This window comes from Sminthopsis crassicaudata, chromosome 1 (assembly GCF_048593235.1).
Source record: "Sminthopsis crassicaudata isolate SCR6 chromosome 1, ASM4859323v1, whole genome shotgun sequence".
Taxonomy (NCBI): domain Eukaryota; kingdom Metazoa; phylum Chordata; class Mammalia; order Dasyuromorphia; family Dasyuridae; genus Sminthopsis; species Sminthopsis crassicaudata.
In genome coordinates, this window is record NC_133617.1 from 75359798 (window position 1) to 75503114 (window position 143317).

Sequence of the window (143317 nt, forward strand, 5' to 3'; positions counted from 1 at the left end):
TAGGGGCATTACACCATCTTATCTGTATTCCTAAGAAAAAGTACTTTATAACCCTAGAATATTAGAGAAAGGTGAGTTATTACTCCAGTCCTTTATCCCATCTTATGTATTTGTAAGAAAAAATACTTTATAACTAGAATATTAGAGAAAGGTGAGTTATTATTTCTCCAGTCCTTTACTCAGGCTATCTAAGTCTAACATAGCCTCTCTTTTATTGTTACCACTTTCCACCTAAAGGCCGACACGGTCCAGTTTTCCTGCAAACGTCCCGCTCCGCTTCCTCCCTCCCGCCAGCTGTTAGGCTCCCTGCCCTGACACGTCCGAACTTTCATCAGGCCCCTAGAGCCCGGCCTTCCCCTGCCTCACTCTCTCGTCTCCCCAGTTCCCTGGGGCTCCCCGGGTGTCGCTGGGTCCTCCATTTCCTTCTTTTCTCTCCCCCTTCCCCCTCCTGGCCTAGTGTTCTCAGCACCCACCACCTCCTCCCCAACTACCCCAGCTTGTGTGAGCCTGATGAGAAGCAGTGGAGGGCAGCTTCATGGAGACCAATGACAGGGGGTTTCCATGAGTCCAATGGAGACCAATGCAAAGAGTGGAGTATCAATGGAGGGGTTGGAGATGACAGAGTGGAAGCCACTGGGATGGAAGGGGGTAAACCTGAAGGAAGGACTGGTGGGAAGTGCTGGGGCTGGCCCAAGGGGAGCAGGAGGCGCTAACGGAGGGCGGTTCCAACGTGAGTTACCGCCTTTGGCCGCTGGGTGGTCTTTGAGCAGGTGTGTCTGACTCCTTCCCTGCTCCTGGTGGTCATGGCGGGATCAGCCAGCTGGCCCCGTCTGGAGGCCTCAGATGTGAGTGCGAGCTGGACTCTCCTCCCGGGTGCTGCGTCCCTCACCCATGGCCCAGGGCCCCCGAAATTCCCTCGGGAAGCCTGTTCCTAGTCTCCGCTCTTGCTTCTTGGAGGCCGGGACACTTGCAGCTTTCTCTCCTTGCCCTGTTTCCCAGCCCCCAGCTCTGTCCCTTCCCGTGGCGTTGAGAGCCCCGAGGAGGGGACTCCTGGCTCTGGCCAGCTTCCAGGTTCCACTTTTGGATCTGGGCTCTGGCCCCCAGCTCCACGCTCTCCCTCTTGCTCAAGGCTACGCTCCCTTCCAGTTCTGTCTAGCCACTAGACCCACTGACTTCTCTTGGCTTTGAATCAACACCGAGATTTATCTTCAACTAATCTGTAGCAACTGAGGCAAAGGCAGCGGGGAACCTTCTTGCCTGGGCCTGAAGTAGGAGTACTTGCAGAATGAGGATGACTGAGTGAATGAATGGCTTTCTTCTGCCTCCTCCTGCAGGCCCCACCACCCCCGGCCACCCCGGGTGAATGAAGAATAAGGCATCAGGCTAGCAAGGAATCTCCTTTACTGGGGGCAGGTGGGGCCGCGGGGACCGCCACCTTCTGTACAGTCCGTTTAGTGTTCTGCCCACAGCACTGCGGACTCCTCCTGACGGGAGGCCAAGGCAGGAGCCCCATGGTTAGTAAAGCATGCAGTCCCAGCCGGTGGCTTGGGAGGGGACAGGAGGAGAAACGATAAAAAGCCCAAGACCCAGGCAGGCTGGGCGGAGCTGCTCTCAGGAAGGAGTGTGGGCCAGGGGGGGTGGTCTCGGCTCTGAGGGGACAGGAAGTCAATGGAATATGAGATGGTTGCGGGGGGAGCTCAGCAGCCTGGAGCCGTATTTTGGGGGCCAGGAGAGAGACCCTAGCAGAGCACTCCCAAGCCCTCAGGTCAGTGGCAGCACCGGCTCCGGGCCAAAGGGGGCTGCTCCAAGGGGCCGGCGTTGCTTGGGGGGGGAAGGCCACGGGCAACAGCTGGAAGGTTTGGGCCAAGGGATAAGGCCGGATCTGAGTCCTCAGGGTGTCCCCCAGGGTCACAGGGCTGCAGGCTCCACGGGAGGGAAGAGGGGCCACTGGATCACACTACAACAGAGGCAGACACAGAATGGTGTGAAATGAGAGGTGGGTGGTGGGGACAGCATGACAGCACAGATGACGTGGCACGGCGGCTCTGGGGTCTCCTTGTCCCTTCCTAGCCCCAAATGCTAAGCCAGGCAGGGTCCCTCCTGCTCTGTTCTACGCTGAGCCCACTCAGGGCAGCAATGGGCAGGAAAGCTTCTTTCCTTACATTCCTCCTCCTGACATTTCCTGAAGTGACACAGCTTTTCCCCAAACGGTGCAAGTCCCTCCATCCCCCTGTTCAAGAACCTTAGCATAAAGGACGGGGGAATACGAGCTGAGGAAGGAGGCCAAGGGGAGCAGACAGGGCCCAGGAAAAGAGGGTGGCAGAAGGAAGGGGAGGTCAGAGCGTAGGGAAAGCAAGAGGGGACATCAAGGTCTGGGGAAGATGGAGGGGGGAAGCAAAGGCTAAGACCAGGGAAGCTGTGTGTGTAAGGAGTGGGGAGCAGGGGAAGGTTTGGGGGAGGAGTGTAAAGCCCAGGGAAAGGAGAAGAAGAAGTTAGGCTGTGGAGGTGGAGAAAAAAACCGAGAAAGGGGGATAAAGAGAACAGGCCCGCAGGAGGTTAGGGAGAGAGAAAGAACGGGCCTGGGGAAGTGAGAGGGTGGAGTGTGGGGGCAGCGGGGCAGCAGTCCCAGGCCTGGCAGTCAGGACAGCCTCAGAGGAGCTAGCATGGAAGGGCCGGGTGCATTTAGGGAGGCTAGAATGACAAATTCCCCTTCCTTCTCTCTGCCCTCGGCCCGGGGTTCCTCATTCCCACCCACCCCCGGTCCGGCAGCAGAGCTATCAGTCCCAGGGCACAAAGGGGATGGGGCAGGGGGAGGAGGGTGTTACCTGGGTGGGATGGCCCAGTAGAGGAGCCTCCCGTGAGCCTGGGCCTGGCCCTGGTGGGTTGATGTTGGAGCCCCAGTTCTCGTCTTCCCATGGGGAAGGGACTTCTCTGGGAAGGCTGGAGAGAGACAGCTGACACAGAAGGAGAATAGGTTATCTCCAAGCCTCCAGGTAGGAGGAGGAGGAGGAGAAGAGCAAGTGAAGGGGTGGAAAAGGTTTATCAATCCTTCCTTGAGTGGGGGCCAAAGAGGCCCTCTCCCCCATCCCATCCACAACCGCAGGTCAGCAGCCTTCGTCCCCCTGGCCCAGCATCCAGCTCCTGACTGGCCGGACACTGACCCGAGAGCGCTCTCCCCACCCCACCTGAGGCAGGGCACTTCCCAGACACACCGAGAGGGCCGCCGTGGCCATGACCATTCCCTTTCCCTCCCTCCCACTCACAAGTCCAGCCCCCCAAAGGTGGGCCCCCCGCAGGGTCAGGGGTAGGGCTGAAAGGCAGGCAGGAGAGTAGGCGGAGGAGTCAGTCCAACATGCACAGGGCTCCTGCCCCATCCTGGCGGTGAGGCCTTGGGCATCCGGAGAAGGCTGAAGGCCCCACGTGGAGCTGACCGGGGACAGCAGCTGCAGAGGGGGGGCCCCCCACGGCCTGAGGCTGGGTGGAGGACATGTTGCCGAGAGAAGTGAAACAAGGCCAGGCAGTGGCTCGGCCCGGTTCTCCTCCTGCAGAACGGAGGAGCCCACGAGGGGAGGATGGGGCAGGGCCGGGGGCAGCAGGCAGGAGGTGCTGGAAGAGCCAAGGGGCCCCAAGTCCGGGGAAGGTGAGAGCTGGCTCGGACCAAGTCCAAGGCGTCAGGCTGTGGTGAAGTGGCTGCCAGCACGGATGGTCGGGAGAGTCTTAGACGTGGGTGGCGAGGCGGGCGGAGAGATGGCGCCCGCCTGGCTCCCCTCAATATACAAACTCTCAGAACAGCAAATATATATTAATATATTAGTCTAGTCTTTTTGGTTAAACTTTAGGCACCGCTTTGGAAGAAGAGTCTTTTTAAAAATTAAAAAAAAAAAAACAAAAAACAACAACAAAAAATAAACCCAGGGCACTTAGCTGGCAGACGGATCACATGCAGAGTAAGGAGGGGCAGGGGAAGGGAGCGGAGGGGGAAGGGCGGGGCCAGGGCGGTTACGCCACAGCAGGCTGTGGCCCCCCCAGCGCTGCCCACTCCTCTCCTGCTTCCCCCCCACAGCTCCCACTCAGGCTGCCCCAATCCAAGGAGAGCTGGGCGGCCTCAGAGGCCCCCTGAGGCCCCGAAGCGTATCGGCGGCCGTAGCCCGACGAAGAGTAGGAGGAGGAAGAGAAGGTCATGGAGAAGCCGGAGCCCGTGGCGTCAAAGCTCCCCCGCCGAGAGCCCGCGCGGGAGCCGGTGCGCGAGCCCGCGCGCGAGCCCGAGGTGGAGCCGGAGCCGCTGACGCTGTAGGGGCTGTAGTACCCTTTGCTGGACTGGGAGGAGGCTTCCAGCAGTCGCAGGCCCGTGCCCTCCTCCGTCATGCTGCGGTCCATGGCGTCCTTGTAGGAGATCTTGAGCTTGGTCTTGGGGCAGGTGAGGTACTTGGAGTAGGTGTTGACATCGCGCAGCTTCTGGGCGGTTCGGGCATCGATGGTTCCCTTCTGCAGCGCCTCCTCCAGGGGCACCCGGGTCGGCGTGTCGGGCTCGATCAGCCCCCCGGTCAGGTACTGCACCTCCAGGAAGCGCTGCCCGGCCTCGTAGTAGAGCCAGCCCTTCTTGAGGGCTTGCGCCGCGGACATCTTGGTCTTGGTCCGCGGGTCCTCGAAACCGTAGAAAGCCTTCTGGGCCAGGTTGATCCTGTCCACCATGATCTTGTCCACCAGCCCCTTGTTGACGGCGTCAGTGACTGGGAACTTCTCCCCGGTGTTGGGGTCGATGATGCCCCCGGTGCAGGCCTGGGCCTCCAGCAGGCGCTGGCCGGTGATGTTGTCCACCAGGTTCCGGTGCATGGCCTCGGTGATGGACACTTTCTCCAGGGTGTCTGTGTCCAGGATCCCGGCCACCGGCCCCGTCTCCTCGGTGGGGTCAGTCCAGGAAGTGAGCTGAGTCCTGGAGACGGCCGGGCTGATGGGGTAGGAGGAAGAGGAGCCCACCGAGGACGACCTCGAGCGGAAGCCGCTCATGTTGCCCGAGAGCATGTCGGCAAATTCGGTGATGGAGAGCGTGCCGGCGCGGTACTGGTCGAGGGCCGACTGGTCGATGAGGCTCTTGGAGATGGCGTCGTCGATGTCGTACTGCCGGCCGGAGCGGCGGTCGATGATCATGGACTTGACCACGCCGTCGGAGGAGGAGATGGTGATTTCCTCCCACTCGCACTCCTGCTCCGAGAGCTCCAGGTAGGTCTGGTGGTCGATGAGCCCCTTGCGGTAGGCCTCGTACACGGACATCTCCTTGCCCGTCTCGGGGTCCACGATCACCACCCGCCGCTTGCGGACGGACGACTTGGAGGAGGTCTTCCTCTCCCGCTTCTTCTCCTTCAGGGGCAGCAGGCAGAGGCCGGTCTCCGGGTCCGTGATGCACCTCTCCATCAGCTGCAGGTAAGTGAGATTCTCCTCCGTGTTGGGATCGAAGAAGCCCTTGGTATCATCCGAGGGGTCGGTGAGGATCTCGTTCATCTCCTCGTCAAACAGCCCCCGCTTGTACGCTATTTCCACGGGCAGTCGGTGGCTCTCCTCCGGGTCGATGATGCCCCCCGTTGCGATCTGGGCCTCCAGCAGGCGGATGCCGTGGTCCTTCAGGATCAGACCCTTCTTCATGGCCTGAAAGAGGGAGATGAGCTTCCCGGAATAGGGGTCTTTGTACCCGATCACGGCCCGCTCGGCAGAGATCAGCTTGTCCTTGAACTCGGGGCCCACGATGCCCATGCGGACGGCCTCTTCCACCGTGAGCTTGAGCCCTTTGATGGGGTCAATGACATAGCCGGTGGCGGCCTGGGCTTCGAGCAGCTCGAAGGCAGTGCCGGGGCGGATGATGCCCTTTTTCATGGCCTGGTACACCGAGAGCCGCTCCTTGGTGGAGTCCACGAAGACCCCGGCGATGCAGCTGGTGCCCTCTAAGTACTTCTTCAGGTTCTTGGAGACCTCTTCGATGGAGGTCAGCCCCTCCTGCAGCTGGAGGGCGGTCGCCTCGTCCATGACCTGGGAACGGACCAGCTCCTCCACCGTGATCTGCTTGCGCAGGCCCCGGAAGGTCAGCTTTCGCGTGTCCGAGAGGGGCAGGAGCAGCTGACCGCTGTTCTCATCGCGGCGACACCGCTTCAGCAGCTGCGTGTAGCTGAGCTTCTCCTCGGTCGACGGGTCCACGTAGCTCCTGACTTCACTGGGCTCCGACAGCTGGTCGTACGTGTCCTTGTTCAGGTAACCTCGCTGGTAAGCGATTTCCAGGGGGAGGTGGAAGCCCAGGCGGGGGTCGATGATGCCCCCCGTGGCTAGCTGTGCATCCAGGAGCCTCAGGGCTTCCTCGGAGGAGATCAGGTCCTTCTTCATGGCCTGGAAGAGGGAGATGGTCTGCTCAGTGTACGGGTCCCGGTAGCCGGTCACCGCCCTTTCTGCCGAAAGCAGCCGGTCGTGGATCTCCGGGCCCACCAGCCCTTTCCGCACAGCCTCGTCCACGGTGAGCCGCTCGTTCTTGACGGGGTCAATCATGAAGCCTGTGGCCGCCTGCGCCTCCAGCAGGCAGCGGGCAATCTCGGAGCTGATCAGCCCTTTCTTCAAAGCCTGATAGATGGTCAGCTTCTGCTTGGAGGCGGGCAGGTAGATGCCGGCCACGCAGCCGCTCCCGTACAGGTAGCGCCACGTGGTCTCCACCTCCAGGATCTCTCGGATGGTCTTGGTCCCCTCTCGCAGAAGGTTGTAAGTCTCCAGGGTGATGATGCGCGCCTCGTAGAGATCCTCGGCGGTGATCCGGCGCCGGACGTAATCGTAGGAGTTGAGGTTCTGCTGCCGGATGATCTCGGTCTTCTCGATGATCTCGATGATGATGATGATCATGCGCTCCTTTGTGACCTTCCCGGCGCGGAAGTCCTCCATCAGCCGCGCGCGCTGCTCTTCGGGGATCATGTCTGACTGCATCACCTCCCACAGGGACATGGAGGTGCTTCCCTGGCTGCCCCCGGGGATGTCGATCTGGGTCTCTTCGAAGGCCTTGCGGGTCTCCTCCTCCGTGTACACCTGCGTAGTCTCCACCACCTCTGGCTTCTCGGGCTTCTTCAGAGACAGCAGGTAGAGGCCGGTCTCAGGGTCCTCCACACACCGCTGCTTCAGCTGCAGATAGGTCAGGTTCTCCTGCGTGTTGGGGTCGAAGAAGCCCTTGGTGTCGTCCGAGGGGTCGGAGAGGGTCCTGTTCATCTCCTCGTCGAAGTAGCCGCGCTTGTAGGCCACCTCCACGGGCACGCGGTGGCTGTGCACGGGGTCGATGATGCCGCCCGTGGCGATCTGCGCCTCCAGCAGCCGGATGCCGTGCTCCCGGAGAATCAGGCCCTTTTTCATGGCCTCAAAGAGGGAGATGGTGTTGCCCGAGTAGGGGTCTTTGTAGCCGGTGACCGCCTTCTCGGCCGAGAGCAGCTTCTCGTGCAGCTCCGGCCCCACCACGCCGGCTTTCACCGCTTCATTGACATACAGGCGCTGGTTCTTTATGGGGTCGATCATGAAGCCCGTGGCGGCCTGGGCCTCCAGGAGAACGATGGCCGTGCCGGGCCGGAGCAAGTTCCTTCGCATGGCCTGGTAGATGGTCAGCTTCTCCTTGGTGTCCTCCACATAGATGCCGGCAATGCAGTCGGTGCCCTGGAGAAACCTCTTCACCGAGTCCATCTCAGAGATGTCTTTCACCGACTTCTTGCCGTCCTTCAGCTGTTCAAACTGGGCTCTGCTGATGACCCTGGCCTCGAGGAGCTCGCTGGCCGCCACGGGCGTGCGCAGGCCGCTGAAGGTGAGCTTCTCCTGCCTCTTGGTCTCCGTCTCTTCGATGATGGTGATCATGATCTTGATGATTTTCTCAATGGTGACTTTGCCCGTCTTGTACTGACGGATGAGCTCCCTCCTCTGCTCCTCGGTGAAGTACTCGGAGTTGATCAGCTCCCAGATGGTGATGGTCCTTCCCTTGAAGCTGCCGACGGGGACCTCGACCGTGGCTTTTTCGAATGACTCCTTGGCTTGGAGGTCAGTGTAGATCTCCTCCTGCTGAGCGCGGATGGCCTTCTCCGAGAGCGGCAGTAAGTACAGGCCGGTCTTTTTGTCCGTTCGGCACTTCTTCTGCAACTGGCTGTAAGTGAGGTTTTCTTGGGTGTTGGGGTCATAGAAGGCCTTGGCGCTGTCCTTGGGAGTCGACAGGGCCTTGTTCATCTCTTCATCCAAATAACCCCGCTCGTAGGCGACCTCGAGGGGCACTCGGTGACTCTTCCCAGGATCGATGATGCCCCCGGTGGAGAGCTGGGCGTCCAGCAGACGTAGGCCGTGGTCGCTGGGAATGAGGCCCTTCTTCAGGGCCTGGAACAGGGAGACAATCTGCCCGGTGTAGGGGTCCTTATACCCAGTCACGGCTTTCTCTGCAGAGAGCAGCTTCTCGTGCAGCTCTGGGCCCACCAGGCCGGATTTCACGGCCTCATCCACAGACAGCCTAGTGTTCTTAAGCGGGTCGATGATGTGCCCGGTGCCGGCCTGGGCCTCCAAGAGAGAGAGGGCCACCTCGGGCTTCAGCAGGTTCTTTTTCAGGGCCTCGTAGGCGCTCAGTTTCTGCCCGGTCTCCTCCACCCACACCCCGGCAATGGCGTTAGCCCCGCGCAGGTACTTCCTCACGGACTCCACCTCAGCCACCTCCTGCACCGTCTTCTTGCCCTGGCTCAGCTGGTGGAAGAGCTCTTTGTCGATGACCTTGCTCTCCATCAGCTCCACGGCCGGCACAGGCGCGCGGAGGCCCTCGAAGCACAGCTGGCTCTTCTTCTCGTGCTCCTCCACGACGGTGATGACGATCTTGATGATCTTCTCCACGGTGATCTTGCCCGTCCGGTATTGGCGGAGGAGGTCCCGCCGCTGGTCCTCCGTGAAGTACTCCGAGTTGATGATCTCCCAGATGGTGACTGTTTTCCCGTGGAACCTGCCGAAGGGCGCAGACACGGTGGCCTTCTTGAACACGTCCCTGGCTTCGTTATCGGTGTAGACCAGTTCTCCCCCTTTGGCGGCTTTGTCCGTGAGGGGCAGGAGGCAGAGGCCAGTCTCCGGGTCGGTGACGCAGCGCTCCAGCAGCTGCAGGTAGGTCAGGTTCTCGTGCGTGTTGGGGTCGAAGAAGCCCTTGGTGTCGTCCGAGGGGTCGGACAGAGTCTTCGTCATCTCCTCGTCCAGGTAGCCGCGCTGGTAGGCCACCTCCACGGGCACGCGGTGACTGTGCACGGGGTCGATGATGCCGCCCGTGGCGATCTGGGCCTCTAGCAGCCGGATGCCGTGGTCCTTGATGATGAGGTCCTTCTTCATGGCCTGGAAGAGGGAGATCTTGTCTCCGGAGTAGGGGTCCTTGTACCCGGTGACGGCCCTCTCGGCGGACAGCAGCTTGCCGTGCAGCTCGGGCCCGATGACGCTCTCCTTTACCGCCTCATTGACAGACAGCCTCTTGTTCCTGACGGGGTCGATGATGAAGCCGGAGGCGGCCTGGGCCTCCAGCAGGATGAGGGCCGTCCCCGGGCTCAGCAGCTGTTTCTTCATGGCCTTGTAGATGCTCATCTTTTCGTTGGTCGGCTTGAGCAGCAGCCCGGCGATGCTGCTCCCGCCCTGCAGGTACCTCCTGACGTCTTCCCTCTGAGACAGCTCGCTCACCGAGACTGTGCCCTCCACGAGTTTGTCCAGCTGCTCCCGGCTCAGGATGCCGGCCTCCTCCAGCTTCTTGGCCGGGACCTTCTGCCGCAGGCCCTCAAACGCGAACTCGGGCTCCCCGTTTTGTGCCAGCCCGTCCACTGCGTCCCGCCCGTTGGGCAGAGCCTTGACCGGGGTCACCCTCTCTGTTTGGATCATGACGGCCCGGGTCTGGGCCAGGGCTGCCCGGTGCTCCTCCTCCAGCCTCTCCAGCTTCTCGCGCAGCTTCTGGTTCTCCTCAGCCAGGAGCTTCTCCTGCTGCTGCCTTCGCTGCTCCAGCTGCTGCAGCTCCTCCTGCTTCCGCCGGACGTTGTCCTCCGCCTCCTTCTGCCTCCTCTTAGCCTCGTCCATGCTGGTGATGAGCTGCTGCTTCTCCTGCTCCATCTGCTTCTGCTGGCGCTCCTGCTCAGCTTTCAGGTTCTGGGCCTTGCTGACCTCCTCCTGGAACAGCTTCTCCAGCTTGGCCTTCTCCTCCTCGATGAACCGCTCCCTCTGCAGCAGGCTGTCCTTCTCCGTGAGGAAGGTCTGCTGCAATACCTGCGTCTCGTGCAGCAGCTGCTCCTTCTGGGCCATCTGCATCTGCAAGAGGCGGGGACAAGAGAGCTCTCAGGCCAGACCCAACCTGCTCCCCACCCACCGGTCAGCGGAGCACCGCCGGCCCGGCCCAGCCACCTGACGGGGCGTAGGCCAGGATGGGCTGCAGCGTTAGCGGCCTGGATCGCGGACGTGGGTTAGGAAGGAATCTCCTTCTAAAGCATGTTAGAAAAAAGGAGGCAACCCTGGCCAGGTCACGTTTCGTCAGGAAAATCCAGGAGACCGTAGACGCTTGGCCAGCTGTCCCACAACGGTGCGGTCACTCTCGGAGGGCCTTTAAGGGCTGAGCTGCACTAAGAGCAATGAAAGTGATGGCTACACACGGTAGGGACAGCTTGATGGGACTAATGACCGTACCCAAGGGCTAAATGAGAGACACTTACCCTGCTGGAAATTAAATGTTCCTGTGTGGTCAGACAGGGAAGGGGGAAGGGAAGTGGGGGGAGGGAGAAATTAAAATAAAAACAAAAAGGGTCAATCTGAGACTTCTCTTGGGAAACATTTCCCTTAGGGAAACCCAAGCCTCGCCCTCAGCCTGCCGAGGGGCTCGCCAGCGGGACCTTAACCCCAGAAGAAAGGAGAGAAGCAAAGATACCTCTTCCGACTTGTGCTGGAGCATCTCTGCCTCACGCTTCAGCTTCTCCTTCTCCCTCTCCAGCTCGGCGATGGCCTCTTTCAGCTTGTCGGCATCCTTGTCGCTCTGCTGCCTCTGGATCTCCAGCGTGTGGACCAGCGTCATCTTCTCCCTGGTGGCCAGCTCCGTGCGGTGGAGCTTCTCACCGATCTCCTCGGCCTGCTTCTTAAACTTGCGAGCGTCCTCCTCCGCCTTGGCCTGCGCCAGGCTCATCTCGGTCACGTGCAGCTTCAGCCGCTCGGCCTCGGCGCTCATCTCCAGCTGGCGGCGGCGCTCGGCCTCCAGGGTCTTCTGAAAGCCCTCGGTCTCCTGCGCGAGGCGCTGCTCCATCTGGTCCTTGTCCTCCTGCAGCTTCTTGGCGTGCTCTTGGGCCAGGTCCTTCTGCTTCTGCAGCATCTCGGCCTCGGCCTTCAGCCGCGTGGCCTCCTGGACGGCCTGCATCTTCTCCTTGAGCATCTTCTCGGCCAGGGCGCGCTGCTGGGCCAGGTCCTCCTCGGCCAGCTTGCGGAGGCGGGCGGCCTCCTGGGCCTCCACGCTCAGGCGGGCGGCCTCCTCGGCCACCTGCTTCATCTTCTCCGCCTCCTCCACCAGGAACTTCTGGGTGTTGTCCTTGTCCTTCAGGATCAGCATCTTGTTCTCCTCCTCGATGCGAGCCTTCAGCTTCACCAGCTCCTCCATCTGGATCTTCACCTTGAAGAGCTCCTCCTCCACCTGGGTCTTCTGCCTCATGGCATCGGTGACCTCCTCCTTCAGGCGCTGCAGCTCCTCGTCCAGGATGTCCTTCTGGTGGTCGGTCTCCTCCAGCTGAAGCTTCACCTTGGTCAGCTCCTGCTCCACCTGCGCCTTCTGCCTCAAGGTCTGCTCCGCGAACTTCTTGTGCTTCTCCATCTCGGCGTCGGCGGCCTGTTTCTGCCGCAGCGCCGCCTGCTCGGCCTGGGCGCGCTTGGCGGCCTCCAGCTCCGCCTCCTTGCGCAGCTTCTCTGCGGAGGCCTGGGCCTGGGCCTGGGTCTGCGCCTGCTCCTCGGCCTGCTGCTTCAGGCGCTCGGCTTCCTCGACCTGCTGGCGCGACAGCGTGGCCTCGTGCTCCGCCCGGCGCCGGGCCTCCTCGGCCTCCTCGGCGGCCCGCTTGGCCTTCTCGGCCTCCTCGCGCAGCTTGTCCAGCACGCTCTGCTCCTGCCGGCGGGTCTGCAGCAGCTCCTGCTCCTTCTGCTGCACGGCGAACACGTGGGCCTTCTCCTCGGCCTGCAGCCGCTTCTGGGCGGCCTCCTCGGCCAGCTGGATCTGCCGCTCGGACTCCTTCTCCGCCAGCTCCTTCTGGCGCTTGGCTTCCTCCACCTTGGCCTTGAGGCGCTCCACCTCCTCCAGAGCGGCCTTCCTCTGGCGGGCGGCCTCCTGCTCGGCGGCCAGGATCTTTCTGACCTTGTCCTCGGCCTCGCGGCGCCGCTGCTCCTCCTCCAGCGCCAGCTGCCGCTGCTTCTCGGCCTCGCGCTCGGCCTGCTCCTTGCTCCTCTGGATCTCCTCTGCGCTGCTCTTGATGCGGCCCAGCTCCAGCTCCAGGTCCGTCTTGCCGGCCGAGGCCTTCTCGAAGTTGATCTTGAGGACGCGGATCTCCTCCTCGATGAGGCGCCGCTGCTTCAGCGTGTCGTCCACCAGCCCCTTCTGGCGCTCCAGCTCGCTCTCCGAGGACTTCTTGAGCAGCGCGATCTTCTCCTCGATGTCGGCCTTGTGCTGGGCCGCCTGCTCCTCCAGCAGCCGCCGCTGGTAGGCCTCGTCCTCGGCCAGCCGCCGCAGGCGCTCGTTCTCCGCCTCCTTCTCCTTGAGCGCGATCTCCGCCTCCGTCTTGAGCCGGGTGGCCTCGCTGATGGCGGCCAGCTTCTCCTTGAGGATGCGCTCGGCCTCGGCCCGCTGCCGGGCCACGTCCTCCTCCGCCAGCTGCCGCTGCCGCTTGGCCTCCTCGGACAGGGCCCGCAGGCGCGCGGCCTCCTCGGCCAGCTCGCGGAACTTGCTGGCCTCGGCCTCCAGCCGCTGCTTGGACTTCTCGTTGGTGGAGCGCGACTCCTCCTCGGTCTTGGCCTTGCTCTCCAGGAGGATCTCCATCTCGGCGCGGACCTTGGCCAGCTCCTCCTCGACCTCCTTGCGCTTCTGGATGGCCTCGCTCACCTCGTTCTTGAGGCGGAAGAGCTCCTCCTCCAGCAGCAGCCGCTGCTGCTCCCCGTTCTCCGTCTCGGCCTTCAGCCGGATCAGCTCCTGCTCGGCCGAGAGCTTCTGCTGAGCCGTGCCCTCGGCCAGCTTGCGCTGCTTCTCCAGCTCCTGCTCGGCCAGCTCCTTCTGGCGCAGGGCCGACTCTTCCGCCTTGCTCCTCTTGCGGGCCTCCCGCTCGGCGTCCTCCTTCTGCTTCTCGGCCTCCTCCTGGGCCAGGGTCTTCTGATGGGCGATCTCCTCGGCCTGCAGCCGCATGCGCAGGGCGTCGTTGGCCTTGGCCCGCCACTTCTCCAGCTCGCGCTCGGCCTCCTCGCGGAAGCGCTCGGCCTCGGCCTGCTGCTTCTTGAGGCGCTCGGCCTCCTCCTGCAGGTGCGTGACGGTGATGTGCTCCTGCTTCAGGCTCAGCTCGAGCTGGGCCGTCTTCTCGGCGAAGGACATCCGCTTGCTCTGCAGCTCCACCTCGGCGCTGCGCTGGGCCGTCTCCAGGGCCACCTGCACCTGCCGCTCCTTCTCGGCCTCGGCCTGCTTCATGCGCCGCTCGGCCTCCTCGGCCTGCAGCCGCAGCTCCTCCAGGGCCTGCAGGGCGCGCTGCTTCTCCCGCGCCGCCTCCTGCTCGGCCTGCACCTTCAGCCGCAGCTCCTCCTCGGCCTGGCGCTTCTTCTGGCTCTCCTCCTTGACCTGGCGGCGCAGGCGCTCGGCCTCCTCCTGGGCCTGCTTCTTCTGCAGCTCGGCCTCCTCGGCCCGGGCCCGCAGGGCCTGCAGCTCCGACTCGGCCCCGCTCTTCTGCCGCTGCGTGGTCTCCAGCTGCAGGCGGATCACGCGGATCTCCTCCTCGATGCGCACGCGGTTGCGCTCGGCTTCCTCCACCTGCTGGGCCTTGGCCTTGATCTCCAGGTCCGAGTTTTGCCGCAGCTGCTGCAGCTCCTGCTGGATGTTGAGCTTCTGGTGCTCGGCGTCCACGGCGACCACCTCCCGCCGGGCCACCTCCTCCTGCATGCGCCGCTGCAGCTCCTGGGCCTCGCGCTCCGCCTGGGCCTTGGCCTGGGCGTGGGCCTCGGCCAGCTGCCGCTGCTTCTCCAGCTGGGCCTCCACCTCTGCCAGCCGCTGCCTCTCCTCCGCCTTCAGCTTCTCCGCCGCCCTCTGAGAGGGAGGGGGGCAGGGCAGGGCAGCAGGGGGTGGGGGGGAGAGAGGGAAAGAACCACAAAGAAACCAAGTGAACAGACAGCAGGCACATCTGCCGCTCCACGAGCAAACCAAACGGGGAGAGGGCTGGGAGGCAGACAATGGGGAGGCGGGCAGGGGAGACCGAGGCCCGGCCCGGCCACACGAGGAGGACACAGCACTGCGACAGTCCACTTAGTACAGCGAGGTGGGGGATGGGATGGGATGAATGGGGGGGGGCCAGACTGGGGAGTGACAGGACAGACTTTCCATCACCAGAGAAAACGACCCACAGATGGAACATGCACCGAGCCGGGGCAGATGGGAACAGCACGAGAGCAGCCTGCGCCCCCTCCATGCGTCCGGCCCGGCGGGGCCCGAGGCTTCCTTCCTTCCCCCGCAGGATAGACAGAGATGGACACAAAGCGAAGCACCGACACCGCGTGTGTGAGAGAGCGTGTGTACGTGTGTGTTTGTGCCCCCACGGGAACCCCCTTCTCTCCTCCCCACCCCCTCCAACCTGTGGCCCCGCCCAAGCCGCCTTCCTTCCCCGAGCTCAGGGCAAGGTGGCCGTGAGCAGGAGACGGGGCACAGGCCACCCTGGCGGCTACAGCGATGGACAGGACGAGATCTCGGGTGAGAAAGGTGATCTGGGTGTGGCTGGGTGAGTGTGCTGATGGAGTGGGGCAGGGGGTCACTGATGGTACCGGGGAGGTGCCGAGGGGGAAGGGGGGAAGTCCCCACGGGGGAGACACCAAGGGGAGGAGTCATGCTTCCAGGGCAGTACCTGCTGCAGAAAGGCCAGAGTCCTCCTGGGGTTTTACCCTCCATTAGATCCCAAACAACACAAACATTCCCCCAGACAAAGCTGCCAAGCGGCGAGTCCAAGAGCAAAACCCAAGAGTTAGAGAGAAGGGAGCACACAGGGGAGGGAGGAAGAGGAAGAGGGGAGGAGGGGCTGAAAAAGAAGAGATAGGGGAGAGACCCACAAGCTCCAGCAGGGCGTGGGGCCTAGGGAGCACTGCAGCTGGGAGGAGGAGGGAGAGATGGTGGAAGGCAGCATCTGAGCAGCTGAAGAAAGGGGCTGTACTAAGTGTGTCTGAGAAGTGCTTCCTGTTCTTCCCACCAGAGCAGGTTGGGAGGGTTAGGGCAAGGGGGAGACCCAAGGAACCCACTAATACTCCCCACTTGGGGGGGCGTGGCTACATCTCAAGGGCAGAAGGGCAGCGGAGCTGGGGTCCAAGTAGCAAGAGCACTTAACTCTTGGGGGGGACAAGGTTGCTGACTAGCTGCTCCCTCCCCCCTGGGAAAGTCCCCTCCCCGTGGCACGTACCTCCTCCTCCTCCAGGCGCCGCAGCGTCTCACTGATGAACTTGATGTACTGGCTGGTGAGGGTGGTCAGCTCGCTGTAGCGGGTGCGGAGGTCCACATACTAGAAAGGACGGAGCCCGGGGTCTTGCTCAGTGTGTGGAGGGCACTTACTGTCACCCCCCCCACACACACGGGCAACGCACACACACACACGCACATGTTAGGGTCTCAGAGGCCGAAGGAGGCTCAGCCCAGGCTGGGTACCTGGGGGTGGGTTGGGGGCCACTTAATTCATTATATCACGGATTTGTAAGGGACCGCAAAGGCCATTAGTCCAATCCCTTCAAGTCACACATCGACGATTTAAATGATTTCTCCAAGGCCTCACAGTGCAAGAGCAGCCTGGCTCCTCCTGACTCCAATCTCAGCCCGGAATAAGGGAGGCCGGCTGCTTGGCAGAAAGCCCCATCGAGCTTCTTCCCCTACCCTTAACCTTGGGCCCCAGGAAAGCCAGGGCTCCCCAACCTTTGGACATCCACGCCCATCCCCCAACACTCAGCAAGACCGGCAGCACTGCCGCACTGAGCCTCACCTCCTGGATGATGCTGTCCGACACCGACTGGACCTTGGGTTTCTTGGCAGGGGAGGCCACAGGTTCTACTTGAGCCTTGTACGTCACCAGCTGCAGCTCGTAGTCCTGCAGGAGGGAGAGATTGTGACTTTCAGAATGGCTCCTTTTGAAGGGAAGGGGCCCACCCAGAGCTTGTTTGCCCCCTCCCTGCTGTAGTAGGCCATGGATGTGTCCCTTTAAAGCAGCAGAAAGAGCTCTCGGCCTTGGGGCTGCTTCTGCTGCTCGGTCCTTCTTGGCCTGACTGTTTTCAGGCCAAAACTCATTGCTTCTGGACCCAGGCTCACTCAGCCACACAGACCTCTGGCTATTCTGCCCCCAGACTCCTTGAGTGATAGATAAGGAGGGAAGCATTTCCGTGGATCTGCTTTTGTTCAAAAAGATCAGAAGAGGATGTAGGGGGACACAGATATCCTCCAGTGACAACCAGGTCCCTGTCCTATGCTCCATGTCCCATGTGCATGGCCCCCTAACATCCCTTTTTTTCTTTATAGGCCTCAGAGCTTGTTGGAGGCAGCTGGACTTGGAATAGAGAAAAACTGAATTCAAGTCACTTAACTTGCCTCAGTTTCCTCATCTGTAAAATGAGGACAATAACAGCAACTCCCTCCCAGGGATGCTGTGGGGCTGAAATGAAATATTTGCAAAATGTCCAACAAGGTATCTGGCACATAGTAGGTACTTAATAAAGACTTAATTGCTTCCTTCCTTGTCTAAATATTGGCTACTTCCCTCTTGAGCTCCTGCAATCCCTTCAGTGACATCTCAAGTCCAGCTTTATGAATTATCTTCATGTCACCCCAAATCTCCCAAGGATTTTAATCTCCCTATGAAATCTCCTGGCCAAACTTGAATCAATTACTTCCAACCTCCTCCTCCTTTGGGGACCACATATCATTGGGTTTAGAACTTGAGGGATTTTAGAAGGTCATTGGGTTTAGACCCTTTACAGATGAGGAAACTGAGGCACACAGTGTGTCATTTATTTAAACTTAGGTCTTCCCAATACCTGGTCTGAGCTTCCTCTCTCAGAGGAAGGACTTGGTAAGTGTAAGGAGCCAGCAGGAATAAGTAACGCAGGGCTCTTCAAGGAACAAGGGTCTACCACAGGCGGGGTCTCCATGGTCTCCTTAGTACTGGGAAAGGGGAGATGGGGGCCTGAAGCCCTGACTCTGGGTCTCAGAGCTCTCACCTTGATGGCATTAATGTATTGTTTGGCATACTTCTGACACTCAGCGACCTTCTCTCCATGTCTTTCAATTTCTTCCAGGAGTTTCTGAGGAACCAAAAGGCACCGAGTTCAGCTTTTCTAGGAGCAAGTTCTCTCCTGACTGAGCCCTTCCCCCTCCCACTGTCTAACATGTATTCAATGGAAGCCTTACCTCAGTAGGAGAGGCGCTTCCCGAGCTTGTGATGGCCGAGCCCAGCCCTCTCCAGCCCTCCCCCCCAAGCTCAGAGCCCAGCGCTGACCTTTTCCTGCTGGAGCTGCTCACGGACCACCTGGCTATCGGCCAAGGGCACGGACTGAATCTGCTCCTGCCGCTGCTTGGCACTGAGCAGCCAGGCGTTGAGGGGCTCTGCGCTCTCGCGGTAGTAGCGCAGCTGACGCCCCAGCTGATCCAGCTCCCGCTGTCGCAGGTCAATCTGGGCCAGCACGGCCTGCCAGCGCTCCAGCAGCTGTGTGACCCGCTCGCGCCAGCGCTCCAGCTCTGCATCCCGCTCGCCGTGCTTCTGCTGCATCCGCTCGCCGACCTCCTGCGCCACCCTCAGCTCCTCATTCAGGCCCGCAAACAGCGGCTGCTGGGCCTCCACCTGGCTGCGCAACTTCTGCTCCAGAGAGAAGTGACCCTCAGCAGGCCTGGCCGCTGTGCCTCCCAGCCCATCTGATCCCCCAGCCCGGGTCCTGGGATGGGCGAAGGCCAGGACTCCCAGCTCAGGACTCCCAACCTGGGCCCTGGGAAGGGTGAAGGCTGGGATTCCCAGCCCGGGCCCTGGGACAGGCGAAGGCCAGGACTCCCAGCCCAGGACTCCCAACCTGGGCCCTGGGAAGGGTAAAGGCTGGGACTCCCGGCCCGGGCCCTGGGACAGGCAAAGGCTGGGACTCCCACGCCTTTCCACCCCCAGCCCAGGCCCTGGGATGGGCGAAGGCCTGGGACTCCTAGCCCAGGACTCCCAGCCTGGGCCCTGGGACAGGCGAAGGCTGGGACTCCCAGCCCTTCCCACCCCCCAGTCCAGGCCCTGGGACAGGTGAAGGCCGGGATTCCCAGCCCAGGCCCTGGGATGGGCGAAGGCCTGGGACTCCCAGCCCAGGACTCCCAGCCTGGGCCCTGGGAAAGGTGAAGGCTGGGACTCCCAGCCCAGGCCCTGGCACAGGTGAAAGCCGGGACTCCCAACCCTTCCCACCCCCCAGTCCGGGCCCTAGGACAGGCAAAGGCCGAGACTCCAACCCAGGTCCTGGGATGGGCAAAGGCCAGGCCTCCTAGAGCTTCCCACCCCCCAGCCTGGGCACTGGGCTAGGTGAAAGCCGGGACTCCTAGTCCAGGCCCTGGCATGGGCAAAGGCTGAGATTCCCAGCCCTTCCCACTCCCCAACCTGGGCTCTGGGATGGGCAAAGGCCAGGCCTCCCAGCCCTTCCCACCCCCCAGCCCGGGCCCTGGGACAGGTGAAGGTCGGGACTCCCAGTCCGGGTCCTGGGATGGGAGAAGGCCGGGACTCCCAGCCCTTCCCATCCCCCAACTCAGGTGGGCCCTAAGACAGGTGAAGGCCAGGATTCCCAGCCCAGGCCCTGGGACGGGAGAAGGGTGGGGCTCCCAGCCCAGGTCCTGGGACAGGAGAAGGCCGGGACTCCCAGTCTGGGGACATGAAGGCAGCCTTCAAACACTGAAGGCCCATGTGGGGATGGGAGCTAGGTCCAATCTCCCAAAGCAAGATCAGGAGCAGCAGCTTTTAGAGGACTAAGTGGGCTGCTCTACTGCGTATCTGGGGCAGCACGGGGGAGGGGGCAGGGTTTCTCCTGGTCTCAGGGTCCTTTCCTCCACAGCCAGAGCAGGGGGCCCAGACCAGCCTGCACTAGGTACCTTTAGCTCTGCCTTGGTGGCCTCCAGCTCAGAGAGGTCAGCAGGGACGTTCTGCACATCCTTGAGCTGCTCCTCGTAGGTGCGCAGCACCTCCTCGGCCCCCTGGGTGCTACGGATCACCAGGCTGATGGTCTTGAGCCTACAGAAATCAGAGGCCAGGTAAGGCCAGGGATGGGGAAGCAGTCCCAAGAACTGAGCCCAGAGAGGGAGGGCACCGGTGCTACTCTGAGAGGACATCATGAGCGCAGGATACTCACTTCTCTAGGTAGATGGCAGACAGGCTGCGCACCTGGTCCAGCTTGCCCAGAGTCAGGTCCAGTTCAGAGCGAAGGGCAGGTGCTCCAGGGGATGGCTCGGGCTGGGCAAGCACCTTCTCCGCCTTGGCGGAGAGCTTGCTCACGCCCTGGCCCAGCCCTTCCACTTCTGCCTGCACCTTCTGCAGGGGACATAGAACAAGACACAAACAGATAGGAATGGTGAGAAGGTGGGAAAAGAGATAGAAATAAGAGACTGGAGGTAGAGAGGGAGACATGTTGGCAAGGGAGCCGGGGCTGAGAGAGAGGGACACAGAAGGGAGAGAAAGGAATAACTCAAAGGTGCAATGTTAACAGCGGGGCCAGGACTGGGAAGACCCAGGATTCCTGGGGCAGGACCAGGATAGACTGGGGAGGGAGGTTGCCTGTTATAAGGTCAGCTGGGGAACAGAAAACCAAACTAGGGAAGAGGGAGCAGAAGAGGGGGAGAAGGACAAGGGGGGAGAGGCAGAGAGGAAAGGGGAAAAAAAAGAAATAGAGGAAAGAATGTAAGGGGAAAAGGGAAAAGGATGAGGGAGAGAGGAAGGAGGACAGACGGTGGAGGGGAAAGAGGGAGAAAGAAAGGAGGACAAAGAAAGAGAGGAAGGAGGAAGAAAAAGGACAAGAGAGAAGGAGGGGAAGAGGAGAGGGGAAGGAAAGGGAGAAAAGGAGGGCAAAGAGGAAGGAGGATGAATGGGGAGAAGTGAGACACAGATAGCTAGAGAGACAGAGAGACAGAGAGAGAGGAAGGTGGCTAAGAGGGGGAGGAGGGACGGTACCTGCTGCTCGGTGATACGCTGAGCACACTCGCGGGCAGGCTCCTTCTCCAGCGGCATGCGGAGCCGATGGACAATACGGCCCTCACAGGCCTCCAGCTGGAGACGGATGTCCTTCAGCTCAGAGATGTAGCGCTGACACAGAGACTCCTCCTGCTCCCCTATGGACAGGAAGGCTGCGGTCACATCCTGAGGGCCCCTAGGCAGTAGCCCAGGCACAGCTGGGTCTGGGGACAGCCCCAGCCTAGTTACCTTGCTCCAGGTTCTGCAGAAGCTGCTGATAATGGCGAGTACAGGTGCTATAGTCCCGCTCCACCTGCAGCCGGTCCTCAGGTCCAAAACTGCCAGAGTCCTGGCTGTCCCGAAGGAAGGCTTGGTAATGCAGCTCCAGGTTGCGTAAGGTCTGCCGCTGTTCTTCTGGTTTCAGTGTGCGGAACTGGGTGAGAGAGGGGTGGTAAGAGGAGGAGGTGAGAGCAGAAAGTGGGGAGGAGGGGGACATGAGGATGGAAGGGGACCCTGGAAGTGGCAGAGAGGCAGGAAGACAAGGAAAAGTCCGGGGAAATAGGGAGAAGGTGGTTAGGGAAATGCTGGGAAAATGGTGGGAGGCAGGAGCTACGGCACCAGAGGTCCAAAGACTCACCGTTACCAGGGACCAAGAGCGAATGAGCTGGATTTCCCGGGTCAGGCACTGCCAAGCCAATAGACTCTTCATGTCTACATGTAGCTGATGCCAAAGGTTCTCCAGAGTCTGGTGCAGCCCCTCCAGCCTGCCGGGGACAGAGTAAGGTGGAAGGGGGGAGAAGATTGGACAAGGCATGGAGAGAAATAGGATCTCATTTCTTGAGGAACCCCCCTTTCCTTTTTCACAGTCGTCCCCTCTTTCATCTTGACAGATCCACTTTACTAGGATTACTTAATTCCTCCTCCTATTCATTATATCTCACCAGATCCCAACCCTAGACTGTCCCCAGCATCCACCAGCTTCATGCCTATATTCACGCACTGCTGAACATTTGGAGGAGATCACAAAACCTCCTTGACGGGGTCCATTACAATGATCCCTTCCACATGGGGGGTGGGAGGGGGGGTTAGGGACATGGTCTAAAAAATTCATGTAAAATTTTTTGGCCCTTTCTTTGTACCAGAGAAAAATTATTATGGCATTAAAAGATAAAATAGGTTGGTATTATATACTTATACATCTGAATATCTAAACTTTTTCTGAGTCATCTGCTGGCCTCTGCAAAACTCCCCCAACATTCCCATTTAATTTCTTATGTGGACTGGCAATATACCAAAACCGTGATGGGAAAATCACAATGTGGAAGAAATAACTATATAGATTTACATTATCTGAGCCCTCAATACAGCAAGGCAAATGTTCTATTCCTCCTTAATCAAAACACTCTTGCCCTTTCCACAATGACTGCTCCGACATTTTCATTTCTTCTTTAAGTTTATGACAGCAACCCATTGACCCAACCCTCTCAATGGTGGATTTTGCTTCATTTTTCAGCAAAATTTTGAAGCCATTTGCTGAGAGTTCTCTCCTTCCCTCTTTCTCGTCACCTCACCTCACTCAGACATCTTCCCCCACTACACCATCCTTCGCTTCTTTCTTTGTCAAAGCTAACACCTCCATCTATACCTTTGCCCTCTTCTTTTCTTGTAGATGGAGCCCACTGTCATCCCCATTCTGACTAATCTTCAAACTCTCCCTATCTACTGACTGCTCCCTGAGGGCTACAAAAACACTCACACCTCCTGCATGCTATCACGCAGGAGCTCTCCTTCCCTTCAAAACTAGACTTCTTGGGAAAGCAGGCTGCAATCTCCTCCTCACACTCTCTTCTAAACCCTCTGGCTTACATCATCTTCAATCATTCCACTGAAACTGCTCTCTTTGAAGTGACTGGGGACATCGTAATCACCAAATCTAACAGCCTTTTCTCAGACCGCCTTCTTGGCCTTTCTACAGCATTTTCAGGACCTTTTCTCTTTTGGGGGGGTTTTGGGGACACTGATCTTTCCTAGTTCTCCTTCCTTTTGTCCAATCCCTACTCCTCAGTCTCCCTTGCTGGTTTTTTACTCATAGGTACCCAAGAATGTATCCTGTACCCTTTTCTCTTCTCCCTCTATCCTTTCCCATGGTATCCCTTACCATATTTATATGTATGATTCTCCCAAGTCATAGTCCCACTGATTCATTTGCCTCTTGAATATCTTGACCTGGATTTTTTCTAAATATCTCAAATTCACCATTTCTACATAGATCTCATTATCTTTTCCCCCAAACCCTTCAGTCATCTAACTCCCCTACTATAACCAAGAACAGCACATCCTTCTAAGTCTTACCTAGGCCTACAACCTCCACGCCATCCTCCAAGACTCTAGAATCTTGCTCATTCTACTCAGCCAGTCCACTGCCAATGTCAAATGTCATTATTTCTACCTTCACCATATCTCTTGCATGGATCTCCTTCTCTTCCGCTGCCCTACTTCTGTCCCTCACCATTGCTGGGCTCTTGCAATAGTTTTCTATTTGGAACTGCTGCCTAAAGTTACTTCACTTCATTCTAGCTGCCAAAGTAACTTTTCTAAAGTATAAGTCTCCCTGCCCCCAATCCATTCTTCTAATAATGGCTTTCCCTAATTCTCTTACTAGTGGCTCCCATTTACTTCCAGGATCAAAGTGCTCTGGTTAGTATTTAAAGGTCTTCATAACCTAGTTGCCTTCCTACCTTTCTAGGCTTAGACTTATTTTCCTTCACATATTTTATGATTCAGTGACACTGCCTTTACTGTTCCTCACACGTGACACTATAATTCCTGCCTCTACCTGTTAGAATTGGCTGCCCGCCTTCATCCCTGCCTTCTTTCAAGATATACCTGAAAGCCCACCTTCTGATCTCTTCAGGTATTGTTGCCTTCCCTCTGATATCATGTACCAGCTTGTTTCTCTCTGTCTCTCTCCATACATATAGAATGCATATTTAAAATAATATACATAGTTTATATTATAAATAATATATGTATAATATGCATATTATATATGTTGTATGTGTATGTGTGCGTGTATATATATATATATATATATATATATATATATATATATATATATATATATTTATTTATTTTTTTTTTTTAATACATTATGATTGTCTCTTTCATTAGAACTTCCAGAGGGCAGGGACTATGTTTTTGCTTTTCTCTGTTCCCAGGGCTTAGTACACATTAATTGACACTACTATTAAATGCTGAATGACTTTCCATCCTTTTAGTGGATACCCTTCAGAGCTACCACACAGCCTTACCTGCTGACTGCTTCCTGGGCTTCTTTATTGGGTGGGGGCACAAGGAAACAAACAGAAGGCAGGACGGCTTCACTGCCACTGCTATGTACCACTTTCCATTTGGATGGCTGGGCATGACCCACTAGCTGACAGGTATCCCCTTTGTGGACGGTCATCTGCAGAATCCAGAACAGAGAGACAGACAGCAGAATGCTGACTTGTCAGAGCTCAGCCCAAATGATACCCTCATGGTTCTTCCCCCTGCCCTCTCCTACTTCCCCCAGTTAGCTCTGGGGCCCTCCCAATTTTCTCTCCCCACAGTAACCCACAGAGGCCCTTCCTTCCTGAGGTCCGGCTCACCTCCATCTGTTTGTAATCACACACGGCTTGCAGAGGCAGACGGCCCCGAATGGGGTAGGCTGGATTCCGGGGCTTTAATTGTACGATGGCCTTGGCCCGCTTGGCCAGGCCCAAAAGATGCCCCTTGTACTCCGAGATCTGTTCCTTTTCATCCTGGGTAGGAGAAAAGGATAGAGAATGAGAAAGGGTCTAGCATCAGTAGTCACAGAACATGAAACTAGATCCTTAAAACACGTTCAGCTCCTAGCAGCTGATAACTAGCTGATAGCTAGTATATCCACTAACTCTGAAGAAGTTACAGATAGTCTATGGAATAGGTGCCCTTATTGAGCTGCCCCAATGTGGATCCTTAAAATCCTTAAAAAGAAGGATTCAGGTAGAATCAGCATTGTAGAGCAGGATGGGGGTAAGGATACAGAGAGCCTCTTACAGGTCTAATTCCCCGCTCAGGAATATAAACTCCAAGCAAATAGGAACTTTGTATTAATATTGTCCCTAGTACAGTACCTGGCACACAAAAGGCACTTAACAAACATCTGTGGGTTGGTTGGTTGGTTGATTAGGGAGGTAATGACCCTCCTCTTATTTTCATCCCAGAAATGGAAGGGGGAATCTATGGGGGAGCCCACGTCTTTGAAAGATCTTTCTCATAAAGGAAAGTGGCAAAAGTCAAACATAAGATGGGATGCAGTGTTGTTTAGACAGAGAACTTAAGATTGCACATATTACTAACTACCTGTGTGACCATAGCAAGTTCCTTAACTTTTCTGAGTCATTTTCTTCCTTTATAAAATGAAAGGCACTGTAAGAAATGATAAATATAGGGAGAAGCTTGAAAGAACTTGCATGAAGTAATGCAGAGTGAAGTAAGCAGAACCAGGAGAAAAATGTACACCATTACCAAGATGACTGTGATATTGTAAAGGTAAGCAACACTATGACCTATGTGGAAACCAGCCATGACTTCAGAGAATGACCATGAAGGAAGTGTCCGATGGACTAATTAGAGAAGCAGAAGGAAGCACACATGTGCAGATAAAGCCAATAAATTATTTTGTTTTACTTAAATCATTTGTTACAAAGAAGAATGGGGGAGAGGGCCCTTGGGGAATCACAGAGAGAAAACATCAATAAAACAACAAAAATGTTTTTATTGAAAGAAAAAATGAGAAGCATGGAACTACTGTTCAATCATGTCCAAATCTTCATAAGCCCACTAGGGGTTTTCTTGCAAAGATATTAAAGATTTGTCATTTCCTTCTTCAGCTCATTTCACTAATAAGGAAATTGAGGCAAACAGAGATAAGAGGCATGTCCAGCTAATAAGTGTCTGAGGCTAGATTTGAACTCAGGTGTTCCTGACTCCAGGTCTGGTGTTCTTTCCACTGTATCACCTACCCACCCTAGGATGAATGAGATAATCTCAAAGGCCCCTTAAATTTTAGGATTTCAATGACAGTATTTAACATCTAGATAAGGGTTAGAGTAATCAGTGGAAAAAAAAAAAAAAAAAAAAAAAGAGTGCGAATCAAGGCAAAAGTTTAACCTCAACAGCTAAGTAGTGAATTATACAATAGGCAACTGAAAAGATCAAAGGGAAACAGGTCTGATAGGTAGAACTTTCAGAAGCTGGAACCAGAAAGATCTCCTAGGTGACCAACAAGGGACTGAAGAGGGCTCTAACATTAGTGGATGATGGCTGCCCATCTGCAGATTGCTAGGGAAGCGCCCTGTCCACCCAAGGGTTAGGGCACCTGCAGAGATTAATTGTAGCAGTATAGGCTCGGCAGGAGAGCTGCCTAGGGAGGAGCTGGGGATGGCAGTTCCAGGAATGGCTAAGGCTCCTAGCAGGGTATATAATGGAGCCAGACAGAATTGACTTTAGGCAATATGCCAGATGAGCTCAGTCTAGCATTTAAGTCCAGATAGTGCTGAGGATATGGAAAAAAGAAGTAGGACCAGGTGTCTGAAAAGCTTTGGCCAGCATATGCTGTGTGAGCTAAAATGAGGTTTAAGACCAGTTAACTCCTCATTTCTATGCTTTTATATTTTGTTTTTAATTTTTTTCCTTATTCTTTTTGAAATTAAAAAAAAAAAAATCCTTTTGAAATTTCCCCAAAACATCTTAACTAATCCATGAAGGGAAGTATTTGTTTACATCTTGGCCAGTTAAATGATAGGGATCTGATGGGGATCAGTGTTTCAAGAATGATTATGGAAATGGCCCCAGATGGAGCCGTTAAATAGAAACTGATTCAGACGTAAAAAATTAAAGGGGCACAAAAACTGAAGGTGAATTATTAATTGATGATTCCTTCCCACTTGGGAAGAGAAGCTGTTCTATGGATAAACAGGGTATAAAGTGGTCCTCCAGCAATCCCATGGACCCTTACTCTCTCTCTTCCTGGTCTGTTCCAATCCAGGGGTCTTTTCAGATAATCAGAGCTGGTTCAGTTGCTGCTGCTGCTCTACTCAGCCTCTGGAGTGTTCTGTTCCCCTTCCTACCTCAAGCAATGGTTAGGAAAACCCTTTTTTCCCCTAATTTCCGATGAGATAAAGAGCTATTCCTAGACAGGTCTATAGCCCACTGCTGAGCTGAGGTCAGCCAAGAAAGCTAAGAGAAACAAACTTTAGGGAGAAGAGAAGGAAGAAAGAAGGGAGAGGATGGCTGCTGAGGGCGGATAGGATGATAATGACTGAATGGAGGAAAGGGAATATTGTTAATCCCTGTAATTTCTTCTGTTTTCTCTGCCAAGGAGAATAACCTTTGAACTAAAAGGGATGGAATGAAAATGACTAATAGAAAGCTGATATCTAAGATTAGAAGGTAGATAAGAGATCTCCTAGCTGACTTAGATGACTTCAGGTCCTCAGGCCCAGATGAACTACATTCCAAGGTCCTGAAAGACCTGGCAGATGGGATTATGACCCACTGTCCGGGATCTCTAAAAAACTATAGAGAAATTGAGAAACAGAGTTCTAATCAAAGCAAAGGCTTAACTAAACAGCTAAGTGGTGAATTAAACAATAGGCAACTGGACAGATCAAAGGGAAACAGGTCTGATAGGTAGAACTTTCAGGGGCTGGAAGCAGAAAGATCTCCTAGGTGACCAAGAAGCAACTGAAGAGGGCTCTAACATTAGAGGATGATGACTGCTAATCTGCAAATTGCTGTGGGATTGGGGGAAAAGACAAATGTAACTGAGTTTCAAAAACAGGGGAAAAGTTCAACTCTGTAAATTCTAGATCAATGAACTTGTCTTTGATTTCTGGGAAAATTCTAGTCACTTGAGATGGTTAGTGGACATCTAGAAAAGGAAGCCTAGAAAGAGCAAGCCATGCTAAAATAAAGACAAACAGAGTTGGATTGTTATTTATGATGCTAGAGGGGAAATTGATGCAATAATCATAGGACAGACTGAAATATCAAAATACCTTAAATCAATAAGACTAATAGCATTTAAACAGGGATTTAAGGTTGTAAGGCATTTAAAAATATCTCATTTTATTCTTACAACAACTTTATGAGATCAGTGCTATTATTATCTGCATTTTTGTAGATGAGAAAACTTAGGCTAAAAAAGAGTAAATGACTTGACCAGGGTCATACAGTTAAGCAGATATCTGAGGTAGGATTTGAGCTAAAGGCTTCCTGAGTGTAAGTCCAGAACTCACATCAGAAGAGAGAGGGAGGAAAAGGATGGGGAGATACAGACAAGGAGAGAAAGGGAAAGAGAGAGAGGAGGGGGGAAAAGAGGGAAGGGGAGGAAGGACAGAGGGAGAGAGTGAGAGAGGGAAAGAGGGAGGGAAGGAGAGAAAAGGGAGAGAGGGAGAGGAAGAGGGGGAAAAAAAAGACAGACGCAGAGAGAGAGAGAGAGAGAGAGAGAGAGAGAGAGAGAGAGAGAGAGAGAGAGAGAGAGAGAGAGAGAGAGATGGCAGAAGAGATGGAGAGGAAAGGAGAGGAGGCTAAACTCTGAGCAACTGATAAAGGAATAATGGTTTCAGAGAATTGATAATATCTCCCACTCTCCTCTTTGCAGAGGCCTGGGGCTGGGAAGAAGACTACAAATTATACCATTTATCTGGGTTTTAGAGTTTGCAGATTGTTGCCAATAGGTTAGTTCATTTTACTACTAATGCAGGATGTTTTACATGGTGTCAGATATGGTCACTGCCCTGGACATCTTTGCTGAATCGTGTTTTTTTTGTTGTTGTTGTTCCAAACAGAGGCTCAAAGTGGAGAGAGATAGAAGGGGAGCTCTTTCTATAATAAAATATGACATAAAAACAAAAAATGATAATGATCTTTATTTAAAATAAAAGCAGGTCCTGCCAGACCAACCTCATTTCCTTTCCTTATAAGTGTTACTAGACTGGTTGATTAGCTAAATACAGTAAACATTTGCCTGAGTTTTAGCAAATCATTTGATAAGGTCTCTCCAGTTCCTCTTATGGAAAATAGAGTTCCCAACATGGACTTCATGACAATATAGTTAGGTGGATAATAACTGATCAAATGGTCAGAGGCATGCATGGAGAGCCAGTACATTTCACTTAGAAGAAGGTCTCCAGTAAAGGATCTCAGAAATTTCTGTTTTATCCTTTTACTCTTTAACAACTGTATAAAATTCTTGCATAAAAAATAGATAACACAATCAACAAATGCATAGATACAACCAGACTGGCGGGGATGACTGACATACTTAAGGAGGAGGTGAGGATTGTAAAGTACCCAATAGGCAAGAACACTGGTGACTACTAAGAAAAACTGAGGAATGAATTTGTGAAAGATTTATACTTTGATTCCAAAAAAAAAAAAAAATCACAAGTATAAGAGGAGAAAATTAGGGATTTCAATGTACTATGAGCTCAATCAGCATCCAGCGTTGATAAGGCAGCCAGCAATGCTGATTCAGTTGTAGGCTATGATGAGAGAGTGCTAGAGTCCTATTTGAGGTAAAAGGGGTTTTACTGGCCTCTCAGGAAAGGTCAAGACCACCCTCCCCTAGGGGATGGAGAAGGGCCGCTCCCAGAAAACAGGCTCACCTGGGCATCTTGCAGCAGGTCCTCTAGGCGAGTGACGGTGATGGAACGGTCACAAGTATACTTCCTTTGCATCATCTCCTGAAGTTTCTGCAGCTGCTCTTCGGCTTCTCTCACGTCAGAGAAAAACTAGAGCCAAAAGGAGATGTCTCAACTCCAGGAGACCCTTGCTCAAACAATCAATGTCTCCCCATTTTTTCCTGATCTTTCCATTCCTTGCACCCAGGACAGTGCTGTCCTAGCACAGAAAGCTGCCCAAGAACCATCTGGGCCGGGGAAAGAACGTTGGATTTGGAGTCGAGAGAAGCTGGGTTTAAATCTTGACTCAAATCTGTGGCTCTCAAAGTCTACCTGTGTGACTCTGGACTCAAGTTTCTTCTGTAAAATGGAAGAAATGATCACTAAACTCTCATTCAACCCTAAATTAGAGTCACCATGAGCCATCACAGGCCCAGCCTGCCTTGAGCTACTTCTGTAGCCACAGCCCTTCAGGACAAGGAATGAAAATGTAGTCAAGTCAGAAGTCAGGGAAACTGGGATTCCAGTCCCCAGCAAAGTGAGCCTCAGCTTCCTCATCTGTAGAAGAAGGCTGGACTAGAGACTCCTGAGGCATCTCTTAGTTCTAAGCCACACTGTAGCCTAAAGGAGGGCTCTCTGAGCTCTCCCAGTCGCAGGGAGTAGCCCTGCCCTCAGAGGGACAACTGGAGCCTGGATTGGGGCAGGACAGCCGAGAGGTACCTGGAAATAAGCGGTGTTCTCCTTCAGATGCGCCTCAAGGCAGCAGCACAATTGTAGCATCCAGCTCCACTGGGTCTGCAGGGCGGCCTGGAATGCCTGCAATGGTGGCCCAAGGTCACCCAGCGCTCAGGGAGCCTCCCCCTACCTGGTCCAGCTTGGGGGGGGGGGCGAGTTGAGGCAGGGGAGCACGTGGTCTGCCTCCCCTCCCCCTCCCCATTTCATTTTTGCCCCTGCATCCTCAGGGCCTGGCCCGGTGTCAGGCGGACGCTTGATAAATGCTTGGAGACCAGCGACAGGCGTGAGAACGAAGTATCCCCCTGCAGCCCACCCTGCCCGAGCCAGGGGGCCGGCCGTCCTCCCTACCTCCACAGTGGACTTCCCAGGGTGATCTTCCCGAAGGAGGCGCTCGGCCGTGTTCTGAATTTCCTTGACTTTCTTCTCCTTCTGCTCCAGCTCCCGCATCAGGGCCTGGAGGGTGGGAGCAGATGGCTTCGGACAGGGGCTCCGGTGGGGCACTCCCCCCCTCACCCCTTCCCCGCTGGCCGGCAATGCCCGGGGCAGAGGCAGACAAGAGCGTCGGGCCCACACTTACCGAATAACTGTCTTTCTTGGCCGCCATGTTACTGTTACGCTCGCTCCAGTCATAGTTGACTTCCTCCTCTTCCTTCTCGTTCAGCCACATCAGCTCCTTGGTGGCTGCTGCCACAAAGCCATGCAGGTTTTCCAGGCCCCGAAGCCGGGCCTTAGAGGTGTTCTGCAGACCCACGCAGGAAAGGTCAGAGGGGGCGTCCCTCACAGCCCACCCGCCGACCCCACCGCGGCCCCACTTTCCTCACCAGCAGTTTGGCGTACTGCAGGTCCAACTTGCCCAGGCAGTCCCTGTAGGCCCCTCTGGTGGCCGGAGAGAGCTGGCTCTGGGGGAGGGAAGAGAGAATGAAGCTTTCTCTGCCCCCGATGGCCCAGAAGCCGGGACTAAGGGGGGGAGCACGAGTAGTCCGGAGCGCACGCTCAGCATCAGCTCACCTCATCGGCCCGGGCTCGCTCGATCTTGGCCCGGAATTCCTCGATGGACTGGTGCAGGCCCCGGTGGCTGCCCAGCTGCGACTCCACACTGGGGAGGTCCACGCCCCACTCGGCCCCATCCAGTCGCCGCTGGTTCTCCTCCACCCAGGCCAGCAGGTCTTGCAAGTAGCGCAGAGTGACATCCTCCAGTTCAGGCCGCCTCTGGGAGCCCACCGGGCTCACCTGAGTCACGGGCACGCCGGCCTTGAGCCGCAGGTTGTACTCGGTGCGGATGGCCACAAGCCGCTCATGCAAACGGTACACCCTGGGAGAGACACGGGGGCCATCAGCTTTGGCCCCGGGACAGAGGGAAAAGTGCAAGGGCGGCACCCCGGAGGAAGTCGGGGAAAGGGAGGAGGCAAGAGGAAAAGGTGCTTCTTTTATGTGGCCACTGGCCCTAGCTGTGCATCTGGTAGAAGGGGAGCTCCTTACGGGAAGACACAGAGGAGGTACTTTAGAAATGTTTATCGGCCCTAATGAAATTATGCTTGGACACAAATTCGTCTATGGGACGCATCCTTGGGAGGAGGAAGGAAAGGCCTCCCAGTTTCTTCACCCTGACCTAGCCCTGGCTGGTCCCACAGAGACATGTTTGGGCCCCGAGCCGGAGGAGTCAGAGGGTACAATGGGTAGAACCTGGCCCTGGAGTCAGCAAGCCCTGTGTGACCCTGTTCAAGTCCCTCTGCCTGACCCAGTCCCCTTACCCACAAAACAGGACTCATAAAAGCACCTGTTTCCCAAGGTGGCTGTAAGAGTAAAATGAGATCATCTACAAAGCACTCAGCATAGTGCCCAGCACACGGCTGGTGTTTTATCCCAAAGAAAGGGTAAGGCAGCTGGTGTGAGGGGTTTGGCATGAGGGCCCCTGGCAGAGTAAACAGAGGGAGGGGCTTCCTGAATCCAGTCACAAGGAATAGCAGAAAGCAGCAGGATCCCTGGTTGGACTGGGGAGGCAGAAGGAACGTGATCCAGCCGAGGTAGCGGAGCTGCCTGTAACTGTTCCTGGCACTCCACCAAGACACGCTTTCATCTGCTACAGAGGCAGCTGCTCCTCCAAGCAGCCCTGACAGGCAGGAAAATGAGCAAGAAGTGGCCCCTGCACAGATGGGAACTCAGCAAGTCCTTCAGGCGCGGGGGGCCCTGTCTTATCTAAAGTCCCTGTCTCCCCCAGAACGGTACCCAAGAGGGCCCGAGCTTAAGTTCTCCTCTAGCAACTACTTATATGACTGGGCAATCTCAGTTAACCGCAGCATCCTCGGCTGTAGCTAAGTGGCCTCCGGGGTCCTCTCCAGGTCTAACTCTGTGATTCCATGATCCTTTCCTTCTATGGGCCTCAGTTTCCTCATCCAGAAGGTCTCTGAATCTCTTCCAGCTTCACATTCATGATTAAGACTGCTCAGTGCACAGTGGGTGCTTCAAAAATGTTTGTCTAATGAATGAGACAGACCCAGGCCCAGAATTTGGGCCTCTCTCAATAGCCCTTTGTACCTGGCACTGCAGCTCTTGGCTGAGGGTGGCCTACGTGGGAGCCCAGGCCGTTTATGTGTTACAGAGTCAGGAAAATGGCAGAGCCGGTCACTATAGACCGGCCTCCTGCTGTTCAGCCAGCCCTGCCTGGTGGAGGTGGGCCCGGATGCCTGCTCCAGGCCTGTTACCTTCGATACATCTGCTCGCCCTGGGGGTGCCGCCCGTCTTTGAGGGTCTGCACGTCGTTGAAAAGCAGCCGGATCATGCCATCAGCCTTGTCCAGATCCCTTTCCACTTCTCCGGCGTGCTGAGGGGCTTTGCCGGAGGTCAGCAGCCGGATGTCCTGCAATGGGAGGGCAGGATGGACCCTAAGAATGTGCAGGGAGATCTGCTGCTCCCCAGGGAGGCCCCAAGGCTCCCCGAAACACAGTACACTAGTTGGTTATGTAAGGCCCTGAAGCAGGTCTTAATAGTCACTGCATCTTCCCCAGCCCAGGATGTTCTGTCCTAAGTCAGTGCACACTTCTGGAGGCTCTGGCTTCAGCCCCGCAGGATCCACCCACAAGCCAAAGCAGCCTGGGGCTTGGAGGAGAAATGAGATCCCTGGCCCAGCCCCACACTCCCAGGCGCCTCCCTCACCAGGCTGGCCCTGCCCTCTGCCAGGCTGGCCCTGCCCTTCATCAGGCTGGCCCTGCCCTCTGCCAGGCTGGCCCTGCCCTTCATCAGGCTGGCCCTGCCCATGCCTGCTGCCCCACCCTTCTGCCCTGGGGCTCACCAATTGCAGCAGGGCATCGGCCTGATTCAGCTGCTCCTCGCACAGGCCAGATTCCATCTGGAGCTTGCTCACAATTCTCTGGAGACACTCCTGCCTGCAGGACACACCCACCCCAGACCAGAAGGCTTGACTTGGGAGGCCGGGGAGAGCAGGCTCTTCCGGTCCATTCCCAACCCAGCTAGCCGAAAACACAAGAGGGTCTCTCTGGCCTTCCCTGGACCAGTTTAAGCCTCCTTTCGAGCCTCCACTGCCCAAACTCTGAGCAGAGCACAAGATTTTCAGTGGCAAGCCGTTTCCTCTCTGGGGCGATGAGTCACCGGCGTGTGGTTCCTATTAGCCCTACCGCGGGCACACCCTCCAGCCTGCTCCTGCTCCCCACCTCCTTGGCCTTCCTGGGGACCCCCTCCTCCTACCCCATGGAAACTATGTGGAGTCAGATCTCCCTTCCGCCCTGCCGTCCCCACCCACCTCTCAAACTCAGTTCTCAGCTGCTTCTCTCGCTCCAGGATGGCCACGTGCAGCTTCCCCCATTCCTTCTCCACGTCCAGAGGGTGAAAGCCTGGGGGGACCTTCAGCTGCCCCGCCTGCACAGCCCCCTGCATGGGCACAGGGAAGAGGGAATGGTCCGGGAGGCCCCAGCACTCGCTACCTGTCCAGCAAGGTGGGGCCCCACAGGGTGTGTTTGAGGAAGGTGGCAGGCAGGTGGGGCCAGAAGGGCCACAGGGTCTGAGCTACCCATGGGCAAACAGAAGAGGATGGGCTGGGGCTCCTTCTCCTTGGCTCATTCCAGCTAGTCTGAGGCTTGCCTTCCTCTAGGCCCATGGCGCAAACTCCCGTCCAGGGAGATAATATATGAAAAGTACTGGGATCCCACCAAACACTAGATACACGTGGGTTGTAAAGGTTATAAAGGTAATTAAAGAGTGATCACACACCAGGGACAGTTAATATTAAATCCTTCTTTGGTCCCAACATTGCCTTGTATCTTCCTCTATTTAAAATAACAAAAAAGTTCCAGGTCACACCCACAGTGTGCTTAAAAGTTTATAGAATACTTTTCCTTCAAATTCAAGATTCATTACTGGGTGGGCTGTAAACCAATGAACCTAGGAGCCATAGCAACTCAAAGAATATTTTTGAAGTAACAAAGGGCTTGCAATTTGCATCAGTGAGCTAAATTATCTCATTTTTCCTATAGGTGCTTATGTATCCCTCCCTTAGGAGAATGTAAGCTCCTTTTCTTTATATTTAATTCCCATAGCTTAATGGTAGATGTTTAGTAAAGGCCTGTTGAATTGTGTTTAACCATGAAAACGACAGAGCCTTAAATTGTGCCTCAAGCGTTCTCCTCAACAATCCTGGAAGAGAGTGCTAAATATTGTCCCCATTTGAGAGGTAGCCTAAGTGGGGACAGAACCAAGTCTGAAGACTAGAGAGAGAACAGTTCAAATCCCATCTCCGACACATTAGATGTGTGATTCTTGACACTATCTCGAAGAGATGGGTAGCACTATAAGATTTGCAAAGTGCTTTATTTATCTCATTTAATCTTCACAATAACTGGGGGGGTGCTATTATCCCTATTTTACAGATGAGAAAACTAAGAGTCAAACTAGTGAACATTCGAGATGGGGTTTGAACTTACATCTTCCTGATTAGAAATATTCCCACTGTATCAAGCCGCCTCTCAGGTCAGTTTATTTTTATATTAGGGATATGGAAGAGTTCAGGAAAATACATTGACTATGGGTGCCTGCAGCTTGTCTGCAGTTTCCACTCCTCCAATACTGTGTCCTCTGACTCAAAAGACATGATGCATCAGCCTGGGTATATAGGCCGGGAGACACAGCAATTTCTCCGCAGGAACCCCAAAGTTACTTCATTGCTTTCTGTTATTAGCTCATATTTATAAAGTGCTTTTCCCTGAAATCAGACTCATCACTAGAATTCCCCAGGAATTAGTAAGTCATAGGCAGAAGGAGTTCCCACCCCTAGGAGTTCCCTTCACTGACTCCACAGAGCTTTGAACAACTCCGCCTCCCACCAAATTCAGAGCTGATAACTTCCGCGTCAGGGGGTCTACAGATATCAGCACTGATGTAGGGTACATGGGGCCTACCCCCAAACACTGGTTCCCCGGGGCGGTCATGAGGCAGCCCAGAATGTGCATGGCACTGGGCACTGTCTCACTCTTCCTTTGGAAGATGGCAGTGATATGTTTAGAAGAATTGCATGTGATTAACTTATATCAGATTTCTTGCTGTGTTGAGGAGGGGAGAGAGAAGGTGAGCCTGGGAGAGGGACGGAAAGACAAAGAAAAATATGAAACACAAGATTTTGCAAAGGTGAATGTTGAAAACTATCTTTGCGTGTATTTGGAAAAATAAAATACTATTTAAAAAAGAAAAAAAAAAAAGGAAGATGGTGGTGAAAGATGAAACTAAAGAAGTCAGGCTAGTCAACAGAGAAGGAAAAGGAGACTGAAAATTGGAGGGGGGAGGGATGCAGGGCTCAGCAAGCAGAGGAGGCCCTGGGTTTCTTGGGCCCCTCTGAGGAGAGGCAGCCTCTCACCTCCAGTGACTGGTAAATGTTCTTGGATCGGTTCTTGTCGGCTTCCTTGGCGGGAAGTTCGGTCTCCTTAAATTTGAGGAACTGACACCAGAGGATCTGTGAAGAGATACTGACATGAAGGGGTTCCCGGGGTCCAGCCCCCTGAGAAAAGGCCTGTTAAGTCTCCAAGCAGGGCTAGCCTTTCACTCTACAAGGGGCTGCCCTAATGGATCTGTAAAGTTCGTTCCCAGCTCTGAGCCTGTGATCCTGCAGCCAATTAAGCTGACACTCGGAGCCCTGCCAACAGGGAGGGCCTATATGCCGTCACCAGAGTCTGGGCCCCAGGGCAGGGTCTTGGAAGAACACCCAGGTTTATGGTGCTGCTGGGAGCACAGCTTCACAGGGACCAGCGGATCCAGACCCCTCTCAGGGAGGATATCGCCCCACTTCCCACTTGCGATAGCTCTCACTATTAGGAATTTCTTCCTTACACGAAAACTAATTCTGTCTTTCTAACCCTTTCATCGACTGCTCTCAAATCTGCCTTCTGGAGTCATGTCAAGCAAGTCTAATCTCTCTTCCGCGTGACAGCCCTTCAAACCCTTGGAGATCTCTAAGTCTCCTCTTCTCCAGCTCAAACTTCCTCCAAATAATCTGTGCGCAGCATGATCTCAGGGCCCTTCACCATCCTGTTGCCAGGCAGGGAAGGAGGAGGAGCTAAGAGTGGTTTTAAGTGTTTGTCCACTGGACTTGAGGGGTCAGATACTCAACAGAAACCCAAACACCAGAGCCCAGTGTGGGAACCTTGAGGGAAGTTACGGAGCCTGAATAGTCCCGGGAGATCAGGGAGAGGAACTGGGAGGCCAGGGATGGACAGGCCTGGTCCCACTTCCCATCTGCGGAAGGTGGGGAGGTGGGGTCTTACAGTAGCAGTAGCAACAGCTCAGCCTTCACCAAGTGTCTGAGTGCAGATTTGAATCGGGGTCTTCCTGACTCCAGGCCCAGAGGCCCGTCCACTGTGGATGGGGCCAGACAAGCCAGGGTAGAGGCCGATAATAGGGTAGCACCTCGGTCCAAAAATTAAGCCTTCTCTAGCTTGTAAAAGCTCTTCCTTCTGCTTCCTAGACCCTATACTTCCTTCATGTACCTGGGTTTTTCCCCCATTTCAACGTTTTCTTGGTTTCTGTGCTACCTCAGGGCAGCCTGGCTTAGAAAAACAGCAGAAGCAGCGGCAGGCCTAGGCTTGCCAGAGAGAGCTCCGAGGGGAGGCTGCCCACCTCTGTCTCCTCATAGCTCGTGGCGAACTTGCGCTCCTCGAAGGCGATGATGTGCTGGCGGATCCACTGCAGCAGCAACATGACCAGCTCCCGGTACTCTTGCCAGCGAAGCTGCAGCTCCTGGGCCAGAAGGCAGGTCTTAGTTAGAAAGGCCTGGCCCCAATATCCAGCCCAGAACCCCCCCCCCGAGGGACGGCTCCCTCCCCATCCTCCTCACTTACATTGGCCTTCACCCCATCCTGCACGTCAGGCACTCGGGGCATGGCGTCATACAGGGATGACACATAGGTGATGATGGACTTTTCATCTGGCTGGGGGACGTCCACATCTGCCGGGGAAGAGAGGAGGGGAGGTTTGAGAATGTGAGCGGGCAGGTCCCCCACAGGGGAGAGGGGGAACAGGTAGCACTGGCCAGCCCGCCTCAAAGGGACCACGTACCCTCGGGGTCCAGCAGCCGGGTGACCCCCAGCTCTCGCTCAGCCACATTGAAGGCCTGGTCCAGATTCTCCAGATTGCTCTGCTGGTAGACTTTGTTCATGTCAATGAGCATGGGCCTGTAGGAAGAAAGAGGGACACAACCCACGGGGAGCCTCAGTCGCCTCACTGGGGTTAGGTGACCTGGGACTCCTCACTGTAAGACTGCCTGCACCCCACCCCCCACTGGAGTAAATGAGGGAGAGAGGAGAGGGGGTGGGGGAGGAGGAATAGAAGGAGTGGGAGAAAGGGAGGAAATGAGAGAGGAGAGGCACAGAGACAAAAAGAAGGGAAGGAAATCATGGAAAAGGGAGGCGGGGGAGAAGGATCACTGAAAAGGGAGGGATACGGAGAAGAAAAGGAGCTTAGAAGAAGGGGCCCAAGGAAGGGGAGCGGAATCAGGGTGCCTACAGCTCTCGGCAGCGCAGAGTAGAGTGGACGGAATAGATTTCACCGCTCAGGTAACTTTCTCCCCTATCTTGGAGGCCATTGAGCGGCGGGTCCTGGACTCCAGATGGGAGCCCATCTTCACACAGCATCAGCACCCGTTCTTCCCTGCCCCCAGCAGCCCGGGGCCCCTTCCTCCAGGGCCCCTTCTTCTGCTTCCCCTTGGTGAGGGCACTCATGTCCCCTCTCTGACGACAGCTGCCTCCCGGGACGGCAGCTCTGGCCCCAGTGCCCGATCAGTCCAATGGACTAGTCCATTCGCTCCGCTCTGGGCACAGGGAGCAGGGAAGCTGGTGAGCTCCTCCTGCTCTGCTCAAGTTTAAGGCAGGGGCTGGGAGGAGGCAGAGAGAAGCCTGCCCAAACCCTGCCCCGACTCGCTCCCTCCCTCCCAAGCGGGAGAAGCCGTACGGCAGTCGTAGCCCGGAGCAGCCTGCTCCCACCCCACCCCACCCATCCCACCACCAGCCTGGCAGCAGGCAGGATCTGTCCCTCCCCGCAGGGGCTCCCGCACTGCAGGGCCGGGCCTGGCCTGGCCTGCCCAGCCAGGGACAGGCAGCACAAGGCGCCACAACTTGTCTACAATTTTGTCAACTTTGCAATAAACGAGTCTCAGGTAGCCCACCCAGTCACGTGCCCCACGTGGGAAGCAAGAAGAGCAGCCGTCACGTGTGTCAGAGCCCTCTCTAGTGTCTGTCCTAGCAGGGGAGTGGGCCTGTCCAGCTAGGAGCCTGAGCAGAAAAACTGGGGGGGCCAGGCGATGGCCCCCCGCCTTACTCAGGTTCTTAATAATGGCCGACATTTATTTAGCACCTTGAGGTTCCTAAAGAACCTCACATGTCACCTCCCTTAATCCTCACACAGCCTAGAAGGCAAGGACTATTATTACTCTCATTTTACAGAAGCGGAATCAGGGCCCAAAAGGGCTGACTTGTCCAGTCACACAACTATTAAGTGTCTCAGGCAGAATTTGAACTCGTCTCACTGATTCCAAGGTCCAACACTCAATCCTCGGCTTAGAGAGACAATAGGTAGACCGTAAGAAGTGTATATGGGTTGGGGTACAAGACATGGGGTCAGCCATTCCCCTGACGCTTCTCCTGGTCAGGTTTTAAGAGAAAAACCAACCCTAGGGGTACCTGGGAGGGCCTTGTCAAGTCAAAATTTTATTTATGGGGCAGAGCCAAGGCTGGAGGACAGCTCTCAACAGGAAATGAAGGGGGCCGCCTGTCCTGCCTGAGGTCCTGAAAATCCAGAGCTCCCCAAAGCAGGGGACGTGGGCTGGGACTCCCTAGGAAAGGGGCAATTAGCAGGGTGGGCCAAGTAGCCATTTAAAGAACTACCCTCAGCAGCAGAAACAGCTAGGAGTTCCAACACGCTCACTCCAAAGGGAATGCAGAGCCTGGGGCTGGGGCTGAGGCCAGAAGCCAACATATATGACACAGTGGAAGGGAGAAAGGGGAAGGAGGGACCCACGGGAATGGAGGAATAATGAAGTACAATAAAGAGCCCTAGCTTCAGAAGCAAGAAATCTATGTTCAGAAGGTGACCCTGGGGAAGAGTTGGAAGAAAGGAACTTTATGGTCCAAACTCTAACTCCATGATCCTAAGGAAATGTGAGGCTCAAGCACTGGACCTCCCAGTGTCCTCCCAGAGGACACAGGTCCTCCCAGGGGCAGGGCCTACCTACGGTTTGACCAGCTGCCACCTCCAGGACAAAACCTGTGCCCTTAAGGGTAATAGTACAAAGATAAGAGTAACGCCCATGGCAGGCACTAAGTACAGTGCTTGGCACATAGTAAGTGCTTAATAAATGAAATCAATTGATTATTAATTAAAAGCCTGGAAAAAACCTGACTCTTCTCTCCTACCTCCTCAAATCCTAGAAAAGCTGCCCCACTGCTTGCAGGCTCAACATAAAAGCATAAAAACAGGCTTTAGAGTAGAAGGGGCCTTCGAGGTCATTCCCTAATGTTACAAACGAGGAATCAGAGGTTCAAAGGGATTAAGTAACTTGCTCAGAGTCACACAGCTTGGAAATATCGGAAGCACAATCAAATCCAGATCTTCTGGATTCTTCGAGCACAAGGAAGACCTGAGTTCTGATACGGCCTTGGACATTTATAACCTCTGTGACTGGTAAGTCACTTAACCCGTTTGCATCATTTTCCTCCTATGTCCAATGGGGATCTTAATCACACTTACCTCCCAGGGTTGTTGTGAGGGTCAAATGAGGTCGTAATATTAGCTATTACTACTTCTCTAACTTGCTCCCATGCCCTTAACCTAGCATTCAAGGCCTTCTGAATTCCAGCCCCAATCTATCTTTCCAATATCCTGTTTGTTTTCTGCTCCAGTCATGCTGAGTAATTCACCCTCTCCCAAACTCATCCCATGACCCCTTAGTGTCCATCATCTAGGTACCATTTAATTTTCTGCAGGAATGTGTCTTGTGTGTCCCTCAAAATGTAAGTCATTCAGAACCAAGATCTGAGTCTTACACCTCCGTGCAGTTTTCCATGCATGTTCTCCCCTTCTGGGGAACCTAGGAGGACTCAACAGGGGAGTGAGACTGCTCAGGGTCTGCTCTGCCCTTACTTGTGCCGGTGAATGATGGCATTGAAGAGGCGCCCATCCCGCCAGCTAGCAGTAAAGTTGTCACAACGCAGGTTCTGGTAGCCTTCCACCATCCGCTGAGACCACAACAGCAACTTCTCCTTGGCAGTCATATCCTCGGACTGGCCACTCACCTGGATGTCCGAGATCTGAAAGGAGGAAGTGTGAAGAAGTCACGAGGCCCAGGAAGAAGCCGATGGGTGTCTCCAGGAGAAAACAAAGGAGAAGTGAGCATACCTCAGGCGCCCAAAGAAATTAGAAAGCAGATCTTTCCCTAACCCAGGCCCACTTAGGGCTCAGGAACAAGAAGTAACCAGACCCAAGGTCCTCATGTTCGACTGAGCACTTTTTCTCTGCACAAACTTTAGCAGCCCTGGTCACCTGTCTACCTCTGCCTTAATCTCCCATAGGGTTAAGTCTTAAAAGTGAATCAGCACAACCACACCCTATGCAGGACCTCATAGGCCAGAGGGCACCCTCTTCTCCTTCCCAAAATGGCCATGAAAAGACAAGTGGGCTGGGCACTAGATCAGAAAGCTAGGCTGGCACTGCCTATTCATGAGTGACCCTAAACCCGCAAGTAGAGAGTTGTCAAAATGCATCATTTTAAGGTCAGATGGCTCTTCTAAGCTGCCTGAGGCAGAGGACAGAGCCAGGAAAGGGCAATTCCTTTAGAGGATGCAGATTTCTCCAAAGCTGGATGCTGAGAGCACTCTAAGAGCTTCCCTCTCTCGCTGACCCCTGTCCAGGTAGCTCTCTCTATCTGAATCTGTCTCCTACTCTAAAGTCTGCCTGCTGTCTCTCCATCTGGCTAGTGACCTCCTTTTCGGAATACCTTTCTATACATGTGTGCACATACATGTGTGGGAACCCATCTCTCGTGAATATTTCAGAAGAGCCACAATAGTCTAGCTACTCTTTCTGGGTGCCCAGAGGCGCCATCCTTCCACAGCCTGTCTGTCTGTCTCTCATTGACTCAGGCCACGGTGCCAACCAGACTCCACCCCGTACAGGAATCAGATGTGTTTCCTGTGCTTTTGGCAGTGGTTGGCACCGGATAGCAATGAGTCAGCCCAACCTCTGAGCCTTCACTTCTCCAAAGCATTTCCCCTCCGGGGGTGGCAGCTGTTTTCCCTCTCTGAGCACATTCCTGGATGGATAGGCACTGCCATTCATAGGAAAGGCCAAAGGGTACTGCCCAAGAACATGGATGTTGAGGGAGGAAGGCTCCCACCCCAGCCCTTGGAGCACAAAGACACAAGGTACTCTGAATAGCATGAAAACAGAGTCACACTTAAGGCAGAGAGAGCTCTACAGTACGTAGGTCTTCCTGGCTCCACTCCCCACTGGGAAGGGCTAGTCTCCAAATTCCGGCGCAGAACCATGTGTTGTTCCCATTCCCTACAGTCCAGTCAACTCCATGCTAGCGAGATGGAAGGCTTGAAAGTAAGGACCATTGTACTTCTATCTCAATACTCCCCAGAATCTTAGTTCAGTGCCTGGCATAAGACAGGAGCTTGACCAATATTTGTTGCCGCCACCCCAGAAAAAAGAGCACCTCCTTCTTAGTTCTTAAGTCTTACAGACGTTAGCATCTCCCAGTTGTTCAATGGGAGTATACTACCTCTCCAACTAGAACATAAGCCCCTTGAGAGCAAGAGCAATGTGATTCTTCTCTCTCCACCACGGCACAAAGCCCGTAGTCCATGCTCATGTACGATTTACTGATTCTTGAATTGCTTAACAGGAAACCTCTTTCATTCCCTCAGAGCTATCACACCCTGCAGTATATCCCCTACATCAGAGAGCCCCCTAAGGCTGTATAAACTTCTAGACATCATCTGATACGACTTTTCACTTTCTTATAATCCTCTAGATCTTCTACATCTAGTTGCCAGTGCCCCTACTGCCTTCGATACCAAAAGAGCCTTCTTTCACAGAGCAGAACCCTAGAGCTGAAAGGGATCTCAGAGGCCATGCATCTACTTCAATCTCCTTATTTCTCAGATGGGGAAAATGAAGTTGATGCTCATGACTCATCAGCTAGAGATGGGATCTGAATTCACATATGACTCCAAAGTTTGGGTTCTTTTCCACGACATCACACTGCTTGCTCCCCAAGGCAGGTTTTTGAGACTAGCTACACCATGAGGTTTTCCAGCTCCCCTGAATATGACTGTGGTCCAAGGTCTTCCCCATTCCCCTGACCCCACAGCCTCTTGCTTCCTCAGCTGCTTGGGCAGCTTCACCCTGGAGAGTCTAGAAGCGTGCTTCAGAGAAGGCAGTCTCCTGACCTGGAAGTGCAAGATGATGGTCCATATCAAACCCAGGGTGAGTTTCGGGTTGCCATCAGCAATATCATCATTCCTGATGTTCACCAGTTTCACCTGCAACCACATTTACAAATGTGTTACCTACAACCCCAGACGCAGCTCTGGACCCTGACCAAGCCAAGGACTCAGAGAGGCTTTGTGCATTCTCAGGACAGAAAGCCCCGGTGGTCAGGGTCAGTCCCCGAATGTTCAAGGAATAGATGCTAGGAGTTGGATTCCTTAGACAGGAAAGGTCTTTTGGTCAAAGTTAACCCCCAAGGATGGATCAGGATCAGACTGCAAACTGTGGGTTCATCTACAATAACATTTCCAAATACGACAGCCTCAGGAGTTCTGGAATCTCAGGACGGCATGAGGCTCCAGCACACATTTGAGCAAGATCAGGCATTAAGAGGAGGCGAGGCCCTGGCGATGTTCACAGCAGAGGAGTTCTGGATTCAGCCCCCAAAATACTCAGGGCAGATTGTATGTCTCACCTGTCGATGTTTGAGGTAGTCCAGGGCAATTTGGACATTCTGCAGCTTATGGAAGCGCATTCTCCCCTTCTCACGTGGCTAAGGCAGAGGAAAGAGGAAAAGCAAACTAGATCACAGTTTCTCTTGTGGGTAGGAAGGAACCAGGACCGCTTTGATCCTAAGATTTCTTTGTTTCTTTTCCTTTTTTCCCGCCCACATAGACACACATTTCTACAGGCTCCTCCACTTGGGGATGCCCAGAACAGGGAAGCTCCCGCACGGACCCCCTCCCCACCAATCTCTTAACCTCTACATGCAGCCTGTTCTGGCGAGGAGCCCAGCTCCTCCGAACTAGAGTGGGCCGTGCCCACTAGACACTCTTCACAGATGCTGCCCGGCTCTGAGCAAGACTCGAGAATCCCGGGGCTAAAGCCAAGAGCTGGTTAGACTCAAATGCAGCCGGCCGAATTCAGCTGCCACAGGGTGCCCACTGCCCACAGAACCAAGGCAGGTAACTTAGGACGCGCCACCTAGGCCCTGAGTTCTCTGCAGCAACAACCTTGCCCTCCTTCCATTCTTCAGTTAATGAGATAAGGAAGGGAGGGAGAGGAGAGAGGGAAGAGGGAAGGACAAGGAGCCCAGAAGGAACCACCTCATACTACCGGATGGGGAAATGAGAAGGACCCCACTATCATTAGAGAACAGGAGTCCAGGCTTTCTCCTCAAAGGAAAAGCACAGAGTTTCCCCGGGAAATCCTGCTGCTTGTGTTGGTCTTAGGCTGAGGGAAGGAAGGGATTTGTAAGGAAACAATAGCAAGGAAACCCAGTCTGACTGAATAGCCCCTCCTCCAATTCCCCGACAACAGCCAGACTCGGCTTCCTCCGGAGCACAAGGCCCGTGAGCCAGTTCCCAGGGTCCTTCTCTCCCACCGTGGGCCCCGACAGTTACAAGTACCCCCAACGGAGTTCAGCCTCCATCAGCCTGGTCCGGAGGGTGACCCTGTAGCCCCGTGGGGCAGAAGCCTGGCTGCCGGCCTGGGCCGTGTGTACCCGTAAGGCCGGGAGAGGCAGGAGGCCAGGAGCTCTGATGGGAGTCCGGTCCACTTTCCTTCGGGAGACTAGATGGGAACTTCCCGAGGAGTGGGCCTTTCAACCCCCTCTCTCCCTTCTTCAATCTCCCTTTTCCAGGGGAACGGGGACAGAGCAGTGCGAGTACTCAGTAAGGACACCGAACGGCCTGAAGGGTTCTAGGAGCCTCCCCCTTCCTCTCAACCCCGTCCCCCGCCTAACGCACCAGTCCCGGAATCCTAGACATTCAGAAGACATTCTTGCCTCTGCTTAGCAAGAATCCCCTTTACCGCCTCCTTGACAAGCAATCTTTGCTTGAAGACCACAGGCGGAGGGCAGCTCACTGTCCCGAAGGGAACACTGCACTTCTGACAACTAATAACTATTAAGTGAAGCTGGCGTCTGTGCCCCGGAAGGCAAGTGGAGGAGGAGACCCCATCCAAGGAGCACCGCTGGGCTGAGTCCTGTAGCGGTCCCCCAGCACACACGTCATCCAGCGGCATGCACACACATCCCCCATGGCCACACATCCCGCTGTTAGTTAGCAGTAGTAGCAAAGCTATGATTGGCTGCCTGGGGCATGATGTCATTTACAGACTATCTTCTTCAGCAAAGGTTCCGCATCCATCCCCCGGGGGGTCGGAGCTGACATCATGGCCGCAGCAGCCAATGGCAGAGCCACATGTCCTGGGACATGTCACACGTGGGCCACCCCGCCGAGGGCAAACAGGACAGAATCACTCACCAGGCGCAAGTTCCTGATTACGTCACGTTCCCTCGGCTGCCCGGGCCGAAGCAGGGCGGGCAGTAGGCAAAGGGTAAAGGGCAGAGGTCAGGGGTCAGAGTCCAAAGCCGCAGAGAAGTCAAAGCAGAGTGTACAGTGAGGTTAATATGTTAGGGCCTGGCTAGGTGAGCCCAGGCGGCAGGGCCAGGCTTCCCAGCCCTAAAGGGAAGGGGAGGGGAGGGGAAAGAAGAGCAGGCAAGTAACTTAAAGGACCTACGAGAACAACTCACGGTCAAGGGAGGGCTGCGGGGGTCCAAAACATGTCAAGGGGCCTGGTCCAAGGTTGTTGGACAGGAGTCCTGGCAGGGCAGGACAGATGGCGGGAGAGCCCTGGGCCTCAGTCCTGAAGGCACGCAGGGCAGGGACACCCGGCTGGGGCCACCCCTGGTAGGTGGGAAGGAAGCAAGTCCCCAAACCTTTCCAGGACAGCCCTGGCTGCCGGCTACTAAAGGAGGAGAAACATGCTCCTGGCCCAGGGAAAGAAAGCACGAGGGGACAAGGGGAAGCTGGCCGGGAGGATGAGCTGGGCTGGGGGAAGGTCCCAGAAGGAGAAGCAGTCCCCGAGAGAAGCGAGCGAGCGAAGCCGGCAGACCCCCAGGGCCCGGAGGTCACCTACCAGGCTATCCCCCGAGAGCACCTCCAGGAGGGAGATGAGGTTGTGGCCATCCCGGAGGTCTTCGTACAGGTCGCTGATGTGTCGCTGCGCCTAGGGAGAGAGCCAGGAGTCGGCCTGGGGGCTGCGAGCGAGTGGCAGCAGAGGCCCGTGGGGGCTAAAGCCCAAGGCAGCAAGTTCTCAGGCAGGACAGAAAGGGGGCCTGAGGTTCGAGGCCATCGGGCCGGAGCAGACTGGGCTGTGCAGAGTGGGGGGGTCGGCCAGGACCAGCGGTCCTCCCAATGGGGGAAGAGAAGGAAAGTCCAAGGGGGTGCCCCATCCCCCACCCCCAAGACAGCAAGTCAGCTACCTACCTCTGCTCTCCAGTGCTACAAGGAGCCAGCCAGGAAGGAGGGAGGGAGGAGGAAGACAGTGGACAGACAGTGGAGGGGAACGGAGAGAAAGAAAGGGAAGGAGGAGGAACAACAGAGGAAGGAAGACAGAGAAGAGAGTCATATTTCAGAGAGATGAAGGAAAATGGACACACTTGCAGGTGTGGGGAATGGCCACAGAGCTCTGGGAGACGCCAGGCTCAGGACCGAGCCAGCTTGGGGCCACAGGTTCCTCTGCCCTTCTCCCCATCCCCTGCTGGCTCCTGGGGCTTCCCCTCCCCCTCTTCCTCCCCTCTCAGCCAAGGAACCACCAGAATCCGGCCTCTCCCCTCCCCCCATACCTTGATGAGGTGCTTGTTGACCCACTTGGTGAATGTTTTCTTCTGCACCCGGTCCCGCTCATCTGGTCAAAAAGAAAGCTCAAGGTCAGACTGAGGCTGGGGGGGAGCAGAATTGGGGACCAGTGTAAGCAGAAATCAGCCTTGAGACAACATGAGTCACTCACCCCGGCGGAGGGAAGCACAGGAAGTGGGTAGTTCGGGGAAGGGATGTGAGGGAAACCCCGGCGGGCCCTCCGAGCACAGGGAATATCCCTTCCATTCCATCCTCTACCGGGGCCCAGAATAAAAACGGACATTTTCCTCACTCTTAGGGCTAAAAGACACCCGCATATGCGTTTGATCCTTACAGCAGCCCCAGAGCATCACCTCCCATTTTACAGATAAGGAAACTGAAATTCAACAGGGCAAACTCAAAAAGGCCAAAGTCGGACAGTTATTCGATAGTGGCGGAGCCGTCTGTGGGGACGGGAGCCCGTGGCAGTGCCTCGACAAGGAAGCGGTACTCCAGCCGCTAAAGATTTACCCACAGGCCCCGATCCCAGCCATGACAGCAGAATTCCCAGGGACGCCTCCTTGTGAAGGACCCCCAGTCCCTCGTCTCTTAGAGTCGGGTAGCAGCCCCTCCCCTCTAAAGGGCCAGACCCAGTGGCTCAGGAAGGGGGGAAGCTTGGGGCCAGCTCTAAGTGGGCTAGGGATGGAGCGGGTGGGGGAGGGAAGAGAGGAACGATGATCACATTGTCGAACTCTCCCAAGCTTCCCAAACCCAGGCAGGTCAGGCAGGTGATCTCCCAGGAACCGGAACCAGGAGAGCCAAGGAGAAGCAGGAGCCTCCTGCTCAATTCCCCATTGTCTTTCCTCCCCATGATGGGAAGGCTCCCACCCGTCCAGCCCTGGGCTGGCAGCCGCACCCCAGAGCCCACGGAGCATGTCCTGGCCCGTCCCCCACCCCCACAGCAAGCCAGGCTTAGGATGGCCCCTCCCAGCTAGGCTTCCCCTTGGTGCCATGCCCGGTGCCCAGCCTGGGGCCCTTCCCTGCTCTGAGTATGGCCTGGGCCCTGTTAGGAGCCTTGCTCTCAGGCTGGAGCACCCAGGCTGGCTGACCACAGCAAAGGGAATCGCTGTTTCCCCACATCTGAGGCAGGACAGACACCGCGCGCCAGACAAAGGGGCAGGACCTGAAGGTCCAGGTTCCTGCAGACAGGGGCTAAGCCAGGCCTGCAGCAGTGCAGGGGGGAGGAGCCCTATTCCAGAGTGAGGACCTCCCCTTTTCCCCACCCACATTCCCCAGCGAGAACCCACCCATAAGCTTTTATTCCTTCTCCCTTCTCCTATCCTATTCCCACCACGGGCAAACACCCCTGCTTAGGGTAATAGCAGGGGTCAGTGAGGAAAGGCTCCAAAGAGCCCCAAATCCGCTTAGTGAGGAGGGCAGAGCCAGGCCCCAAAGCTTGGCCCCTCCTGGGAGGGGTGTGAGAGGGGCCAGCGGCTCAGGAAGGAAGGCCTAGTGCTGTTCCCTAGGGAAACTAGTGTCCACCTTCAGCTGCTTGTCACCCAGCCCTGCAGCCAGCCCCCAGCCCCTAGGGCCCCATGCCCCTAGACCAGCGATAATGGCGGGCCACCTGCCCAGTTAGGAGGTGCAAGCCTCCGGGAGGGCAGGCTCTTAGCACCCCCTCTCCCAGTGTGTGTACACACACACACACACACACACACACACACACACACACACACACACACACCCCTAGTCTAGGTAGCAAGCCACTACCACTTCTCTGATGGCACTGCCCCATTCTTCCCCAGAGTCCATTCCTAATGGGCGCCCCAGGGCCTTCAGCCAGCCACCGGCCACAACTCAGCAGCTTCAGCCCCTCGCCTGCTCAGTCTCAGCAGGCCCCAACTCCACAGAATCCACAGGACTCCCATCCCTCCACTGACCAGGCACACCCAACTCAGTGGCCCTGCTCTCCAGACACCTCAAGTCCCCTTAGTTTCAGAGCCCCCAGATAGTTTCTGAAGTTCACCCCCAGGCTGCACAAGCATTCTGACCTCCCAGACAGTTCCCCAAAGCTGAGTGATCCCCTGGAAATAGGTCTCACCTGGGCAGCCCAAGCTCGGCTCCCTTTACCTCCCTCCCTCCCTCCCTCCTCTCCCTGCAGCCAGCTAAGACAAAAGTCATCCCCCAGGAGGGAGAGCCAGTCTCCCTACCTTTCTTGCCCTCTGAGGCCCTCAGGACAGCCAGGTAGAGATTGTCCTCAGAATTGGTTCTCTTCTGTACAGAGTTCTGGGACTCCTGGCTCTTCAGTCTCTGCCGCGACATGGTCCCCTCGCCCGGGGGAGCAGGGGGAGGCAGGCTCTAGCTGGGGCTCCTGGCCTGGCCTGTGAGGCTCCCACCCAACTAACCCACAGAATCCCACTGCCGGAGGGAGACCGCCGGGCACTGGGCTGGGCTACAAAGCAGCAGCAGGCACTTCCTCTGCCTGCCCGACACCGAGCTGTGGGCCACTCCCAGGCTGCGCTCAGAGCTGTGGCTGCTGCTGCTGCTGCCCCGGAGGACTGCTGGCCCGGCTGCTCCTCCTCCTCTTTCTGCCTAGCCTGGCCCGGCCCCTACTCCCTCCCACCCAGAGGTACCGGGCTGCTCCCAGGACTAGGTGTGCCCCAGGCCGGGCTGGGCGGGCCTGGGCGGGGCAGGCCCCGGGAGGCGGGAACTTCTCTCGGGCCTGCACACTGCAGGGCACCCTCCTGGGCCAGAAACAGGAAACCGCGTATAGTTTCCTAACCACTACCACAGCCTGGGCAAGGCAAGCCAAGCCACTGCACGGGAGGACAGCGGGCAGAGGTGGCCAGCATTAACCATTTCCTGTCCGAAACCTAGCCCTCCGCGTCCAGGGGCCAGGGGGCCTCTGAGACCTGCGAGACAGGCCTGGGGCAGCCAAGGCTCGGGGATTGGGACAGGAAAACCACAGCACATAGTCTTCCTTCTGGCAGCCCTCTGATCCCCAAGCCCCCTCCTACTCACCCAAGAAGCCCCAAGCCCAAGGGTCTTTCCCCTTTATTAGCCTCAGAGTTCACCAGGGAGGGGCAGCCCTGCTACAAGCCCCCTCCTACTCACCCAAGAAGCCCCAAGCCCAAGGGTCTTTCCCCTTTATTAGCCTCAGAGTTCACCAGGGAGGGGCAGCCCTGCTACAAGCCCCCTCCTACTCACCCAAGAAGCCCCAAGCCCAAGGGTCTTTCCCCTTTATTAGCCTCAGAGTTCACCAGGGAGGGGCAGCCCTAGGGAGCCCAACCAGAGGAGGGCAGAATTAGCGGGGCAGCCTTTGGCTTGGGAACTGGCCCCATGTCTTATGCCCCCTTGGGGCCCCCATCATGTTCAAGCTCCAAAGTCTCTCACCACTTCTATCATCTCTCAATTACCCATACTAAAATATGATAAAGACTAAGTACAGGGTGAGTAAATGCTTATGGAGTAAATGCTTAGGAACTGCACCACAATGAGTCACCAGGGAGGCTGGCTGGCTGGCGGGCTATAGGTCCTACTCCCTATAGGTCTGAATTCTGCCCCAACAGTTATTTTAGAAGTGAAAGTCCCTACAAAGCAAAACTGTGTGAGGATAGGAAAAGGCACTAAGGGAAGCAGTGAAGGTTAATGGACCCAGCCCTGGAGTAGGGAGTCAGGAAAGACCTGGATGCAAATTCCACCTTCAACTCTAGGCAAATCACTTAACTCTAAGCCTCAATTAATTGCCTGGTCTGTAAAACAGAGATGCTTATAATAGCAACCACCTCATAGAGTTGTTTTGAGGGGGAAAATGGCTTTGCAAGACTTAAATGGGATAAATGTCAGCAGATTTATTCCTTCACAGCTGGCTTGGTAATTACAACAGCATTCTCACTAGTTTTTCTTCACCGGATTGGGCCCATGGATCCTTTCATCAAGGCTGTGTTATCTTTTTAAAGATGTCACTTTCTGCCTAAAAGCCATCCCTGCTCACATAGTGGGACCCTGCAGATAAAGTCTACAGAATCATGTCCAACCGTGTCGGATTCACTTTCGAGGTCCCGCCTCCATTTGGTACCACCCTACCTCAGGTCTCTTATCTCTTACTATTCTTTAGCTGAGATCTCCAACTCCAAGCAGGCCTAGATCCTCATGCCCAACTAGTCCAGGAGCTGTCCAAGGGCAGCAAAATTAGGTCTTCTTCCCCAGTCTGCCAGAGTAAGGCTTTTTTTTTTTTTACACAGCAATCGCTTAGTAAAAACTGCCAGGCTGAAGCCCTATTTACCAGTGACAGAAAATCAATACAAAACCCTACAGCCTTGCCTGCCTCCATTTCAGGCAGAAGGCAAAGTCAATTCTCAGCTCCCATCTTTTCCTGCAAGACAACTTCCCTGCCCATTATTTAAAATGAATTATTTTAGTTTCACAAAAGTGGCTGTCCCTCCCTACTTTAAGAGTCCCTTCTCTGGAGGGGTTCTGGATTTAAGAAGGCTCAAGTTCAATCTGCACAGAGAGGCAAGTAATAAATAGGTTTGGAGACAAGAACTAGATAGAACCTCAAAGATTATTATTTAGTCCAACCACCTCATTTTACAGATGAGCAAACTGAGACCCAGGAAGGGTGATTCTCCCAAGATACACAGGTGGTAATGCTACCTAAAATCAGCTAAATCCCCTAAACCTTCCTAGATTCCCATGTATATGCATTTCGGGAATAGAACTTGGAAGCAGAAAATGCCTCTCTCATGTGACAAGTACCTAAGTTCCAGCCCTTAGTCATTGGTCAGAATATACTCCTCAGGACCTGTCAGGGAAGGGTGATGGCAGATTAACTTCCATGATCCATCCCATGATCCCTGGGGCAAAAAGATCTCTCCTTTGCATCTCAGCTCCAGATGATTTTAGGAACTCTAAGAGGCCCCTCTCCCCATTTCTATTTAATTCAGCTCTAAGAGTGTATTTGTGTCCTTTGTCCTGGTTCTATCTGGGTTCAGGGACCTTGCCCCTTCCCACCCAGAGGGGCTGCAGGAGCCTGTGCTACATAGCTCTGTGATGAGTCAGAGAGCACCTGGGAGACACCCATTTCCCCTTCTCCACCCCTTCCACATACTCCAGGTAACATCTGGGTGCTAGTTTCTGAGGGTCATGGACCTCTCCTCCTTTTCCTCTTCAGTTGATTTCTGGACCCAGATAGCCAGGAGTTCTGCTCTCGGCCTTAGTCAGCACCTCTTGCAGACGGCCTCATTGAGCTCCAGGCCCCTACCACAGAGAATGTCAGAGGCTAAAGGCCAGAAAAGACAAGGGGGGGAAATGTGGCTTGGGGGAGGCCATTGATGACTCACAGAGGGCTTCCCTACGCAGGAGCAGAGTCAGATTCAGAGGGGCCCAGGAGAAGGGGCAGAGATGAGCCAGCCGGAGATGGCAGAGTGCCAGTGAGTCAGAGCCCAGTGGGGAGGAGAGGGAAGGGAGAAAAGCCATACCCAAAGAGGAGGGGGTCTGTGGGGAAGTACCAGTGAGTCAGTAGGGAAGGAAGCCGCACCTGTGAGTTAAGGGGAGGGGCTGGAGGGGTTGTGTTTGCTTTTTGGGTGGGGCTCTTCCAGATAACTGGCCATAATAACAGAGCAAAGGGACAAAGGGATAGAAATGGGAGCCTGAATGAGGTTCCCCCAGCCCCCAACCAGGGCAGAGACAGTTTCTGCTGACCAGGACTCCAGACATCAAGGGCCTCAACAGAGTTCTGGCTGGACTGGGGAAGGCAAGGGCAAAACAATCAGGGAAAAGCAAAGGATGCAATCTCCAGGGGGGAAAGGGGCACTCGGGGAATGCTGGCTGCAGCTTCAGGGCTTGAAACCCCAGCTTTGGCATACGGGAATATATTAAAAAGAGTCTCTGCTCTACCCCCAACCCCCAAGCCCTGCATGGAGCCAGCCACAGAAAAGAATGCAACCGCCTCAGAACCACAAGTATTTTCCATTCCCTGGCACATCTGGAGTGATGAGATCCAGCTGTGGGGCTCTATGATGCACCCGTGTGTCACCAGACCCAGAAATAGATCCACTTCCATCCCACCCCTGCTAAAGCTCCAGAGACTCAAGCGTAGGACTCCCCTCCATTCCCCCCAAACAACAGGGGGGTCAGAAAGCTACCTCCTAGTCCTGGTCCTAGAGCTAACTCCCCAACCATGACCTTTTCCAGGACTGGCGGCTCGGTATCTCATATATCTGGAGCTGGAAGGAGCCTCAGAGGTCCCGGATTCCAGACTAACCAACCACCCACTCATCAGTTGCCCCCACAACCTTCATTTTGCAGATGAGAAAGTGAGTCCCTAAGAGCACAAAATCACAGGGTTTGAACCCAAGAGCTCTGACTCCCCAGCCCAGGGCCACTGTACCACTGAACAGATCCTGATCTCTGGATGTTTGGTCCTAGCTATTACAAGTATCAACCAGAGGAGGGCACCAGAGCCCCACAGGTGACAGTCACAGGTGATGGATGTCCTAAGGAATCTTAGGGAAGAGAAGAAAAGCAGGAAGAGAAACAGAAGCTGTCAATGGAGCTAGAAATGAAGGCAGATGAAAGAGAGAGACAGGAGATAAGGGGGAAGGTTGTCACGGACAGAGGAAACAAGGCATGAGAAGAAACAAGATCTCTTTCCTCTTACAACTTGGAGAGAGAGAGAGGAGAAGGCAGGATGGAGAGCCCCTGCACTGGCCAGTCACCTGTTGGAGAGCGGGCTAATCCTGCCAAAGGGCAGACAGGATGAACTCTGGACCCTCAGAGCAGAAAACCTCCTGCTCGGCTTAGGGACGAGGGAATAGCTTATGTTTTGGTCGGGAGAGGGAATTCCCCACTCTGAGGCAATCAGGGCTTCCTATCTCCCTAGATAAGAGGATTTACAGAAAGGCACCAGAACATGGCATAGCAGCTAAAGGAATGGCCTTAGAACATCAGCAGCGGCTGTTACCTTGGAAACATGAAAATAACTTCCACAACAACCAGCCCCATCCCTCTCAGAAGCAGCCATCAGAAAGAGAGAAGGGCTCAGATCATCCCCTCCTTCTCCATTCATTAACTGTCCTCCCTGGTCCTTACCAAGCTGCTCTGTAAACTGCATCTGCCTACCCCATTCTCACTGACCAGGGACTCTTGGGCCTTCCTTAGCCACGGGGTACATTAATATGCTTATATCCAGGACAAAGTCATTTAAACAGGGAGCTACAGAGAGTAGAAACTATTAGAACTATTTAGATAGTAGAAACTAACTCCACCAGTGCAGATATAGAATCTTATGAGTTTCTTGGGACACAAAAAAGGTTAAAGGCTTATCCCAGGCCATACAGCTAGCATGCTTCTGAGGTAAGACAGTTCTGTCACTCCTGATATTCTAAAGTCAGCCCGTTAGCTACTATGCCATGTTCTGGTGCCTTTCTGCAAATTCTCTTATTTAGGGGAATATGAAGCTGTGATTGCCTCAGAGTGGGGAATTTCCTCTACCAACCAACATGCAATCTTTCCATTTGGGATTTAGTAAATTTAAATGCTGGACAGTTAACAGAGGCAATAACAGAGACAGAGATTTCACAATTTACCCATGATCACACAGAAGCTAGATCTAAATTTTCAAGTTTTCCTTACTCAAGCTGTACTAAACCACGATGCTTTTCTTGTTCGGTCAGTGCTCAAAAACCAAAGTAGGTATACCTTTGTCTGCCTCAGTGGCTCCATGATATAACACTTTTCACCACCACCCCTCCTCAAATCCCTATCCCATCCTTCAAGGCCCTGATCAATTTTTCTCACCCAAACCCCAGCAAGGTTTGCTCTTTCCCTCCTCAGAACCCCTCCCAGGCACTGCCATGACCTAGTGCTCAAATTATTGGTGTCTTCTACTTTGCTGATGTTCCTACCAAGCAAAGATAGCAACATTCCTCTTAGTAGTACTTCTCACATGTTCCATTTCCCACAGGACTGTTGGATACTCAGAAGTCTTCATCAGCATCTCTTAAAACTTTATTTATTTATTACTGGAGCAATTGGAGTTAAGTGACTTGCCCAGGGTCACACAGCTAGGAAGTGTTATGAACATTTTATTTTAAATCAACAAACTAGGGGTTTCTCTCTCTTCCCTATTCCTCCTAACCAAAAAGGAGTGTGCCCCCCTTCCCCCAAGTCAGAATATAAATCCATTTCTTGCCTTTATATTCAGGAGAGAATTGAGCCAACCACAGGAAGGGGCTGGGAATGAATTAAAGTGGGTATACTTTTAGTCAATTCTTTGGTGAGTAGCCTGAAAACCCTAAGGGCAAAATTCGCTTTAATATTCTTTCCCTTTTAATTCCTTAGTAAAATTTCTAGATCCCTCCCAATCCACAATGTGTTTCCAATGACCTAAAGGAAAAAATGTTCCAACACCCAGTCGAGCACTTTTAAGTTATGTGCTACGTGGGGAAGACAGACTTTGAGATCACAGAGTCCCAGAGTTGGAGAGAAACTCAGAGGCTTCTGAGCCAATCCTTGAATGAATAGGAATTCATTCAGTGACAATGAAAAGTTTCCGTACAGTCCTACTCGGACCTCCAAAGATGTGTGTGTGTGTGAGATGGAGGTTGGGGGGCAAAGGGGGGAACACCTCCCGATGTGCCCCATTCTATTTTCAGAGACTTCTCATTGTTAGGAACGTTCTCCTTAAGTTGAGCCCAAATTGATCATTTCATTATGGCAAACACATAGAATTTAGGGTAGTTAAGATTCTTACTGATCTTGTAGCCAGAGGGCCTCATTTTACAGCCTCCAACCTCTCACTCCCAACCCCCACCAACCCCTGTTGTGTCCAGAATTGGGAAAACCTGGAATTAATTACAAGTCGGGAAGAACAGAGCTCAAACCCTTCCCCCAGCACTTACTAGCTGGGTGGCTCTGGGCAGATTGTTCAAACTCTTTCAGCCTCAGTTTCCTCATCTGTAAATTTAATAAAGGCATCAGACTCTATGGTTTCTAAAATCCCTTCCAGCTCTAAATCTATGATCCTATAATGGATCAAACACTTTGGGTGAAGAGGTTTCTAATTCAATAGAAGGCACTTTTCCCAAACCTAAAAGTGCATTATTTCACCAAAAAACCAGCCCAGATGCCAAAGTTCGAGTGAGTTCCCACTCCCTTCTCCTATTCTATATTCGAAGCCTTATTCTAGGACCTGGCTACATAGACAACCTAGAGAATTAAAAGTATCCCCAATGCTATAGAAAGAAAGCTGTATGTAATAAAGATTCAGTTTCACAGTCTCTTTCTGTTCTATTTTTTTACATGGAAATGTTCTCTCTTCTTTTTGGTGTCTGTTAATTTCAGAACTTTTTAAAATAGAGAATAAGTACATTAAATACACGCATATATGTATAATAAAATAAAATAAACTATTTAAAGGGGAGAAACACCCAAGGGAAAATAAGAGGGAAAGCAAGGCCTTATGGCCGTAAGACTATTTTGGTGTAGAATGAGATCTATATTTTTAGACATCAACAGTGTGTTGTTTATTTGTTTTGCTTGTACTTTTTTGTTACTAAGGAGGGTAGGGGGTCGAGATGGGAGGGAGTTACAGGAAAGTGACTGAGAAAGAAAAGAGGCTCAATAAAACTTTAAAAGACTATTGTCTAGCAGATCCACCCCCTCACAGACTTCCCCAGCCCTCAGGATATTAGGCTTTAGGTGGGGGCTGCTACCAGTCCCTGGGCTCTGGGATAACCGTCAAAGAAAAAAAAAAAAAAAAAAAAAAAGCAAAAAACAAAAAACACCTTCTCTTGAAATAACTAAGCCATATCCAGATTAAAGAATATGACTTGACTAAATAATTAAAGGAAGATCTAACAAAACACAAATGAGGCACAAAGCTTAGATGGCACACCTCACAAAGTATAGAGTTGGAAGTCTGTAATCTAGGATAAGAGAATCACAAACCTCAGCACTGAAAATCAGGACTCACTTTCAACCAATCTGACCAATTCCTACAGCAAGGAGCCCCACAGCAGACTCTAAGGGCCCCCACTCCCCAAAAAGTCTAATGAATTTTAGGACAACCCTAAATTGTAGAATGTTCCTCCTGACACTGAGGCCATTCTTTGCCTCAATTGCTACCTAATATTGATCCCTCAATGGGTGTGTTTTCAATCAAATTGAGACTTGGTGAAGACTTCAGCTTAAAAAGACCAAATTTTCACTGCCTCGAGGGCCCTCTCCAGTTGTTCTGATCTATATCTGGCCACTGGACCCAGATGGGTTTGGAGGGATGGGACCTTGCACAGTCCTCCCTCAATTCAATCCAATTCACTTTCATGTCCCGGAATCACCTCCCTGGTACCATGGGTCTCTTCAAAAATGAAGGACAAAATCACATAAAAGAAGCATCCCTGTAACTCCCACTCATTGATGCTGATTCTCCCTACTAAGGACAAGCAGGCCTAAAGTCAGGAAAACCAGAGTTCAAACTCAGCCTCAGACATTAGGCACTTAACTCTGCTTGCCTCAGTTTTCTCATCTGTAAAATGAACTGGAGAAGTATCATTGCCAAGAAAATCCCAGATGGGCCGTGAAGAGCCAGACGTGACTGAAAGTGACTGGACAATAACATTAACTACCAAGCAGAACAAATCTATTCCTTCTTCCACATGATAAACTTTAAATGTCTGACTGAAGGTACAATCCTGGCTCCCATACTGGCTTCCACCCCACCTCACTCAAGCATCTCACAGTCTAAGTTCTAGTTAAGTCTAAGATCTTTTTATGCCATAATTTCAAGTAATAACAATAATAATAATAGGTAACCTTTACTATGTTTACTTACTTTGTGCAGGGTACATTTTAACTCACTTGATCCTCACAACTATCTTGGGCCCCAGTATGACCTCCATTTTGCAGATAAGGAAACAAAGGTAATCAGAAGTTTAGCAACTAACTTCCTTAGAGTAAATAAGTAAAGGAGGTTAGATATTTAGAGTCAGGTTGGCCAGTAAACTACTTACTGAGTGACCTAGCCAGGCCTGTTTCTCCATCCTGGTTACCTTCTTCTGGACAATGAGACCCCTAGCCAGACCTTCCTCTGGACACATGTCATTCCTAAAATCTGAATGTCCAGCACCCGACAAAATACTTCAAATGGATCTGAACAGGAGAGAGAGCAGGGCAATTACCACCTCATTAGAGGCGTCTCTTCCACTGCTGTAACCCAAAGAGCTTATTAATATTAATAACCCAAATATGTGTATTTTTAAGCTTTTTATTGTCAAAACCTAGACACAGATAATTTTTCAATATTGACCATTGCATAGCCTTTCGGATTTTCCCCTCCCCTAGATGGCAAGCAATCCAATATATGTTATACATGTTAAAATATATATAATAAAATATAATATGATATATTAATAAGAGTCCATCTTTGGAGTCTTGTGACCTGGGTTCAATACTGTCCTTGTCACAGTTACCATTAACCCTAAATCTATAAACCCCCATATTTACAGATGAGCTGCCGATTTGGATCACTGAGGGGGGTTTCCACACCCGGAAAACTCCCCGAAGATGAAATCACAGGTCCAGAGGATACCCCACCCTATTCTACAGGAAAAAATGCATTGGGGCTGGGTTTTTTGGCTTTCTTCTCACACTTCTGACTCAAACTGGCGGCTTTCTAGTCCTCTCTTCCCCATTCTCTACTAGTAGTTAATTTTTTTTTTAATGAAAGTGGCAGACTTAGCATTGATTCTTACTGCCCTTTATTTTGTTAGCCCATCGTTCAAGCCCCGCAGGTCCTTCTTTAGATCCTTGATTTGTCATCCCGCAGCATGGGCTTGCTGGCCCAGCTTTTTCTAATACCAGACTCAAAGTGACAACACTCGGGGGTCACCTTATCTACCACAAAATGAGGAGGGAACTAAGCTCACGACAAACTACCTTTGTCCGAATCTGACTCCGGCTGAGGGCAATGGTCCCCCTCTCCCCCTCTCCTCGCCCTCCGCCCATCCCAGTCTCCTGGGAACCAGGGACTAGAACAAAGAAGAGGTGCTCAAAGTCACAGAGGAGACAGGGAGCTGGGGAACTGGTTCATTCTCCGGGGGGAAAGCCAGTAAACAAGGCGACCTAAGCAGCTCAAAAGTCATTTCTTATCCGCAGACTATCCTAGGCCTTTCGAAACAAACGGGGTCCCTTGGTCCTGGTGCATGCGAACTGCAGCGCGGCGGAGTGAATGGAGGCCAGAAGCCCTCCGGGTTTATTTATGTATCGGTGCTTCGGGGTTCTGCTCCTGCCCTGGGGTCCGGCGGCGGAGACGGTGGGGGAGCCAGGGAAGGCAGGGAGCCTGATGGCGGCTCCGGGGCAGAGCGAGGGGCGGACCACCCCCACCTGCCCTGGGCCGTGGCCATTCCCGGGGGCAGGGGCTGGTTCCGCCCCCCGGCCTCGGGCACCCCCGCCGGTGGCCCCGCACGTTTCCCCAGTTACCCAGGGAACATCAGAGGGCCCGGCTCCCACCTGGCCCCGGGCCCTGAGAAGGCGCTGAGCTGAGGGACCCGAGCCAGAAGCCACAGAGCCCTCTAAACGCCCGGCCTTCGTCCCCGAAGCCCCCTCGGGCGCCCCGTTAAAGCCGCTAGTGTGTACGGTACACAAAAGCCAGGGCCATGGCAACAAGCAAACAAAGAGGGAGGGGGCCTCCGGCTGGGGGAGCGGGGGGAGGGGGGCAGCCGAGGCGGGGGGCGGAGGGCTCAGGGGCAAAGCTTCCACTTTCCTCGGAGTGCGTGTTCCGGAGAACGCAGGGATGAGGTGTGTCCGGCCCGCGGCCCCTCCCACCCCCGCCCCTTTAACTCCTACGGCCCCGACGGCAGCGCGGTGCCCCAGGCTCCCCTGCGCTCCCTGGGGACCGAGCAGAAGCTGGGGGTCCCAGGCTCGGAGGGGGCCCCGGGGAGGCGGGCAGGGTCCCTGACTGGGCCAGGAGGCTGCCCCGGGCCTCGTCGCTCTCCACCCCCTCCCTGGGCACCCACCTACACAGCAGAGCTGCTGGTACAGGTAGCCTTTCCTGTCCCGCTCCGAGCCACCGTCCAGCCAGCCGGACCGATCCAGCAAGATCTCCCTCTGGAAGGTGTAAGAGGCCGAGGCGGTAGCCCCTGGCACCTGGGCTCCCGCCATGGCTTGGAAATGCCCCAGAGGCTCCCTCCCTCCGGGGCTCGGCTGTGCCAGGGAGCCGGCGCAGAGGTCCAGAGGGTGGGTAGTGCCTTCCCCCGCTGCGGTGTGGGGAGACAGCCCTGTTCCTGCTCACCACATCCTCCTCCTCCCTCCCCCCTCTCTCGTTTCCCCGCCCTCCCAGTCAGGCAAGCAGGCAAACTGCCCGGACCAGAACAGCCAGGCCCCGCCGTGGCAGCCTTTGACCATTGCTGGCCCTGCCCTGCCCAGCCCAGCCCTCCCGGCACGCCGCGTGGAAAAGGAGGGCCCTGGGTTCAGACACTCCCGCCCAGAACACCTACGGGGTGCATCCCTGCCCTCGTCCCAAGGGCAGTCTCACCACATCAAAGCTGGGAAGGAAGAGCGGGCGGCCTGCCTCACCCGGCCCTGGTGAGGGGGGGGAGCTCCCCGGGCCCCCCAGGGGAGAGCCCTCTTGTCCCCCCAGCTCAGGCCCACGGAGGGGGCCATATGGAGGGGCCTCCTCTTCCCAGAGTGCCCAAGAGCTGGCCCACTAGGGTGGGCAAGCTGCCCACACATCCCTGGGGGTGACCACACCCACCCCAGCCGGCGACAGGCTTCCCCAAGGATGCTGAGAACAAAGCCCGATTCTGTGGGACTCCGAGCAGCAGCTGGCTCCCGGGCCGAGAAGGCAGCACTTCATGGGTCCTGGGGCTCCTGCCCAGAGGGGAGTCCCCGAGAGCCTTGGGGGAGGGAGCAACTGCAGACACAGGCTGCCCACACAGCCTGGGAAATTCCCTGGGACACCAGATGATGCAGAGGGCAGTGTCTCTGCACACAGGCTCGAGTGGCTGAGCGCCAGGTCCCAGGCAGAACTGACCAGTCCCCAGCCCCCGGAGCTCTCTCTTGGACCCTGCACAGCCACCCTGGAGCTCGCCCAAGCACGGGCAGGAATAATAAGCCCAGAGGGGCACCCTAAACTCTCCCAGGTCAGAGCCGGGGACTGCGTCCCACACATGCACAGTCCTAGATGGGCGGCGAGTGGAGCGCCAAGTGACAGCTACAGCTGCTTTTTTCCCATAAAATCCGCTAGAGACGAGGGAATAAAGCCAGGGAAGGCACGGGGTAGGCTGAGCGGGAAGGAGGGAGTTAACAGTCCAGTGCCCACACAGATTTCAGGGAAACCACAAGACAGCAGAGGGGGAGATGGGCTTAGGAAGAAAGTACAGGGCGTGGCAGAGGAATCAGACAGCAGGGGGAGAGAGAGGCGAGGAAGGGGGGAATGGGACCCAGCCCAACCCAGTGCAGGGAGAGGGACCACCAAAGAGGAAGGAAGGTTAGGGTGGGGCCGGGGAGAGAGACGGCCCAAAGAGCTAGGCTGGAGGAGCAGGCTTGGAGCCTTTTTTTTTTTTTTTTTTTTAACTAAAGCTAAAAATTCTACAGGAAAAAACAAAAACTAAACTAAAATCATATAGATTCATTTAAAAAAAAAAAAAAAAAAAAAAAAAAAAGGCAGTCCCTAGGCAAGGAGCTGAGTCACCGTGCAGGCACAGTGCCCTGTCCCAAAGCCTCCCCAAGGGTCTGGGCGACCACACCCAACAAGCCCCTAGACCTGGATGGAGAACGGGGACCGTGCGTTGGAAAAATTGCACATCTTTGTTTTCACTAATTTCTCATTGAAATCCACCATTTCCTTTAATTATGAACTTTAAAAAAATCATCCTGAAGAATACATATGACTAAGAGTCCAAGATATCAAAAAAGGATTAAGAAGCCCATGCCCTAGACTGACAGCCACACATATCCAGGGAACCCCAATTCTTCAACTGAAGAAGGAGGCGCTCCCCCAGATCCACTGGCGGAAGGGTCCAGAGGACCTTGTATTATCCTTCTGAAGTGACCACAATTCCCCACTGTCCCCCGCAGAAAGTCCCACCAGATGGCAGCACGGAGCCCTCTTGGGGTCCACCAGATTCCTGGGGCGGCAGCCAGAGTCAGAAAGATGGGTGGAGAACAGTGGACCATTAGCATCAGGAAGCCCTCATTCAACCATCTTTACTCATGACTCTCCCAGGCGTTTTTGTCCCATGTTTCCTAGTGACCCTGACCTCCACTGCTCCGTCATGGCTACCCTGAGCCTTCCTTCCCCTCACCCAAATGAATGAGCACAGCATCTTCTGCCCCAAACAGGCTCTTCTGAAGCCCACAGCAGGCCTTCCTGAGACCAGGTCCTGTCCCTCGTGGGGTTCCCTGCCCAGCATTTTGCTTGAGAAGCAGAAGACAAGCTGAGGGGGACAGGGAAGACCTCCTCTCCCCAAACAGGAGGATGTCAGAGAGCCAAAGGAAGGCAGCCAGGGTGGGGGGAGAAGGGTGTGGCTGGGGCAGAGAATGGCCTCTGAAGACCCCTGCATTGACTCAAATCGAAAAAGGCCTGTCCTTTCTTCCATCCCTAGATAAAGTGCATCCACCGCCGCTGGGCCTGACCTTTCTGCCTCAGGCCTGTCCCACTCCCCCATTGCCCCACCTGCCAGCTAAGGACACAGGGCTCCTCTTCCAACCCCCCTTCCTAAAAGCTAAGACCCATACCAGAGCTGCCCTGGAGCCATCACTGGCAGTGTCTTCTCAGAGGCCACAGAATCTGCCCCCTTAGGGCATCAATGCCCCTTCCTTCCCCTGCCTCTAGGGGCTCAGATCAAGGAAACTAAGGCTAGCTGTCCGCCTGGGGGCCTCAGGGCAGGAGAGAATCCCTGGGAGCTGTGGCTCTGGGAGTACTTAAAAAAATAGCTTGGGATGATCGAGCCCCCCCCAACAAGTCAAGGAGAAGGGCAGCTGAGAGTGAAGGCCCAATCTCTGTCAGAAAGAGCCGGAGGTGGGGAAAAGGGCCGGGCTCCAGGCGGAGGACAGTACTGCCCTTTCTGTTAGGACACACCTGTCCAGGGGAACCTGACCCGCAGTGGCTGTCTAGCAGAGCTCCCTCCCATATGATAGACACTCAAATGCTCCATTCCTGGGGAGGCAGGCTCACATTCTCCAGGAGAGCACAGAAAGAGAGTGGCCCTCAAGGCCGGGGAGGGCTGGAGCCCTGGGGATGGGGGAGGGGGCTCCCTGCCAGCATGGCTGCCCTAGGGGACCAGGGTGACTTTGTAGAAAGAACAGGCAAAGGCCAGCTCAGCTGTTTGGGTACCACAAGCAGGCCCAAGGACCTGAGACCGGGCCAAGAAAGCAGCTGTGCCGACCAGTGAGGAGGTAAAGGAGGCCTCAGGGCAAAGCGAGGGCCCAGCCCAAGGCCGCAGGGGCTGCAAAAGGCCTCCATGGGGAACAGGCCTCCGCGGGGACCGGGCTGGCTCTCTGCTCATTGTTGCTCCTGAATACCTGGGACAGCGCCCGGCCAGGATCAGCCCAGACAGAGGCCCGCCCTGAGTCACTGCCCTTGGGGCAGAGGGTTCTGTTCTGGGGTCTCGGAGCCTAGGGCCCCAGCTCAGTCTGGAAGGAGGAAGGACTGCAGAAGGCCTCCCCACACCCAGCTGCTCTCCGTATTTACCTGCCTCACTCCTCTAGTTTCCTTAGTTAAACAGAACGAGTCATCCCACCTTTGGCCTCAGGCTCTAGCTGATCCACAGCAGGGCAGCCCCAGGGTCCCTTCTGGGTAACTTCCAGCAGGAACCTCCACACAAGAGGCAGATTAGCTCCACAAGCCCCAGCCAACCCCAGCCCAGCAAAGCAGCCCCCGAGGCAGCCCCTGCCCAGCCCTGGCCCCGGGGCCTCCCGGCACCAACAGCCCCCACTTCCTGCCCCGTCCCAGGGTGCCTGCACTCTCGCCTAACCGGGGAAGGAGGGGTTAAGCTTCCCCACACATGTGGTTGTGTTTAGCTTAGCTCAAGGCTGAGAAAGGGAGGGGAGGGAGGACTGAGGAAGGGAAAGTTGGACCCGATAGGAGGGAGGGGTGCAGGCCGCCCCACCAATGAAGGTTCTGCCCCCCAGCCCCGGGCCCGCCTCCCTGCCCCCGCCCCGCCGCTCTCTGCCTCCCTGCCAGCAGTGCAACAGATGCGGGGCCCTTACCTTGGGTGTCCTGTGCCTGTCGGCACCACCTCCGCCAGTGCCACACGGCCACCAAGGTGACAACGTGCCCCACCACCACCAGGGAGGGAAAGAGATTCCCGGAGGGGTCCATGGGGCGGCCCCGCGGGGAGAGGGACCCCAAATCTGGGCAGGCAGTGCCGGGGCTGGAGGAAGCCGATGCCTGGGGCTGGTGCAGAGAGGCTGGGCAAAGGACCGGCCCCCTCCCTGCTCGGGAGGGAGGGAGGGAGGGAAAGAGGGAGGGAGGGAGGGAGGGAGCCAGCTGATTGAAGCCAGCAAGCAGGGAGGAAGTTCCTCCCCTACTCGCCAGAGCCGGCCCCTTCTGCCCCCAGGAGCAGCCTGCAATGCAGAGGGAGGCACTGCCCACTGAGCCCTCCGGCCCTGTCCCTCCGGCTCAGCTGGGAGCAGAGGGGGAGTGCCGGAGCTTTCCCGGGGGTTCAGGGTGGGAACGGCCAGGCCCTGGCCGTACACTCCCTTTCTCTCCCTCCCTCCCTCTCTCTGCCTCGGCTCGGACTGGGCTCAGATGTCCCTCTGGCAGATACCGGGTGGACTCAAGGTTAGCCTTGGCCTTAACTCCTGCCTGCCCAGAGACACACCCTGTGGGGGAGGGACCGTCCCGGCTCGGGCTTCTCCCTGGCAGCGCCTCCCCCAGCCTCCCCGCCCCCCCACCTCCTCCAGAGGCCAGGGCACAGAGAGTCCCAGGGCCTAGACAGCCCACGGAGTTCCAGCCCCAAAGGAGCCTGGGCAATTATCTTCGTTACTGAGGAGAGGGACTGGGCCAAGGTCACACGGCTAATGGGCGAAAAGCTGGCACTGGAACTCGGCTCTGTGCTGTCCCAAGAGCATCAAAGGGACTCCCTAAAGGGCACCATGTCCCCCCCCCCCATCACACCAGAGGTGTCTGAGCCCCAGAGAAGGCGTAAAGTCTGGGTCCCGTCACACCACAAAACCAGCAGGGGAAAGGAAGTGTGCGGGCGGGGGCTCGGACCTTCCCTCCTCTCTGAGACAAAGCCCAGACCACCTGCAGCTGCCTCCTCAGAGGAAGCACCTCAGAACCCCGGGCCTTCCTTCAAGGGAGACAGGAACCAACCCAGGGAGAGAAAAAGGCAGCTGGGAAAAGCAACCGGGGGCAATCCAGGCGTGAATCACCCACCAGTGAACGGCCCCCCAACTACTCCCAGGGCGTTCTCTCAAGGGCTGGCCGTCAAGTCTCTGCTGGACAGCAGCCTGGAATCTGCCAACACCCTCGGGGGCAGCCCCTGCTCCTGGGCTCTAAGGCCGGCCCCCTCCCCTCCCTCCCCTCCCTCCCCTCCCTCCCCCTGCAGCCCCCACTCGATGATAACCAGGGGAGCTTTAATTCTCTCTCCCGCTTTGCCCTTGTAGAGAACCCAGACTTAGGGCAAGACCCAAAAGGTCCCATCTGACAGGGCCAAAGCAGGAGGTGGGCTGGGGGAGGGCTGGACACACACAGCTCCAGTCCAGGATGTCTGACTTCCCTTGGAGCCGCGGCCTGGGCTTTTTATATAACCTGGGTCCTTGGGGTGAAAATAGCCAAGTCAACTTTAAGAAGGTGCCCTTCCCTCCAGAGTTAGGGCAGGAGACGGCCGCTCCCTCTGCCCCCCAGCCCCCCTTCCTCCCCCCCAGCCATCACCTCCTCCCGAAGGCTCCCCCCAGCCCAGCCCCTCCTACCTGGCACAACCTTCATTGGGGATCACTAAACTGGAGGGGACAGCAGCAGGCCAGGGAGGTTCCTACACCCCGCACCCCAGCAAGCAGGAGAGAGCCGAGGAGCAGCGACAGGCCCGGAGCCGTTCAGGAGAGTTCAGAGGGTTCCAGTGAAATGTCAGCACCACCTTCCCTTGAGTCCATGGGGAGGGGGAGGGGGTATTTGCAAGATATAAATATCAGACGGAGCTAGCAGAGTCTGCCACATCCACGCCACCGTCATGCGTCCCAAGTTAGAACATGACAGGGTCTCTGGGGCAGCGAGGGCACTAAGCCCCTCGGACACTCCCCCGACACACGCAGCCAAGGGACAGAGGAGCTGGAGGGAGGGGGGAGGCCCGGCTCCGTGCCCCAGCCCGGGGGCTGCTCCCCCCCCTTTGTACCCTTAAATCCAGGGAGTCTAGATTTCCACAGCCTTCCCCTCCCCCAAAGCTCAGAGGACACTGCAATCCCCCACTCCCTCCCACACCCAACGGGATGCCAGCAGGCACTCTTTCCATTGTACAGACAGAAAAACTGAGGCCCTCAGAGGCTTTCCTGAGACCTTGGGCAGGTCCGGGTCAGCGACGGAACTCTATCCTTGGCAGGCAGAAAGCAGCCCCCCGCTTCTGAGCAGAAGCCCCGTCAAAGCTCCCTTTCTTCCCTGAGTGTGTGTGTGTACAAAATTATTTTATAAATACTTCTATTTATCAGTTATTTCTCTGGATCAGATTAATAAACAGCCAGGCAAGGCAGAAGGGAGGCATTCAAGGGAAACCATGAGAGACAAACAGGGGAGCTGGGATTGGGCCTTGGGTTTCACTGCTATAAGAAACTATTGGGGGGGGATTCCCTCTACCAATACAGCCTGCTCTACAACTGAGTCTCAGAAAGCTCCCTGGAATCCTGAGCGTATCCCCCTGGAGAGGCTCCTCAAGCAGCCAGCCACTCGGGTTTGCTCTAAGAAGCAGCTATTTGCTCATCTGCAGTTCTTCTGAAGACACAGGGGGTACAGGGAATTCCATCCAGGGGATGGCACATATTTGGCTGCCAAAACCCAAACAATTAAAAAAAAAAGCTGACCTTTTAGATAGCCATTTACCTACTAGCCTAACCCATCATCTCACAACACCCTATGATAGAGATCCTATTATGATCTTCCAACAGGAAACAGATTGAGAATATCTAAGTGACTTTGCTTATGGTCACTCAATTCTGAGTGGCTGCCAGAAAGGAGCAATTTAAAATGAGAGAGTCATCCTTCAGTAGTCATCAGAATGAGCCATTATACATGAAAATGGGAAATTACTTCCAAAAGCACAGAATAAATGCACAGGAAACCTCCTCCACAAGGCTATTATCTGAAGGCAAATAAATGGATTAAAAAACATTTAGTAAGCACTTATCATGTTATATATTTAACCCTATCCATATAAAATCCTTAGGGATGGAAATATAAAAAGCAAGCCAACTGTCTGGCCTCCAGGAGAGTATGTTCTGATAGTTTAAAAACAGATATAGGCATAGAAATACAGATATATAGGTAAAATGGCAAGGGGAAAAAATACCCAGGAGTGGAAGAGGAAGTTTTGCTTTAGGAAGTCATAGGTATGGCTAAGTGGTATCATAAGACACTTAACTGATCTGAAGCTTATGTCGGGGTGGTGTAGTGAAAAGAGTTGTTCTGTCACTTTTATTTGTCCCCACCCTCATACTGACTCACTCACTGCCTAGATGGCTTTCCCAGAATAAATAATCTTTCCCTGCTCTGGGAAATAAAATTAAAATTCTTTCCTCCCCTTCAGGTCTGAGCTCCTAATCAGAGACAGTACTGTACACACTGACATTTTCAATCTATCTCCTGGGACAGCTCCCTCCAGAGCCCTCCTCCCAACTATTTTCCCATAAAGGCGTCTGAACAAACAATCCTTGACGTTAACAGAATCTGACAAGGTTTAAAACTAAGAAAGGCAAACTAGCCCTGAAGCAACAGGTTTTAGGTTCTAAGGAAGAAATCCAAGGAGGGAAGGACAAACAAAACGACTTCCTTGCAGGGGTAGAGGAATGGGGGAACCATGTGGAGAAGTCGGGTGCAAAGGCAGCATCAAGGACACAGGATCCACACTGACATCTCATGTCTGATGAGCGTAAATAACCTTGCTTCAGGGGGTTCTGAGCTTCTTGCCACTAGGATATCCACTAGAATCCGGGAGGATTAGGATTTTCTTTCCCCTTTAGTCTTTGCACTACCAGTCTCTAGAATAGTATCTTGGCAATTTTTTTTTAAGCAGATCTATGATTTCAAGTCCAGTGAATTCACTAGTGCAGCCCTAAGTCAACAGAGGCCAGGATGTTTTCTGAGGATCATCCAGGTGAGTTGCCTAGGGCCCCGAGAAGTTATCATTTGATTGGATTTCTTGCTATATGGGGAAGGTGGGGAGGGAGGGAGAAAAATATGGAACACAAGGTTAATGTTGAAAAATATCTTTGTATGTATTTTGAAAAATAAAAAGCTATTATAAAAAAATTCAAATAATATGATCTGGAAAAGAAAAAAAATTATCATTTGCCATGGGTTAGCTGCAAATGGAGGTTTTCCTAACTGAGGTCAGCTCTCTGCCCACCATGCCACATGCCCACCTGGCACATAGTGGCACTTAACAGTTTGTTGATTTGGAATGGCTTCTTAACCTCTGAGATGGCATCTAAGTGTCTCCAGCAGAAAGTCCTGTTTGGGCTGGAAGGACTCCACGGTCATCTCATGCTTTTATTATGTTTTCTCAAAGGCCCTGCCCTTTTTCCCTTAACAAGATGTTGGGGGCACCTTGCCCCATCCTCATTCTGCATGGATTTGGAAGGTTGTGGGCTCCAGACCCTAAAACCTGAAGTAAGCAAGCCTGTATTTCTCCAGAGGAGGGTGAGACAGACTTCTCCTCCTCCCTCCAGGCTCCATGCAGATACCTCAGCCTAACTCTACTCACTTAGGGAAGGGAAGATGAGGAGGAGAGAGAAGGACATAGAGCGAGGGTCACTCTCTACCCACCCAACAGGGAAAGACGGTCCCACAACCTCCGGTTGTCCACGAGTGGCAAAGGCCAGGAGATGTGCTTGGAACTCATTTGAAGCTAGGGCCAAACTTCCCTTCCCAGCCAGGGGCAGCCCCTGCCAAGGAAGCTGCTAACAAGGACTCTCAAGAAGGGCAGTGCCCGGGCTCACTCTGGTGAAGAAGCATGTGGAGCAGGAGCACTCAGAGAGGCCTAGAAGGGAAGGGTTGGGTGGCCCTTTAAGACCTTCCACAGGGACCTCTCAGAGATCCAAGGCTAATGGGGCCCAGTCCAGGAAAGCCAGGTGGGAGGACTAAGGGGCGGAGGGTGTTAGATTCCAGGGACCAAGAATAAACTATCTACTAGGTACAGAGAGAAGCAGAGGATACAGATTTCCTCTGCCCTCTCACCCCCATCATGTGCTCAGGACAGTCTAGGAAACGCTGCTGACTCAACTGGGAGTCGTGAGAAAGCCTTCAGGAAATTCCTGGCCCTGCCCTGCCAACAGCGTGGATGGCACCTGTACCATGTGCAGGTCCTGGCCCAAAGCCCCCAGATCCCAGATCAATCGGGCCCACCTGGAAGGAGAGAGGACCACCACAAGAGGCTTCCCTCCAAAGGGATCCCATCTAAATACATGCACAGGCAGCATCTTGGGAACAAGGAAAGTCCTGTGGGCAAACTGCCTTGCCCCTTCCCCTTGGCATTCTGCTATTCAGAGAAGTTCATTAGCACAGGGCCAAGCCAGACTGCCCCACCCTTTTGTTGCACCCCCTCGCCCTCCAATTTTTCCTCTGCCAGCCTCACATTTGGGGGCTTTGGGATGCAGCAAGGGCACCCCCCGTTTCTGGGGCCAGACTCAATGGCTCCCCGGCCCCTCACATTCCCAGGATGCTAGCTGCCCAACCTCCAGAGAGGGAGACTGAGGCCCCAGGGGAAAGCCCTGCACATGGAGCCTTCCAGGCTTCTCGGGGCCCCTAGCGGGGGAGGCCCCCACATCCAGACAGGCGCACGGCCTGGGGCCGCATCCCCAAGCTCCAGCACGTACCTTGTCCTCTCTGGATAAGTTCTTCCATGCAATACATCTCCATGGCCCTCAAGCCCCAGGCCAGGAGCAAGCGGCGGCGGTGGGAGCTCTGAGCGAACGACAGGCAGAGAGGAGGGGAGCAGCAGGAAGAAGGGCGGGAGGGAGGGAAGCCAGCCACAGGCTGGGAGTGAGCGAACAAGCGGGAGCTGCGAGCTGCGGCGGCTCCTTCTCAAAGCCCTGGCTGCCACCGGCTCAGCCCCTCTTTAGTCACACAGGCCCAGAGACGAGTCAGACTAGCCCCAACAACGTCCGACCCAAAGGCCTCTTCCTCCTCCTCCCGCCTGCCTACCACAAGGGAAAGGCACCCAGGGCGCTCCCACACCCATGGGGCGGCCCTAACCCTGCCCCAATCCTTGGGGTGCCACAAGCTCGGCCCCACAGACTCCCCTCAGCTTCAAAGCCCCGGCTGCTGCCCTCGTCCATTTTCTAGGAGGGGGTGTGGAAAGAGCTCCAGGCTTGGAGTCAGGGAAAGCCCGAGTTCAAAGCCAGCCTCGGCCACAGAAAGGCTGGGCCAACCGTTTTACCTCTGTCCCCCTCAGTTTTCTCGCTGGAAAATGAGGATAATAATTGCATATTACTATCCTTCTATCCATATATATATAATATGAAAATCCATACAATAAAAAATTTTTTAAGATCCTTATATCCATAAAAAAAATCCCTCCCAAGTTTGCTGTGAGGATCAAATGGGATATTAGCTGAGCACTCCTCACAGCGCCTGGCACACAGTAGGCACTTTATTATTCCCTCCCCTTTCCTCAGGGCATCAGCTGGAAGACCATCAGTTCACCTCTAAGCAGTGGTTCACCTCAGCGAGTTCCTGACATTATCCAGCCACTCCCATCTCACAATACCAACAGCCTGACCTCTACACTAACCCCAGAACTCGTATAACCAACCCAACTTCTCCCCCATCCCACAGCTATGGACCAGCGTCCGTGAGAAAGCCACCTTTCTCTTCTTGAAAACGAAAACTGCCTGTTAGTGAAAGGGCGAGGTGTCTGAATTCTGGACAAGTGCAGGGAGGGATCAGCACTCTCCTGGGAGCGTCGGCAAAAGAACCCGGGGAAATGAGCTCGGCAAGCAAAGATGCTCAGGTCTAGGAGGTATCGTCAGTCACTCTGTCCAGAGGCCTCTCAGGCTAGGGACTTGGTGAAGGGGCACAAGAGGAAACCGGGTCTCTGCCAGAAAAGGGAACTGAACTCTGGAAAGAGCCGGGTCTGAAGGAGGCTGGAGGGAGACGCCGTAGCTTCGTGGAGGTGGTCTTGTTTCAGCTGAAGGAACTGACATTTTAACTAAAGCCAACAAGCAGTCTAGCCTTCCAGCTCTAGGGGAAGTGTGCCCAAGAGGGAGTAACGGACATAGGTGAACAAGGCCAAGAACAGAGCACCCTGGACTGGGCTGAAGGCTAGATCATAAGGGATTAAGTGAAGGTCCCCATTTCTGCCTCACCTCCCAGTGCAGGAATCCCAGGAAAAGATGAAGGAGGAAGATGGGGCGGGGCACTTGGGTGAGAGCCAAGACCACAGAACAGAAGGGGGCTGCAAGGTAGGTCCTCCCCGCAAAGAGCTGGGGAATGAGGGAAGAGGATGGGGGGGGCACTCAGGTGGGAGCCACGACCACAGAACAGAAGGGGGCTGCAAGGTAGGTCCTCCCCGCAAAGAGCTGGGGAATGAGGGAAGAGGATGGGGGGGGCACTCGGGTGGGAGCCACGACCACAGAACATAAGGGGGGCTGCAAGGCAGATGCCTGCAGGGAGCCAAGAGCAGTAGGGTGGGGCCATCAAAGGGAGCCAGGAGGTTGGGGTCCTTGGCTGACTCAGCCTGGAGCTACAGCCCATCTGCCTGGTTTCCTGTTGGAAACTCTGAGCTGACAGAATGCTTCAGTGGCAGCCACAGGGCTGAGTCACCAGCAGTGCTTGGGGCGAGGCTGAGGGGCTGGAAGAATGGGGGGGGCTCATCATTGAGCCAGTACAGCAAAGCTCCTCTTTGGGGGTCCAGGCTCTCAACCCCAATTCCACTTTCCAGGAGCAGGGTTGGTCAAGAGAAGCCTGGAAGATGTGGGGAAGGAGGAGGAGGGATTTGGAGAATAGAGAGAGGCAGGAGAGAGAAGAAAGGAAAGGAATGGGGAAGGGAGCAGTTACAGGCCCACATCGACAACCACAAAAGGGGGAAGCAAGGAAATCCCTGGTCTCATGTCACACTCGCTGCGGACAGGGGACTACAGGAACCCAGGAGTTCCTATATGCAAACTATCCTGTTATCAGGGACAAAGAGAAGGAGAAGAAGAGAAGCAGATGGAAAAAGAAGGAAGAGAGAAGTCCAGACATCCTGGCCGAGGGAGATCTAAATCCTCGGGCTGCCACCAACTTCCAAGAAGCAAAAAAATAGTATTTGGAGAGTGCTTAACACAGTGCCTGACATGCAGTAGGTACTTGATAGATGCTCATCCCCTTCCCAAACATAAAAGATGGCACTTGAGAGCCTACTTTCACCTTAGTCTCCTGAAAGATGGATTAGAAGACCTGGCCATCTGATTGAAGGAGCTTTGTGTCAAGTACTTGAAGATCTGCAAAGTGCTTTACAAACATCATCTTATAGGATCTTCCTTGAGACAGCAACTCTTTGAGGGAAGTAGTATAGGTCACTGTTATCCCCATTTTGTAGATGAATAATCTGAGACTCAGAGAGGTTTAAGTTGTACTTTTATACAACGTCCATCCTACTAAATCACCCAATTCATTTCTAAGAACGATGCTACTACACATGCTCAGCTTTTCACCATCCTGTTCTGTCAGAGATCCACCTTTCTCTTCAGAACAACCCATTGGATTAATGTAGGAAATCTGCCTTCTGTACTCACTCCCTCCACCAAACCCTCTGCCATTCTCCATCACTCTGTTACTCTTTATATATATATATTTGTATGTTTTTTACTCTTTCTGCTACTCTTTAGCCAACTCTGACAACACTGAAACTCAATAGGGATCAATGAAAAGTCCTGAAGGGGATTCAAGTTGTCATTGGCAGGGAGAAAAATGGAGAAAATGTTTCTAAGAGACCAGGATGTTTCGCCGGCCTATAAACTACATGTGAGGCTACAGTATCATGTGGAGGACAAAACCTCAGTGCCATCTTAAAACGTTACTACGCCTAGGAGGCAGTGTCCAAAGGGAGGGAGAGGACAGTCATACCCTCCGCCCTGTTAGTTCTTAGGATCCTGACAACCTGAGTGATACCCAAGATGGGAGTAAACTGAAAATTGGGAGCCAGATACAAGGATGGATTGAAAGACCTGGGAATGTCTAAGCTAAAGAAAAGAAAACTTGGGGTAGGGGGCATGATACAAATATCTGAGGGGCCGTCCTAATGAAGAGGGATTAAACTCAGTCTGCTTTGGGGCAGAATCTGCAGAGGGCGGGACTACATGGATGGGAAATCATAGAAAATAACTTGGGTTTTTGGAGGAGGGCATAAAAAGGGGAATCCAGGCCTGTGATTTCATCTGTATATGGAAACTTGAGGAAACTCCCTCTGACAGTGAATGCTGGCAATTTAGAAACAGCTGACTTCATGGAGTCAGAAGTTAAGCGACTTGTCCAGCATCATTCCATCAGAAACTGCACACAAGCCCTTCCTGACCAGCTCTCGCTCTCTCTACTTCCTCTCTATAAAAATCACCAAGATTTAGGTTTGATAGAAGGGGCAGCTTCCTAAAAATATGTCCCACAGTGCGCGGAGCTGCCTTGGGAGGTAGTAAGGAGATCCAGGCCCCTTGTGTCCCAAGCTCCCTTCTAACTCCCTGTTCCCCTCAATAAAGCACCCTAATTTGGAAGAGGGGGTAGTGGGGGGAGCAAGGTATGGCCACTGAAGTCAGTAACCCATCTATCCAACCAGAGCACAGAATAAGGGAAGAGGCGGGGAGGAGGGCAGCCTTCACTGTCTGCCCACGGGCCAGGTCAGTGCAGAAGGGACAAGACAAAGGTGAGAGGTGATGAGGGGGAGGGAGAAATGGGGGGAGAGAGAAGAGGGAGCTGGGGCTGGGCAGAGGAGGGATAACAGGCTCCCAGTTTTAGAGCCCTTTGTAGTGGGGGAAACCTTCAGAGGTGCCATGATTCTCCCATGCCCGTAGGGGTAGGAAGCAGCAGAGCTGGGAGCTGGATTCCACCCCTTCTAACCCCAAATCCAGCCCTCTCTCTACTCGACTGTGCCCAACACTGCCGGAAAGAAAAGACGAAGCCCTGAGTGGGAGGAGTGGGAGAAAGGGGAGCAGAGGAGGGGGCGCCTGGGGAAAAGGAGAGAATGTACAAAGCACTGATAATTCTTTGAGGTAAGTAATACGGGTATCATTATCCCCATTTTATAGATGAGGAAACTGAGGCCTAATGAGATTAACTCAATGACTCATGGTGACACAAGCTAGTGAGTGTGGGCGCCAGGATATGAACCAAGGAGCCCTGACTCCAAGCCCGGCCGCTCTGCTCTTCTCCTTCCCGTAAGCCCCAAGGCAGCCCCGCCCCCCGCCGGGGAAGCCCTGAATCTCTGTAGAGTGGGACAGGAGGAGCCCCCAAGCCCCCAGTTCCAAGCACCCTCCTGAGCCTGGTCCCCGGGGAGCACTGCGGAGGCTGGGGAGGAGCAGGGGCCCAGGCTGAGATTAGCACTGGGTCAGGGGCGGGGCCAGCCTGCAGCAGCTGTCCACGCCAGTCCAGGCCCTGAGAAGCATGCCTGCCTCCAGCACCCCAATGCCCAGGCCCTGAGCCTGGGCCCCTTGCCTCGGGCCCAGGGCTCTGCCCATGAATGAGGAAGAGGAGGAGAGACCAGCCCCGTCCCACCTCCCGCCAACAAGGAACCCCAGGCACGGCTCCAGATCCAGCCAGGAGAGAGAGGGTGACACCTGCTGGTCTCTTTGAGGTCCCCCCCACCCTAGAAAAGTGACAGAGATCCCCAAGTCCCCCATGGGCCCCTCCCCCAACCCCCCAGACAGGATGCTGCTGACCTGGGGCAGGGGTGGGCTCCGGGCCAGTCCGGGCCTGCGGCCCCTGGAAGGTGGGCACCACCGGGGGCTCGGGCACCTCCTCATCCTCCTTCCGGCGATAGGCCTGCCGTTCTTCCCGGGCACTGTCAAGCCGCTTGGGCGGGCAGCTCAGGGGTCCCTGCACCGTCTGGACCCGAGCGGGCGGCCGACGGGCAGGGGCCACCATGGCCACGGGCCGGCGTACCCGCTGCAGGGACGCGGGCACAATCTCGGGGGGAAGGTGCAGGTACTGGCGCAGGTGGGCAATGCCCTCATTGGTGAGGTACCAATAAAAGTGGCGCCAGGCAAAGGTCTCCCGCACCAAGCCGCGTGCCCTCAGCGAGCCCATGGCCCGGATGACCTGCAGGTTGGTGACCCCGCCGGGCACATGGGGGTGCAGGCTCTGGGGCCGCAGGTCCTTCTTGGCCACCATCACACCTTCCCTGAAGAGCAGCTCATAAATGGCCCGGAGCTGGTCCAGGGGCATGAGCATGCCGGCCACCATGGTGAGAACGGGAAATGGGGAACCCGGGAATCAGGGGCCGGCGGGGCTGCAGGCGGAGCCCAGGGAGACAAGGGAGCAGCAGCAAGCCGGAGAGCGGCTTCCTCTCCTGGGCCAGGCAGGCGGCCGGCAGGCGTGCAGGCGGGGCACAGCAATGAGCAGCAGGGCAGCCGGTGGGAGTGCGGCGGCGGCAAAGGACTGAGACGCAGGGAGGGACGGCACATGCCCCGCACTGAGCCCCGTGGATCAGCCTGGCCCAGCCTGGGCCCCGGGCCCCACCCCCTCCACACCGCCTGCCAGGCAGCTCAGTCCCAGCCCCCTCTGACTCAGCAGCCAATGGGCCCGCTGCCCCTCCCGGCCAGACCGCGCCGCTCGCATGGGGAGGGCGCTTTGGGGGTAGGGAGAGGAGGGCGTGGGGGGCTCAGCTCCCCCATATGCCCCTGCTCTCTCAGAAATGAAGCACTTCCTTCAACTATCTTACGGGGAGCTTTGAGGCAGGGGCCGGATGGAAATCATTGACAGAAGATGGGGCAGCACGAATACTGGGATGGGGGGCCTCGGGGGTGGGGAAAGTGGGAGCTAGTCGGTAGCTATGAGATAAAGCTCTGAAGGGTCCCAGGAGAGTAAGACAAGGAGCTGAGTGAAGAACCTGGGAGGGGGGTGGGGAGGGGATGTGAGGGAGCTCGGAGGAAGAAGAATAAGTAGGAAAGAGACTTCTCCCTCCTGCCCACACCCCTATCCTTCGGGAAAGCAAGGGCTATCCCCAGAACCTGAGGGGCCACCCAGAGCAGGTCAGCCTGGCTGGAAGGGCAGTGCCCAGGGCCCGGACACCCGCCCTCCATGTGGTCCCTTGGGACTCTACAGAGGGGCACAGGTGCCCCTCCACCCGGGAAGCATTCCTGATTCAAGTCCAAGTCCCCTCCTCTTAACCTTTTCTGTGCCAGGCCATAATAGGAATAGCAATGAACACTTTGTTCCCCAAAGTGCCAAATAATTTCCACCTGGACCCTGGAGCCAGGACTAGCAGGCGCCTCAGAAGGCTGGGCAGGGCCATCAGTGTGACCCCCCAGCAAACAGAACTGGGTAGCCTGTCCCAGGAGAAGAATCCGTCTTCCCAGCTGCCAAGAGGAAATCAAAGTCACCCAGAGGCTCTCTTGCTGTGTCCCGCCCACACTGCTATACATTCCAAGGGGGAGGGAGAAGAGAGAACTGGCCGGGGATGGGGTGGGGGCTGCTGAGTACACACTTCTTCCTGGAGCCTGGGTGTCCCCCCTTAGGCTGAGGGAGAGGGGAAGGGAAAAAATGTGGGGAAAGTGGGCAGCGAAGGAGAGGGTCGAAAGGAGCTGGGAAGAGGATTAGAGACATGGGCGAGTGGAAGCAAGAAAGGAGGAGACAGGTGTGTGTGATCAGTGACAGTGTCTGGGGGAGATGGCTGAGGGAGAGAAAGAGTCACTCTGGGAAGTGGAGGGATGGGTGGGACAAAGTGGAGATGAAGAGTAAGATTGAATGGGAGATACTCAGGGCAGGTAAGCTAGGTGATAGGGAACAAGGTGGAGCAGGGCAATCAGTGGAGTAAATAACTGAGGGGGACAGGTGTGGGCAGACATGCTTCCTCACCCCCAATCAATCAAACACCCTCTCATTCATTCACACTCAGAACCTCGGAGCCCAGAGATAAATAGGGCAGCTGGGAGAAAGGGGAGTGGGGCAGATCCGGAATGGGAGGGAAGAGTAAGCAGTAGGCGTGGGGGGCGGGTTTAATAGGACGGTCACCATGGTAGCAAGGAGCACACAGGCAAACAGAGCATCCCCCACCCGCTGACGTGGAAACTTTGAAGTCAGAGCTGAGTCTGGCCAGTTCCCACAGACCACAGAGGAATAAGAGAGAAGGAGGGAGGGAAGGGAGAGAGAGGCCCTGGCACCTCGGGCACAGGGGGAGGCACAGTCTGGGGAACACGTTCTAAACTATCTCGGCTATTGGCGTCCCTCCCCCAACGCCCAATCAGGGAGATAGAGCAGGACAGGGGATGCAGAAAAGACCTATTCCTGAGAGAATCACACTGACCCAGAATGACTGGTCAATGAGACCGTGGTAAGGTTCAGGGATGCAGAACCCTCCCTTTCCATTTCTCTTCAAAACTCTCAAATCTTCTGTGTCCCGGACCCTTTGGGAGACTGGTAAAAATTGTGGACCCCTCCTGTCCGAATAGTGTTTTTACATGCATGTTTTAAACATGATCAGAGTGAAATGCAGTTATCAAAATACTAACAGTTCCAAGTTCACAGATACCCAAAATCTATCCAGTCTCCTTGGAATCAAGGTTAAGAACCCCTGCCCTAGAGCCCCAGTCAGAGAATGTCAGCATGTCAGTGCTGGGACCTCCAGCATGCCCAACAACTGGATCATCTAGCCTCTGCCTGCTTCTAGAATCAGTTCATTCGACTTCGAGAAAGCTCTAATCGTTAGAAAGTATTCTAATTAAATGGGATATTGAGCCAAAGTTTTCAGAAACTTGTACTTCGTGCTTCTCCTTCAGTTCTCTGAGTCCTAAAAGAAACAGGAAACCACAGAACGAAAGGGCTGGGAAAGAACTGTTCTGACCCCCACCCATTAAGGAATCCCTACTATGACATATCCAACAAGTGGTCGAGGGCTCTGCTGAGCCACTCGTTCCACTTTTGGACAGCTCTAATTGTAAGGAAGTTTTTCTTTACATCAATCCTAAATTTGTCTCTCTAGAGATTCCCCACCCAGTGTTGCTAATTATGCCCTCTGGGGCCAAATAGAACACACCTAATCCCTCCCCATGTGACAGAGCTTCAAATACTTAAAGACAGCTATCAGGTTCCCCCAGAATCATCTCTTCCCCATTCCAGATAGTTCAAGGTCTGTGGATTTCTGCAAAGGCAAATTCACCAATTCACCAATTCACCCTTTTGGTTCTAAAGGTTAATAAAAGAAAGGAAGACCACATTTGAGCTCACTTCAGCCTCCCATACCTACAATCTGTGTGAACAAGCTGCATGACAGGTCCCTCAACCTCTATAAATCTCAGTTTCCTTATTAACAAAATGAGGTTAATGAATGCCTTTAGCACCTATTCATAGGGTTGTTGGGAGTCTCAAATTAAAACATGTTTAGCAAAACTTTAAATCTAATCCCTCTTCAATTTGATTTTTTTCTGTTTGATAATAATTCATCCACTATATATGTAAGGCATTGGCTGGGGATACCAAGACAAAAAAAAAAAAAAAAAAAAAAAAACAGTCCTTGCCACCAAATGCTTACATCCCACCTGAAGGAAACACAATTTGACAACTCCTTAAATACATGAAGACAGCTATCAGTCATCCCCAAGTCTTCTCTTTTCCAAACAAAATATTCTCAGTTCCTTCAATCAAACTTCAAATGGTCTTTCACTATCCTCACCACCATCACCACCACCACCATGCTCTCCAATTTATCAACATCCTTCCTAAAATGTAACTTTCAGACCTGAACACCATATTCCAGATGTAGACTGAACAGGACAGAGGATATTAAAACTCTCACATCTAAGTCTGGACACTTCTTCTCTAAGGACAGCCTAAGATCATTAGCTTTTTTTTTAGAACAGTCAAGGACTGTATTTCCATTCACAAAATTTAAAACTTAAAACATTTTAACCCTTTCTGTTTCTTTGTAATTGTAGAACTCCCATTCATTTAAGGCTATATTGTACAAACAGAGCAGAATTATTATTCTTTAGCTTTACATACCTACTGTAAAGTATGAAATTTAGATAAATTTGATTATGTCTGCAAAAAAAAAAATTAACTTTTTGGCTGTCATATCTAGCTGTTGATTCATATTTACTAAAAGTAAAGGGAGAAATTTCCATTCTAACCAATCTAAAAACTGTTTTTTTTTTGGCTATCAGGAAGAAACTACCCATCTCTGCTTCTCCCCACCTCATCCCCAGCTCATGCCCCAAAAAGATAGTCAAACCATTCTGGGGGAGGGACCAGCTCCTCAAGAAGAAGGAATTACTATACAGTTCCTATTTAAAAGACTCATCAGAGCAGGTAGAAAGATCATGGGCCCAACTAATCCAATCCATAACTGAATCAGAACACCCTTTACAACACATCTGATGTGATGATCTAGCTTTTGAAGAAATAAATCACCAATGAACTTCATCCATCCATTTATCCTCAAAGTCCTTTTGTAAAGAGGAAATCCAATATCTCCAGAGGCAGGTATTTAGAGGACTCTTTTTCTTATATTACACCTAAATCTGTCCTTCTACAAATTCTCACTATTTGACACACAGGGCTACAAACACTCAGAAAGAACGAGTGTTTTTACTACTGGAATATATGATAGTAGCAGGGTTAGAATGAGGGAACTTTTAAGAAACCATCTGATGGCCTCTCCAACATAGGTCTAACTGCAATATTCAGGCTTTGCTCACTACCACTGAATGGGAAGCCCATTTTCTCCATTCCACTTTTTGGATGCCTCTATTAGAAAGTTCTGCTTTTTATTACTTGGAATGGGTCTTAGTCCCACTTCCAGCTCTGCTTTCTGGGGTCAGATAGAACACCTTTAATCACAGCAGCATGGATTTAGAGCTGAAAGGATCCTACTCTTAACATCCTCATTTTATAGATGAGGTGCAGGAATAAGTGAATTGTTCAAAGCCAGAACCTAGCCCTCTGGCTCCCAATCCAACACCCTTCCCATTGGACCACACCCTCTCTCTCTTCTGCTTGCAGGCACCCCAGATATTTGAAGACAGAAATCACGGGGCAAAAGAAAGAATACTGGCCCAGGATTTAGGAGACCAGGGCTCTAGTCTCAGCTCCATTCCTAAGCAGCTGTATGGCCTCAGGCAAAGCACAGTCTCAATAGACTTCATTTTCCTCATCTGTAAAATGAGAAAGTTGGGCTAGTCCAGATTCCTTTCAGTTCTAACAATCAACGAACTGTGTCCGTTGTCTTCTCTTATTCAAATCAAACATTCTTCAACAATTCCTTCAATTCATGTGACAATTTCCAGTCTTTCCATCAGTTTGAATGCCTTCTTCTAGACACACTTAGGTTCATAAAATGTGATTCTCCAAACTGGACACAAAATTTCAGATGTGATTTAACCAAGACAAAGGAAAATGCACTGCCCCCTCCCCTCTGGACAGCTAAAATCCAAGTCTCCGGACATACGTGGATACCCTCATTGGTATACCTTCTGAACCTATCCTTTGTCTAAAAACATTCTGGATGATGCTCCGCAAATCTGGGATACGCATATGCTCCCCGTGGACCATTCCGCAGTCTTCTGCTGTCATGTCACTCCGTCTTTGGAAAATTTCCACATGGTCTTTTACAGCATGGCCGCCCTTAGCCCTTCCCTTGTTGTCCATTAATATAGGATATCTCTGCACAAGCCTCCCTCCCCCATCCTGGGTGGGTCTTCCATCAATTCCCTTAAAAGCTCCCTGATGATGATGACAGTAGCATTTATAGAGCTCTAACGTTTGCAAAGCTCTTTACAAATGCAATTGTATTTGATGTCCAACCTCTCTCTCCCAGCCATGTCCTCTAACGCTAGGGCCTACAGCTGAGACAATGGTGCAACACATTCCTCCCCCACACTTGTTCCATTCACTTCCTCCACCCAAAGTGTGGGTCCTTGGTGTACCTTGGATATGATGCAGTGCTTCCAGTGCACAGCAGAGGGCAGCCACTGCCTAAAGAGACAGAAGGAGGGTGGAAGTACCTGAGCCCCCCATCCTGTCGGCCCCTTCCTCCAAATGACGGCCCTGAGCTCGTTCTCAGGGTGCAGGGGAGCACAGGTGAGGAGAAGGGGCGACATGGGTGCTTGGCAGGGAGGAGAGTCTCCCACCGAGGGTTCCCCCTCCTCCCTCCCCGCAATCCAAAACCAGGTCACTGCAGACAGCAGTCACCTCTGCTGACTCAGCGATGGAAGCAGAAGCTGGGAACAAGAATCAGTTCCAGGAACAGCACAAATCCCCCCAGCCTTGGGCCAGACCTGGCCTCCCCCAGCCCCCACACCCACCCACCCAGAGCAGAATGAATAGGCCTGCCCAACCCTCAGGGAGGGTATAGGGGATTGGCATCCAGGTCTCCAGGGTGACTACTCAGGCTGGTGGGGCAGCTCCCCCATCCCGGGCCAGACAAGAAGCCACTGTGTAGAGTCACCCTTCAGGGGCCTTTCCCCAGTCCAACTGGCGCCTCGGGCACTCATCCCCTCAGGGACCCTCCGGCAAGGGAGGTCAAGCAGGAGCTCCTGTACACCAGGGTCTCCTGGCTGGGGGAGGGGGGAGACGCCCAGAAGGGAGGGGGCAGTGTATCCATCCCAGACAGCCGGACTGCCAGGCTTGGCTCCGGTCCCTGCTGCGGAGGAGCACAGACCCCTCTCCATCAAAGCCGCCGGGAGCTCTGGAGAGACTAAGGGATGGGAGGAGCTCTTCGCAGCCCTCTCCTTCAGAGCCCTACATCCTGGCGGGAGCGGGGAGAGTTTGTCTGAGATGCGGGTAGAGCGGCTGACTTCAGCTGCGGCCTACAGGAATGCTCAGGGGAGGGAAGGAAGAGAAGGGGTCCTCCTCAGTCCATTTGCCCATCCATCAGAGGACCACTCCCACGTCCTCCTCTCCATCTCTTTTCCCACCGGACTCGCCTCAGTCATCCCCTCCCCCTCCGCCTGGGTGGGGACAGTCACCACTCCGCAGTAAGGTCGACTTGGCTCATATCCCCCGTGGGAAGAGAGGGAGGATGCGCGCTACCCTTCCTCGCCCGGGCTCCTGGGCAGAGTAAAACTGGAAAGGGCTCCCGAGCAAGGGAGGGGGCCGAAGCTGGGGGGCTCTGCCGCATCTCTCCCGGCCCGTCTCCCAGGAAAGGAGGCTGAGACCGCAAAAGCTGCATCCCGCGGCAAAAGTTAGGGTCTCCTCGGCAGTAAAGCCCTGCCCCCGGCGCTCCGCAGACGCACAAAAACAGGTCCCGGGGACTAGCTGCAGGTACCCGGTAGGTAAGGGGGCGGAGCAGAGGAGGGGGAGGAGTCTAAGGGTTACCTGGGGTCACTGCGCAGTGGAGCCGCCCCTGCAAAGTAAGGGCTCCACGTGGGGTCCCCGACCCACAATTTTCCTTCCAGGCGACGCCAGCTCACTCAGAACTCGGACAAAGCAAAGGACTGTAGGCCAGTCTCTAACCCGCCAGCCTCTAAGGCCCCACAGAGCCCCCCTAGTCCTCCCTAGACCCACAGAGCCCCCTCCCTGACCACCGGGCCTCGACTCCCTCCATACGGTATCTCTCGGCCTCCCCCGAACTCCCCCGTTCCTCCCTCCCGCAGCGCCCTCCGAGGTCTCCCCCAGACCCTCTTCTCCCCTTCCATGTGACATGCCTCCCTGCAGCCCGACACCCCCCTCCGGCCCCGGCCCGCACCTTTGAGAGAGCTGATCTCATGCTGGATAGCGCGGGAGGGGTCCATGGCCCCGCAGGGCTGAGGGCGGCTGGTCTCGGGAGTAGGAGGTTCACGATCACACCCCCGCACACCCACACGCAACCAGCCCGCAAGGGCTCAGTCCGAGCGCCGCAGCCTCAGGGGGAGGAGAACAGCAGAGAGGGGCGGGGCATCGGGGCCAGGACCCTAGGCAGAGGGCGGGGCTTCGGAGGATCAATGCGGGAAAAGGGGGGAGGGGGGCAGGTTTGCAGGCAGCCAGTCCTAGGCGCATGCTCCAAGTCCGGGGCCCTCCCGCTCTTTCACACCCTACCTCCGCATCCCACCAAAGTCCTCGACCCCTTTGACCCTTAATGCTTTAAGCTTAGGGGCCGGGCCTTTCCCACCTCACACTACCAGCCTTCTCCCCAGAAGGACTGCACAGCTGGGCCCAGATGCTGAGAAGGGAGAGCTGAGACCCCATTTCTGCCAGCGCCCCACGCACATTCCCCCCAGCTCTTCCCTAGTCCTCCAGACCCCTCAGAGCCCGCCCTGGACTAGTTCCCGAGGCTGGCCGGGTTTTGTGGGATAAGGAAGCAGCGAACAAAGGCTCACAAAGGAGGCTCGCGGGTAGATGTTTGCCCTGGCACAGGCACCTGCCCCCGTCCCCAAGCAGTCAGGGTCCCGGGGAGGAGGGCGTGGTCCCTGGCGTTTCTCTGCCTTAGAAGCGGGCTGGCAGAGTTCTCCCTCCTCGCCTTTGCTCAGGCTTCTTTCAAAACCCGGCTCAAACCGGGAGGCCTGGGTAGTTGCCGGGGCCTCCGAGATCACCTTCCATTTGATAAATACGCATTTTGTGCGCCCTGGATATTTACATGTGGTCCCCCCCTTTAGAAAGGAAGCTGCTTGGGGCCAGGGCCACCTTTCTGAGCCCCTTAACACCGTGCCTGCCGCAGGGCAAGCCTAAAAATGCTTATCGATGGGCTTTTTCCCATCACACACCATGTTTGAAATGTTCCCTCTCCTAGGAGTCTCAGGTGCTGCAACCCACAAGGATGTCCCCATGTTTTAAAAATAAAACTTGGTTAAGAGCATGTTATGGAGTCGGAGGACCCAGATTCAAATTCTGTTCTGATGCTTACACTCTGTGTACAACTTAGAAAGTCATTTAATGTCCCTGGGCCTCCATTTCTAACCGAAACTGAGAGGTTTAAACTATGTAATTTCTGAGGTCATTTCCAAATTTGGATCCTATTATCCTACGAACTCTACACTCTATAAAAGTCAATATTATTAATTTTGCATTTTATAGAGTACTTTATTTTCTCATTTGATCATTATAATAACGAGAAGCAGGCAGGACCCGCTGCTATTACACCCATTTTACAGATGAGGAAACTGAGAGGCAAAGAAGTAAAATAACTTTCTAAGTTCATGTAAATGAAGAGCTCAGACTGAAATACATGTCTTCTGATACTTGGACCCATTACACTGGGTTTTCTTACGGCATAAAAATAGGACTATAGCCGTTCAGAAGGCATTATTCAAAACCTTATTGTATTCCTAGGTCCAATGAGAAGATGGAATAGCACTCTGATTTCTCAGTTGGCCCATAGAGAAATCCTACTTTATTTTTTGGGAAGGAAGGGTGATGGGGTGCAGGATAATGAGATGAGTGACATGGTAGAAGAAGCCCTACATCTGGAATCTGAAGAACTCTGCTTTCCTGCCTCCGAATCATTCCTTATGTCTTCCTTGAATGTTCTCCCTCATCCCTCCCAATCAGCTTGCTGAAGTCTTTCTTTCCTTCTAGGCTCAGCTGAAATGCCACTTTGTCCAGGAAGCTTTTCCTGATTTCTTTTATTAGTATCAACCTTCACCCTAGACTCTCTCTATAGCACTTTCTTGCACTTCATTGATATCCTTATCACATACTCCATAAGACTGTGTTACAACAAAAAGATTTAGAGTTAGGAAATCTGAGTTCTAATCCTGAGTTCAGCACTTAATTAACTAGCTTTGTGGCCTTCACTTCTAGAGGCCTCTAGTTTCCTTATCTATAAAATAAGAATAAGGCAAGTCCAACTCTGAATATAAAATTGTTTCATTTGTAAAATCGGGATGATACAAAGTTACAAAAGCCTTGATGAATCATAGAAATATAAACTGTTGCTAGACTCTGCATTCCAAGAAGACAACTTTCTATCTACACAAGTGCTCATAATAAGGACCTATCTCTTCAGTTAGTAAAGTCTTTTCTTCCCTTGGGTCTCATGTAACACTTTATTTTGTACTGTTCTGAATCCCTTATCAAGTAAACGGAGGGTGGTCGTTGACAGTTTATTTGTCTGGGGCATAAGGGTCCCTCGGTGTTACAAAGAAAGGAACTGCTGAAGGTCTACAGACAGTTTTTGTTGATTTGCATATGACAGGCTGGAGAGGATATACTTTGCTCTCTCTTCTGCCCCAGCTGCTGAAAAAGAGGGGAAAGGAAATAACTTTGTTTTCTGTAGTCACTTGCTGCTGAAAGGAGAAGAAGAAAGAATAGGAGGAAAGGAAGAGCTGAAAGTCTATATATTCAGTTTCCTTTTGTCACTTGGTGTGGAGAAAGAGTGTAGATAGAGCATCTTTTGCTCTCTATTGTCAACTGTTAATAAGAGGAAAAAGAAAAGAAGAAAAGACAGAAGATACTTCTATGTATTGTTACCTGTTTTTGCAGAGAAATGGAGGAGAGCAGAGTTGAGGAGATTTTTACCAATCGTAGGATAAGGGTTGTTACCTTTTCCTAAAAGAGTATGACACCACCTTTAGCATCACCTAATCCTGAAGCTAGAAGTGATGGACACTATTGTTGCTATTGAATAGCAACCCTAGATAAATAGAGGGATATCTTAGATGCAATGCATCATAAAAGTAACCTAGCAAAGCATTTGGCTAGCTAAGATGTCAAGGGTAATAAAGTCTTAGCTCAATAAAAGAATGAGTTAGCTTATATTGGTAATGGAAGCACTTGTTCAAAAAGAAGCTATGTTCATCAAGAAATATATATATATATATATATATATATATATATATATATATATATATATATATATATATATATATATAGGTACACACATATGTATGTATGTATTTCTGCCCTAAGACAGAAAGAGAATACCAAAGTCTATGTTTTTAGAGTTGTGAGTTCTGACCACCATTTATTCCTTGTATTTTTGCTTTACTCCCTGGGGCTTTTAATCTATATTCACTTCTGCTGTGCGTTGATGTGAAAATGTGATACAAATTTAGGAATGCCATAATATGTAAATATTATCTATTTGTTTTGCATTTTCAGAAAATATTGTGGTTAATATCAATAATCAGTGTCTGGTTTAGCCATGAAAAATACACTGGTGAGGGCTCTACTGTGTTAGAATAGTTGCAAACAAAAGTTACCTTAGGGTCCTGGGTATATCTAGCATAATAGCCACTTTCCCTCTGAAAAACTTCAATTTGCTAGGACAGAGGAAGGTAGAAGGGAAATGAACCACAAAAGGAGAAAAGAATGAGGGGAGGGAAGTGGTGGAAAGAATTAGACCACTACCCACTGCATTGGTGGATTGCTTCATTCCAACAACTATGCATGAAATGCTGCCTATTTTAGGTATCTGTGTTATGTAATAGTTCCCTGTTAGTCTATTAGCACAATTAAAGCAAGACACTTATTTTATCTGAGCTATTTATTTTTTGTGTCCCTTAGTACAGAAATTCTTGAATAAAAGTTTATTCATTTAAATTCGATGAAAGACATATGCAAAATATGGGTAAGGCATAACCTTTCTGGCCACAGTTTTTTCATCTGTAGCATCTGTGGCACTATTTTGGCCAGTTTTTGCTTTTTTTACCTGTGGATCTCCTTCATTCTGGGCATTATTTCTCTTTTAATGTAGCCTAAAATTACATAGTCTTTTGGTTGCCACATCACACATAAAATACAATTTCCTGAAGTCCCCTATGTCTTATTCATAACTCCTTTGATTCACAGTCATATAGCAGAACCAGAACAACAGTGGTATTAGAAAGGAAATATTTTGTGCCAGGGGCAGCTGGTTATCACTGAAAGCATCACACAGTCTCTCAAATCTCCTTCTATTTCAATTCTGGGCCCAGTTCATAATCCATCTGCAGTGTCCCTTTGAAGTGTATATACCATATCCTTAGGACATATCTGTTTTCAAATCTATCCAGGCCTCCGGATCTCCATCTTGCTTCTTCAACTATCTGACATCTTTTCTCCCTCAATACTTCTTCACTTGCTATTTTCCCCCAACTCTCATGGATTCAATTACCATCTCTATGCTTATGAATCTTAGATCTACTTATCTTCTCTGCAGACCTTCAGTCTCACATCTTCAACTACCTTTCAGAAATCTTGAACTAGATGACCAGATATATTAAACTCATTATGTGCAAAATGGAACTTAATATCTTTCCACTTAAATCCCCTCCTCTACTTCCAAACTTCCTTAATCTGTGGAAAATATTTCACCACTATCCCCAGGCTCACAGCCTTGTGAGCTCATTCACTATGAGAATTCCCCATACCCAATCTATTGCCAATGTATATTGAGGAGAAAACTCTTTGCAGCATCTATTTAATACACTCCGTTCTTTCTTCCAATACTTCTACCACCCTGGTGCTGATTTTTATAACCTTCTATTAGTCTGCCCACTACAAGTCTCTCCCTATTCCAGTTCATCTTCCATTTACCAAAATAACCAGTTATTTTGTTTAAGTGCAGGTCTAACCATGTCGTCACTTTACTCAATAAATGCTAATGGCTCCTCATCACCTATAGAAGTAAACAAAAAAATCACCTGGCATTCAAAGCTCTTCCCATTTTCATTCTTCTTACTCTTTACACCTATTACATTCCCAGATTCAGTGATACCTACCTCCTTGCTGATCTCAAAAAAAAAAAAAAAAAAAGCACAACTAATCTTTATCTTCCAACTTCAGAATAATTGTCCCTGTTATCTGGAATGCTCTCTCTCCTCATCCCTGCTTTTTGCTTTCCCTGACTTTCTTCAAATCTTACCTTTTACAGGAAGCCTTTCCTAATCCTTTTTAATTTTAGTACCTTCCCTCTGTTGATTATTTCCTACTTATATATAACTTGTTATTTGTGCGTTATCTCCTCTATTAAATTATAAGTTCCTTAAGAACTTTTGCTTTTTTCATGTCCCCTGCACTTAATATGGTTCCTGGCATATAGCAGGTGCTTAATAAATGCTTATGACTCTCTGACTGTGGACTAATTCAGTGCTCCACCTGACCTACTTCACATTATGATTTGACATCAACCATTCTTCATCTATTTGGGTAGAGTTTTTCCCTGAAAGTTTCATATATCCAGGAACTTTAGAAAGCTTATGATATTATTACACCATATTGTAATATGGAGAATGTATTCTTGAAGGCATAGCTCTTTACATTTAGAAAGGGAAGCAGGGATTACTAAGAGAGAGCATAGATTTATCATAGATAAGTCTTGTTGGAGTAACCTGATTTCCTTTTTTAACTGAGTTATTATTAGACTAGTTAGATCAGGGGAGATTGCTATAGGCAGGGTTATAACTGGATTTCTGCAACACTTTGGACAAAGTCTCTTGACATCCTCGGAAACAAGATGAAAGGATTTAGGCTGGATGGTAGTACAGTTAGCTAAATTTGGAATTGGTTGAATGACTGAACCCACAGCCCTGTGATTAAATGATTGATGTCATCCTGGAAAGATGTTTCTAATACCCTGGGCATGGTGTAATCCCAGCTACTGGGGAAGCTGAGACTGGTGTATCTTTTGGGCTCAGGACTTGTGATGGGAAGTGGACTATTTGTCCATACAAGGTTCAGCCTTAATATTGGTGAGCCTTTCAGAGTCAGACACCATCAGATCACCTAAGGAAGAGTGCACTGGTCCTGGTCAGAAATGGAGCAGGGTCTATTAGTAGCTCCTATATTTCCAACCTGGACAACGTGGGGAGATCTCTTATTTAAAAAAAAAAAAAAAAAAAAGCAAAGAATATTTCTACTGGAGGACTTCTCTGTCTATGGCTATGACCTGTTCAATATTTTCATCCCTGAATTGGATGAACAAATAAATGTGAAGAGAAAAGAAGGAAAATGAAGAGAATAAGCATTTATTAAGCACATACTCTGGGCCAGATGCTGTGCTAAGCACTTTACACATATTATATCCTTTAATCATCACAACCCTGTGAGATAAGTGCTATTATTATCTGTATTTTACAGTTGAAACTAAGACAGACAGAGGTAAAGTGGCTTGCCCAGAGTAATACAGCTAATAAGTAAACTGAGGCTATATTTACAGTTGAAGAAACTAAGGCAGACAAAAGTTAGGTGACCTGCTCAGAGTAACACAGGTAATTAGTGGTCATGTTTGAACTTGAGTCTATCTCCAGACTTGTAGTCAGGTTAATACTCTATTCACTGTACCACCAGCTGCCTTGTCATAGAATGGCATACTTATTTGTAGATAAAACGAAAGATCCCAGTAGGATAGAACTTCAGGCTGGATATAACACAGAAACAAAGAGGAAGCTATATAAAATCCTTCACTTTGATGCTTCCGTATATTCATTACCCAGTTGATAAGGGATACTCCTTCCAAAAGGGTAAATCATAATCCATCTACATTTTCTCATCTTGTGCTCTTTCAGCCCATGTCCTCCACAAAGGTCTTACCTTGATGCCTCATGGATATGACCCATGGATTATTGAAGGCAAGACCAGCAAAGCACAAGCTTGAGCTGATTTTACCACACTAGAGAATGGGACTGGTGATGAATAAGGATTAGCCTGACAAAGAAGGGAGACCCTCATCCTCAAGAAGTTGGCCAATATTTGAGTAAGCCTTTGACCATGGCAATTCAGGAAACAAGTCCTTCCATTAGATTTAAAGAAATAAACTGCATAAGCAAGCCCAATAAGACAAAAGCAAAATATGGCCGACAAACATGCTCATACAAACTTAGGTTGTTTTATATATTCCAGAAGGAAGATCAATAGTTCCATTTTCTAGGTGGACCCATACCACATTTGTAGTTTTGTATTCGTCAGTCAATAAGCATTTGTTGAGCACCTACCATATATTAAGTACCTACTAAGTACTAGAGATACAAAGAGAGAGAGGAAAAACCAAAACCAGGACTCTGACAAACTGAGACACACCCACAGGATGGCAGCCAGGATGTTGAGAAGCCTAGAGACTAAGACAAGATATATGAAGACAGAGAGGATGTTTAGAGATGTTGAAGGAAATGGATACATCTGCTGAGGACACAACAGCTTCCTCAAGAGCTGTCCAGTAGAAGATGGATTACACTTGGCCGCTTGGCTCTGGAGGGCAGAATTGAGATAATGTACAAAAAGTACTAAATACATATAAGATATTATTGTTGCCACTGTTATATTCAATATCATTTTTCTTATCTTTTCAGCAGAGTTCAGAGAGAACTAGTCCTGGGACAAGTTCCTCTCCTACTATAATTCTTTTATGTTTAATGACTTGTGGACTATTATGCATCTAGACAAAATGACTGCTTTTTGTAATGAGTGTCTTATTCATAAGAACTAGCATTTACATAGCACACTACAATCTGCAAAATGCTTTACAAATGCTATTTTGTTTTACCTTCATAACACTGAAGTAGTAGAGTTATCATACCCATTTTATAAATGAAAAAAATTAGGCTGAAGGAAATTAAGTGACTTGCTTAGATCAAAAAAGTAATAAATATCTGAGGTAGGATTTGAACTTTCTGATGCCAAATACAGTTCTCTAGCCACTAACAGATGAAAAGTATTGGGATGAAGGATTATCTGTAATTACTGTAATAATGTTAAGTACGAAAAATGATGATGATGAAAATATCAATGATGATGAAGAAGAAAGTGATGATGATGATGTACAAAGCCACCAAGTACATCACCCTGACTAGCTTTCCCTCATTTCTCTGGTTCCCCTATCCTTAAGTTGGTCTTTTGGAGAGCTTTTGTTTATCATTGTTATCATTACTGAGTAATGGGCATATGTAAGTTATATGAGGCAAATTTCAGTTCAGCATAAAATGAAACTTCCCAATAGGTAAAGCTCTCCAAAACTGGAATGTACAAGGGAGAGACAATGCTGAAAGGCAAAAAGAAGATCTGGAACAATTGATGTATAAAAAAAAAAAAGGTAACAATAAAACTTTAAAAAATAATATGGGTTGCTCAATGTCTCTACTGGACCTGTATCCCAAGGATGCCATAAAAAAAAGGAAAGGGATCCACATGTGCAAAAATGTTTGTGGCAGCCCTTTTTGTAATATCAAGGAACTGGAAACTGAATAGATGCCCATCAGTTGGAAAATGGCTGAATAAATTATGGTATATGAATGTTATGGAATATTATTTTTCTATAAGAAATGATCAGGAGGATAATTTCAAAGAGGCCTGGAGAGACTTCCATGAACTGATGCTAAGTGAAATGAGCAGAACCAGGAGATGATTGTACATGGCAACAAGAAGTTCATATGATGATCAATTATGATGTACGTGACTCTTTTCAACAATGAGGTGATTTAAGCCAGTTCAATGGTCTTGTGATGAAAAGAGCCATCTGCACCCAGAGAGAGGACTATGGGGACAGAATGTGGATCACAATATAGTATTTTCACTCTTTTTGTTGCTGTTTTCTTTCTCATTTTTTTCCTTTCTGATCTGATTTTTCTTGTGCAGCATAATTGTGGAAATAAATGTAGAAGAATTGCATATGTTTAACATATATTGGATTAGTTGATGTCTAGAGGAGGGGTTGGGGGCAAAAGCAGGAAGAAACAAATTGGAACACAAGGTTTGCAAGGGTGAAAGTTGAAAACCATGCACATATTTTGAAAATAAAAAGCTTTAAAAAAGAAAGAAAATGGGCCCAGCTAGGTGGCGCAGTGGATAGAGCACCAGCCCTGATTTCAGGAGGACCCGTGTTCAAATCTGGTTTCAGACACTTAACACTTCCTAGCTGGGTGACCCTGGGCAAGTCACTTAACCCCAGCCTCAAAAAAAAAAAAGAAAGAAAATGGAGGCAGGGAAGAATATGGGCTGCTTCTACAGGACAGTTCCTTTTTCTCATTACTCTGCCCTTTTTCCAAAGTTAAGCACAAATCTACCATATTTTAACTTGTACTAAAGTTATTTATGTCCATGTTTTCTCTTCCTATTTGATCAGAATCTCCATGAGGACAGTATATGGTTCATTTTTCAGATGCAGTTCAGGATAAGGGACAGCTAGGTGGTGCTGCAGGGGATAGAGTGTCAGGTCTGGAGTTAGGAACTCATCTTCCTGAGTTCAAATCTGGCCTTAGAAACTTTCTAGCTGGTCAAGTCACTTAACCCTGTTTGCCTCAGTTTCCTTATCTGTAAAATAGCTGAAGAAGGAAATGGCAAAACACTCCACTATGTTTGACCAAAAAAAATCTCAAATGGAGTGCCAGAGAGTTGGCCATGAGTGAATAACAAGGATCCAAGGACAGTGATCCACATATCACACAGAGTCTTGAATAGAACTGAACTTTATCACTGAGTACTTACAGGCAAAGGCTGCATGTCATGATAATGTCCTGAGTTTAGTGCTATCAGATGACCTTTGACATCTCATAACTGAGAGTTTTGGATGTATTGTGCTCTTTTTTTCCAAGTCTTTTGGGGAAAACAAGGGCATATCCAAGGGCCCTGCCCTCAGGCCCTCAAAGTCAGATAGAAAGAATGAACTTGGATGCAAAAAAGCTTGATATGAACCAGGATATTAAACCCTTGGCATACACAGTCTCCTATTGTTATTGAACTTTTCCAATGGCTTTTTTCCAATTCTCATCCTCTTTGACCTTTTTCTAGGGCTCTCCCCTTCCTTCTGTGTTCTCCCTTTTCCAGGCACTTCAGAAATGCCCCATTTTGCTGCTACTCCTCCTTTATGTCACTAATTGTTTCTTTGATCAGCTTCCCTTTTCCTAATCCTTTAATATACAAGCTCCCCAAAAAACTGAACAGTGAGGTGTTAACAATAGTTAAAGTGCTGGTCCTGGAATCAAGACGATCTGAGTCCAAATCTAGCCTCAGATACTTACTAGTTAGGTGACCTTGAGCAAGTCATTTAACCCTGCTAGACCCAGCTTTTTCATATGTAAAATAGGCGGAAGAAAGAAATGGCAAACCACTCTTCCTGCTCCTCTTTTCTCTCTACTTCAAACATTTTATGGCATTTCTACAGCTCCAGCAATCACCCCTATCCAGATGATTCCCTGATCTTTCCCTTGACAAATAACTCTTTTTTGGAGCTTCAGACCCACATTTCCAACTCCCCATGAGGCATTTCTACCTGGACATCCCACCCACTATCACCCCAAACTCCACATGTTCCAAACCAAATTAATTATCTTTCCCCAAAACTAATATTTTCTTTTAACTTTAATGGAACTAATGGCAGTTCCATTCAGCCATCTCATGTTTGTTACCTTAGGTTTCATTTTTAGTCTTCTCTCTCATTTCTCAAACTTAATTCATCCATTACTATGTCTAGCTTACTCCACTTCTATGGCATTTCTTTCATCTGTGTCTTTCTCTCTATTTCTGCTGTCATCACTGTAGGACAACTCCATAGTTCCATGGCAATAGCTTCCTTGTAGGTCTTCTTCCCTCAAATCTATTCTTTTTTAACCCCCATCAGATTAATTTACTTTATATAGGACTTGATCACATCTCTCCTACACTCAAAAATCTCCTTCTAAAGGTACAAATGTTTTTTTGTTGTTTTTTTTTTTTCAGGAAAGATTTTATTTACATTCTTGCAAGAATGGGTGCCTAGACTAGTAGGCACATTTTTGAAACCACAAAGACAGTGTTTTTTCCCTAACCTGAAGCACAAGTCTCTTCCCTAATTCTCCATTAATTGAATGTTTCAGAAGTTACAGAATATGAATCTTCACCTTTCATTACATAGTCAGTCCCAGGTATAATGTCATTATCCAGTATTCAAGGCCTTCTATAATCTTGCACTCTTCTACCTTTTAAAGGATCATAGGATCTAGAGCTGGAAGAAACTTTATCTTACAAATTAGGAAACTGAGAAGTTAAGTGATTTGTCTATGGTCATAATTAAGATAATAGAGGTAAAAACATAGTAAAGTAGATGGTGCCAGTAAAATGAATGCAGAACCAGGAATATCCCAGGAAATTTAGGTCTGGGCAAGTCATTTAATCTCTCAATACACTAGATTAAAGGTATTGATGCTAGGGGGCAGCTAGGTTGCACAGTGGATAGAGCACCAACCTTGAATTCAGGAGGACCCGAGTTCAAATTTGATCTCAGACACTTAATACTTCCTAGCTGTGTGACCCTGGGCAAGTCACTTAACCCAGGTCAATTCACTTAACTCAGGGGAAAAAAAAAAAAAGGTATTGATGCTGTTCTAGTGGCAGTGCAGAGAATTGTGGGAATCCCCTTCTTTGGTCAGAGATGCAGGTCCAATGTGAAAAGAATTCATGAACCAGACAAGTTTGAATGGCAAAAAGGAAGTTTTTATTTTTCACTAAGAAACTCTCTCTTAGCAGGCAAATCTGCAATGAAAGAAATGAAGAAATTTGAAGAAATTTTTGAGAAATCCCCCAAAATCTGGACAAGGTAAAGCATTTTCTTGTTGTCTGTTCTATAGCTAAAACACCCAAAATTTCTGGGAAAAATTTGGGTCATTGTTTCTTTGATCAGCTTCCCTTTTCCTAACTCTAACAGAATTCTCTCAGGGAAGTCTAATTGGGAATACCTGCATTCTCTGACATAAGGCCCACTTATTCAGGGAGTATTTTGTCATCTCTCCATCTCTAGAGATGTATAGACATGACGAGAAGCTATGGAATTGAAAAAATAAAAAAATAAAAATAAATAAAAATAAAAAACTAAGGCTTATGGCAAAATGAGACCATCATCCCTTTACCCCAAATGAACTTGGGTGGTGATTGCTTGAGGTGGGGGGGGGGAATGATGATGTCCCCTTTAATCTATAAAATAATTACTCTGAAATTGTGTCCTCTTTGATCTATAAAAGAAGGGAAATTCGGGGTCTCCCAGACTCCAGAGAATCTAGGAGAAGGCATATTTTTCAGAAAAACCTTTTTTCCTAAGATAAGCAGAATCATTCAATTGGAAATCTTGTGTAAATCACCCCCCATTAATATTTTGGGTAGCCGGATCCCCATTCAGGAAACTCTAAATTCTGAAAAAAACCTTCAAAGTGATTTTCATTCAATTGAGAGATCCTGGTCTGATAATCAACTCAAACTACCCACCAAGATCTGTTCATAAAATCCCAAAGAAGGGATTCCTACAACTCTCTGCACTGCCACTAGAACAGCATCAGTATCAAGCACCCAAAGCTACCTATGACCAATAACAATGACTGCCCAAACCAGATTTAAAAGTGACTGATAAATATTTAATAAAATTATAATTAAACACATATGGTATTATATTTTAAAATCATATCAATAAGGTGGCTCCCAGAGATCTTTGATAGCCCCTATTTCTATGTGATTTAATACTATTATTTGGAACTATGCTCAAAGGGTTTTTTTTTTAAACTGTGCATATCCTTTGATCCAGCAATATCACTGAGCCCCAGAGAGAGCATAAAAAAAGAGAAAAAGACCCACATGTACAAAAAATATTTGTAGCAGCTCTCTTTATGGAGGCAAAAAGATTGGAAATTAAAGGGATGCCCTTCAATTAAGGAATGGCTGAATAAATTATGGTATATAAATGTAATGGAATACTATTGTGCTATAAGAAATGATAAGAAGATTTCAGAAAGACCTAGCAAGAATTATATGAACTAATGCTGAACGAAGTGAGCAGAACCAGAAGAACATTGCACACAGTAACAGCAACATTGTGTGTGATGATCAACTATGATAAAGTTATCTCTTTTTAGCAATACAATGACAATTTCAAAACTTATGATGGAAAATGCTCTCCATATCCAGAGAAAGAACTATTGAGTCTGAATGCAGATTGAAGCATACAATTTTTACTTTTTTTTCTTTCTCATGGTATTTCCCTTTTGTTCTGATTTTTCCTTTTTTCTTCCTCAATAGTATTTTATTTTTCTAGTTAAATGTAAAGATAATTTTCAACATTCATTTTTGTAAGATTTTGAGTTCCAAATTTTTCTCCCTTCCTCTTCTCCCTCCCACCTTCCCAAGACAGCAAGCAATATGATATGGATTACACATTTATAATCTCTGATTCTTCTTTCCCAACATGACTAATATGAAAATATGTTCAACATGATTGGACATGTATAGATTTTATCAGATTGCTTGCTGTCTTGGGAAGATGGGAGGAAAGGGAGCAAGAGAAAAAAAAAACTTGGAATTTAAAATCTTATAAAAATGAATATTGAAAATTATCTTTACATGTAATTTGAATAAATAAAATGCCATTAAGTACAACACCTTCCCTTCCCCTCCCCCCAAAAAAACTACTACTCTTGGCAATTCTCTAAGACTATAAACTACAGAAATGGGCAGCCTCACATTTGTAAAGGGAATCTCTTTACTTGAGAATTCTTTATATCTGTGAAGTCATCAGGTGAATGACTATTTCTATCCCCCTTTCTGATCTCAGAGGCAATATCCTTTCTTACTCTATCCCATAATATTTCCCTTAATCCAATGGTACATAACCAGAGATCTGTAGACTTATTTCTTAAAAAAAAAAAAAAAAAAAAAAAAAAAAAAAAGGTGATGGATATATTTTGATGTAATTGACTTTTTTTTGTAATCCTATATATTTTATGCATTTAAAAATGTGATTCTGAGAAGGGGTCCCCAGACTTCACCAGACTGATTGCTTAAAAAAGCCCATGATACAAAAGATTTGACATAGCCCTTCAACCTATGAACAAATCTCAGTTGTTCACACAAATGCCTGGCCCTCTCTCATCTCCACACCTTTAGAAATTTCCTGGCTGGAATTCAATTAAATTCAAATTCCAGCAATATTTGTTAAAGAAAAAAAAATCTGTATATGAAGGGCACTAATCTATGTGCTAAGGACACAAAGTTAAATAGTACAGAGGCCCTACCCCAAGATCAAAAAGTATCCTTCCTCCCCTCTAAATATAGCAAGTTTCTACCTATTCTTTAAAATCCAATTCAATTACTTCTTTCTTCAAGGAGTCTTTCCAGATGGCCCTAGATAGTAATAACTGATGACTCCTCAAGGATTTTGTATATATTTAGTTTTGCAATTCTGAAATCTACTTCTTGTTCTGTAATTCCTTGGGTGGTTGTTATCTGTATTTGTGTATCTAAAACTTAGCATCTCTCCCACTACCTTAACTAGTGCTCAGTATGCAGTAGGTGCTTACTAAATATTCATAGAATTGAATCAAAATCTATTTCTCCAGCTCCAAATTCTTCACCTAAGTTCCTGTCCTTTATCTACAAGAGCTTGTTTAATCTTTCCTTGAATGTCCTATAAACTCTTCAATTTTCTTCCTAAACCTGAATCTTCTGCCAACTTTGTTTTTTCTTTTCATCTTCAGTCGTTCAGATTCAGAGCCTTGAAGTCCCCTTGACTCTTCTTTCTTCACCCTCATCTTCTTGACCCACCACCCAAGTTCTATAGATTTCATCTCCATAATGTCATTTGTTCCCTCTCTTTCAATTTCTACTACAATCTGCTTACTTCAAACATTTCTTTCTTGACCTTGAACCACTCTTCTTACTCACTCTAAATCTTTCCTCCTTTCATTCTGCCTTGTGTGCAGGTTATAAGGCACTGATCTACTCAAATACTGTCAGTCGTTCTCCGTTGCCTATGGTAGATAAAATACAAGCTTCTTAACCCTGCATTTAGATCCCTCCACAATCTGCTTCAAAACTATCCTTCTAGCCACCTTACCTGATATTTCTATAGTGGCAAGAGTATTGTGTTTGAAATCAGTAAGACCTGAATTAAAACCCTGTCTCAAATACTTACAAACTCTGTCTCACCAAGCTCTATCCAACCAGAGCCACTTAACATCTCTCAGCTTTAGTTTCTTCATTTGTAAAATTGATAATAGCACCTAAAGGCAGCTAGTTGGATAGAGCTCTGGGTCTAAGCCTGAATTCAAAGCCAACCTCAAACACTAACTAGTTGTGTGAACTTGGGCAAATCACTTAACTCTGTCTCAGTTTCCTCATCTGTAAAATGAGCTGGAGAAATAGCAAAGCACTCTAGAATCTTTTCCAAGAAAACCCCAAATGAGGTCACAAAGAGTTGGACGTGACTAAAATGCCAGAACAACAATAGTATCTATCTCCCAAGGTTGCTATAAGAATTAAATAAGTTAACATGTAAAGTGTTTGGCAAACTTTCATATTTGTGCTATTAATACTGGCTACTATTACTACTATTCATTGCATAAGGGAAGGGACCGCTAGGTAGCCCAGTGGATAGAGTGCCAGGCCTAGAGTCAGGAAAAGCTGAATTCAAATTGGGTTTTAGACACTTATTAACTATGTGACCCCAAGCAAGTTATTTGACCTTGGGACTCAATTTCTTCATTTGGAAAATGAGAAGGAAGAGTATATTAGATGACCATTAAGGTGCCTTCCAACTCCAATCTCTCCCTGTGATCTCTGACCAGTACTACCTGATTCTTACCCCAGGGCATTCACCTGGACCTGAAATGCACTTCTTCCTTATTTCTGCCTAAGAAAAAAAATCTTCCTTTCCCATAAAGAAAGTGAGATCAGCTCAGGTATTATTTATTCCCTGATGTTTTCTTTCCCTCAATCTTCCCCAGCAAGAAAGGGCTTGCTCTGGTTACAGCAATAGAAATCAAGTACAATCCAGATTTGAAACCCATTCTTGGCTCCAAATATAGTATTCTCCTTATAATATCAAAGTCAAGCAGAAAAAGTCTAATAATAATAGCTACCATTTATGTAGTAGCACTTTAATATTTGCAGAGCACCTTACAAATGTCTGATCTGATTTTCACAACAATGCTGAGAAGTAGGTGTTATTATTGCTTCCATTTTACAGATGAGGAAACTGAGTCAGTCAGAGGTTAAGGAATGAGGTCTTCTTGACGCCAAATTCAGCACTAGTATTTGAGCCAAGAGGAAAGGGGGTGAAAATGGAGAAGGGAATAAGCATTATTAAAAATGATGTGGCAGGCACTGTGCTAAACCCTTTCCAAATCCTATTTCATTTGATACATTTAATAGCTTCAAACTTATAGTTATTTGTATCCATGTCTTATCTCCCTGTTAGATTGTAACCTCCTTGAGGACAGTTTAAGGTACATTTTATATTTATATCCCTAGTGTCAAACACAGTGCCTCGAATATTGTGGGGACCCGAAATGAACAGGCTATGAAATAGAGTGGAAAAAACCCTGTCCTGGGGTACAAATCTGTTTTCTGTTACTTCCTACTTCTTTAACCTTGACTCAAGGAAACAGCAAGAAACATTTATTAAATTACATGCCAGGAATTATGCTAAACCAATATTATCAGGAACCCTGGGTGAGAGGTATTATTATTCCCATTTTATAGTTAAGGAAACTGAGGCAGAGATTAAATGCTTGTCCCAGGGTCACATAGTAAGTGAGGCCTGAGGCTGCATTTGAACTCAGGTCTTCCTGACTGGCACTCTGTGCCATTCTGCCTGCCTCTAGACCTCAGTTTTCCAATGTGGAAAATAAAGGGGTTGATCCAGATGATCCCTAAAGTCCCTCTTGGCTCCAAGTAACTTCTTTGATAATGAGTGAATAGAGATTTCCTAACTTCTCAATGAACTCTGGAGGGCAAGGCAGAGCAGGAACCTGATCTTTTGTTCCTTCCCCTTCTCAGTCCTGAGCTCAGCTTGTCTCTCTGGCCTTTGCATCAGCTGTCCCTGATGTCTGCAATACACTCTCTCTTTACCGCCCCCCCCCCAAATCCTTTAAAGCCCTGCTCAAAGTTCTTCTGCCTGAAGTCTTTCCCAATATTCCTCCCTCCTCACACCCACTCTACTACGAGTACCTTCCCCACCAAATTATCTTTAATTTATTCTGCATATATTTTGTATATGCTCATATATACTATCATATACTATCTCCTCACCACCAGAATACTTAAACTGCTAGAATACAGAAACTAGCTCACTTTTATTTTGTATACCCTTACTCCTAAATAAGTGTTTGGCAAACAGTAAGTGTTTAATAAGTGCTTCATTGATTGATTGAACATATCAAGGGAAATTTCCAAGGATTTGTTGTTTAGTTGAGGACTCTTTCAAGTTCTTCCCAGTTCTACTTACTCTTGGTAGCACAGTGGATAGCGCACTGGGTCTGGACTCTGGGACTCCTGAGTTCAAACCCATTCCCAGATGATTCCTCACTATGTGATCTTACTCAAGTCATCCTGCCTCAGTTTCTTCATCTATAAAATGGAGCTCATAATAGCTCTCTCAACCTGGGGTTTCTGTGAGGATCAAAATGAGATAATAATTGTAAAGGATTTTGCAGAACTATACATGCCATTCACACTTCATTATCTGAGAGGAAGGTGGTTGAAGGCCAACTGGGAATGGTCAGTACATCCAAGGAGAGCCAAGAGATAGATACCAAATACGGACTTTGGAGTTAGGGTAGCATTAGGGGGAGAGAATCCCTAGAACACTCAAGGCTATGAATGAGGCTCCTCCCTCCCTTTTCCTCCAGCCCAAGCAGGCACTGCCCAGGCTGCTGGAAATAATAAGGTGGCTGAGCAAGAGATGCTTCTGTCCACAGGCAAGGACTCGGGGGTCACTCAGGGACCCTGCCTCCCTTCTGTTGTCAGTAACACCATCATCCTCAAAGCCAGAAAACCATGGAGACTCAGAGCTGAGTACAAGAATCTTAGTGCTGGCAGGCTTGGTTTAGGGCAGATCCAGTACGAGTAATGAACCTCCTCAAACATTAAGCCCCTTCTTGTGTCCTTCTCTACACTGCACCTTGGGGAAGGAAGTGGCGATCCAGATCTGTGATTTTTTCAGAGTTCAGAACTCCACCAACACTGGTCTTCACCTGTTCTGCAGCCTAAAGTCTTAGCTTTCTGGGGGCCCTGAGATAGACTGTGATTTGCCCATGGCAAATACTCGCTGGAGCTTCAAGCTCTGTAACTACACCACACTGTGCCTCTGATTTACTGCATTTATTAGTGTACATTATATACATTAGTGTAATACATTAGTATACATCTTGGGACCCCTTCACTAGACTGTGAATTCTAGTCAATTCAGTTCAACAAATATTTATTAAACACTTCCTGTGTACAGAGCATCCTGCTGAGCACTGAGAAGATTACAAAATTTCAGTAAGCCAGGGTTCATGCCCTGCTAGAACTCAGTAGTATGAGACACAATACTGTCTGATAAAGGGCATTAGAAAGATACAAGCAAAGGACTATGGGAAGTTCATGGACAGAAGGTAATTACAAACTGGGAGGTTTAGGGAAGACTTCAAGGAGAAGGTGCATTTCAGTTGGCCTTTAAAGGCTAAGTTGGAATCCCCAGGCAAGGAGGAGGAGGGAGGACATTCCAGGCTCAAGGAATCGTACAAATAAAGGCAGAAGCAGCAAAGCTCTTGGGGGTGGGGGGAGGACCAGAGGAGGAGAACAAAGAGTTGTTAAGTTTAGCTAAATAATTAATAGTGAGCAGATTAGCTTGAGATAACCCTGGTCAAGGAAACTGGCACCAGGTCAGGTTGGATTTTGAATACCCGGCAGAAAAGCTTAAACATTAGGGAGTCACTGAAGAAGAGTTTGAAATCCAGTGACTGAATCAGATTTAGGTTGCAGAATGGTTTAGTGGAAATAGCATGGGATTTGAAGTCAAAAGCACAATCCTCAGCAAGACATTTAACATCCTTGGACATCTGTTTCCTCTTCTATGAAAACTAAATCTCCAAAATTTTTGCTAGTTCTAAGTCCCTTGATGCTAAGGTTAGGTAGTCTGGTGGCAATACGAAGGATAGATTTGACAATACAGAAAGTGCAGGCAAAAAAGTCCATTAGGAGCCTATAGGAATCATTCAAATAAGATGTCAAGTAAACTAGACTATAATCAGTGGTAATAAGAAGAGGATGAACTTGGGAGATACTACAAAGGTGGAATTGGCAAAATTTAGTCATTGATTTATAGGAGTAGTGAGGGAGAGGGAAAAAATTCTTAAATAGCTTCACAATTTGGAATAAGAAAGACTGGATGAATGGACAGTGCTACAGACAATGGCAGTAAAGTCAGAGGAGTAGATATAGGAGGAGAGTTATTGACTCAGTTTGGGACATGTTGAATTTGAGAAACCAATGGAAATGCTCAACTCAACAGGAAGTTGAAATTTTATTTCCAGAGCTCAGAAGAGCCATGGAGGCTGGAGAGGTGCATTTAGGGTCATCTGGAGAGGTGGTAGATAGTCAAAACTATGGAAAAGAATGAGATCTCCAAGGGAGTATTATAAAAGAGTTGAGGGCAAAGCACCAAATCTTGGGGGAATGCTTTCACTTGGGGGGAGCAGGAGAAAGAAGACAGAAAACATAAACCAAATCCAGAAGAGTGTGGTATTTCAAAAGGGAATGAGAACAAAGCTTAACTAGGGAGGGGGTGGTCAACATTGAAAGGTCAAGGAGGATGAAGAGTGAGATAAGGTCACTTCATTGGGCAATTAATAAAAGGTCACTTGTGACCTTTGAGACAGCACTTTCAGTAGAACACTGAGCAAGGAAGGAGATCTGGATTTTAAGTGCTGCCTTTTCCACTAGCTGTATGGGTCCCTAACCTTTCTGAATCTTGATTTCCTCAGTTGTAAAAATTGAGGAGTTTTAACTTAATCAACTGATTTCTGTCCTGTGGGCCTTTGTAATGGAGCAACTGAAGGGACATATCTCCTTAAGACATTAGGATGATAAACATATGTTTTATAGACTAAATATATAACATAATAGCTAGAATTGATATAGTATCAGACTAAGCAAGTTACATTTATTATTTCATTTCATTCTCACAACAACCCTGTGATGGAGGAGCTGTTATTGTCCCCATTTTACAGTTGAGGAAACTAAGGCAAACAATAATTAAAAGACTTACCCAGGGTCACACAACTAATCGATATCTGAAGCTGAATGAATTCAAGTCTTCCTGACTCCAGGCCTAGGACTCTCTCCACTGCACTACCTTGCAGCTTCTAATGTCCTGAATATGAGTTACTCCCTTTCTCATATATGTTATTGTGGCAATGAATAATATAAATTCATTTAATAACACTTAAATTCATAGTAGCTTTTCCTCATATATTGTTTTAGGCAACAAATGCTAATAATACTATGATCATATGAAGGTGGATCTGTGAAACTTTTACTTTAAAAGGGAGAATGAATACTTGAAGAGGTCTAGAACTATTCAGACCAGGTCATCTGTTTTGTTTAGTCCTGCCCACTCTTCAAGACCCTGTTTGGGGTTTTCTTGGCAAAAATATTGGAGTGGAAAAAAATAAATAAAAAAATAAAAAATATTGGAATGATTTGCCCTTTCCTTCCATACCTCATTTTATAGATGAAGAAAGTAGTTAAATGACTTACAGCCAGTAAATGTCTGATTTGGATCCATGACAATGACTCTTTCTGATTGCAAGCACAGTGCTCTATCTACTGTACTACATCTAGAGCTTTTCAAACTCTGAGATTTATGACTCTGTATTAATTTTAAACTTGAGATCTTATCATTTATGGTCTTAGAGAGTTTTCTGGGGCACTGAGAAATTAAGTGATTTGCCCTTCAGGTAGCTAAGTAAAGGTAAAATTCAAAGCAGGTTTTTCTGATTCTAAGGCCAGCCCCTGTACCCAGCTAAGTCTACTCATTCTAATGGAATGAAGGTTCTTTTCCTTTTTGTCATGGCATCCCCAGTATTGGACAAGGCATCTTGTACACAGTAAGAGTTTAGCAAATGTTTTTGGCCCTAAACGGAATTAAAACAAGGATCCTTGCCTCAGGGAAGGATAGCTGGGATAAAATATGAAGAGTTTGGAGAAGTGAAGAGGGGACAAATATCGAACGACCTCCAGCGGGTTAAGTTAGTGGGGGAGACCAGTTTTTTTGGAGATCGAGTGGCAACGTTTGAGAGAGTGTGAGAGAAAAGGAGAAGGGCCAATGAAATTCAATAAATGTGTATTAAGCCCCCAGAGAAGAAGGGAGAATAGCAAGAGGAAGCAGGTGCGGGGGAGGCCGGGGGTAGTCATCAGAAGTGGGGGAAGGGGGCCAGAGGTTCCGAGCAAGGCCAGGCCGGGGGCGGGAAGGACAGGAGCTAGTTTGGGAGGTGAGCAGAGACAGTAACTATGTGAGTTACGCGCACACACCCGGAGGGTGGGAAAGTTGGAGGGAGGGAAGGAAGGAGGAGAATGGACCGCCGCCAGGGTGCTGGCCCCAAGAAGACAGGCAACTGGACAGTCAAAGATCTCCACCCCCCTCCTCCCACCAATGTTCCCCTAGCCTCGAGCCTCAGAGGGACTAAGGGTCCCGGAACTCCCCCAGTTTCCAGCAAGAGGTGCCGCCCCCGCCATCCCCTCCCCCAGCTCCCGGCTTGGTCTGGCCGTAACCCCGCCCCCCAGCTTGTGTCCCACGTGTCAGTGACTGGAGAGGCAGGACAAGCACTGAACCCCGAGCCCGGGGTCCCTGGTTGGGCCCGCAGAAGATCCTGGCCGCCGAATCTGGACCCCGATTCATCCTCCCAGTCCCTTCACGTTCAGACTGCACCCCCTCCCCACCCCTCCTTCTGCGGCGCTCCCATGTCCTATTATGGGAATGACCTGCTGCGCGGAGCCAAGCCCTCTCTAGTCTCTGCTTTCCCTCCCCTTGCATGCAAGGCCGCCATGCCCCGAGCTCGGGGTTTCTTGGCTGGGGCTGGAGAACTTCTAGGGGCAAAGGAGGCTAAGCAGTGTCGCCAAGCAGTGAGCAAGTCTAGGACAGTCCCTGTGCCTGGGGAGAAGGCTAACCGTCTAGAGGGTCGGTCTATTCTGAGCGTCCTCACTGGTCACTGTCCAGTATTAGGATCAATGTGTCCGGGCTGGTCCTTATGTCCGTGAGGGTGACCCTTCCCGTATGGTCAGTATTCCCTGAGTGGCCTGCCTGATCAGTATGGCCCAAGGAGCCAAGCTGCCCGGAAGGTTAGTGCACTGAACTAATTCCTGCTTCTCAGTCCGCTCTGCGTGTGACCGAAGGTCTCTTGGTGTGCTCCACGAGAGTCAGTGTGCCAGGGTAGTCAGTCTGTTCAGAAGGGTCAGAGTAACAAGGAGTCCAGTTGATCAGCGGGATCAGTTTGTCCTAAAGGTTCGGCATGCCAGGGTGCTCATTCTGTCCAGAAAGGTCAGAGTGTCAGAGTGGTCAGTGTCGGGAAGGGTCAGGATGTCAGGTTGGTTCAGGAGGGTCAGTGTGTTAGGCTAGTGAGACTGTTTGGAGGGGCGTGTCCGGAAGGGTCCGAGTGTCCAGCCCTACCTTTGTACCTCTCCCGCACCTCTTCATAGGCCTGGATGAAATCCTGCTCCTCTGGCTGAGGGGGCAACCCGTAGTCCGCCATGGCGAGATGGGACTAAGTGAGGTAGAGGAGGAGGACGATCTTGTTGTCCTGCACAGCTCGGCCCCAACCCAGCCCGGCTCTATCCCTTAGTTCAGCCCGTTTGGTCTCTTAAAGGAGCCGCCGGAGGCAGCGAGGGAGGGGACTCAGTGTCACCCATGGGGGGGGGGGGGGATTCCGCCCCCGAGCTCCGCCCCCGGCACCCAGGATGCCCCACGAGTTAGGAGTGGGAGGAGAACCTGGGGGCGGAGCAGACATCGGACACCAGACTAGCTGACCCAGGCCCCCAACAGCGACCGAGCCCCTATACAGAGACTGCTGCCCACCCTGTTCCCAATTCCTTAATCCCATTGCCCAGGAATGACTGAGTTGGGTCAGGACTTCCGAGTTCCAGAAAGGAAAGGGTGAAGGACTGATTTCTTCTCTTCTCCCTGGAGGGGGGGGGGGGGAAGGCGGGGAGAGAAGTTTGGGGACTTCCAGACTTCCTGGCAGTCCTTCCCCTGCTGACTCCTCCCCCCTGACCTCCCCTCCTTTATCTTCACTAACCATGTGAAACCCCCCACCACTTATATAGCCAGGATCTGAGCCTCTGTATATATGTTCTGCAGTCTCTGGGGAAATAGGCCGGCCTGAGCCAAAATTAAGACTGTACCTTTGCCTCACCTCTTCTTAGGATCGAGCATTTCCCATTTCTCAGGGAAAGTTGATGCAATGGGTAGAGCACTGGACCAAGTCAAGAAAGACCTGAGTTCAAATCTAGCCTTAGACACTTAGTAACTTTGTGAACATAGGCAAATCACTGAACTTCTGTTTGACTCAATTTCTTCATTTGTAAAATGTATATATAATAGCAATCTATCTCCTAGGGTTATTGTGAGGATGAAATAAGATAATATGTGTAAAGTGCTTTGGAAAATTTAAAGTACTATGCTGCTATACAATCTGTCCCATTAGATGGTAAGGTCTTTGAGAATGGGTATTATCATCCTTTTGTCTTTCTATTTACCTCACAAAGCCTGTCATCAGTCATGTACCAATCCATACTTTTTTGATTGATTAATTGGGCTGGGAGACTGAGGTCAAAGGCAGAAAAAGCTCAGCCCTGAAGAAACTTATATTCTATCAAGGGGGATTCAACATGTATCTTATTTTTTGTGATTCCAATTTGGGGTTTTTTGACAAAGATACTAGAGTAGTTTGCTGTTTCCTTCTCCAGCTCATTTTACAGATGTGCAATTGAGGCAAACAGGGTCACACAATTAGTGAGTGCCTTGAAGTCATTCCATCACAGTTTTTAGTGTTTCTGGGGCTGTCCTATTATTAAAAACTGTGATGGAATGACTTCAAGGATCCCTAAATCTATGATAACATGACCTTCCAGATTGTGTGTGTGTGTGTGTGTGTGTGTGTGTGTGTGTGCTGAATACATATTCATGCACACATATAATGAATTTAAGATGGAGGGAATATACAGCTGGAGAGAACAGAAAAGATAGAAGGGGGTGTCTGAACTAAGTTGTTGGTTTTTTGTTTTTTTTTTTTGGTTTGTTTCTTTTTGTTTTGTTTTGTTTTTGCTGAGGTAATTGGGGTTAAGTGACTTACCCAGGGTCACACAGCTAGGAAGTGTTAAGTGTCTGAGGCCATATTTGAACTCAGGTCCTCCTGACTTTAGGGCTGGTGCTCTATCTACTGCACCATTTAGCTGCCCCCTGAGCTGAGTTTTAAAGGAAACCAGGAACATTTTACCCAAGAAGGACAGGCAGTGCAAAGACATGGAATGTAGTAGGCCAATATAACTGGATTTCAGAATATGAGGAGAATAATGTGTAAGAAAATTGGTTAGACAGGTAGTACAGGTGATGAAAAGATTTTAATGTCAAAAAGAGGATCTTATATTTGCTCCTAAGGTAATAAGGAACCACTCTAGTTTATAGAGCAGGGGAGTAACATAATCAAACCCTTGTTTTAGTAAAATCACTGGTGGCTCTGTGGAGAACAGATTAGAGTGGAGAGATGCTTGAGGCAGGAAGATCAAATAGGAAATTATTGAAATAGTCCAGAGAAGAAGTGAAGACTTGAAATGGGGTGGGAATACATGTGAAAGATGCTGTAAATGTAGAAATTACATTATTTGTCATCTGAATGGAAGTGAGTGAGAGTGAGAAACCAAGAATAAGATCTAAACATGGGTGACTTGAAGGATGGTGATAATATCACTTGCTAGTAACAGAGAAAATCAAAAAAAGGTGTAGGCTTAAGGATGAAGAGAATGAGTTCTATTTTGGACATGTTCAATTTGGGATGCCTAAGAGATGGGACCTTGTATACAATAGGCACTTAATAAATGCATGTTGCATTGAATGAATGCCGCAAATTAATACAAGTATTACCCTTATTTTACATTTAACAAAACATTCCCATTTTTCAGACAAGAAATGGAGGCTAAAAAATGAATCTATTTGCCAAAGCTTACATAGCTAATAAGTGTCAGAGCTAGAGTGCCCTGATTTAAAATCTAGGACTCTGTGCTACACAATGCCACTTTCCCTAATTTTATCTTCAGAGGAGATGAAGCTTCTCTACTTCTGTCCTCTGGACCCATCCATACCTTTAATAAAGAAGCTGATACCTGCCATCATCCATCTTAATTTTCCACATCACTACCTGTTATAAGCCAGCACCAGATATACTCAAAACTATGATGAGATGATCTCAAGGACCCCTAAACCTATGATGACATGATCTCCAGATTTCCCCATACACTGTGATGGCATCCCTATGCCTGTGACAAAATGATTCTCTTCTACTTCTGAAAGGATAACTCAACATCAAGTATTTTTTAAGAGATTACCCAAAAAACAACTCCCCTGAAATTCTCATATCTGTAATAAAATGAGCTTTAGACCAACACCAATGATGGGGTAACTGCACATACCCCTGTAGCAGAAATGCAATAATGTCCCCAGCATTCTATACCTGCAATTCTGATGACTGCCCTCTCAGCAGGGTCCAGGACACCACCGTTACCAGCAGAACCGCCTCCACTTCTTCGGCTTCTTTGAGTTTTCCCAAGGTTCCAAGGCAGAGTGTCTCCGGGGCTGGGGGAGCTGCTGCCCCCACTGGAGCTGTCATCCCCAGAACCCCGAGGTTCTGGGCCTTCCCCAGACATGGCCACCTGCAGAAAGGTGGAAAGGAAGGATTGCTGAAGGGGAATAACACTAAGTCGATCACCCAGAAACAGCCTTATTTCCAATCCTTTCCCAAACCCCATCTAGACTCTGATACTCAATCCCCAAAATAAATGGATGATTATCCTTATTCTCTCACCCAGAGACTACCACCTTACACCTAAACATTCAGACTTACCCTTTGGCTCTCATCAGATACTTGAGCCCTACTCTCCAACCTTGTTACCTAAACATCAACTCTCTCAGCTGTAAACTGACCTGTCTGCAAGATATTGACTAATTTACCCTGCCTCATCACCTGGCCGTGGAGAGATGTGGGGTAGAGAAGGAGGAAAGAGGGGCTTTGTAGTCAGCCTCTGACTGCAGTAAAGTCCTAAAAATAGTGTTCTGAGCAGGAGTGGGAGCCCCACAGCCTGCATTAGCATCACCACGTGAGGCCCTAGCCCCACCCCCATTAGCAAACCCTGTCCCCCAACACCCTCTGATGGAAGGTATCACCCCCTCATACCTGCAAACACATACAGGCTCATGACTACATGTTCACAGCATACACAAGTGCACAGACACCACCACAATGTCAACCTTATTATCTTCACAAACACATTCTCACACAATAGAATACATGCAGATATTAGACACAAGCATACCTATACATGTGCCCTCATGGACCCACTTGCTAAGCTATGCTGCCTGGGCTGTGGCCAAAGCCTATTTTGCTCCCCAAAGGAGGAGTAGTTGTCAGGAAGGGGGAGGGTTAGAAAGAAGGGGGTGAATGGAGCTCTGTCTGCGACCCCGGGCTCAAGCCCAGGGGCGGGGTCACCTCTGCAGGCACAATGAGTGTTATGTGACTGCCAGCCCCAGCACTAGTGGGGAGAAGGGGGACAAGAGGCAGAATCTGGGATTGTCCGATTGTCCCTCCCCCATGCTCCACCCCAAGCCCTGAGCAGGCCTGAAGGAACTCTGCCACTGTGTAGGGATCCCCTGGGCGATGCCCCTCGGTCCAGGTCGCTTGGAGGGTCCCTCCTCCCCGCCCCTGTCCCGCCCCCGGGCCCGCCCCCGGCCCCTGCAGTCTCCGCAGCATTGGGAGGAGCAGGAGCAGGAGCCAGGGAGGGAAGGAGAGAGGAAGGGAGGGAGAGGAGGGAGGGAAAGAGGGAGGAAAGGGGGCAGCAGTAGCAGAAGCCCGGCTGGCCAGAGATGGGAAAAGGAGGGGGGAGGACAATGAGGACCACGGGCTGGACAGGAAGGGAGAGATCGGAGATGGGGGCCTTAGGGAAGGGGGAGATAGAGAATGCACCCCAAAGGCCTGCGTGAAAAGGAGCAGGGTGGGGGTGGGGGCTTCCTTCCTGGCTCTGCAGAAGCAAGAGAGGGAAGATGCAAAGGAAGGGAAGGGTCTCCCCCGGTCTCGGATTCTTCATAGTCTGTCCCCCTCATAAAGATGCTTCTGTAACCCCCCACCCCCTTCCCTCCTCCCGCAGCTGGCCTCCTGCAGTAGACGCACTACGCACCTGGCTCGCCGCTACCTCTGCCGCCGCCGTGGCCGCTCCTGCCGCGCCCGCTGCGGGTGCTCCACTCGGCTGGCTTCGTTCGGTTCGGCTCAGCCCCTGGGCTAAGGCGGGTCTGTCCCGGCTCTGCTCGGAGCCGGCGCTGCAGCCCCAGTCTCGGGGCGGGCGAGCCCAGAGCAGGGAGCAAGGGCGGGGGGAGTGGGAAGCGCAGGGTGTGAGTGAGGCCGGAGCCCCGCCCCTGGGGGTGCGTGGGGCGGGTGTGTGTCTGTGACTGTGTGTGGGTTGGGGGTGGGGGGAATCATTGAGGGGAGTCAGTGTCTGGATGCTCCCGACTGTCCGTGTGTGCGCGCGCCAGGGCCTGTGTGTGCCAGGAAGTGAAAGTGTCACTGTGTGTGCGCCTGTCACTAGGTCCGGGTGTCACCGATTGTGTGTGAGACAGAGCTTCGTGGCAGTGGGTCTTTTGTCTCAGTCCCTCAGTGGAAGTCCGCATTTCTTGGTGGGACAGTAGCTCTGGGTCCTAGGGCTGTTTGTCCCCGTGCCCTCGGGTGGGACACGTCGCCAGGTGTGAGCCTAAGTCACGTGGCCTTTGTAGGTGATAGTGTATTCCTGGGTGTGTGTCTCCGAGTGACTTCACTGTAGACCCTTGAATATCGGTCCCTGTGTCTTTTCGGTGTGATAGTGTATCCCGGGTGTGTCTGTAACAATGTCTCCGTGTGAAACAGGGGCTCCTTGAGTACATGTTGCTGCTGTATCTCTTGGAAGCGAGACTCCGTCTGTGATGGTTCCATCTCTCTCCTCGGTCCGTTTTCTCCTTTTTCCCCCCCTTTCCTGGTCAATGATTAACTGGAATGGTACCTGGGAGAGGGCTAGAAGTGGTGAAGGGGAGGGGGCAGCCTCTGTGCCTTCTTTGGGAAGACTCTAAGCCTTTCTCTGAGCTCACACAATGCTTCTTCATCCCCTTCTCTACCCCCACAGTGACCAGCACAGCTTGACACAGTCATACACACACAGCCACAACTAGGATACACATGGGCTGACACAGGTGCTCAAAACCAGGAGAATCGCTCCTCAGCACTCAACCAGACCTTGGTGGGGGTTTCCTTGTCTTATCGCCCCCCAATACCTTGTCTCAGACATTCAGTGACAGTGCCCATTGTCATGGGGCCCTCATATACTCAGGGACACTTTACTCTCTATGATTATACTTAATATAGCACAATTTCCTCCCAGTCCCACCTCACTCCCACACCGGGAGTTGTGCTGCTCTTCATGTACTACAACTACCATACTGGATTTCCAGCTCCTACCCAGGAACTGGGGAGAAAGAGAGCAAAACTGGGAAAACTTCCCACAATATTTATGAAGCATCCTGTCAGTTTCAATTAAGAAAGTATCCCAGGAGAAATCTAAACAGAGCAGAAGGGTATTGTGGGAGCTAGGGCAGGGGAGGAGTTCAAGTGGAACCTCTTAGGGGACAGGTAAGAGATGGGCTGGTCTTGGAAAAGACTTTCAATATCCTTTCTCTGCTGAAGTGGACTACAGGCCTCTGGTCTCTGCTGCCGTCTTGTGGTTAAATCATGAATGTCAGCATAAGAGGAATTCTATGAAAGAATCAGAAAGCATCCATCTCTCAATGTCTAGTTCCCCAAATCCCCCATTCCAATTTTCTCATTTCATATACCAGCTACTTTAAATTGTGAACCCGCCCTCTCCAAATCCCCATGTTCACATTCCTAGTCCTGACTGCTTTCTCCAACTCCCTCAATCCCAACTTCCCTCCAACCCTCTTTCCCAATCTTCGGAAATCTTTTTCTCCTGCCTTCCCAAACTCCCCATCCTTGACTTCCCCAAACTCCTCATTCCAGCTTCTATTCCAGTCTCCCTAAAGTTCTATCAGCCTCCTTGTGGACTCCACCTTGGCCTCCCCCATATCCAGCTCACAGCATTCCAGATTCTGAGAAAAGGGAACTCCAAACCCATATAAACCAGGATATACTTGAACCAACCCCCTCCCTGTGAACTTCCAAGTGCTACTTCCTCTCCTAAGAGGAAGCAGCATCCCTTCTCAGTCACATCCAGCTCTGGGAAAAAAAAACCCATTCTGTTTCTAGATGGCCTTAATAATTAGGAAGATTTGCTTTACAGCAATTTTATCTTGGCAACTTCCAAAGTTAAATCTGCCAAGCCAAATCACTATAATCTCTTTTCCACATGAAACCCTTCCGATACCTGAAGACAGCTAAAATATTACCTCTAATCTAAACTTCTTCAGGTTAAATACCATATGTCCTATGGTATAGATTTACCATCCTGGTTCCTTCTCTTCTTTGGATAACAGAGACCTATCTCAAATGTGCAGAAGTTACTCTAAAAATGTGCTGGGAGGCATAGGGTTTGAAATCAGAGGACCTGTGTTCAAATCCCACCTCAGACATTTACTAGCTGTGTGACCTTGGGTGAGTCACTTAACCCTACTTGCTTCAGTTTCTCCATCTGAAAAATTATTTAGAGAAGGAAATGACAAATCACTTTATTATCTCTGCCAGAAAAACTCTAAATGGGGTCACAAAGAGGTACAATCTGAATACAATCCTTCCTTTGCAACAACAACAACAACAAAATTCGGTTCTGCACATATATATTGTACCTAGGATATACTATAAGATATTTAATATGTATGGGAATGCCTGCCATCTAGGGGAGGGGGTGGAGGGAAGGAGGGGAAAATTTCGGAACAGAAGGGAGTACAAGGGATAATGTTGTAAAAAAAAAATTACCTATGCATATGTACTGTCAAAGAAAATGTTATAATTATAAAAATTAATTAAAAAATAAAGGCAAAAAACAACAACAACAACAAAAACAAAGAGGCGGACACAACTGAATAACATCATTCTAAATATGCTCTGACTAGAACAGAGGACAACAGGGCTGCCATCTCCCTTATTCTAGATACTTACAGGCTTATCTCAATACTTCTGTCTGGATTCAAATGCTGTCTAATGGGTATGTTCTGAAATATTTTCAAAAATCACCAAAATTACAGAAACTTAAAAAGAAATTGCACAAATAAAACCAATGCAGACAAGAGTGGAAGGGAAGCCAAAAATTGGAAAAAAAAAATTTATATCCAAGAGTTCTAATAAAAGCCTCATTTCTAAAACATAGAGAGAATTGATTCAAATTTATAAGAATACAAACCATTCTCCAATTGATAAATGGTCAAAGGATATGAACAGGCCATTTTCTGATAAAGAAATTGATACCATTTCTAGTCATATGAAAAAAAAGGTCTAAATCACTATTGATCAAAGAAATACAAATTAAGACAATCTGAGGTACAACTACACGCCTCTCAGATTGGCTAAGATGACCGGAAAAGATAATGATGAATGTTGGAAAGGATAGGGAAAACTGGGATACTAATATATTGTCAGTGGAGTGGTGAACTTAGCCAACCATTCCGGAGAGCAATTTGGAACTTCGACAAAAAGGCAATCAAACTGCATACTCTTTGATCCAGCAATGTTTCTACTGGACCTGTATCCCAAAGAGATCATTAAAAAGGGGGAAAGACCCACATGTGCAAAACCGTTTGTGGTAGCCCTTTTTTGTAGTGGCCAGAAATTAGAAACTGAGGGGATGCTCATCATCTGGGGAATGGCTGAATAAGTTATGGCATATGAATGTTATGGAATATTATTGTTCTATAAGAAACAATCAGCAGGATGATTTCAGAGAAGCCTGGAGACTTACATGAACTGATCCTAAGTGAAGTGAGTAGAGCCAAGAGAAAATTATACATGGCAACAAGATTATATGATGATTAATTCTGATGTATGTGGTTCTTTTCAATAATGAGGTGATTGAGGCCAGTTCCAATGGTTTTGTGATGGAGAGAGCCATCTATACCCAGAGAGAGGACTGTGGGGAGTGAATGTGGATCACAACTTAGTATTTTCATCTTTTTGTTGCTTGCTTGCTTTTTGTTTTCTTTCTCATTTTTCCCCCTTTTGATCTGATTTTCTTGTGCAGCATGATAATTGTGGAATTATAAGTAGAAGTGCATAGGTTTAACATATATTAGATTATTTGCTGTCTAGGGAAGGGAAGGGTTGGAAGTAAAGGGAGGAAGAAAAAAAATCACCTGTGGTACATTTGACATCTGTAAATATACATTATAAGCTTTATTTATTTGAGATAATGCATCCATATCTATATTTGGGAGTAAGAGAAGGTGCATTTAGTAACTATTATGTTCCAGATTTCTGCTGTTTTTAACAAATTCTGCTAATATTTTATAAATATTATCTCTTTTGATCCTCACAATATTCCTGGGATTGAGATGATGTTATTATCTTCATTTTACATTTGAAGAAAGGGAAACTCTCTGGGTAATAGAGCTATTTAATATTTGAGACTGGATTCAAACTCAGGTCTTTCTAATTTCAGGTTCAGTGCTTTATTCACTGTGTCGCCATCTATCTCAAGTATACAAATCTAATATACAAACAAATAGATAAATGGGAGGAGGGAAGTAAAGCAAGTAGCAACAATATTAATAGACACCTATAATAATGTATGCATAATTGTTAGTATATGTACAAATAAATAGCAAAACAATACATAGCTAATTGCAATATATATGGTTAATTTTTTTCATGCATGATACTAACACATGCACAAGTAATCATAAACAGCAAAATAATAAAACAAAAAATGACTCAAAAAACAGGTAATCATTAACACATGACGCATATACCAGCCTATGTAATTGTATCGTAAGAGGTATTACATGGGCAGATATTACTATTATCACTTGGTTACATATTGCAGATGCAGGTTTCCTCCTGCAACATCATAAATTAGCCTGGTCAGAGGTCAGATGATAATAGCTCTTTTGAGACCCATGAAAGATCTTTCTGTCCCTGGACTTGAGTTGGCAGCTATATGATGCAGTGGGGAGAATGGAAAACTTGGAATCAGGAAAACCTGAATTCAAATCCTGCCTCAGACATTCCCTAGCTGTATATATGCTTATATATATATATATATATTATATAGAATTCTAGTCATTATTATACAATATACTTATATTTATTATATTATTATGAAGTTATAATATTATTGGTGATGATGATATAGGCTAATTATCATCATCACCATTAGGTCCATAATTCTGTCTTCTCAAACTCAGGTTGGCAAATAGTATTTCTAAATTCCATAAATTGTCTTTGTTCCCTAGGGAGTCTCTATGGCTGAAGTTCTGGGTAGGAAAGGTAGTTCTTCCACATTTAGCCCTCCATCTACCATCACCACCCCCAAACTAAGATCTTCTTAAGCCTAAAGTAAGATAGTTGGTCTAAGTGTCCTCAGCATATCATGTTATCACTTGAAATTTCATTTCTGATCTATTTGGTTGGAAGAGGTTTTCTGTGATTATCTCCTCAGTCAGTTTAGCTAATTGCTCATCTTTTTATTCCTCCTACTCAGCAAGGAATTCAGCAGACTCTCCTGTGGGCAATAGGTGGTTATGCTGAGACATCTTTAGAACACACCGTCCCACTCCCACCCTCTTCCCAGAACTATTCTGTAAACAGGCAATTATCCTGTTTTTTAACAACTTTTCATAAAACTTGTGTATAACTTAAACAGTAACAGCATATCACCCTATTGTTTGTTTCTGTAATAACTCTTCTGAATTGAGGTCATAAATAGATGGTAACAATATTTATATAGGCTTTTAAGGTTTGTACAAGGCATGTTACAAATATGATCTAGATGGCAGGCTTCCTTTAGCCACTCTCTCTCAGCAGTAAAGTGTACTGGTTAGAAGTATAAGTATCCTTTCCATCCTCAGAGATACTGATGCACAAATGTAGGCATAAATCTTGCCCAAACATCAATGAATAGAATGTAAAGCCAGAAGCTTGACCCCAGGCAGAATTGCATGCATGCACTGATTCCATTGAGATTTTTATTTGGTTCTCAGTTTGCCTAATCTTTAAGCTATGGATCTCCTTGGAGATGATAAGGTGAAGTTCAAGGTATTTTTGCCCAAACTTGCACAACTAATGTTTCTTGAATAACTTGTTCTTAACATCTCTTCCTGAGTCTGAATGGATCCTGGTAGATAAGCTTTAGTGAGAAATATTTCTCCTACTACACATCAGCAATCATGGAAGCCTTCTGGTTCGTGCTTAGATATGTCTGTGCATACCTGATGACTTAATCAGCATTCACCAAGATAAGACATTTTTTCCTATCTCCTTCCTGAAATTAAAAAAATCAATGCAGACAAGTTCCAAAGGTTTGCTAGTACTTATCGTCTCCAAGAATGAGTTGATAGCATTTTTTTGAACCCACATTTCTTAGCGATATATCCCAGTTCTTAGTGCCATCTGGTGCCATCTTGGGTCAGTAAGAATTGTTTGTTACCTCTGCTGGTATTCTTTTCTGATCCATGTGTCCAGAGCCATTGTTTAGTGCTCTCGTAGTTACAGGACAACATGCCCTAGATGATACCAACTACTTTCTGGGACCACAAGTGGGATCAGTTACAGTCTGGTACAGCACTTCATTACACAGCTCCAATTTCTGTCATTGTCTCAACAGATGGACACCTTCCGAGGAATGGAACTTGAGTCTTTTACTGTCTTTTCCTTGTTTTTTTTGGCTTGTAGCACTTCTCACAGTGCTTCATCTGTTCTCATTACTAGCCACTCCTGGACAAGTGAGGCAAAGAGGATTTACCTACATCATTGGCATGGTGTCTGGTAGAAGTCCCTCCCATACTCTCAGCTGCACTTCCAATTAATTATGGCCCAGCTACCTGGGTATCACATATAGCCTTCACTTCTTCTTTAGGTTTCACCATAGCTTTGATATCATGTGGCCCTTTAGGGCAGAGCAACTGTGCCCACACTAGTTTTACCTGGCTATCAATGTGTTTTGAACTCATGGTCAGACAAACAGTATCAAACTTGGCATTAGTTGAAGTGTGTCAAGAGATTCTTGTTCGCACTTGAAATTTCACTCCATCTGTGTAATACTTGAATTTTTTAATGACAGTTCACTTCAACACCAGTAATAGTGAGAGATGCTCTTCCTAATTCATCTGCTAGCAAATGCAATCAGTTTTTGGTGACTTTCTCTGCCTCCTCCCCTCCTTTCCCTTCTCTCTTTCCCCTCCCTTTCTTCCCCTGCTCCTTGCCCTTCCCTCTCTGTCTCTGTCTCTCTGTCTTTCTCTGTCTCTGTCTCTCCCTCTCCTTCCCTCTTTCCCTGCTCCCTCCTTCTCCCCCACACCTCCTCTCTCTTTCTCTCTCTCTCTCTGCCTCTCTTCTCTTTCTCTCTCTCTCTCTCTCTCTCTCTCTCTCTCTCTCTCTCTCTCTCTCTCTCTCTCTCTCTCTGCCTCTCTTCTCTCTCTCTCTCTCTCTCTCTCTCTCTCTCTCTCTCTCTCTCTCTCTCTCACTCAATACACACACACACACACACACACACACACACACACACACACACAGTTTAATTAGATCCACAAAAGTCAACACTGGTCCATGTCTTTGAAATTTCATTCATAATTCATGTATCCACCAATTTTCAAATGGTTTCCTAGGATTTAGAATAAACTCACTTTTAAAAATTCTTTTGCTCTGGGATATTTTGAATCATAAGCCTGTTATTCACTGGCTTAGCAATAGCAATGTGATTCTTTACAAAATTATGGTTGTAGACATAAAACCCCAGTAAAGTCTCACAGGTTCTTTAGATGTGGCCAATTAAGAGGCATGTCTCTCCTCTGGGTTGGTGCTCATGCCTTGCTGTGATGCTAAGTGAGTGACCCACATACTTGATGGAGACTCTGTAAAATCTGCATTTGTCAGTTGATAGCTCTAGACCAGCTTTCTCTAGCTGATCTAATTCTTTCATTAGTCTCTCCTCATGTTCTTTCCAAATGCAATGAGGTCATGAAGGTATATTAACACTTTCAGATAATTTATGTCTCCTGTTACCTTTGTCTTAAGTCACTGGCATGTGACTAGTCAATCAAGAAGAATTTTAAAAATTTAGATAATATTTTACTTTTCCCAATTACATGTAAAAACAATTTGTAATTTTCATCTGAAAGAAGTTCCAAATTCTCTCCTTCTCTTCCTTTCTTCACTATTCCTGAATCATTAAACAATTTGATATTTATTAAGCATTTACTATGTATAATGCTTATTATGTATAAATATAAAGAAAGACAAAAAACCACATCCTTGCTCTCAAAGTCCTTACATTCTAAGGGGGAGAGGGATGATTTGGAGTTGAAATGTAAATAACTAGATATATACAGTGCCTCCAAAATACCTTGAGACATATCCCCAGATTGCTAAAAATCCAATTGGATTACCCAACTGGGTAGATTAAAACTGTTTTTTCTTTGTTGAACTCTTTTAGGAAGAAGGAGTCTGAGAGTATCCATTATGAAAATCAAACACCGAAAATCCCTAGATATCTAACAGACATTCCAGGGCATCTTAAATTCTGGACATGCAATGGTCCATTTGCATTTTTTTGTTCAAAGATTGGTAGTCTACACACTTTCATATCTTTTCCATTTCTCTCCCATGTCACTACGATAGGTTTTCCATATAGACTCCTGGACTCTCTGATGGAATCATTGACTAAGAATTCCTGCAGTGGTTTCTAAGATCATCTATTGCAACTAATAAGATCTTCTCAGATTGTTCCGAGAACAATCTGGAGATATTAAGGTGAATTCTGTGAGTTGATTCTCAGGCATATATCAAAGTAGAAAGATATTCAGAAGAGATTGTGAAATAAACACAAAAGGCATAAATAATACTTTTTTGAAAATCATTTTTCTCAAAGCATTTATGCTCTGCTGGAGAGCAAATCATATATATATATATATATATATATATATATATATATATGTAAGGGCCCTTTAAATGGGCGGACACAGTGCATCGGGATTGAGGCCCAGAAGTACTTTCTGTGGATATTAGGACTGCCCTTGGGCGGGATCCTGGCCATATTGAGATACTTTTGTAATGGGTGACTCTCTCGCTGATTGGCTGTGTGCGTGACCTCACAGGCCCTATGTAAGCCCACTGCAGGCAGCAAACGCCCTCTTTAACCTCTGCTGTTCACCCTGGCTCCTAGCCTGGGTGGCCAAGCCAAGATGGGTAGCCGAAAGAGGTAAGGATTTTGGTAGTGAACACATGGGTCTTCTGACCAGGTGTTCACTCGGGAACCAACAAGTCAGGGCATCAGCTAGGGCATTATGTGAGTAGGTATAATAAAGGCTTTTAAGATTACACGTGGTTGTTCTTGAGTGCGCTACCGGTTATTAAGCTATACATTCAAGAGATTGTGGCCAGAGACCTTAGAAGGCCTCAGAGGAGGCGAGCCGGGTAGAGCTCACACTGCAAAGGACAGTGGTCAAAGGTACTCTGGTGGGTCTAGGACAGACTAGTAATTGTAACTGCCAGGAGAGCACGTTACAAATGGCGCTCAACGTGGACACATAAGGAATTATCAGGTTTTGAAAATATTTAAGATTCAGAATTAAGATTCTGAAAGATCCGGTAGAAACGCCACTTAAGAGGGAAGACAGAGAAGCAATATGGACCCAGGTAAATCTGGGATCAGACTCAAGGACACAGCTGAACATAATGCTTATTATATCAAGAGGTTAAAGAGCCAGATGGAAGATCTTTTAACAAAGATCACCACTGAAGAACAGCAGGAAGCTTGTAATCAAGCTCCACAAAGGCTATCCCCACACCCATGGAGAGGGAGCAACCTAGAGCTAATGCGTATGTATGACAGTATAGAGTATAAAATGCCACAGCAAGAGTTGCTGGAATTGCAGGTTAAACTACAGATTGAGCTAGAGAAAGAAGAAAAAGCTAGGTTACTACAGATAGAACAGGAAGAGTTCAAACCAGTGGCTGAAACTAAGGAAGGAAATAAACGAACCACATGGACTAAAGTTGTAGAAATTCTTCTTAGCGTTTTGTTGGTTTACCTCCTGCATTGTTGTTTTAAGGAATTTATCCATTACTCTTCCATTGAGAAGAAGTTTAGTTCTTTTTATGTGCAAAGCTCAGGTTTGATTTTAAATCAGCCTTTGGGGGATTTTCCAATTCTTCCCTCTGCCTCACCTTCTTGGGCCAAGGGAGAAGGGGGAGGAGGAAAAGGAAGGGCGATAATATCAGCACTGCCCATTAATCCATTTAAAACTCCTGTGTCTTCATTTCAAAGGACTGGAGTAGGCTTTATGCCCCAAGGCAAAAAGGAATTGTGGGGTATTGAGTATAATCAGAAAAGTTTTGAAAATACAATTCAGTTAATTTCTAAGAAACCTTACAGGGACAAGACCTTGCAGTTAGAGAGAGTGGAGTTTTATACTTGTAAAACTGCTAGGATCGTCTTTGGAGAGTTGAAACTCCTCTTTTCTTACCTCGTGGATTTTCCACTTCCACAGGTGAGCTTGATTTCCCAACCCCCTACGGGTACTTATAAAACAGTGTTTATGTCTAGAATGGGTTGGAAAATTGTTGTTTTAATCACTAGAATAAATAGACAGTGTGTGATCTTTGACCCAGGAGGAAAAGTAATATCAGATTTATTGATTCACACTCCTGGAGTACAATTCGGTATCAGAAATTCAAACTTTGATTTTTAGGCAAAAGAATTCAGGGATATAGCCGAGTGTTCTAGTAAAGTCATTACTGCACAGACTATCCCCAAGACCTTCTCTTCTAAACAAGAGAAGGGAATTTTGGGATATGTGATTGCTTACAATTTTTAAATTTTGATTTTACATTTTAAAACATTTTTGATTTTACATCTTCAAAGTATTTTGATTTTACATTTTAAAGTTATTTTGGTTTTATATTTTTAATCTATTTCGGTTTTACACTTTTAAATTATTTTGGTTTTACATTTTTAAATTCTTTGCATTTTACCTTAGCAATGCACTTCGGGCATACACAGAAAGTGCAGCTAAGTGACAGACTGACTTTTGTCTGGCTTGTTAATCTTTTTGACAACAACTTTGTTTCCACTGTGATGTGGAAAGGCCTGGATGGCATTTGGAAAGGCCCAAGTTGGGCCCCGGGGACATTCCTTCCTAGGTGCAGATCCAGCAGCAGAGTTCATCCCCACCAGAGACATTTGTAACCTGGGGATCCAAGAGAAGGACCAGACAACAGTCCAGAGAGACCAGCCAGATGTCCGCAGCCCTTCAGACGCTGATGGCAGCGATGCCCCTCCTGACCGGGACCAGAGACACCAGACACAGTTCCAGTGTTGCAGCTGAAATGGACTATTTCGGGTGATACGCAATATAAAGACTGTAAATGGACAATGGGCCTGCTTGCTTCTCCCGTGGCCACTTGCCATATGGTGGCCTGGGGAGAGGCTTTGCCCTATGCTTTCTATTAAAGGACTATGCTTTTAAATTAGTGGGTGAAAAACCAACACACCCACCTGCCATTGTTATTGAGACAATGTTACTGGACATGACTTTGCTTATGTGCACCTGTGAATCTAGAATTGTTCTAGAATTGTGAAAAGTGCAATAGAGAATTGTGATAAACTAGAATTGTTCTAGGATTGTGAAAAGTGCAATAGAGAATTGTGATAAGCTAGAATTGTTCTAGAATTGTGAAAAGTGCAATTGAGAATTGTGATAAACTAGAATTGTTCTAGGATTGTGACAAGTGCAATTGAGAATTGTGATAAGCTAGAATTGTTCTAGGAGTGTGAAAAGTGCAACAGAAAATTGTAAGAAACTAGAATTGGTCTAGAACTGTGATAAATGTAACTAGAATTGTGACAACATACCTACTGATATTTGTTAACTAGAATTGTGATGTTTTACCTTGTTGACTTCCCACCTCAGTGTTGACATCCTACCTCATTGGCATCCAATCTCTTTGGCCTATTATCTCGAGTATGACTTTGATGAATGGGTTGAACATTTGGGCCACTGTTGAGCCTGGTTCTCATTGTCATACTTCTGTTTACTGATCTGCTGCTTTGTACCTCCTTGGGCATAACACTCTGTCATCTCATGGACCAAGTGAACTATAGCTGGTGCTAAAAGTTTAGCTTGGTGAGATGTGCGGTTCCCGCAAAACAAGAGAAAGGGAATTGTAAGGGCCCTTTAAATGGGCGGACACAGTGCATCGGGATTGAGGCCCAGAAGTAATTTCTGTGGATATTAGGACTGCCCTTGGGCGGGATCCTGGCCATATTGAGATACTTTTGTAATGGGTGACTCTCTCGCTGATTGGCTGTGTGCGTGACCTCACAGGCCCTATGTAAGCCCACTGCAGGCAGCAAACGCCCTCTTTAACCTCTGCTGTTCACCCTGGCTCCTAGCCTGGGTGGCCAAGCCAAGATGGGTAGCCGAAAGAGGTAAGGATTTTGGTAGTGAACACATGGGTCTTCTGACCAGGTGTTCACTCGGGAACCAACAAGTCAGGGCATCAGCTAGGGCATTATGTGAGTAGGTATAATAAAGGCTTTTAAGATTACACGTGGTTGTTCTTGAGTGCGCTACCGGTTATTAAGCTATACATTCAAGAGATTGTGGCCAGAGACCTTAGAAGGCCTCAGAGGAGGCGAGCCGGGTAGAGCTCACACTGCAAAGGACAGTGGTCAAAGGTACTCTGGTGGGTCTAGGACAGACTAGTAATTGTAACTGCCAGGAGAGCACGTTACAAATGGCGCTCAACGTGGACACATAAGGAATTATCAGGTTTTGAAAATATTTAAGATTCAGAATTAAGATTCTGAAAGATCCGGTAGAAACGCCACTTAAGAGGGAAGACAGAGAAGCAATATGGACCCAGGTAAATCTGGGATCAGACTCAAGGACACAGCTGAACATAATGCTTATTATATCAAGAGGTTAAAGAGCCAGATGGAAGATCTTTTAACAAAGATCACCACTGAAGAACAGCAGGAAGCTTGTAATCAAGCTCCACAAAGGCTATCCCCACACCCATGGAGAGGGAGCAACCTAGAGCTAATGCGTATGTATGACAGTATAGAGTATAAAATGCCACAGCAAGAGTTGCTGGAATTGCAGGTTAAACTACAGATTGAGCTAGAGAAAGAAGAAAAAGCTAGGTTACTACAGATAGAACAGGAAGAGTTCAAACCAGTGGCTGAAACTAAGGAAGGAAATAAACGAACCACATGGACTAAAGTTGTAGAAATTCTTCTTAGCGTTTTGTTGGTTTACCTCCTGCATTGTTGTTTTAAGGAATTTATCCATTACTCTTCCATTGAGAAGAAGTTTAGTTCTTTTTATGTGCAAAGCTCAGGTTTGATTTTAAATCAGCCTTTGGGGGATTTTCCAATTCTTCCCTCTGCCTCACCTTCTTGGGCCAAGGGAGAAGGGGGAGGAGGAAAAGGAAGGGCGATAATATCAGCACTGCCCATTAATCCATTTAAAACTCCTGTGTCTTCATTTCAAAGGACTGGAGTAGGCTTTATGCCCCAAGGCAAAAAGGAATTGTGGGGTATTGAGTATAATCAGAAAAGTTTTGAAAATACAATTCAGTTAATTTCTAAGAAACCTTACAGGGACAAGACCTTGCAGTTAGAGAGAGTGGAGTTTTATACTTGTAAAACTGCTAGGATCGTCTTTGGAGAGTTGAAACTCCTCTTTTCTTACCTCGTGGATTTTCCACTTCCACAGGTGAGCTTGATTTCCCAACCCCCTACGGGTACTTATAAAACAGTGTTTATGTCTAGAATGGGTTGGAAAATTGTTGTTTTAATCACTAGAATAAATAGACAGTGTGTGATCTTTGACCCAGGAGGAAAAGTAATATCAGATTTATTGATTCACACTCCTGGAGTACAATTCGGTATCAGAAATTCAAACTTTGATTTTTAGGCAAAAGAATTCAGGGATATAGCCGAGTGTTCTAGTAAAGTCATTACTGCACAGACTATCCCCAAGACCTTCTCTTCTAAACAAGAGAAGGGAATTTTGGGATATGTGATTGCTTACAATTTTTAAATTTTGATTTTACATTTTAAAACATTTTTGATTTTACATCTTCAAAGTATTTTGATTTTACATTTTAAAGTTATTTTGGTTTTATATTTTTAATCTATTTCGGTTTTACACTTTTAAATTATTTTGGTTTTACATTTTTAAATTCTTTGCATTTTACCTTAGCAATGCACTTCGGGCATACACAGAAAGTGCAGCTAAGTGACAGACTGACTTTTGTCTGGCTTGTTAATCTTTTTGACAACAACTTTGTTTCCACTGTGATGTGGAAAGGCCTGGATGGCATTTGGAAAGGCCCAAGTTGGGCCCCGGGGACATTCCTTCCTAGGTGCAGATCCAGCAGCAGAGTTCATCCCCACCAGAGACATTTGTAACCTGGGGATCCAAGAGAAGGACCAGACAACAGTCCAGAGAGACCAGCCAGATGTCCGCAGCCCTTCAGACGCTGATGGCAGCGATGCCCCTCCTGACCGGGACCAGAGACACCAGACACAGTTCCAGTGTTGCAGCTGAAATGGACTATTTCGGGTGATACGCAATATAAAGACTGTAAATGGACAATGGGCCTGCTTGCTTCTCCCGTGGCCACTTGCCATATGGTGGCCTGGGGAGAGGCTTTGCCCTATGCTTTCTATTAAAGGACTATGCTTTTAAATTAGTGGGTGAAAAACCAACACACCCACCTGCCATTGTTATTGAGACAATGTTACTGGACATGACTTTGCTTATGTGCACCTGTGAATCTAGAATTGTTCTAGAATTGTGAAAAGTGCAATAGAGAATTGTGATAAACTAGAATTGTTCTAGGATTGTGAAAAGTGCAATAGAGAATTGTGATAAGCTAGAATTGTTCTAGAATTGTGAAAAGTGCAATTGAGAATTGTGATAAACTAGAATTGTTCTAGGATTGTGACAAGTGCAATTGAGAATTGTGATAAGCTAGAATTGTTCTAGGAGTGTGAAAAGTGCAACAGAAAATTGTAAGAAACTAGAATTGGTCTAGAACTGTGATAAATGTAACTAGAATTGTGACAACATACCTACTGATATTTGTTAACTAGAATTGTGATGTTTTACCTTGTTGACTTCCCACCTCAGTGTTGACATCCTACCTCATTGGCATCCAATCTCTTTGGCCTATTATCTCGAGTATGACTTTGATGAATGGGTTGAACATTTGGGCCACTGTTGAGCCTGGTTCTCATTGTCATACTTCTGTTTACTGATCTGCTGCTTTGTACCTCCTTGGGCATAACACTCTGTCATCTCATGGACCAAGTGAACTATAGCTGGTGCTAAAAGTTTAGCTTGGTGAGATGTGCGGTTCCCGCAAAACAAGAGAAAGGGAATTGTAAGGGCCCTTTAAATGGGCGGACACAGTGCATCGGGATTGAGGCCCAGAAGTAATTTCTGTGGATATTAGGACTGCCCTTGGGCGGGATCCTGGCCATATTGAGATACTTTTGTAATGGGTGACTCTCTCGCTGATTGGCTGTGTGCGTGACCTCACAGGCCCTATGTAAGCCCACTGCAGGCAGCAAACGCCCTCTTTAACCTCTGCTGTTCACCCTGGCTCCTAGCCTGGGTGGCCAAGCCAAGATGGGTAGCCGAAAGAGGTAAGGATTTTGGTAGTGAACACATGGGTCTTCTGACCAGGTGTTCACTCGGGAACCAACAAGTCAGGGCATCAGCTAGGGCATTATGTGAGTAGGTATAATAAAGGCTTTTAAGATTACACGTGGTTGTTCTTGAGTGCGCTACCGGTTATTAAGCTATACATTCAAGAGATTGTGGCCAGAGACCTTAGAAGGCCTCAGAGGAGGCGAGCCGGGTAGAGCTCACACTGCAAAGGACAGTGGTCAAAGGTACTCTGGTGGGTCTAGGACAGACTAGTAATTGTAACTGCCAGGAGAGCACGTTACATATATATATATATATATATATATATATATATATATATATATATATATATATATATATATATATATATATATATGCAAATAAGTCACAACAAATATACTCAAAAATGGATCTGTGATCCTTTCAATATTACTATTTCTTCCATCAATGCTGAAACCTTGTTTGCCAGGCATGGGTGACTCACAACCCCCCAATAGAGAACTTTCTTCATTTCTCTGAAAATTGAGAGGATAACAATGAGCAAACCATAGGCAAGTTATCCATTCCTTATTCTTTGTCCATGCCATAACCAGCCTATCTTTTTTACTCATGGTCCATCAACTAATATTTATTAAGCACTTACTACATACAGGACAATATGCTAAGCACAAAAAAAGGGGGAAAAACCTGCAGTCCCTGCTCTCAAGATGCTCACATTCTAATGGGGGGTGGGGGAGGAATTGGCATGTAAATAATTAAGTACATATAAGATGTAGATATAGCAAATGGGAAGTAATTTTGGAGCAGAAGGCATTGGTAGCTAGTGGAGGGGAGGAGGAACAGACTAGCAGAAGGTAGAATATGAACTGAGTCTTGAAATAAGACAGAGAAACTAAGAGATGGAAGAGAAGGGGCAGAATATTCTAGGCATCAGGAATAGCCAGTGCAAGTGAAAAGTGATGAGAGATAGTCTTATGTTTAAGAAACAACAGGTGAGTCAATGTAGCTGTGTAATAACATCTATAGGGAGGAGTAACTATAAGACAACTAGAAATGTAGGAAAGGGCCAGGTTATTAAGAGTTTTAAATGACAACCAGAAGAATTTGTATTTGATCCTAGAAGTAATAGGAAGTCATTGAAGCTCATGGAGCATCAGGAGTAGTGGATCAGGGCTGCTTTATTTTTAAAATTTAATACCTTATTCCCACCCACCCCCGACTTATTTAACATTAAAAAAAAGTTCAGTTCCAAATTCTCTCCCTTTCTCCTTCCCTTCCTATTCCTTCTTCTCTCCCCCCTCCCCAAGAATGCAAGAAATTTTATATGAAACCTATGCTTAAGAAAAATTACATGCACAACTAAGTGGAAGATAAATTGGAATCATGGCAAGAAATACTAACTAAAAGACTGAGCGTGAAATGATGAGGGTCCAAGGTAGGGATGATGGCTGTATGAGTGGGAAGAAGTGAATGGATGTAGGCACAAGTTCTTGTGAAGATAGGACAAGATTTGGCAACAGATTAGATTTGTTGGATAAGTAAGAATGAACTGTCAGAGATGACAAAGAGGTTTCTGACCTGGATGAATGGAAAGATGTTAAGTGTCCTTGACACTAATGGGAAGTTTAGAAGAGGAGGTTTGGGAAAAGATAATGAGTTCTGTTTTGGACTAGTTGAGTTTGAACTCAATGCCTAGGGGGCCTTGAATTTGAAATGTCATAAAGGTAATTAGGGATATAAGACTCTCTCTCTCTGTGTGTCTCTGTCTCTGTCTCTGTCTCTGTCTCTCTCTGTCTCTCTGTCTCTGTCTCTGTCTCTATCTCTCTGTCTCAGTCTCTCTGTGTCTCTCTGTGTCTCTCTGTCTCTGTCTGTCTTTCTCTGTCTCTGTCTCTGTCGCTGTCTCTCTTTCTCTCTCTCTCTCTCACACACACACACACACACACACTAGGTAAAAGAGGCCATTCTCAGCCTCATTTCTTATCTAACCTTAATCACTTAATGGGCATTATCTTAGTCAAACTGAGATAAAGTTAAACACCTTCCTTAAAGAGGTCTAGGTCTCCTACTACATCCAGGGCCACCTCCAGTCATTCTTATCTATATATGGCCAATGGAACCAAATGGCTCTGACAATGAGGCAGGTGAATTTGCACAACCTCCCTAATTTAAATCCAATTCACTTTCATATCATAGAATGACTTCTCTGATGTCATGGTGGTCTGAGAAAGAAGGACCAACAACAGAGTACATAGATCGGAGAGTCATCAGCTTACTGATGATAACTGAACTCATGAGAATTGATGAGATCAACAAGTGAAATATAATGATGGGAGAAGAGAAGAGGGCCCAGGACAGAGTCTTGAGAGCTTATTTCTTGGTGATCATGACATGGATAAAGAAGCAGGAAAGGAGATTGAAAAAGAGAGGTGCCGCTGATAGAACTGAGAAAGAACAATTATCATGAAAACCTTGAGAGAATTTTGATAAACAATTGGGGAAGGATTGAATAAATTATAGTGTATGAAAGTAGTAGGATATTATTGTTCTATAAAAAATGAACAAGCTGATTTTAGAAAGGCCTGGAAAGATTTATATGAACTGATGATGCTCAGTGAAACAATCAGAACCAGGAATATATTGTACATAGTAACAGCAAGACTATGCGATGATCAACTATGAAATACTTACTTCTTTTCAGCAGTTCAGTTATCCAAGGCAATCTCAACAAACTTTGGATAGAAAACACCATCTACATCCAGAAAGAGAAGTATGGAGATTGAATGTAAATCAACACTCTATATTCACTTTTTTTTCCCCATTTTTTTTCTCTTGTGATTTTCCCTTTTGTTCTGATTTCTCTCTCTCAACATGATTCATAAAGAAATAAGTATTTGAAAAGTTAAAAATACACATATAAGCAGAAAAAATTAAAACAATTTTTTTAAAGAGAGAATCTTGATGGAGAAGGTTATCAACAACATCAAATACTGCAGACAGGTAGCTGCACAATGGATAGAATGCTGGACCTGGAGTCTGAAAAACTCAATTTCCTGAGTTCAAATCTGTCCTCAGATACTTATTAGTTGTGTAACCCTGGACAAATCACTTCACCCTGTTTGCCTCAGTTTCTTTAACTGTAAAATATGCTGGAGAAGGAAATGGCAAACTATTCCAATATCTTTGCCAAATAATATCCCAAAAAGTGGTGATGGAAAGTTGATGACTAATGTAACTTATCATGACAACAACAGCAAAACCATATTTGGAATTTCAATATGGAACTCCAGGGAGGAATGCCATCAACCCATGCAATCAACATCTGCTCTCCATCTAGCTCTTTTAAAAGAATTGCCTTCAGACAATGAGCAGTTGGGTGACTAGGGAGGTCACATGTTTGGTCTGAGTCAGAGGCTTTCCTTGAGCCTAAGTCTTCCTGACAATGAAACTAGTAGTCTGTCCACTAAGCCACATTGCCTTTCTGACAATAATAATACTAATAATAATACTGATGATATAATTAACATTAATAATATAATATTTATAATAATATATAATATAATATTAATGTTATTAAAATAACATTATCACCAACAGCAATATTAACAATAATGACGCTGCTAACGGTAATTATGTTGTCAAAGTCCTTTACAAACATTATCTTATTTGATCCTCACAACAATCCTATAAGTATTATAGGGGTTATTTCCATTTTATAGATGAATACACTAAGACCCAGAGGAGGTAAATGAAGTTGTTTTCAATCCACTAATGAATACTCATTGTGTCCAGTCATTCAACTGTAACATGTGATGTAATAGCTTCCCACAGTACCGGTTTCTCCCAGTGTATTACATATCTTGGGGCACTGAAGAGTTAGGAAGTGTGGTGTTGAATGGCCTCAGGAGATCACAATAAATAGTTTAAAAAAAAAAAAAGGTACACAAAATGACTTACTATTGAGAATTTTTTTTTTTAAAGGGGCAAAAGTCATATTTTATTTCCTTGGCTCTCCTAGTATTTTAACTGGCAATCATTACTCTGGGTATTCTCTGGTACTGACTGGGACTCTTAGAAGTTCTTAGAAGATTACATGTGTTTGCCATGTTTAGAAAAAAAACTATGAGAAGGAAGCTGACCAGTTTCTGAAGGATTAAGCAGTGACTTCATCTAACTGGAAGGCAGGAGTTTTAGTGGCAATCATCATAGGCATTATAGGTGGAAGATTAGTGGTGAGCTGAGGGATACTAACTTCCTTCTATACTTTTAAGACCAAAAGAAATATGTTAGAAGGGATCATCTCCTACCAGCTCAACCTTTGAATGTAGTTGCCTTGTGATGACAGGAAGAGGCAGACAACAGAAAGGTAGAGAGTTGAAATTATATATCCTACTAGGAGTGGCAAAGTTCAACTGCTTGGAGATTCAAAACCTACATTACTACAGTTGTTTTCAATGCAATAAAGACTCCATTTAATGTGAATAAGCAAAGCTCTAGTTCACATGGGCTACATACTGAAAAGGGAAAGTAAGACAGTAGGATCTAAATGGAAGAAGAGCTAAAAGAATCAACAAATTACAAATAAATGTAATAATAAATATAATTTCTTTGTGTCTAAATTTTAACCCAAGAATAAAAGGAGGAAAGGTTTGGAGAGGAGATTGCTAGGTTAGGCTTGTGTAGACTCAGAGGAAGCTGAGTTAATTCAACTACAATTTAGATTACCACCTAGTGGTACTCATAGATATAACACTTTGAGTAGCAATCTCAGCTACAGATCTTAGTTTCACAAAGTTTCACACTCCATGTGTTGGGGGGTAGAAGTGAGAAAGAGAAGAGTCAGCTGCTTTAATAAACAATTTAAAATCCATCCAAATTAGCTATCATCTAGGTCATGTCTCTATTTTGTCTATTTAGATAGCCCAAAAGATTTCTAACATATTTTGCTGAAAACCAAGTATACAAGTGTCTAAAGCATTTTCTTGTTCTACCAGTCTGTCTAGCAGAAAAGGAAATGAGGTTAGTCTGATATGACTTGTTCTTAAAGATATGCTTTCTTTTTTAAATGCTCATAATACTCAAATGTGAACTCATAAACCTGACTATCCCTTCTATCAGGACAGATTACCACCCATTTATATAGAAGTATGCTCTGGTCCCTTATTCTCCAAATCCAATATACTACATTTCTCCTTCTAGGGGTACTCTGTGGACCTAAGAATGTCTCTTTTCTAATTTTCTAGTACCATTCTCAGTGTGTTCCTTCCACTCTTAGCCAATAGTTTCTACCAACCCAATTTCCTTTAACCAGGTAACATTAGCCCTGTGGGGGAATTGCATCAGGTCAAGCATATTGCATATGATCATAGGAGCTGGGTTCTCCCTGGACAGCCTCCTGTTACATGTGTTTGTAATGGGGCTTTGTGCATGTCTACATCATCTGTTATGGAGGCAACCATGTGGGAAATGTCAGGACTTGCTTCTCAGCAAAGATATTCTGTGTTCCCCTGCCACATGGGTGAGAGCAGCCTCTTCCTATTGGCTCCCTCCCTCTCTCTCTGTCTCTGTCTCTCTCTCTCTCTCTGTCTCTGTCTCTCTCTCTCTCTCTCTCTCTCTCTCTCTCTCTCTCTCTCTGTCTCTCTCTCTCTGTCTCTCTCTCTCTCTGTCTCTCTCTCTCTCTCTGTCTCTCTCTCTGTCTCTGTCTCTGTGTCTCTGTCTCTCTCTCTTTCTCTGTCTCTCTCTGCCTCTCTCTCTCTCTCTCTCTCTCTCTCTCTCTCTCTCTCTCTCTCTCTCTCACACACACACACACACACACACACACACACACACACACACACACACTCCATACCCTTTAGGTTTTGTAGCCCTAGGAATTAGACATGTAGTGTGGGATACTTTGGTTTATCCTTTACAATTTTGCACACAGATAGTACAGCCCCAGATTTAGATGCCTAAGCCTTGATGATCTTAGAGCCAGGAATCCTGAGCTAGATGTTGTTGCCAGCCCATAACTCGAACCTTGAGGAATCAGCGTACCAGGACACAAGCCAAGGGGGTTTTGGACCTGTAACTTTGTGAGACTATGCTATGTAGGAATTGAATTAAAGTGTGAACTTAACCCCCTTCATTCTGCAATAGAGATAGAGGTGATCTACCAAAGAGGGGCTGAATTGAATATTCCTTTATAAAAGCTAATCTGTTAGAATTAAATGCTGGGCTCCCTCTAAAAATTGGGAGGACACAATCACTGCTGGTTTGAGCCAATGGCAGAGACTAAATACTCCATGACCTGTTAGAATACCAGAGTTGTAGAACCAAGTAATCACTGATGCATACTTATGTACATATGAATGCAGCCCCTTCAACTTTGCCAATTTGGTGATAATTGCAAGGGAGATCCAAAATACCTGAAGTAATGTGTCAGATTTTTACACAGAATTCATAAGATGATGGATATTTTGAAGTTGGGATTGAAAGATGATATTGGGAAGAAAAAGAATACAGAGAATCCTCCTAGCTAAGTTATGAGGAGGAGCAGGGCCAGACCAGGGGGATAGAGGTTCAGAGGGAGGTTCTCTGTTCTTAGGCATCTTCTTCTCTCTTTAACTTGGGAATTTGTGGATTGCTAATGCAGATCAGGCACTATAAGCAGCAGCAATTGAAGCAGCTAATTGTGGAGTAATCTGGTGAGTCACCTATACACTGAGTCCTTGAAACCTTCTTTTTCCCTTCCTTTGTTCCTGGAAGTAGAGCCATCTTCTGTTACTTATTTAACTATCCATTTCTTGGCTCTCCTCCATTGTGGAGAGGGGAAGGTATTAAAACCTATTACTATTTTCTATTCTTTTTCTCTATTTGTCAGACAGAATAGAATGCTGACTTCTCAATGAACCTGTTCCCCAATTATTGACTATTTTTGTTGCTTAATAATAAATAACTTTATTCCCATTGATATAAAAGAAGATGGTAGCCCTGGTATGTGACCTGACTGGTATGTTTGATGACAGTGGCTTGAGGCAAGAATGAGAAAAGATCTTTCCTCTAAGAGATGGGAGACAATTTCACTCCCCACAGAAACTAGGGGTGGGAGAAGCTCTCCTATCCCCACGGAAGAGCACATGTATAAGAGGGGTGTTCCTACAAATAATTATAAAGGGCCAGGACTTCTCTATTAAGGCAACCATTCAGTAGTATGAACTATACATGAACCAGCTCTCGGCATTACCCAAATCAATGACTCAGTCAAAGGCATTGCAATTTAGTTTGAACAATCTAGTTAATCAGATTGGAAAGGAGTGCAATATTTCCATCCTTGGATGAAATGAGTTGGTGCAATACAGTATTGAGATTTGTTGAGGAAAATCAATCTTATCCTGTGGGTTTTGGGTAAAACATACAAACTAGTCCCAAATCAGATATTCTAGTAATGAGCCAGAAGAGAAATTCCAGCCACCTTCCTAAATGGTAGATAATTTGGGGAAAAGGAGAGGAGAAAAATCTGTTTCCTTCCTTTATTTGTATCAGAGGAAAAGCTTCAGAACTTTAAAAGGTCTGAGGATTTGGCTTTCTCATTGGTGTCCTAGCACTGTCCCTGGAACCAATGGCACTGGGACATGAGAACAAGCCAGACATAGTGAAGAATGATGTTTTCTGTATACATATATTGTATTTAATTTATACTTTAACATATGTAACATGTATTGGTCAACCTGCCATCTGGGGAAGGAGGGTGGGGGGGAGGGGAAAAATTGGAACAAAGGGCTTGGCAATTGTTAGTGCTGTAAAATTACCCATGCATATATCTTGTAAATAAAAAGCTATAATAATAATTTTAAAAAAGAATGATGTTTTCAGAACTCTATAAGTCCTGAGAATCCAAAGACTCAAAACACAAAAGAACTCTACATCATGCTTAAGAGGAACATAAGGGCCACACAAAGGGAAGGAAAATTATTTCCAACAAAATGACTTTCAGTAGCTGTGAGTTACTCCCTTTGTAACTAATCAAAGCTTGAGCCCACTTTCCCATATATTCTGTATACCATTGTAAGGGGTATATACCAATCCATTCTTACTATACCACTTCAGTAAACATGTTTTTCCAATGAAGGTAACTAGAGTTAACTAACTCATTAAGCAAATTCATGGCCAGCTAATTGATATCAACTGATGAGCATTGGGAGAATTGCACTAGTGGGAATTTGTGATTTATCATGCTACAAAAACTATACCTCTGAATTCCCGAACCACTAATGCTTCCTTAGAACTCTGAGGGGAGGCACAGTAGCCACCCTTTGGGGACCAAAAGCCTGGTTCTGCAAGGGAGAGTTGGGAAAATGAATCTGACATCTCTTCTGCACACAAACACACACACACACACACACACACACACACACACATACACACGCACACACATATGTGTGCAAAATTATCTCTCAGACCTAGTAAAAGAAACTCTTGAAGACATGTGAGCCACAAAAAGAGTTCTTTAAGGATGAGAATTGAGACAGGAACATCGCTGCTGCTAACAAACATGGAAGCTGTTTGTATTGGGGTTATTGTAGCACAATCATTAGGGAAGGATTTCTAGCACCCATCTCAATTCCTTACCAAATCTTTCATATGGGACTATATATGTATCATTAATATACCTAGGACTATTATTACTGCACTTGAGCCCCAATAAAAGTGGGAGCTCATTACACTTAACATGTGTACATATTGTTTTCCCCTATAGAATTTAAGTTTCTTTAAGGGCACTGTTTCATTTCATATATCTAGCAATATACTTGTTATGTAGTAGGTGCTTAATAAATGCTTCTTAACTAATCGAGGGAATCGTATGCTTGTGAAGATGCTGTCTATTAAAGGAAATCATTTGTGAGACTTTTTTTTATAATTTCCTCAAGGATACCTTGAAACCCATGTCCCTATGTCCCCATGTCCTCATGATAATTCTTTGAGCCCAGGTAATTAGCACTCTATCTTCTTGAAATAGTACTTCAATCTTTGATCAATAACTACTTTGTATATGTATATGAGAAAAGTTCAATAGAAATGACAATTATCAATTCACAGTTTTAGAATAGCATCTTCTAGCTGATCTAATACCTTTAGTTGTTTCTTTTATCTTTCTAAACATGATAAAATCATTTTAATACACTGATACCTACTAGTGGTTTATGTCACCAGGCATTTTTTTCATGAATTGCTGAAAGGTACCAGGAGTCCCAGAAATCCTTTGGGGAAATTGACTCTTTTTTTTCTCAATTATATGTAAAATTAACATTTTTTGTTATACATGTACATTAATTTTTTTTACATATTTCCTTATAAATCATGTTGGGAGAGAAAAATTAGAACAAAAGGGAAAAACCACTAGAGGAAAAAAAAAAACAAAAGAAAAAGAAAAGAAAAGTGAACATGGCTTTGTATATTGAATCATAATGTTGATTTACATTCAGTTTCCACAGTTCTCTCTTGTGATTCGGATGGCATTTTCCATCCAAAGTTTATTGGAATTGCCTTAGATCACTGAACCACTGAGAAGAATCAAGTCTTTCATAACAGATGATCACTCAATCTTGCTGTTGCTGTGTACAATGTTTCCCTGTTCTACTTGTTTTACTCAGCATCAGTTCATGTAAGTCTTTCTAAGCCTTTCTAAAATCAGCTTGTTTATCATTTTTTAATAGAACAATAATATTCCATAACTTACTCAGCCATTCCACAACTGATGAGCATTTACTCATTTTCCAATTCTTTGCCACTACAAAAAGAGTTGTTACAAACATTTTTGCACATATGAGTCTTTCCCTCTTTTATGATTTCTTTGGTATACAGACCCAACAGTGGTACTACTAGATCAAAAAGTATGCACAGTTTTTATTGCCCTTTGGGCATAGTTCCAAATTACTCTCCAGAATGGTTAAATCATTTCACAATTCCACCAACAATGCATTAGTGTCCCATTTTCCCACATACCCTCCAACATCTTTTCCTTTCATCTTAGTCTGAGAGGTGAGAGGTAGAATCTCAGAGTTGTTTTAATTTGCCAGAAATGAATCATATTGATATAATCTTACAGAATAAGTTTGCCAGAGGTTGGGGAGCAGCTTCCCTCCCTTTTGGCTTCCTAACCCATCTTACCAGGAATAATGGAGGCTGAAGCTGATTGCATTTCTTCACTTCTGGCTCCCCGATTCAATCAGTCAGAAACTATTTTAGACCCTTCCACCCCCATTCTTCAAACCAGAAGAGAGAAAAAACAAAACACCCTCTTCCTCATCACCATCCTCTACCAAATCCCATCCCCAATCCTAGACAATATGAAACATTAGATGATCCAGCTTTCCACTATCCTCTAACAGACTAAAGACTAAAGAGAAACAAAAATAAGTTCCTCCATCCAGAAAGGAAGAAAGGGGCTTTTGAAAGTCAATGGAGGGACAGCTAGGTAGTGCAGTGGATAGAGCACCAGCTCTGAAGTCAGGAGGACCCCAGTTCAAATCTGGCCTAACACTTCTTAATTATGTGACTCTGGGCAAGTCACTTAACCCCAATTGCCTCAGGAAAAAAAAAAAGTCAGTGGAGTCTGGGAGAGAGATTCCAAGTCTACCTAAACCCCTGTAAACAGTCCCAAGACCTAAGAGTACTGAGAAAGCAGTTGCACTAGAGAAAAATATATGTAGATAGAAGAAAACATGATGAAAAAAATAGTATAGGTTATAAAAAAAACTCAAGAGATAAATCCAGATGAAAAGAGCTAACTATACAACAAGTACAAAGGGGGGAAAATGATCAGACCACAAGTATTAATAGAATGGCTGAAGAAATTAAGCAAAAAATTGAAAATGAAATTAGACTTTAAGAGTTATGCAAGAAAGCACTGGAATGAGAATAAATAAAGAGCTTAGAACATAAGGTGGAAAAGTTACTGAACTTTTAGAATTCCTTTAAAATTGAAAGAAGCAATGAAAGCTAAATAAACATATTAGGCAACAAGAAATGGAAAAACAAAGTCAAAATATTGAAAAAACAGCAGAGAATGTGAGCTATCAACTGACTTGGAAAACAGATTGAGGAACCATAATGTAAGAAGCATTGAACTTGAAAACCAAAACCAAAACAAAAAAATTAAACTCCATATTTCAAAAAACCATAAAAGAAAATTGATTGAGAAGGCAAAATGAAAATAGAGACTCTACCGATAACCTCATGAAAGACCGCAAAGGAAAATATCCAGAAATTGTCAAAATCTGAGCTTCCAAGGAAAACAAGTCAATTAGCATAACTCATACAGGGTATAAGGTTGGGTGGAGTGGGGTGGTGACATTGTTGGATCTATGCTTTAGGAAAATCACTTTGTTGGCTGAATGGAGCATAGATTGGAATGGGGAAAGACTTGAGGTACCAGTAGGCTATTTTTGTAGTCCACATATGAGGTGATGAGGGACTGCCTAAGTGTAGCAGCAATATCAGAAGAGAGTAGTTGCAAAGGTGATAAACCTTGGCAATAGATATGGTGGGAGTGGGATTGAGAAATAGTGAAAAGTTGAGGATTTCACCTAGGTTTTGAGACTGAGGGACTAGAAGAGTGGTTTTGTCCTTGATGATAATAGAAAAGTTAGGAGGGGAAAAGGATCTAGAAGGAAAGATAATGAATTCAGTTTTGCACATGTTGTGTTTAAGATATCTATTGAACATCCAATTCAAGATGTCTGAAAAGGAATTGAAAATGCAAGATCTGAGGTCAGCAGAGAGGTCAGAGCAGGATAAACATATTTGAGAAGACAGTGTGGGACAAAATCCTGAGCAACAACTACAGTTTAAACGATGTGATTTGGATGAGGTTCCAGGGAAAAAGCATTAGAAGAAATAATATGATAGGTAAGAGAAGAACAGATGAGAGTAATATCCTATAAACCTAGAGAGAGAACAGAGGATCAAGGAAAAGAGGGTGATCAAAAGTGCCAAAGATTACAGAGGGATCACAAAGAATAAAGACTGAAAAAGGCCATTGGATTTGGCAATTAAGAGATAACTGGTAACTTTGGAGACAGATTGAATGACAACGTTAGAAGCTAGTCTGCAGAGTGAAAAAGGGAAAAAGGGAAAAGGAAATGGAGAGTGTCTATTATATATAGCCTTTTCAAGGAGTTTGTACACAAAGATCAGAAATGATATAGAATAATAGCTATCAAGAACTGAAGAATCATGTAGGGATTCCTGAGGATTGAGGAGACTTGAGCATGTTCATAGTTAGTAGGGAAGGAGCCAATAGACAAGGAGAGATTGAAGATAAATGATAGTGGAAATAATAAAGTGGGTAATGTATTGGAGGAAATGGGATGAAATGAGATTGCTTATGCAGGTAGAGAATTGAGTCTTGGTAAGGAGTAAAGTTACATTATAATGTGAGAGGGGATAAAGAAGAAGATAGTAGCAAAGGGCATGAATAATATAAGAAGGAAGAGAGGATGAGAGGGAGCTCATGGTGAATGGTCTCTTTTTTCTTTTTTTCTCAATAGTATTTAGGTTTTCCAAATAAATTAAGATGGTTTCCAACATTCATTTTTGTAGAATTTTGCATTCCAAATTTTTCTCCCTCTCGCCCTTATCTCCCTTCTCCCAAAGATTGCAAAACAATCTGATATAGGTAAAATATGTGCGATCCTTTTAAATATATTTCCATATTTGCCATATTGTACAAGAAATTTAGACCAAAAGAAAAAAAAACCCAAGAGAGAAAACAAACAAAAATTTTAAAAAGACAAAAATACTATGCTTTGATACATATCCAGTTTCCAAAGTTCTCTCTGGTTGTGAATAACATTTTTCCATCCCAAGTCTATTGGAATTGCCTTGATTTACTACATTGTTGAGAAAAGCCAACTCTATCACAGTTGATCACCACACAATATTGCTGTTACTATATACAGTGTAATCCTGGTTCTTCTCACTTTATTCAGCATTCGTTTATGTAAGTGTTTCCAGGTTTTTCTAAAATCAAACTTCATCATTTCTCATAGAACAATAATATTTTATTGCACTTATATACCATAACTTATTCAATCCTTCCCTATTTTATGAGCATTCACTCAATTTCCATTTTGGAAATTCCAGTTTGAAATGGACTCTTTATATATATATATATATATATATATATAATTATGAGACGAGGTTCTCAACTAAGAGGGTGGAAAAAACCATTTGAGGAGGGATGAAAAGGTTTAAAAAGTGCTGCTGTGCAGAGTAGGATGATGAGTTTATAAGGCAAGTGTAGACTGGTTGCCTAGCAGCAGTGACAGCCCAAATGAGGTTATATAACAAAAATTGATTAGTGGACCTTGTTAGAATGATTTCAAAATTTTCTCCCCCAACATGCTGTAGGAATGAAAATTGTGGATGGTAGGAACTATCCAAGATTAAAGCTTGACAGGACACAATCAGCAATATAATAAGAGGAACAGGGAACCTAAAGAAGAGGATAATATAGAGTTGATATATGATGAGTGATAAATGATAAGTGATGGTGGGAATAATCAAGGAGGTTATCTATTGGAGGAAATGGGATGAAGTGAGATTGCTTATGCAGGTAGAGGATTGAGTCTTGGTAAGGAATAAAATTACCTTATAATGTGAGAGAGGATAAAAGAGGAGATAGTAGCAAAGGGCATGAATAACATATCTGCCAAGGAATTAATATAAGGAAAGGAAAAGAGGATGACTAGTGCAGATGAGATGGCCTGAGAGAGAATTGATTAGTAATTGCAGTGTGGATGAAGAGTAGACTTTGGTATGGGAAGGCAAAGGGAGAGATAGAAAGTTAATGGCTCATGGTCAGATAAGGAGATTTCAGAATTCTCAAAAATAAAGGGTACATTTGTGGTTGATGGTAAGACTGAGAGTATGACTATCTTGTGAGTGTATGAAATGGGGCAGAGGATTAGGTCATGGAAAGTGAGAAGGTTGAGGAACTGAATGATTAAGGTGTTTGCAGGAGAGTTAATACATGTATTAAAGTATCTTAATATGAGGGCAGGTGTTGGGAAGGAAAGAAAGATTGTGATCCAGATGATGCAGACTCGTTGTAGAAGGATTAGGAGTGATCTGTAAGTCTGTAGGCAGTAATTATCAGAATTTTCATTAGATATGAATAGCATGGATCTCAGAGAGGTTACTAGTGATGGAGATAAGGGGAGAACTTGTAAGTGGCAATGGGGAGCAAAGAGTAGTTCAACTCCTTCACCTTTACTAATGAGCTGAAGGGAATGAGTGAAGGTACAGTCTGTATTGGAAAGGGTAGCCATGGAGGCTATGTCACCAAGGAGGAGCCAAATTTCAGTAATTACAAGAAGACAGAAGGAGTGGGAGAGAAAAAGGCTTAGGTTGAAGAAGAGTTAATTGACCATGAAACAGGTACTCCAAAGGGCATAGTGGAAGGGGTGTGTGGCTTTTTGATTGGGACTTTAGGATGGGAGAGGTAAGAGGGAAAGGAATAAGAAATGGAAATATAGAGATAGAGAATGGGATTTGGATGTTGACCTACAGGAGTTCAAAATCATTGGAATGTATAAGATATGACTAGATTTAAGAATGTTCATATATGTATCTAGTACTATTTATGTGTAACATTCTTATTCATATAGAACATTAGCAATTATTCTAATAGAATCCAAGGCAAAGTAAGAATGTCCATTTTTTTTATCACTATTATTTTATATTGTTCTAGAAATACTAGCAATGTTAAATTAGACAAGAAATAAAATTAAAAGAATAAGCATAGGCCAATAACTAACTTGCCTTTCTGTTTATTACCAACAGAAAGTATAAGAAATTCCTTTCAAAGTAACTAGAGAATGTGCAAATTATCTGGAAACACATTTTCAAAAACACATAGGAACTATAAGAATGCAAGTACAAAAGATTCTTCATAGAAATAAAAATAGAAAAATAATTAGAAAGATATTAATTGCTCATGATCAGGTCATGCAATTATTGTAAAAATGACAGTCCTACATAAATTAATTTACAGATTCAATACCATACCAATCAAACCATACCAAAAAGTGACCAAAGAGTTACTTTATAGAATTAGACAAAATAATAAAATTAATTTGGAGAAACAAAAAATCAGTTATCTTAAGATCAAAAACTATGGGTAAAAGAGGGAAAAGTGGGAGAGGGCAAAAGAAAAGGGATCTACCAATACTAGATTTTAAATTATACTACAAAGCTATAATCATCAAAACTATATGACCTATTGCTTGGTTGGTGGTGGTGGTGTTTTTTAAGTCAAGCAGAACATCATTTTAAGTACATAAGACTCAAAAGCAATCAAATATAATTGTTCAATAAACCCAGAAATTCCAATTATTGGGGCAAGAACTCAGTACTCAACAAAAACTGGAAGCAGTTTGGCAAAAATTAGATTTAGACAACATCATACATCTTGCAAGATAAGCGCCAAATGGATAAATAACCATGGCATAAAAGGTCATATTATAAACAAAGGATATATTAATCACAGTTATATATGGGGGAAGAGCACTTGACCAAAAATTATGAATATATAAAATTGAAGGTTTTGTATAAACAATATAGATTTAGAAAAGAAATAGTTGCTATTGTTCTTGCGATTTATATTGTTGTCATCTTTTATATTGTATATTGCATCAGTTTACACAAGTATTTCAATGCTTCTCCGTATTAATCATTTTCATTATTTCTTATAGCACAGTCACATTCTATTCATTTACCATAATTTGTTTCCCCATTACAAAATTGATGGGCATCTGTTTTCAGTTTGCTACAATAAAAAGTGCTATTATAAATATTTTAGTATATTACAGGACCTTTCTTTTTGTCATTGACCTCCCTGGGACATATGTCTCACTGTCAAAGGATATGAACATTTTTGTCATTCTCTTTACATAATTCCAAATTGCTTTCCAAAATGTTCAGAGCAATTCATAGCTCCACACACAATGCATTAATATGTTTATATCACTTCTAGCATTGATAATCCCTATCTTTTGACATCTCTGCCTATTTGCTTAGGGTTATTTTGATTTGTATTTCTTTCATTAGTAGTATTTTGGAGGATTCTTTCATATGGTCAGTGATAGTTTACAACTTTTTTGGGAACTATTTGTTCATAGTTTTATCATTTTTCTATTAGAGAATGGCTTTTGGTCTTGTACATTGCCACTAGTTGTCTTATGTATGTGATATTTGATAAATTCTTTTTCCTTCTCAACTCTTGGCAGAGAAACAATGGATTCGATTTACAGAGTCGTACATTTTCAGGCATGTCCAATGTGTAGGCACGTATTGCTTAACTATGCTCATTTGTTTTTTGCTTTTAATTTTTAATGGAGGAATAGAGTTATGAGGGAGGGGTAGTGAAACTCAAGAAGATACATAAAAGAGAACAGAAAGGAGCTCATAAAGGCAATGCTGACAAACAGAGTAGTGTTATAACTGCTGTGATAAATTTTATATGTGCTTTTATTAAAGAATCTCATGGGATGGGGAAAAATATGTTTGAAGCAGTCTAGTAAGTGAAATCCCTTTACTGAGAAAGAGGAAGGGGAGAGGAGGGAAGGCATTTAGAGAGAAATAAATAGCTAGAATGACTAATCATTTTATAACAAGGCTTTTCTAATGTTATTATTCCCAGGAATGGGTGGAAATAATGGATCAGTGATGCCATAGAGAAATGTGTGTAAACAGACATTTGATAGAGTTGTTAAGTTTCCCTTTCTTTCTTTCTTTCTTTTTTAATGAGTTTCTCAGTTTGGAGTATAAACAAGCCATCATTTTGAACTTCCTGCCATTTTGAAATTTTCTTCTGAACATTTAGAGCAGGGAGAGAACCAGAAGCAAGGTCATAACCACTGAAGCTGGGTAAAACAAAACAAAAACTAGGTACTGATTCTAGAGAAATATGGAGAGCTAGAGACTTGTAAGCCTAGAAGAGATAGGAATATGTACAATGGAGGCAAAACAGAGTAGAGTAGTTTTGAGACTAAGGAGACAGACATATGGACCATGAAGATGTGGCAACATCCATTGGCACTTCCCCTTCTGTTACCTCAGAGTGCTTGCTGAGGCAAGCCTCAGTGAGTCCCAGATCTTGCCAAATATTTTTTTTTTTTTCCCTTGTCACCAATTGGGGCGGGGAAGTGGGTGGATAATGGAAGGAAATTCAGAACCTAAATTTGATAAACTTTGTTGTTTGAATGTATCCTCTCCAATTTTCTTTTAATTGTTAGGCTACTGGTTTTTATTAGCTTATGATGCTTCAATAAATCATATGATCATTAAGGGGAAAAGAATAAATTATCAAATACTGTGAGGGGATATGAATGAGAAGTTTACAAATGTGAGAACTTGAGCTTGAAGCAGATATGTTGGAAATTTCCTATTTTGGGTCTTTTTTTTTTTAAGCATATTTCAGGTTATACCCTCAGATTTATATGGAACCCAGAGCCAGCTGCAGTCAATTTCAAGCTCTGGAGAAGAGGGTACTGACGAAAGAGGAAGTTGGTTATTTGTGTTGTTGGACTACTTGTAGTAAGCAAATTATATACTACAATATCCCCTCCTCACCAGTCCAATTAATTAATTATTTGAAAGTCTATTAGGAGAAAAAGCAGGAATTTGGGGCTGAAAGCTGATTACTCAACTTTCCTCATAGAGAGAAAGTACCGGATTAGAATTATATTTATCTGTTCCCTTACATTTTGGTAGCCTTGAAGAAACAATTTTGGAGTTCAAATTGTGCTCCTGAATATCCTCTTTTAATGGGGAAA

At 48.3% G+C, this 143317-nt stretch overlaps 1 protein-coding gene across 8 annotated transcripts; it reads right to left on the reverse strand.

The window, feature by feature from the left end:
* Window positions 1–1384: 1384 nt before the first annotated feature.
* PLEC (plectin) lies at window positions 1385–109982 on the reverse strand. Of its 8 annotated transcripts, XM_074262372.1 has the most exons (34): window positions 109835–109982; window positions 108118–108316; window positions 46464–46525; window positions 45755–45844; window positions 43308–43385; window positions 42793–42885; window positions 40481–40647; window positions 37403–37518; window positions 37186–37292; window positions 36965–37084; window positions 35709–35804; window positions 33606–33733; window positions 33138–33231; window positions 32551–32705; window positions 30857–31160; window positions 30670–30747; window positions 30426–30587; window positions 30197–30301; window positions 29834–29929; window positions 29099–29224; window positions 24053–24205; window positions 23714–23868; window positions 21040–21166; window positions 20652–20835; window positions 20403–20560; window positions 19588–19766; window positions 19331–19469; window positions 17724–18080; window positions 17446–17529; window positions 16218–16322; window positions 15648–15746; window positions 10913–14293; window positions 2826–10302; window positions 1385–1957 (listed from the first exon to the last, which is right to left on the reverse strand). In XM_074262372.1, the coding sequence occupies exons 2-33, from the start codon at window positions 108308–108310 to the stop codon at window positions 4000–4002; spliced, it is 13794 nt and encodes a 4597-aa protein (XP_074118473.1). In that variant the 5' UTR covers window positions 108311–108316; window positions 109835–109982; the 3' UTR covers window positions 1385–1957; window positions 2826–3999. The 8 variants fall into 8 exon arrangements, with proteins under 8 accessions (XP_074118473.1, XP_074118523.1, XP_074118506.1 ...); XM_074262422.1 differs by lacking the exon at window positions 10913–14293 and having other exon boundaries at window positions 109835–109980; XM_074262405.1 differs by lacking the exons at window positions 108118–108316; window positions 109835–109982 and adding an exon at window positions 105063–105261.
* Between the last annotated feature and the right edge of the window lie 33335 nt (window positions 109983–143317).

Excerpts from the sequence above, each read along its gene's own strand:
- PLEC (XM_074262363.1), bottom strand. The coding sequence starts at position 75,037 with ATGGTGGCCGGCATGCTCATGCCCCTGGACCAGCTCCGGGCCATTTAT. Across the intron at positions 31,161-32,550 it reads GGCGAGCAGATGTATCGAAG|GGTGTACCGTTTGCATGAGC; the intron begins GTAACAGGCCTG and ends TGTCTCTCCCAG. Across the intron at positions 23,869-24,052 it reads GTGATTACAAACAGATGGAG|ATGACCGTCCACAAAGGGGA; the intron begins GTGAGCCGGACC and ends TGGATTCTGCAG.